Source organism: Solanum dulcamara, chromosome 3, assembly GCF_947179165.1.
Source record: "Solanum dulcamara chromosome 3, daSolDulc1.2, whole genome shotgun sequence".
NCBI classification, from domain to species: domain Eukaryota; kingdom Viridiplantae; phylum Streptophyta; class Magnoliopsida; order Solanales; family Solanaceae; genus Solanum; species Solanum dulcamara.
In genome coordinates, this window is record NC_077239.1 from 75,226,255 (window position 1) to 75,370,433 (window position 144,179).

General features: G+C 32.8%; 11 protein-coding genes and 1 long non-coding RNA gene across 16 annotated transcripts; 7 read left to right on the plus strand and 5 right to left on the minus strand.

The window, feature by feature from the left end:
• The first annotated feature begins 883 nt into the window (after positions 1 to 883).
• On the plus strand, positions 884 to 5,632 carry LOC129882959 (pectinesterase-like). Its single transcript, XM_055957476.1, has 2 exons — positions 884 to 1,961; positions 4,793 to 5,632. Exons 1-2 carry the CDS (start codon positions 986 to 988, stop codon positions 5,491 to 5,493), a joined length of 1,677 nt encoding a protein of 558 aa, XP_055813451.1. The 5' UTR covers positions 884 to 985; the 3' UTR covers positions 5,494 to 5,632.
• A 14,718-nt stretch (positions 5,633 to 20,350) lies between these two features.
• On the plus strand, positions 20,351 to 24,111 carry LOC129882962 (endoglucanase 17). Its single transcript, XM_055957480.1, has 8 exons — positions 20,351 to 20,740; positions 21,810 to 22,016; positions 22,107 to 22,307; positions 22,621 to 22,713; positions 22,788 to 22,949; positions 23,038 to 23,149; positions 23,235 to 23,398; positions 23,478 to 24,111. Exons 1-8 carry the CDS (start codon positions 20,483 to 20,485, stop codon positions 23,808 to 23,810), a joined length of 1,530 nt encoding a protein of 509 aa, XP_055813455.1. The 5' UTR covers positions 20,351 to 20,482; the 3' UTR covers positions 23,811 to 24,111.
• Positions 24,112 to 25,324: 1,213 nt separating this feature from the next.
• On the plus strand, positions 25,325 to 28,447 carry LOC129882965 (uncharacterized). 2 transcript variants are annotated; one of them, XM_055957484.1, is made up of 7 exons: positions 25,325 to 25,406; positions 25,528 to 25,743; positions 26,405 to 26,470; positions 26,857 to 26,931; positions 27,501 to 27,630; positions 27,717 to 27,839; positions 27,987 to 28,447. In XM_055957484.1, the coding sequence occupies exons 2-7, from the start codon at positions 25,580 to 25,582 to the stop codon at positions 28,128 to 28,130; spliced, it is 702 nt and encodes a 233-aa protein (XP_055813459.1). In that variant the 5' UTR covers positions 25,325 to 25,406; positions 25,528 to 25,579; the 3' UTR covers positions 28,131 to 28,447. The 2 variants fall into 2 exon arrangements, with proteins under 2 accessions (XP_055813459.1, XP_055813461.1); XM_055957486.1 differs by lacking the exon at positions 25,325 to 25,406 and having other exon boundaries at positions 25,420 to 25,743.
• A 401-nt stretch (positions 28,448 to 28,848) lies between these two features.
• LOC129882964 (sucrose synthase 2) lies at positions 28,849 to 36,962 on the minus strand. Of its 2 annotated transcripts, XM_055957482.1 has the most exons (15): positions 36,777 to 36,959; positions 36,484 to 36,616; positions 35,966 to 36,117; positions 35,669 to 35,861; positions 35,255 to 35,373; positions 34,929 to 35,145; positions 33,272 to 33,367; positions 33,015 to 33,188; positions 32,576 to 32,692; positions 32,311 to 32,477; positions 31,222 to 31,446; positions 29,844 to 30,165; positions 29,513 to 29,757; positions 29,261 to 29,399; positions 28,849 to 29,132 (listed from the first exon to the last, which is right to left on the minus strand). In XM_055957482.1, the coding sequence occupies exons 1-15, from the start codon at positions 36,872 to 36,874 to the stop codon at positions 29,094 to 29,096; spliced, it is 2,436 nt and encodes an 811-aa protein (XP_055813457.1). In that variant the 5' UTR covers positions 36,875 to 36,959; the 3' UTR covers positions 28,849 to 29,093. The 2 variants fall into 2 exon arrangements, with proteins under 2 accessions (XP_055813457.1, XP_055813458.1); XM_055957483.1 differs by lacking the exons at positions 28,849 to 29,132; positions 29,261 to 29,399 and having other exon boundaries at positions 29,578 to 29,741; positions 36,777 to 36,962.
• A 3,075-nt stretch (positions 36,963 to 40,037) lies between these two features.
• Positions 40,038 to 48,118, minus strand: LOC129882963 (sucrose synthase 2-like). The gene is made up of 15 exons (XM_055957481.1): positions 47,869 to 48,118; positions 47,369 to 47,501; positions 46,503 to 46,654; positions 46,213 to 46,405; positions 45,786 to 45,904; positions 45,460 to 45,676; positions 44,689 to 44,784; positions 44,432 to 44,605; positions 43,992 to 44,108; positions 43,727 to 43,893; positions 42,671 to 42,895; positions 41,021 to 41,342; positions 40,687 to 40,931; positions 40,463 to 40,601; positions 40,038 to 40,340 (listed from the first exon to the last, which is right to left on the minus strand). Exons 1-15 carry the CDS (start codon positions 47,964 to 47,966, stop codon positions 40,302 to 40,304), a joined length of 2,436 nt encoding a protein of 811 aa, XP_055813456.1. The 5' UTR covers positions 47,967 to 48,118; the 3' UTR covers positions 40,038 to 40,301.
• Positions 48,119 to 51,620: 3,502 nt separating this feature from the next.
• Positions 51,621 to 59,171, minus strand: LOC129881791 (uncharacterized). The gene is made up of 3 exons (XR_008765696.1): positions 59,094 to 59,171; positions 58,908 to 59,000; positions 51,621 to 51,870 (listed from the first exon to the last, which is right to left on the minus strand). It is a non-coding gene; the product is annotated as an uncharacterized LOC129881791 (long non-coding RNA).
• Positions 59,172 to 77,192: 18,021 nt separating this feature from the next.
• LOC129882966 (putative GTP diphosphokinase RSH1, chloroplastic) lies at positions 77,193 to 91,690 on the plus strand. The gene is made up of 24 exons (XM_055957487.1): positions 77,193 to 77,607; positions 78,061 to 78,254; positions 80,174 to 80,338; positions 80,818 to 80,883; positions 81,067 to 81,159; positions 81,239 to 81,370; positions 81,501 to 81,599; positions 81,674 to 81,751; positions 81,832 to 81,903; positions 82,399 to 82,506; positions 82,704 to 82,801; positions 85,656 to 85,716; positions 85,809 to 85,871; positions 86,337 to 86,393; positions 86,481 to 86,582; positions 86,997 to 87,155; positions 87,257 to 87,388; positions 87,477 to 87,563; positions 87,709 to 87,780; positions 89,228 to 89,314; positions 89,399 to 89,849; positions 90,531 to 90,592; positions 91,154 to 91,222; positions 91,294 to 91,690. The coding sequence occupies exons 1-24, from the start codon at positions 77,583 to 77,585 to the stop codon at positions 91,387 to 91,389; spliced, it is 2,628 nt and encodes an 875-aa protein (XP_055813462.1). The 5' UTR covers positions 77,193 to 77,582; the 3' UTR covers positions 91,390 to 91,690.
• A 116-nt stretch (positions 91,691 to 91,806) lies between these two features.
• LOC129882967 (uncharacterized) lies at positions 91,807 to 94,953 on the minus strand. The gene is made up of 3 exons (XM_055957488.1): positions 94,519 to 94,953; positions 93,787 to 93,853; positions 91,807 to 93,654 (listed from the first exon to the last, which is right to left on the minus strand). The coding sequence occupies exons 1-3, from the start codon at positions 94,800 to 94,802 to the stop codon at positions 92,314 to 92,316; spliced, it is 1,692 nt and encodes a 563-aa protein (XP_055813463.1). The 5' UTR covers positions 94,803 to 94,953; the 3' UTR covers positions 91,807 to 92,313.
• A 7,308-nt stretch (positions 94,954 to 102,261) lies between these two features.
• Positions 102,262 to 103,770, plus strand: LOC129882968 (protein SEED AND ROOT HAIR PROTECTIVE PROTEIN-like). Its single transcript, XM_055957489.1, has 2 exons — positions 102,262 to 102,496; positions 103,406 to 103,770. The coding sequence occupies exons 1-2, from the start codon at positions 102,262 to 102,264 to the stop codon at positions 103,768 to 103,770; spliced, it is 600 nt and encodes a 199-aa protein (XP_055813464.1).
• Positions 103,771 to 111,887: 8,117 nt separating this feature from the next.
• LOC129882969 (ethylene-responsive transcription factor ERF073-like) lies at positions 111,888 to 113,174 on the plus strand. Its single transcript, XM_055957490.1, has 2 exons — positions 111,888 to 112,237; positions 112,320 to 113,174. The coding sequence occupies exons 1-2, from the start codon at positions 112,069 to 112,071 to the stop codon at positions 113,012 to 113,014; spliced, it is 864 nt and encodes a 287-aa protein (XP_055813465.1). The 5' UTR covers positions 111,888 to 112,068; the 3' UTR covers positions 113,015 to 113,174.
• Positions 113,175 to 115,827: 2,653 nt separating this feature from the next.
• Positions 115,828 to 118,036, plus strand: LOC129882972 (60S ribosomal protein L19-3-like). The gene is made up of 5 exons (XM_055957494.1): positions 115,828 to 116,051; positions 116,860 to 116,982; positions 117,293 to 117,606; positions 117,720 to 117,784; positions 117,862 to 118,036. The coding sequence occupies exons 1-5, from the start codon at positions 115,940 to 115,942 to the stop codon at positions 117,887 to 117,889; spliced, it is 642 nt and encodes a 213-aa protein (XP_055813469.1). The 5' UTR covers positions 115,828 to 115,939; the 3' UTR covers positions 117,890 to 118,036.
• A 1,017-nt stretch (positions 118,037 to 119,053) lies between these two features.
• Positions 119,054 to 131,834, minus strand: LOC129882970 (probable ethylene response sensor 1). Of its 3 annotated transcripts, none has more exons than XM_055957493.1 (7): positions 131,720 to 131,834; positions 129,750 to 129,876; positions 127,005 to 127,930; positions 120,565 to 120,933; positions 120,196 to 120,462; positions 119,649 to 119,776; positions 119,054 to 119,462 (listed from the first exon to the last, which is right to left on the minus strand). In XM_055957493.1, exons 3-7 carry the CDS (start codon positions 127,905 to 127,907, stop codon positions 119,222 to 119,224), a joined length of 1,908 nt encoding a protein of 635 aa, XP_055813468.1. In that variant the 5' UTR covers positions 127,908 to 127,930; positions 129,750 to 129,876; positions 131,720 to 131,834; the 3' UTR covers positions 119,054 to 119,221. The 3 variants fall into 3 exon arrangements, with proteins under 3 accessions (XP_055813468.1, XP_055813466.1, XP_055813467.1); XM_055957491.1 differs by lacking the exon at positions 131,720 to 131,834 and adding an exon at positions 129,986 to 130,298; XM_055957492.1 differs by lacking the exon at positions 131,720 to 131,834 and adding an exon at positions 129,992 to 130,284.
• Positions 131,835 to 144,179: the final 12,345 nt, after the last annotated feature.

Genomic DNA, 144,179 nt, shown 5'->3' on the forward strand with positions numbered 1-144,179 from the left:
GAGACGTTTTACTTTAATCCACTTTAACAGTATATATAAAAATACTAAATTTAGAACACAATTACTATAATTGAAATCACGATTTAGAAACATCTTAACGTAAAAAAGAACTAAAATGGCACAGCTCCATTCTTTTAGGAGTTATGACCAGTGTCTTTTCTTCTTTTTCCCACAAGAGTTTAGGATTAGTGTGTATGCTATCAATGTGTGAGATTCAAAAGTAGTGAGAAAAAAACTTTGTATTTTATTTTTTGATCGATAGTAAATGTAGAAAGCTAACCCTCATAACTGTTATACAGTTGTCAGCTAAGGAGATTAAAATTCATCTCCCTTCTTTCTTTTTTTCCTTTTCCCACCCACTCGCATAGGATCAACACTGTTCTCACTTTTCCCCTATGATTCAAATTTTCAACTTATCGATTAACGATGGAGGTGCTTTACTTGTCTAGAATTCATTAGTTTGTATTTGTCTAATACCCTTTTTTAGTAACGTAAAAAGGATTACATTTTTTTTATTACTTAGTATAATAAAATTTAAATTGTAATATTTTATTTTACCTTTAATGAAAATTTCTTTTTAAAATGATATATATATATATATGTTTAAGATCATAAATTCAAAATATATTTGATATATTATATTTACCTTTAGTTTTAAGGCACAAAAATCGAAAAATTACTTTATATTTTGAAACGTACTCAATTAAATTATGACTCTGGACTCTGGAGTTTATCTAGGATGGTGTTATTTAAATACTAAACATATCAATGTTGTTGTTGTAAATCAATATCTGAAGTTCTTTCAACTTTTTCGAATTGAATAGTTTGGTAAATAATCAAAAGCATAAAAGTGAAAAGTAACCTTTAATTTACATTATTAAACCAGACGTAGTATCATCTTTCTCTTACTTATTTATACAGAGCAGTTGTTTCTCTGTTTCACTCACGAAAATTTTGAAGTTGCTAATTTTGCTCTGTGTCCACAATGTACAATCTCAAATGGAAAACTCCATTTTTGCTCACACTTTTAGCTGTCTCAGCTATTGTCTCTCTCACATTCTTCACCTCTCTTTCCAAAAACTCTTCAAAAACAGTACAAATTCATGTCCATAAAAACATTCAAATCGCGCATTCTCATTGTGAAGACGCACTATACAAACAGCTCTGCGTCTCTACTCTCTCTTCAATTCCAGATCTCGCTCAAAAATCCATTTCTCAAATAATTTCTTCTACTATAAATATCACAGTTTTGGAAGTCAAAGCTTCTGCTAAAAACTGCACTGATATTCGTGAGGATTTGCCTAAACTTGAGCCATATGAAAAACGCGCTCTCGAAGACTGTATTCAGCTCTTGGATAACACAATTATTGAGCTAACAAGTAGTCTCGTCGATCTTTCTCCTAAGAAGAGATCTCCTTCTCAGAACTATAACGATTTGCAAACACTTCTAAGTGCTGCAATGACGAATCAAGCAACTTGCCTTGATGGACTTGGTCGTAGTAAGAAGAATTTGAGACGGTACATTCAGCATCGCCTGCATACAATTTCTCACCATGTGAGTAATTGTCTAGCAATGCTGAAGAAATTGAATAAGAAGCCGACCAAATCTCAGGAAATTTTCCCTGAATACGGTGCGGTACATGACGGTTTCCCCAAATGGATTAAGAGGAGAGACAGAGCACTTTTACAAGCTCCAATTAATTCGACGAAAATCAATTTGGTGGTTGCTAAGGATGGTACTGGTAATTTTAGTACAATTAACGAAGCATTAAGTGCAGCTCCAAATTCCAGTAGTACGAGATTTGTGATTTACATTAAGGCGGGGGCGTATTTTGAATATATTGAAGTAGTGAAGAAGAAGAGCATGATAATGTTCCTCGGAGATGGGATCGGAAAGACGCTGATAAAGGGAAATCGTAGCGTCGTCGATGGATGGACTACTTTCCGATCTGCTACCGTCGGTAAGTTGAAGTTTTAATTCTCTGCTAAAACCTATCTTGTTCGTACTCTGCAAAATGACCTATAGATTCTTGTCAGATTCTTCAATAATAGCACATTGTTGAAGGATTCAACACGAGTCAAATATAAATTAGATTTATCTTATTGATTGCTTTTTCTGGTGATTTTAGTTAGTTAAACACTGTGACGATTAATTTTATAAGGGCTTATTTGAAAAGCCACTCTGTTAATTACATTTGATGTAATTATATGATCAGTAAATAATTTGGTGTAATTGACAGGTAGGCCGTGAATTGGTGTAATTGCATATTGAAATTAGATTACTTTTAAATTTTTCCCTTCTACTTTCATTCAATTTTTCATATTACCCCTTTTTTTAATTCTATGTTTATTTTTTTTATTTGTATAATTTTATTAGTATTCTAGTTTTTAAATTAAAGTAGAAGTCATTGTTAAATAAAGTTATAAACTTATGTTTTTCTTTTCTTTTAAATCATATTTATGTACGTTATGTTGAAATTTGAAATAAGAGTAGTATTATGTTAAAAATTTTATTTTGAATTTAGTACTTATGTTATATTTTCAATTTCATTTATTTTAGTAGTATTGACTTGATATTTCACATTACAAGTCATTTATTTTTTAGTTAAATTTGATAGATTATCTTTTTGTCGAATGTTTTAATAATTTTATGACTTATAGTTATAATATTAATATTTTTGTCAAACATGTATTTCATGATGTTCAAAGAAATTTTGTATTTTTAGTTTTTCTGATTAATTTAATAAAAATATACTAATTTAAAAATATAAATCAGTTATTTTTTTGATAATATTTGTAAGAACGTATGTTTATTAAGTATATTTTTTCAAAAGAGAATATATCTTAAATATTTAATTTATTATCATTTATTAAAATTTCTTATTTGTCTGATATGAATTTTAAGTTTAGATAACTAAATTTTATTTTTAAAATTTAATATAACCTTGTAATTACACTTGTGCAACCAAACAATACACTTGTAATTATACTGTAATTATATTGTGATAAATAAAAAAATTATCATAATTATTAGATTATATAATTATTAAATTAATAATAATTACACTAATTTTAATTATCAAATGGCTTTTTTAGCAGACCTTAAGTAAGTATGAGAAGATGAGACAAATACTCTTTTATCAGTATTTCTTCTAAAAGCATAATAGATCCTCTCTATCAATTTAAATATAGCTTAATAACTTTTATAGAGTAGTACTAACAATTCTTATAAGTGTAATAAATAACTTCAAGTTTATTACATTTTAGAACCTAAGTACCTACTTTTATAGAGTAGTACTAACAAATTTTTAGAAGTGTAATAAATAACTTCAAGTTTATTACATTTTAGAACCTAAGTACCTTTTATTCGTCAAAAAAAAATTAATTTACTTTTTCTTTTTACTTGTCAAATTTGATAAATCAAAAAAACTATCTTTTTTTTTATATGTTATATCCTTAATTTATTGAGAAAGTTAATATCTTTGAAATATGTAGAATTTTTTAAAATCTTAAATGATCAATCTATCAATAGGCTTAGAGTACTAAAATGTTCACTTTAAATAATTCAATAATTTTGTAAATACTTTTATATCAAAAGTTTATGCTCAAATTCAACTGATCTTTTTGAAATGGCGAACTGTATTTAAAAAACTTAAATGTAAAAGTCATAGTAAATGATATTTTATAATCATTGAAAAAGTTGCCATAATCAAAGGTAAGAAATTTTTGATTGATTGTGTCGGTGTAAAAAAAATGGGAACACAAATTGCAGCATTGCAGGAGGCCATGGCTGCTGTAGGTAGTTGAATCCATGTTGTCCACTCAATAAATTTCATACATTTTAAACGTACGAAAAATATAATTAGGATCTTTTAATTTTAGGATTTAATTCGTTTCAATTTATTTATCTGATTTAAATATTTTGTATAGAATTTTAAAAAATAAAGAAAAATTTTAAATTATATAGTGTTAAACTAAAGATATGTACCAAAATAATCTTTAATTTTGTAACTTCAAACCTATCACAATTTGTTATATAATAGATATATTGAAGCTACGAAGATTATTAGAGACTGTACATGATGTAGAACATTTCTTTTGGTTTCCTTTTCTCCTAATCACAATTTGTTTTTTAGTTTTTTATTGAGTCCTCACTGTTGACCACCATAAAGTTCCCCATAACAAAAAAAGAAAAAAACAATCTCTTTTCTAATTTTCAATTAGTTAACATGATGGTAATCTTACTAGGACCTTAATTATATTTATATCCTAATATTAGTCACCGTGTTCCTCGGAAAAATTTCTTCTTTGTTCCTGAATTTTCTTCACAACACATTTATCTCTTTCCTCCGAATGTTTAAGTAGATTTTGACAATCTAGAAAATTTCAATGCTTTAAAATTCTCTTGGTTTTGACTTTGAATTTAACTTATATATATTTTTATCTTGTAAAGAATTTTATAATATTAATTTTAGCCTGTTATAATTAACAAGTAATTTGCCTATTTTTTCTAGGTTACTTATCCCATTTTTTATAGACAGACATGTAGATAATATGAAAGTGTAAAGTTTTTAAATTTTATTGATATATAAAAATTAAATTCAATTATTTGCAACCTACCATCCTCAGATCTCGTCTAGTAGTATTATACAAGATATGTTATTGTTGTTATACACTGACATATATATACTGATGTGATAATTTAACATGTTTTAGCAGACGATCTTCCATTACATTTCAGATTACTATATGTATAGTAGAATTTAAAACTCTATAACAATTGTTACTGCAGCCGTAGTGGGAAATGGATTTTTAGCAAAGGGCATTACATTTGAAAACTATGCTGGACCAAGCAAGCACCAAGCAGTTGCAGTTAGAAGTAGCTCAGATTTCTCTGCCTTCTACCAATGCAGCTTTGTGGCATATCAAGACACTCTCTACGTCCATTCCCTTCGACAATTTTATCGCGATTGTGACGTTTATGGTACTGTAGACTTTATTTTTGGTAACGCAGCAGTTGTGTTACAAAATTGCAGCTTATATGCTCGTAAACCTAACGAAAACCAAAAGAACATATTCACAGCACAAGGAAGAGAAGATCCTAATCAGAACACCGGGATTTCAATTTTGAGTGGTAAAATTGCTTCTGCTGCTGATTTAATCCCGGTGGAATCAACGTTCAAAAATTATCTAGGACGACCCTGGAAAGAATATTCGAGGACTGTTTTCATGCTAACGCATATTGGTAGCTTGATTGATCCTGCTGGATTCTTGGAATGGAATGGTACTTTCGCGTTGAGTACACTTTATTATGGAGAGTATATGAACAGAGGACCTGGTTCAAATACGAGTGCTAGAGTGAATTGGCCTGGTTACAGGGTAATTAACAATTCTGCTGAGGCTAGTCAGTTTACTGTAGGGAATTTCATTGAAGGAAAAGAATGGCTACCTGGTACTGGATTTCCATTTTATCTTAATTTAACTGCCTCTTAATTGTTTCGATATGAGGAAAATTGAAATCAAGATTGTAATTCTTGAGGAAGTTAATGGTATTTGTATTAGTACTTATTAAGTTATTACTAGTATATGAAAAAGTTGAGTTGAAATTCAATATGTTTACTTACCTGATATGAAATCGGTCATGATTTAATTTACCTTACACCTTTTGTACCTGGATTTGCTGCACTTAAGTCGAGTGTCTTTTGGAAACAATCCCTTTACTTCCACGAGGTAAAGGAAAAGTTTCCGTACATTCTATCCTACCAAACTCACTTGTGGGATTTCACTGGGTATGTTATTGTTGTTTGATCCGTGTCTTTTTCTACTGGCATATAGGGATGTGTAAGTGTTGCAGGGTGTTGCAGGACGAGTTTTGATCCGCTAAAGGTCTAATCCACCTTACTCTGCCCCATTTGGCATTTATTTCTATGATTTTGCTCTGCTCCGTCCTGCCCGGCCATGCCTTGACTCATCTTGCTACATTCATGTTTTCTTATTTTCTCTCTTTATTCTTCATGTTAAAGTATTTCTTATGGACAAAAGGTATATAAGGTGTAAATGCCTTTCCTTCCTTGCAAAATGAACACGATGATCTATTGCGATTATCGTAAATACTAAAAAGTTAACCTATTGATACGAGCGATTAGGAACCTCATCAATAAAGTGATTAGATAGTCAACCAAATGAACTAGTAAGATTTTCTTCTCGATAAACATCTTATTCTTTTTGTGTGTGTCACTTGGTATGTTGTTGTTTGTTTTCGTGGCAACATTTTGGTTCATAAGAGTACAAACTTTGATCAAATTTTCAAAAGATTAAAAAAAGAAGGAAAGATTCAACATTTTGACATGTGACTAGGGAGGGAGCTACGGTGTCTCCAAATTATCTAATTGGATACCCTTTGTCCAAAAATTACACTATATATAGGTAAAATCTTACTTTATATTGGTATATATAATATTTTTGACACTCTTAAAAACACAGAAAATATATAGCGCAGTAGCTTAAGCGCTCACAAAACTACACAGTGCCTAGGTTCAATTCCGTAGTTTGGTGGTAGATGGTTGTAAATTCATGCGGGATGTCCCAAGTTCGAATTAGGTACTTTGTTGTGATTTCCTTATTTTTACTTTAAATTAAGCTTTAATTTCGTTTGAAAAAAATATTAAATAAATATAGTATAAAATACCATTAATTCTTTAATTTTTAAATATTTACTATCTAAAATTTGGACACCCTTCATGAAATTTTTTGCTACAACCTGTACACCACTGCATGTGACATGAATGTCAAAAGTCCATGCCATAAGCAACAAAGGAGCCGAAGCAATTCAAAACAAAATTTAATTTTACTATATTCCACGTTCTAAAAGTATTTACACAATCAGATAATTTATAAGATAATTATAAATGAATTTTTATGATAAACACTAAGTAATTGATTAAATTGACAATTTAGTTGCCAATCTTTTAACATTAAGTTAAAATTCACTATTACCATATGTAATTTAAATCCTTCGAAATGAGATTGACCCAAATTTGAGATTTTACCAATGAGAAAAACGAGATCAAAAGTTCAAAATAGTCCACCTCCAACACCATTCTAGTAATCACCCATTTCTCAAATGACTTCTTAGTATGGGTAGGGATCCAAAATGATATAAATTTGAATTGAAGTTTATCGAAATTACTTTATAATCCTCATACTCTTTTACTTATTACTTAGCCTAATAAGTAAGTCATCCATATGACATATCACTCTCTCCAAAATGGACTTCACACCGAGGAATTGACATATATATACAATTTTTAGATTAAATTGACATATTTTAGTCAAATAATTTTTTAGTAAATAAAAGTCTTTAAAAAATGACATTTAAAAGTCATTTGTGCAGAAAAATAGGGATGAACACTTATCTCTCTCTTCGAATTATTATTTTTTAAAATATAAAAGATATTTAGTATTACCTCTCAGATAATGTTGGTTTTGATGATTCAACAAACTAAGGAAACAGGTAAGGGACCTGATCCCTTTGAAGACTTTGAGTTTTGACAGTGACAGCAGACAATGGTATAAAACAGATCCTGCCATATCCTGCAGGTCTATTGTGTGCGGCGCCGAGTCCCTTTCCAAGAAGACAGTTGTCTATCCAATAGAAAAACGTCTAACACAATGTATATCATTAATATATATACATTCTTTACAACATTTCCTCTTAAGCTTTTTGGAATCACTGAAAAGAAAAACCATTAAAGCTCTTGCTTTCTGAAGTCTGCTCTTGAAGAAGACGAAGGACCTGGTAGAGTTATTAGTCGTTTGTTCTTGTTTTAGAGTCTCAATTTTGTGGTCTTAATCTTTGTAAGATCTATTCCTAGTCTATAAAGGAATTAGATCAGTGCTTGTTTGTTCACCTTGTCAAAATAACTAAAGTTAGTTATGGAGACTATTTAAAGTCTAAGTCAGCTAGGAGTCTAGTGGTTTAGCAAGCAATATAGTTATTGTTTCAGATTTGAGTGTGACAGACTTGTTGCATAGAGAGAAAAAGGATTGTGAATGCAATTCCTAGATTACAAGAGTTTGTAATATAAATATTTGGCTAAGTTGTTTAGTGAAGATTGGAGGTGAAATCCTGAGGGACAGGTCGTAGTTTTTTCTCTCTTGAGCAAGGAATTTTCACGTAAAATTTTGTGTGTGATTTTACTTTTTTGTTCTTTATTTTTCTGCACTGTTTTCTGATAAGAGATCCGGTCCCAGAAGTTTAGTGAATGCATACATTCTAACACACTCTCTTCTAACTTCCAATCATTTCTCCTTAAAATTAGCAAAATATTTATTTAGAATTATCTCTCTCCTTAAAATTAGCAAAAATATTTAACTATGACTATTCTTCTTTCAATGGATATTCTTACAGTCTGCCATCTATAAATTATTTTTCTCAATTGTTTGCTAGAAGCTATGGTGAGAAACTTAATTCATATTTATAGTAATTGTAGACTATGATATACATCTGTATAGTGTATACATAACTATAGATTTGTTCGTGTATTCAATCAAATATATTTGATCAAATATATAATGTATACACAATTTATTTTCATATTTTGTTTGTGTATCCACTTGCATAATCTAAACTTAGTGTTAGGCGTCCAATATATGTTTATATATGCATTTAGTATATGGTGAACGGTGAAATCTACTGCAAATAAGTATGTATTCAATTGAATACATTTGATCAAGCATAGGTTTGATTAAGTATACATTCGCATTATAATGTACAGATTATTTATATTTTGTTTGTATACACTTCCTCGGACCCTGCGCATAGCGGGAACTTTAGTGCACCGGGCTGCCCTTATATAATCAGATTTGTATACATACTGTCAACTGCGTATACATTCAATTTAAAGACGTATACGTTAGATTGTTATAGAGTTTTGTCTCAATGTATACGAATTCATGTTTCACATTAAATAAGAATCAAACGTTTCTTCAACTTGAATACAAAAGTAAGTTTACATGTGTTGAAATCAATATTGTAAGTGAAAAAAATCAAATCAAAATTATTATCCATATCAATAATTGACGATTTTCAAACTCGTCGTCGTTTTTCAGTTCACCATGACCTCCAAGGATTTCATATTGTCGTTGCAATCTTTATCACTTTGTATATATTTTCTATTTTGAGAATGGACTATTCTTACCCATTGAAATACAACAGAAAGCATAAGTTTGTAAAAACACTTGTATTCAATTACAAGATAAGAAATGTAGAAAGCTCTGATTATTTTTTTAAAAAAATAAAACTTCACAGATAATTTATATAAAACAAAGATTTGGTGTGATTTGAGGAGTTATTTATTATGAAGAGTTACTGTTGTAATTGATCTCTAATGAATATATTTAAGGAAAGAAGATAGAACTACTAGAACTTGAAAGAGGGAGGAAAAAAAGGAAAGAAAGAGGGGAGTTGATTGTGCTAATTTTTCCTTCACAAAAGACACTACATCGGGTGTGTGAAAATATGTTTGTGCAGTCCAGCCCAAACTGACCAAAGACCCAAGAAGTCTGAGTCTCTATTCTACTCTTTTTCTACCAAATTAGGCCCATCTTTCAAACTTCACATTTTGTGAGCTAAAATTGTTTCTTAAAGCATTATCTATTTTGGGATGTTGAGATATATGGTCAAGTTTGTAGAAGGAAAAAAAAATGTTTTTTTAATAATAGCAAAAGTCGTTTTTTAGAAACTAAAAAAAAAATAAAAAATTGAAGTACTTTTGAAATTTTGGTCAAACACAAATTCTTGTTTTACTAGTGGCAAAAGTATTTTTTTTTTTCAAATTAATTAGCTAGGCACAAATTGTTACTCTCCAAAAATATCTATTTGAAAAACACTTCTAGCAAAAATCACTTTTAAAAGTTTGATCAAACAAACTACCAGACAAGAAAAAAAAAGGATTCCTTGCCTTCAAGGCAAATGCAAAAGAAAGAGAAAAATTGTTCTTTCTTTTTTCCAATATAATTACAGCAAACGACTAAAGCAATCTCCTCTTAGCGGCGGAGTCAGAATTTTCACTAAAGAATTTAAAATCTGAAGAAGTAGACACATAAACTAATTAAAGAAAGTTCGACATCTAATGTATATACATAAAAAAAAATATTTTAACCATATATAAATAATAGAATTTTTCGCTGAAGGAGGTTCGGATGAACTCTAATTACAAGCTGGCTCCGCCCCGTCTCCTCTAACATTTATTGGTATGTCAGGAATCAATTGACCAATGAACATTATAAGGAATTGCCTCTAAAAGTTCAAACTAAAACGTCTTTCGTTTTTCACTAGTAGCTCTATTTTGTGGTAGCACCTAGACAGTGACGGGTTTATATATGAAAATCTATAAAATTTGTAAAAAAAATAGTAAATATGAACAAAAGTTTAGGAATAAGAAAGATAATTAAAAGGTATGTTACATATGAAAAGTATTTCGAAGATTATAGAAGATATTAGAGAGTAAAACATTTGTCCAAAACAAAAATATTTATAAGTTGTACGATCATAAGTTATGAATGATTAACTTTTGGTTTTGATTTATAAGCATTTTTGTTGGGTTTATCAAATTATTAGATAAGTTAAAACAATACTTATATAAACCAATTTGACTAATTCATAAATTTAATCAAACATCTTCTTATTTATTTTATCTCTGGAAACTTTTTTCAACCTATACACCTGTTAAAGTTATTCTATAAGAAATAGATATATTTAAAATATAAAATTAAACTCATCTAATTGAATTTGAATACGATTAGAAATTTAGAGTGTCATTTTCTTCTTATATAAAATCTCCTATCACTTTTAATTTTAAAAATAGGTTTAAACCATCAATATCTTAGTAATCATTACTCTAGATTTTAAGAAATATTCCTTAAAATTGAAAGAAAAAAAAAACTTAAAAAGACAAAAGTTATTAAATTTTTTTTGACCAAACCAAGAAGTAAGAAGTAATTCAATTTGAATTGCTTAATACTTTCGATTCTAATTACATCAAGCATATTAATAAAAAGTAGCATGAGCTTTTGAAAGTATGCAACTAATTCTTCTAAAAAAAATTGAAAAAAGAATAATTAAAAGGATTTCATTTATCACTACTAATAAGCACATGCAATATTATTTACTTTATAAAATATAAATATAAATTAGGTACTATTTTTTTTCTTTTGGGCATAAAGCCGCTACTCCAGTAGTTTCCTCTGCTATTTTGTTCTCTCTTCTTATTGAACGAAACAAAAATAAGTTTCACAAATGATATTTTAGTGCGATTGTAGATTGTATCATTTATGACACCTCATCTTTATCAGTTTGTATCCTTTCTATATTTTATGACACCTTATCTTTACCCCGGCCTGGTAGCACCCACCCCCACTACTCCACACTTATACTCCTCACCTCACTTAATATTTATTTAGATTATACAATATAAATATTTTTGAGGATAATTTATTTTTCTACATATCAAATATATATATATAAAAAAAATAAGTATGAAATTCACTTATTTTTTTGAAAAGTATTTTCCTTTCCTGCCCTACACACCAGTGGCGTAGCCACACATAGCCTAGGGCTGTTAAAAGGACACCCTTCGTCGAAAAATTATAGTATGTATATAGAAAATTGTACGAAATATGTTAGTTAAAATTATTTCTTCATACATGTATATTAAATCTTGAACATCCTTAATAAAATTTCTAACTTCGTCACTGCTACACATCCTTTACCTCTTATTTTTGGAGGAAAAGTGAGAACATGAGATGGTATGATTTGTAAAACAACTATTCACACCCCCAAAATTTAAGGGAGAGCTCACCACAGACCCCACGTTGTGGGATTTCACTAGATCATTGTTGTTGTAGTATAATTATGCCTAAAATTAGGGGTAAAACCCAGGAATTTTAACAAGAAAATTGTATTGAAAATGCAAGAATGCCCCATTTGAATTTAGTGATAACGAATGAGATTCAATTGAATCAACTCCAATATTATTTATAGCGCCACCCCAACCTCATTCCAAACAAATCGAGATCAATTATATAAATCTTTATTATTTACATGCTCAATTTTAATCACGTATAAGTTCAATATTATAAAAGAAATTACGTACACGATCTACAAGTGAAGATCAAAAGAATATTGCATGCCAACTCCAAAGGGATGTAATGTAACATGAAAAAGAATGTAAAGATAGAATTGAATAATTAGTCGAATATAATGGCAAGCATCACATGCCCATGCTCCCTTATTAGTTGTTACAGATGCACCCCACGAAGGGAATTAATAGACCCTCATTCACAGAATTTTTTTATTATTATTATTATTGCTCATTCAATTTTCGATACTCGTATTGAGACTCAATTAATTTTAAATTTATATTAAAAAATCTCATATTAAAAGTAAAATATTACCTAACACAGATGATGTTGTATCTAAAAAAAATCAAACATGATATCTCTAATTAAAGATGAAGAAAAACATATCGTTATGTACCACAACTATATTATTGATGGAAATATAGTTAGTGATGAGTCTGTCCATGATGCTAACTTTTCAATCTTGAGGCCATACCCTCTCTTTTAATAGGAACTTTGACAAGTTTGCAGGGATGAGACAAGGAAAATAGTGAGGATAAAGTGTTTGATCATGAATTTCTTTCATCTTTTTCCGGAGTTGAATTTCATAAAATACATTTGGCCATAAAATTCAAAAATTTTAAAATTTAAAAAATAACAAAAAAGACATTTTTCCTCTTTTAACTCCAAATTACTCAAAAGAATATCAAAAACAATTTTAATTTATATTCATGGACAAATGCGACTCACAAAATTTTTTTTCTTTTTTTTATAACTAAAATGAAGCATGGTTAAATGACACAAAAGTAGATTTTTGTGAAAAATGCACATGAAATGGGAGCTTTTAGCATGTGCAAAGAGATCAGTGTACTCAGAAGAAGCACATGCTCATATGACAAACATCCTTCTAACTTCTCCTCTGGACCCCAATAGGCCGCCTTTTTTTTTTTTCCTGACTACAAGTTAGACTTTTTATGGCTCTCTAACTCTAAGCCCTTCTAGTTTTGTATTCCCCCGTTTTAAAAAAAATGACTAATTTAATTGAGTATAGAATTTTAAAAAATTATGATCTTACATTAAAGTTATATTAAATATATCAAAATATTATTTAATTTTATAAACTTAAACATGTCACATGAAAGATGAAATTAAAATGTTGACAAAAAAAAGTATTATTTTTTTTAAACAGATCAAAAAGGGAAGTAAATATTTTCTTTAAACGAACGAATTATTAATTAGTGACTTCCTTTGTCTCGTGACTCTCTTTAATTGGATACAACATTTATTTTTTTAAAAAAAATTGGTATAAATAGTCATAAATAATTGTGTATGTCACATACCTCCTAAACAAGATATTTGATTATCAAACGCGATCAATTTAACTGATTAATTGTGAATTATGTGAAATTATATTATTTTTTCTCTTCACCTGCGTTTGAAGGACGGCACGTGCTTCATCTCACCTATTTTAAAGAAAGAAAAACTCATTCAATAAATGAAGTTTTAAGGTAAGTTATCTTTAAATAACAGATTATAACATTCTTTGTTGCACAAATTAAAAGTGAAAGAATGTCACATTAAACATTAATGGGATGAAGTAACTATTTGACTACTATCCAAGGAGTAGATAAGACCAATCCCCAAAGTAATAGGAGTACTTTTTTGCCCTAATTTATGTGATGTTTTCTATATTTTATATTCTCTAGTTTATATCAAGTGAATTATTGTGTATAATACACTCCATAAAAAAATAGTTAAGAACATAATTTAAAGGCTAATTTTCACTATTACTCTTTTAATTATTTTTAAACTAATCTTTTAAAAATGAAAAATAGTTAAAAACCTCATTAAATGAAGGTTAAACATGAAAAGAAGTCTCAATATTTTTTTGAATTTTAAACAATTCACTTATTTTAAATTATTTTTAAAAAAATCCCAATAATTTATTTAATATAGGCTAGAGAGAATAATAATTTGATTTTAATTTTTTTTATTTTATATTTATCAAATAATTTAATATTAACACAAATATGCTTAACTCATTTTAGGTTACATGTTTCAAAAATTTTCCATTCATTCTTAAATTTTTATTTAATCAAATACTTTCACATAAATTATGATAAGGGACTATTTTATAACCCCAAAATCCAACACCACCCATCAATACCCTCCAAGAAATATTTTTAATGTTATGGCTGTTTGTGGATGATGTTTTTAATAATGGCAGTTCTCGCCCAATCCTCAGCGTCCATTGCTCTGCTTTTCATTCTTCTGCATCTTTTACCTGTCAGTCTTGTATTGACTACTCTTGCTGAAACAATGCGGGCCATTCCACCATGTTATTAAATACGACTCCTTTCATTCACTTTGCATGTATTTTAATTATTTTATATGATATATGTTATTTTTTGTAATTATTTTATTTATCAAAAATTAAGCAAATAAGAAGAAATCGAATAATTTTTTTATTTTTGCGGTAATTTGATTTTTAGTTTATTAGTTTTATTGATTACTTAGGTTACGCTTTTTAAGGCACGAAACAATCTATTCCTTTGACAATTTTCACATATAAGCACAAGATCGTTTGGTAATTGATTATATATATGATTTACAATATAGAAATTTGCATAACTAATACATATATTAATTATGAGAGAATTTATGTATAACTAATACATAAATAACTAATATCTATATAAAATAATATATAAAAATTCTCTCAAAATTATTTTTTATATTATTAATAGCTACATAACTCTAACCGGCTAACAAACTACTTAAAAAGAGCTACCAAGTTGTACATCTTGCTGAGATTTAAATATCAAAATAATATGATATCACAAAAGGGAAAACTAAATATGTATTTCTGCATTCCCAATTTGATCAGATTGATTACAATAAAGAAAATAACACAAAACGAAAACTTTGTTATTTTTAATTGTTTTATCTTCATTGGGCTCAATGAGACAAATGTACTAGCCAAGGACCTTTCTTTTTTCTTCCTGTTTTTATGGGGAGACTAGCTTAACAGCTGGAAATGAAAGCAAGGCATGTGAAGAAAATCCCATTTTGTATCTATTATCTCTAATCTCTAGACTTACCATCAAATTGAACGAAGATGATATCCAAGGTAATTCAATTAGCAAGTTAAGCAATTTAGGGTGTGTTTGGTACGAAGAAAATATTTTTTATTTTTTTTAATTTGGTTGGTAAAAATATTTTTAATTGGAGGCTTGCAATCGGAGTCTTGTGTGACAAAAAGGTGCTACCAAAATTTAAAGACAAGTTGGTGGTTAGATCGATTTTGTTGGATGGAGCAGAGTGTCAGTCAGTTAATAACTCTCATGTTAAGAAGATGAAAATTGTGGAAATGGAGATATTGAGATAGATTTGTGGGCATATTATGAGAGATAAAATTAGAAATGGAGTAAGGTGAGAGTGGTCTCGGTGGAGGATAAGTTACGAGAGGAGGTGAAGCTGAGATGGTTCAAACATGTGAAGATGAGATATAGAGATGTTCTAGTGCAGATGTGTGAAATGTTGACTATATGGATGGTTTTTGTAGATGTAGAGGTAACCAAAGAAATGTTGGGAAAGGTAATTAGACAGGACATAACATAACTTCAGCTTATCGAGTACACGACCTTAGATCGGACAGTACGGAAGACTATAAATTAGGATAGAATGTTGGTAGGTGGTTGCGTATTATCTTGCTTATCCTTCCATACTGGTAGTCATAGTATTACTCTTATAATTTCTTATTTCTTTCGATTATTGCATCTATTTATTGTTCCTTATACTTCATTATCGTTTATTTTGTTGTAGTCATTGTTTCTTTTCTAGAATGTTTTGTCATTGTCTTATTTAGTATTTTGCCTTGATTACTTCACTCCTATAGCTTTGAGCCAAAAAGCTTATTGAAAATAATCTCTTTACCTCTCAAAATAGAAATAAAATCCATATACACATTCATTTTTGCTAAACCACTTATTAATTATACTATATATTCTATCGTATCGCGTTATACGAGTAAATATTTTAGGTCAAGAAAATGAAAGGTATGGGGAGTTTTTGTTAGATTGTGCAATAGTCTTGTCAATAGGTTTTTGATTCAAGTGAATGAGCATGAAAGCATGAGATTATGGCATGGCCCTTTTTTGACTCTATTTTTGACTCATTCACTGAACTCAAGATTCAACCAATTAGCCAAATAGTTAAATAACCCCATCCTTATATTATTTGCCTTTATCCGACAGAAAGTTTTACTCTTTACAGAATTGTTCCTCTTCTATGTAAAATTCTTAATTAGTCGTGCTTAGTATGATGTATCTTACATACTTTTTGGACCCCTCTTCCTAATAAATGGGAGTGATTATATATCCAATATAATCTCAATGTCCAAATTCAATCTTTAAAATATATCCAACTTTATTATTTCAGATATCTCAAATTATTTATCAGATTTTTAATTATTTTATCTTCATTTATATTTTAAGATATAATTTTTCTTTGTTAAATATTTAATCTATTATGGTATTTGCTATTTCAAAAATAATTATTACAAAAGATTAAATGGAAAAAACTAAAAAGTAATTTTCTTAAACTTTTAAAATAAAAAATAATTTTAAAATCACGATAAATTTTGAGACTAAAGGTATAGTATTAATATTTTCACAAAATTAGCAGTGAAAGTCCAAGGTTTTATTGATGTCAAGCCTAATTCAATTCCAACTAACTCATGAGATATCCAAAATCATATTTAGGAACCAATTACCCATCGAACAACTGATGTGAGACTTCTAACACTTCCCCCTTCTCTGCACGCTCTCCTCCAATATTGGAGATTTGGAGCATTAACAATATAATGAGGCTTAAAATCGGGTGAATAAAAAATTAAAATGAATATGATTGTGATATCTCATGTTAAAATATTAATGGATTTTATGTCTAAGTCTACTTTAACTTTAAAAAATAGCTCATGAACATAGTAAGTAAATATTTACTCATATTCGATATTCACAGCAAATCATTGAATGCATGATATATAGTCTTTGTATACTTAAACATGGTTGATTAACATCCATGCTTGTCTTATTCAATAAGTTAATTATAACACATTTACCTGATTTGATGTAAATCCACGATGTAGATAAATTTTACTACTATACATTTTTATTCTCATTTGTATTTCGTACGAATCATGTCCTAAAAGACGATACAAGTAGGATATCCATCAAGGATTCAAATTAAGTTACTTGGGAATCTCATCAACTAGACATTGCTGAACAATGGATATCTTCATCATTCAAAATTAAATTTATCCACAAGAGATTAATCCAACTTAAGACAGAGATGCATTTAAAGGAGTATATATACATTAGTGTTCGAGCATAAAACACACTTAAGCAACGGCAAAAAAATACGAATCTCGTGAACCCGTATATTATATTCTAGATCTGCCTTTTGTCTATATATATCAACTTTAAAACTTCGTACTTCATCCAATTGAACGATAGATTTGTCAATTGAGGGCAAAATATTCGATTTTTTTTTGTTTTGCAGTCCTTTATAAATTTATTTTTAGTTTTATACAATATTTTTTATAAGAGATTTTAATTTTTACACATAAGAGAACCGAAAATGTTATTTTCTTCTTGTCATAAGATAACATTTCCTCGAAATATTGATCACAATCTAATTTTGGCACGGTTTACTTAATTAGGTGGGAGATAAAATGAGGTAAATACTTATTCATATCAAGCGTTTAAATCAAATCAATTCAACTTATCATGATTAAGTAATTTAATAATATGAAAACAAAAATTGATTAACTAAGGTTAAGTATCAAAAGTCTATATATAATTAAACACATGTCATGCATCTATTGATGTAATGCAAATATCATGTTCAATTAATTTTTATTCTGGACATGTGACAAGTCTTTTTTTATTTCACTCGGTATCCAATACTTATATGGAGCCCGACTAAATTCAAATTTGCAGACCCATTTTTTGGGACAATACTTCCAATATAAAAAAATTCATTTTTAAAGACTCCAACCCTAAATCTCTGACTAGTGATAGAAAAATCTCAACTATCTCATCATAATCGGATTTGAAGCATGTGACAAGTCCCTCTCGCTACTAATGCTAACCCAACGTCTCGCTGCAACGAATAGTTTGTCTATTGAAAATGGCATGGCCAATTGCGTGATATGTATGGAACTGCCAAATGTAACAGTCAAGAAAAGCCTTTACGGACAGTGAAGGACCAGCACAGTAAAAAGGAAAAAAGCCACTCCCTATTCATTACTCTGTTCAATATTAGTTTTTTTTTTTTCCTCAACATTCCTAACACCAAATTTTACATCAAATTTTACACTTAAATTTTTTTTTTCTTTCTTCATTATTATATTATTATTTCTTATTTTATTTATATTTTCTTATTTCATAAAACAAAATTTATTCTGAAAAACATTTACTATGTATAATTTTCATATTGTTTTAAATTATAGTCGTTTAATATAAAATTATTTTATATTATAATTTTTTAAATAATATAAATTGCTAGCAAATATTACATAATAATGAATAACACAAATAAAAGTGAAACCATTAACGAAATATAATTAAATAAATATTACACAATTGATTATTTTTTTTAAGTTCTATATGAATATTCAACTTTCAAGATCACTACAGTACTTCCATAAATGCTCTATTAATGCATTATGTAGTTCAAAATGAGATTCTTTGTCTTTAATTTTTTTATGTCGAGCAAGTATGTTCTAGTTTGTTGAATGTTTATTATTTTCGATAATTCTAAAGTATATTGTATTATTTATCCACCGATTTATATTTTTACATATTTAATTTTTGTCAAGGATAATTGCACATCTATCCAATTCAAATTTATAGTAGAATTAACATAAATTTAATTTTAAAAAATTCAAGTAAGGAAAATAATTTATAAAAAACTTAAATTTTTAATCTAAAATTAATATTATAAATATATTACGTAAAAATAGAAAAATGTTTTAATTAAAACATACAATTCATATAATGTTTAATTAAAAATATTATATAATAAAATATTAAAAAAATACATTTGGCGTGATGAATAGTGTAACACCAACACACCAAATTTGGTGTAAAATTTGGAGTGGGTAGGAGTAGATTTGCACCAAAATTTACACCAAATATATTATTTGATGTAAAATTTGAAGAAGGTTGGAGATGGTCTTACTTGTTGTTTGAGAAATTATAAATAAAAAAAGATACTCCCTATATTTCATATTAGTTGGATTTTTAAGTAATGCACACATATTAAGAAAAATATTTAAGGACAAAATTTGAATCATATTTTTCTCTATTATCCTTTTATTTAATCAGCATAATCAAGATGATTCAATGTGAATCATAAATACAAGTAATTCTTTATTAAGGTATAATTTTGTAAGTAGTGTAATTTACTCCTAAGAAATTACAAAACTTCATTAATGGAAAGGGTAAACATGAAAAAAGTTTCAAACATTTCCCTTGAACTTTGAACAATTCAAACTATTTTGAAAAATGAAAAAAATTCTAAAAGTTCAGTTAATATGGAATAGAGGAAGTAGTTTATTAATTTATCTCTTAATTTTTATTGGAACTTTACAAATTTATTTCCACTTTCAAAAATATTTGTAAGGATAAAATGAAAAAAAAATTAATTAACTATTTTTAGTAACATGAACAAAACCAATATGAAGCAAAAGATACTTAAATATTCATGTGCAGTTAAACAGAAATTATTAAATGAGGGTTAAAAGGAGGGCACAGTATCTGTTGTTAAAAAACAAACTTGGAAATCATATCATTGGCAAGATTAATTATCAAGTCTTTTTAAATTTTTTCTACTTAATTTGTAGTATGAATGGAGTTTATCATGTACCAAAATGAAAATATACATTACCCTGCCATGGGTTTAACTTGAGAAACTAATTAGGTACATAAACCTATTTAATTAAAAATTTCGAATTTGAATCATGGTATGAAACATTTCTCCTTTAATGACTTTTATGTGATATCGAACATGGAGGAGAAACTAAAAAAAAAGAGTAAGCAGCATGGAGTAATTAAATGAAGGCAAAAGAAAAAGGTACTAACAACTGCTAATGTGGGTAACTAAAGGGGCTTAATGATTGCAACCAGGCAGGACGTTATAAAGAAGTAGTTCCTTCCTTTGCTTTTCTTTATAAATACAAAGGAGGGGGTTGTAGTTTCTGCCACTGCCGGTGGTTAGTCGTTTAGCAGGTCTATTGGTTGGTTTTTGGGGCTGGGGTTTCAGAGTTAAGTTACTTTTCAGGTTGGCAGTTCCCAAAATGGCTTCTTCTTCTTCTTCCACAGCAGCCATGGCTATAACCATTTTTCTTTTTTTGCTGAGCTTCTTTACCCCTCTGTTTCTTGCTAAACAGATACATCATGCTCACCACCATCCTCGTTTTGCTTCTCATAACTACAGAGATGCTCTTGCCAAATCCATTCTTTATTTTGAGGGTCAGAGGTCAGGGAAGCTCCCTTCTAGCCAGAGGATCACTTGGCGCAAAGATTCTGGTCTTTCAGATGGAAAAGCCATGGGGGTATGTTTTTCACCCCCTCAATGTTTGGGTCTTTTTGACACTGCAAATGGTTGTTGTTTTGTTGTTTTGTTTTGTTTTAACACTAGAAATGGTTCTCTTTTGTCATGTTTAGTGGTAAAGGAAGAATCTTGAAGTTGTTTTTGTTGATTTTGGGGTGAATAATGACAATGCAGGTCCTCTTTTGACATGTTTAGTGGTAAAGGAAGAATCTTGAACTTGTTTTTGTTGATTTTGGGGTGAATAATGACAATGCAGGTCCTCTTTTGACATGTTTTCTTGTAAAGGAAGAATCTTGAACTTGTTTTTGTTGGTTTTGGGGTGATTGGTGTCTGTTAAAGTCCTATTTTGACTTGTTTAACTGTAAGGAACAATATTGAACTTGTTTTTGTTGGTTTTGGGTTGAATGATGGCAATGCAGGTCCCTCTTTTGACATGTTTAGTTGTAAAGGAGGAATCTTGAACTTTTTATTGTAATAGTGTCTGTTCAGGCCCTATTTTGACATTTTTAGTTGTGAAGGGAAGAATCTTGCACTAGTTTTAGTTGGTTTTGCTGTTAATAATGGCAATGAGGGTCCTATTTGACATGTTTAGTTGTTAAGGAAGAATCTTGAACTTTGTTTTGTTGATTTTGGGGTGAATAGTGGCTGTGCAGGTCCTCATCTGACATGTTTAGTTTTAAAGGAGGAATCTTGAACTTATTTTTGTTGATTTTGGGGTGAATGATGTCAATGAAGGTCCGCTTTTGACACTTTTAGTTGTAATGAAGAATCTTTAACTTCTTGTTGATTATTTTGGGTGAAAGGTGGCAGTGCAGGACTGCAGGTCCTATTTTTTACATGTTTAGTTGTAAAGGAAGAAACTTGAACTTGTTTTTGTTGGTTTTGGGGTGACTAGTGGCCATAATGATCCTAATTTTACATGTTTAGTTATAAAGGAAGAATCTTGAATTTGTTTTTACTGGTTTGGGATGATTAATGGCTGTTCAGGTCCTATTTTGACATGTTAAGTTGTAAAGGAAGAATCTTGAATTTGTTTTTTGTTAATTTTGGGTTGAATAATGGCAATGCAGGTTGATTTGGTTGGTGGATATTATGATGCTGGAGACAACGTGAAGTTCGGTTTTCCAATGGCATTCACCACCACAATGTTATCATGGAGTGTGCTTGAGTTTGGTGGATTGATGAAAGGAGAGCTACTGAACGCAAAACAAGCCATTGGCTGGGCTACTGAATATCTTCTCAAGGCCACAGCCCATCCAGACACCATTTATGTTCAGGTTAATTCTGAAGTGAATAATCTCAACTTTGTAGTGAATAATTTTGTCTTGAAGCAAGTCTTTTTACTTTTATGTACAATATTGTCGTAGGTTGGAGATGCAGGAAGTGACCACTCTTGTTGGGAGAGACCTGAGGATATGGACACCCCAAGAAGTGTGTTCAAGATTGACAAAAACACTCCAGGGACTGAGGTTGCTGCTGAGACTGCTGCTGCTCTGGCTGCTGCTTCTTTAGTCTTTAGGAAATGCAACCCATCTTACTCCAAGATACTAGTCAAAAGGGCCATCAGGGTATTTCTTTCAAACTCCCGTTGAGTTCTAATAAAACTAGTGATTAGCAGTAGTCTAGTTTCTATTTGTTTGTCTTACTTTCTTTTTAGTCTCCTTTTAAAAGAACATCTCTTTCCTTTTTTGGCAACTTTTTAATTCTAACTTTTTACGACATCTTTTTTTTAAGACTACCAGATTCAAAAGTATTATTTACTTTTTTATACTCTGTGTCAAGTCATAACCAAACAAACAAATTGAAACGGAGTGAGTAGTAGAATTTATCAGAAACCACCACTATTTGCTGTATTCATATTAAGAAAATGTTGGTTTTCAGGTGTTTGCCTTTGCGGATAAGTACAGAGGTTCATACAGCGATGGGCTGAGAAAAGTAGTGTGCCCATATTACTGCTCAGTTTCTGGATATGAGGTTGGTATTCTCAGCATTTTAACTTGAAACAAAATTTATGTTCTAAGCTGATGCACTGATTAATAAATGTATAGGATGAGCTGTTGTGGGGTGCTGCTTGGTTACATAGAGCCACAAAGAACCCAACTTATCTCAATTATATTCAAAGAAACGGGCAAACTCTTGGAGCCGCAGAGACTGATAACACATTTGGATGGGACAATAAGCATGTTGGAGCAAGGATTCTTCTTTCCAAGGTTCAATCTTTATCTGTGGCTCTTTTGTTAGATACTTATTAGTTGGAACGACTTCAATTTAACAGATTATTTTCTTTGTTTTTTTCAGGCATTTCTTGTTCAAAAGCTTCAAACTCTCCACGATTACAAGAGTCACGCAGACAACTACATTTGCTCCCTTATTCCAGGCACCCCGACTTCTCAGGCGCAATATACACCAGGTTTAATATCCTACTTAGTTCAATTTCACATTTGTGTTAGTTTCTAGTTCAAAGCTGTGGATTAAACTTTTATACGATTTTACAGGAGGGCTACTCTTCAAGATGGATGACAGCAATATGCAGTATGTGACCTCCACTTCTTTCCTGTTAGTCACTTATGCCAAGTACTTAACTTCCGCTCGGATGGTTGTTAAATGTGGTGGAGTTGTTATTACACCAAAGAGGCTCCGAAATGTAGCCAAAAAACAGGTTAGCTATAATCAATTATGTAACATTTAAGTATATAGCAAACACAAAAATTAAAGTAATTCCTTTTTTGAACGTGCAGGTGGACTATTTGTTAGGAGACAATCCACTAAAAATGTCATACATGGTGGGATATGGAGCTAGGTATCCACAGAGGATTCACCATAGGGGATCCTCATTGCCCTCAGTCGCGAACCATCCAGCAAAGATACAATGCAGGGCCGGTTTCAGTGTGATGAGTTCACAATCACCAAACCCGAACGTACTGGTGGGGGCCGTGGTGGGTGGTCCTGATGAACACGATCGTTTCCCAGACGAGCGTTCAGATTATGAGCAATCTGAACCTGCCACTTACATTAACGCTCCACTAGTTGGAACACTCACTTACCTTGCTCACTCATTTGGCCAACTCTAAGTCAAGTGTAGAATCAAGAATGAAGCCACGTTGATCTTTTTTTTCCTTTCTTTTTCTAATTGCTATGTCACAAGTAGTAATATAATATATTATAGCCTAATCTTATTGGGGATGTGTTGGTGTTGTGGGTATATTGGCCGAGACCCAAAAGAGGCTCGACCCCCCAAACCAACCCCCCCCCCCCCCCTCCTCCCCCCTCCTATGCACAGGCCAAATGCAGTTTCATTGTAAGCATTGGCCTTGTTGGAGCATATGTTACCAGTATTAATCTATAGTGGAAGATTTCTTGTTTTAACTTTCACGCTGTGTTCCACTTTTAACATGTTGTTTAAACCATATATTCTGAAATATGGAAAAAAACAACTAACAATCTATATTTACTTCTTTTGAGTTCAGCATACCCAGTTTTGCTTATAAACATATTTAGCTGCAATCTGAAGTGAGAAGTAAAATACAGTGCTATGACTTTTAAAATTTAGAGCGTCTCTCTTTCATCTTTTCACTTTTCTATTAATTGTGGATTAATCGAAAGACAACATTACATGTGATTTCTATATGTAGACATCACTCGACTCAGAAAAAGTCAGAATTGTCATAAAAAAGATTCAAAATATGATATGAAAAAGTAAACAGACGAAAAAAGTCTACCATATTGAGCAAAGAGCGTTAAGCAAAGAGCCCAATAAGCCAACAAAATTACGATTCAAATTTGAGAATTCAATTGTAAAAAAGGATGGATGTGTCACATGGTCAACAGGCTGCAGTAAATGCTGCTAAGTAGAAACCGTGTCAGTGACTCACAACTCTCTCACAAGTCACAACAACATCCCTTCCTTATTACTACTTAGGATTTAGGAAGTAGGAATGACAAGCTTGATTATATGCCATTTTCTCACGCCCCAAACATTACATATTTAAGCACATAATAACTATAACTATATGATATATAAATTCTACAAAGGAATTTTTACAAACAAATTTATTATATTATTACTTGGTTATTCTATTTGTGAGCGCATAAGGTAGTTAAAAATTTGAATAACATATAGAATTGAGAGGATTGACGATGATGTTATACATAGTATTGAAGCGGAGTGAATGAAATGGAGGTTTGCATATGAAATTTTGTGTGATAAGAATGTGTAATTAAAATTTAATTGTAAGTTTTATAAAGTAATTGTCCTATCAATTATGTTTTATGGAGCGGAGTGCTGGCCGATTACCTCTAAAAGATGAAAATAAGAAAGTTGAGATGGATGTGTGTATAATGGGAGAGATAAAATTAGGAACAAAGATATTCGAAACAAAGTGAGATTGACAGGGTCCATTATTTCAAGGCCTTGGAGTAACTGGTAAAATTATTGTCATGTGACCAGTAAGTCACGAGTTCAAGCCTTGAAAACAGCCTCTGATTGCAGACTGCATACAATAGACGCTTGTGGTCAAGCTTCTCCGAACCCTGCACATAGCGGGAATTGGGCTGTCCTTTTTACCCTAATTTCAACCCAAGTCCCAAGCCCATGACCCATTTTTCACTTTCCATAGCCTCACACTCCGAAGAACTCACTTTGAGTTTCAATTTTTTTCTGTAACAACGTACTTATCTCTCTATACCTTTCGATTTTTGTCTAGTTTGCTTAATTTCTGGCTTGAAACTTGAATTTTTCAATGTTTGATTTTTGTATCCGTCCTCATTGAACACTCGTAATCGTGGTAGGTATTGGAGTCGCCTCATCGCAGGTTTGCAATTTTTGTGTCCGACTCGTAAAATGCAGAGGTGCTGTTCTTCTGCGTCTGCGAGTCGATCTGTGATATCTAAACGGTGGTTTTCTTCATCCAACAATGATAAAATTGTCGCTTCAGTGCTCTTCGAAAGATTACCTGTTGTTGTTCCCAAAATTGATCCTACTGTATATGCTTTTCAAGAATTTTCGTAAGTTTTTCTTTGCTAAGTCGCTTTTTTCCCCTTTTAATCTCATTTTTCTATTCAATTGTCGTTGGAAATCGGAATGTTATTAAGCCTTTAGAGCAATAGGTTCACCAGGTGTATCATCGATCCTAAATCATATAAATGCTGTAAAGAGAACTCTATTTTATTTTTTTTAAGTTTGTACTTACTGTTTCTTATAATAAAATGACCAAAACATTTATTAGTGTTGATTTTTTTTCTCTTTTCAGAAAATGTGATGGTTAATTAGGGATTAAGGGGTAGTTTGATATATGTGCTTGAGAAAAATAGTGCTAAGAAAAACAATTATCCCTCAATCCCAAATTAGTCAGGTCAACTTTATGAATTTTCGCGATTTCATTCTTTTGATTTGTAAGTTTGATTAAGTATATATATCCAAGAGAGAATAGAGCTTTCTTGTCCGAACTTTTGCTGTGGTTTCTAATGCTAGGAGATAATGTGTATAATAAAGTTGAGAATATAGATTGGATTGGTAACTAAGATGTCAGCAAAAGGAGAAAATGAGAAGGATAAACAAGAGCAAAGGTTCATGAACAAGAGTTGGTGAATGACAATGTAGATAATTATTTAACCTAATTGGTAAATTAGGTGATTGCAGTAATGTTATTATTAACTGCTTTTATAGGTTTCGTTGGAGGCAGCTGTATCGGCGAGAGTATCCAGAAAGTTTTCTGAAGAAGTCTGATACCAGGTATGTTTCTAAGTGCTGGCCATTTTACAATTTTAGAACTTTACTTTCTTTTCGGAAAAAGTACATGGTAAAAATGGCCTAATTTCATGTATATCTATATAGATCGTGTTTTATGAAATTGAGATCTCTTCATGCAACAGTACACATGTTGGAGAGTAAACACCGCCCCTTCTTTTAGCAGTATGACCCAACTGATTTTTACTCCTTGGCTTGTGTAGTATTATTGCCTTTTCTTTCATGCATTCTTCACCATTAGCCATTAATTATGTACATGGTTCTTCTTGAACATGCTATCACATACTGTTCTGTCTAGTTTTTGACCTTTCTGTCTTGTGTCAAATGCCACATGGTCAACTGGTACAGTTACATGTATATTTTACATGCAGGGGAAAAGGTGATTATCAAATTGATTATAGACCGGCTCCTCGAATCTCAGAAGCAGATAAGACTAATGATCAAAGGTACTTCTAACTTTTGTCAAATATTATACAAAAATTTGAATGTGGACATTGCACTAGAAGATATTTTTCTATTAAAGGGTTGCTTTACCTAAATTCAGCAGACTCGTATTTCATGATAATAGGTAATTGTTGACTTCTAAATTGTTTACCATAACTAAATTTTTTGATGTTAAAATGCCTTAATATTGTCTCGAAGTAATTGATGTGTTAGTTAGTTACTTGAGATTTGTCTAATTGAGCATCATACAAGTATTTAAAATTAAGAATGAAGAGCTATTGTTGCTTTTTCCCTTTCCTTTTAAATGCCTTCTTCAACCTCTCTATCCCACAAAATAAAGCTTGCATCTGTTCTTCAACTCATCACACTGTTCAAAATTTGCTAAAAAAGGTACTAACCGTTGATTCACTTTCTTTAGATTTAATCAGCTTTAGGCTTCAATATGGCTATACAAAACCTGTGCATTTTCCTGAACATGAATATTATGTCAACAGATATTCAAAGTGTTTGTTTCCTTCTGCTGGCTAGTATTTCATGTTACTGATTATGAGATTTTGTTGATATGCATAAGGTCATTACAGCGAGCATTGGACAGGAGACTCTATCTTCTAGTCCATGGTACCACACATGGTTCTCATAGTGAAAAGCCTGTCTGGCATTTCCCTGAAAAAGTGTATGAGTCTGAAGAGAACTTGCGCAAGGTAAATAGTACTTATTCAGTCCATTTCTTTGGGGATTTCAGTAATTTGGGTTAGATTAATGAAATATAAGTTGCAACTATTTGCAGTGTGCTGAGTCTGCGCTAGAATCTTTAATTGGAGATCTTTCACATACATATTTTGTTGGAAATGCCCCTATGGGTCATATGGTCATACAACCAACTGAAGACAAGAAAATTCCGTCAATCAAGGTATGGACATTTCAATTATTGAAGTAGTGAAGAAACGGACAGTCTGAAATTCTTTCCTCCCACAAGCAGGGAGGGAGAAAAATTCCCTGATAGCTGCTGCAAAGTTTATGTGCTTCTGATGTATATACTCTATATTTATTGTGGCAGCGCTTCTTCTTCAAATCCCAAGTTATCGCAGCCAACAAATTTGATATTAGAAAGTGTGATGATTTTGTCTGGGTGACAAAAGATGAACTGTTGGAATACTTTCCTGAGCAAGCTGACTTCCTGAACAAGATGATCATCAGCTGATGTAGCTTCTACTCAAAAGTTAGGCTTGGTAGGCTATAGCGGAAATAGTTTTAATTACATACTGATCTGAAAATCCATTTCTTTCTGCCAATGTAATGGCTTGACTGCTGAAGACCAATTTTACATCCCGCAGTAAGAAGATCTGACTGCAATTTGCCAGTGCGCCATACATCAAGTTTTGTAGAATTTTGAACATAGGATACCTAAATTGCGATGGCCTTCCACATCAGCTTTCACCATTCCTCTTTGTGAGATGCTATGCTCAGAACTCTGAACTAGTCATGCTATTCTATATGAATATGCTTGTTGATGGATGATTTCGTCTCGTGTGTCATGAAATAAACAAAACAAATTACAATGTTGTAGCCTTAACGGGAAGTGAGCTTTATTACATAGCTGCATTGCGCATAGAGAGTATTCTGATCAATGATCATCAGCGCCTTTGATCGTTAATTGCATGGTCTCAAGTATGAAAATTCCCCAATATGGAAGATTAATGATTGTCTCCGATGCTTTTTGCTCTGTTGGTTGCACATCAACTGCCTTTGATAAATGTATCAACGTTTGTTACGTCATTGTTCTACATTAGGACCACATAAAGTAAATAGTGAAAGCCTAAGCCAGACCTTTAGGAGCAAATTATGTACATAACAACCACCATATGCAGTGTGATCCCATGAATGGGTTTGGAGAGAGCAAATCTTATGTAACAGTAATATTTCCTTATAATATATCTTTATAACCAGTAAAAACTAAGTGCACAGTGTCTTAAGAACTACAACAGGAAAATAGAAACACCATCATAAAGTGCATATCAGCAACCCCCACTGGTTTCAGCACATTGCTTTTTTACATGACATTTATTGACAGTTAGGTGTAACTTTTATGTCTTCATTTTGCTAGCTGCCTCACGTTATTATGTCTGTTTTTGCAAAATCCTACTGCTTGCGTCATATCATATGCTCAGTGCTTGTCATCAATTGCTAGAGGAACAGATTTTACCTGGAAACAGAGTATAAAGCTTACATGAATCCTCTCGAAAAGTCCTTTCAAAAGCCCCAAGAGCTGACACAGTGACACTTAAACCACATTCATAGTTTGATAGACCTTAAAATGGGAAAGGCATTTACCAACTCGCGGAATTTGAGAATGTAGAACATCTCGAGGTATCGTCTAGTTTCACGTCTCTCGAGTTTTGAAACAAGCTTCCAGAAACCATATACACCAGCCAAAGTCATCAGCCTCTCCGAGTAAATATTCCATGTATACCTTAAAATTTAAAATTTATTTGAACATAAGAAATTGAGCAATGAGGAAGTTAAGTTCCATTCAAATAAACATTCGTTAATCTTCTTTCTATACATGTATACACAACTACAAACCTGTCGAGAATCCTTTGTAGACCAGATGCAGATATTTTTTCCCAGTGAGTAGGATCTTGTTTGCAGCGTTGGAAGAATTTTGCCATGAGCTCAGCAGCTTTATTGGGATGATAAGGATCTATATGGTACCCGGATACACCGTCTTCAATGATCTCCATAGGACCACCATGGCAAGTTGCAAATGCTGGAAGACCACAAGTCATAGCTTCAACCACCGTGAGTCCAAACGCTTCATAAAACGCAGGCTAAAATGAAGATATATATTTGTCATGATAACCACCTCTAGCAGAATAAAAAGTGGAGACAATACAATACGATACAAACATCATACCTGAACAAATATACCTCTCTTGTCAGCTATATAACGATATAGCTCACCATTACGTGCCCGGTTCCTTTGGGCTGATATCCATCTGAATTGGCCATCCAAGTTATGTTCCTTCATAAGAGCATGCATCTTCTTGATTTCTGCTATTTCTTCTCTATCATTGGATTTCTTTACATCATTGAATCCAGCTACTACAACAAGGTTCGCCAATTCCCTGAGTGTGGCATTTTTAGCGTAGCACTCAACTAGTCCCGTGATGTTCTTGGCCCGGTCAAGCCTTGCCATTGAAAATATTATGGGTTTTGACTGATCATTCAGGTTGCCTCTATAATCAAAGAGTATGACATCAATCAACAGCCAATTTACTGATCACAAAAATACTGCCCATCAGAAGCAAAGTACAAACACATATTCAATATTTAAAAAGGAAAGTAGGACAAACAAATTGAATCGTAGGGAGTATCTGATTATTTATTTGAAGAAAACCATTGAAAGGGTTAAGCTTTTACTTAGGAGCCACTTTGTCCCTTGATCTTCCACCAAAGTCATCGATAATTAACTATGCGATCAAGGGTTGTTTTTCAGAAGCAGGTCCAAGTACTAAGACATTGTTTGTTGCGTTATTTGGATCTTGGGATCGAATGAGCAACCTTTATAAAGGTGTAAAAGCTATGAGCCTAATTACAATGACATTTAATTTGGACTAGTGAAAACTAACCACTTCAACAACAACATACCCAGTGTAATCTCCACAAGTGGGGACTGAGAATCCCACAAGTGGGGTCTGAGAAGGGTAATATGTACGCAGACCTTATCCCTACTTGGGAGATAGAGAGGTGGTCTTTGATAGACCCTTGGCTCAGGTAAAAACAATTTGAAAAAAGAAAACCAGCGGGAGAGAAGAAGCCAAGACGAAATGCTAAAGAAAGTAAGTTGTAGCATACTAAAAAAGGAATAGTAACTACCACAAAACAATACGATATAAGTGCAAGAAACACTGAATAGTAACAGAAATGAAAAAACAAGACACTCCCAGAGTAATACTACAACTACTAATTACGACTACTAATATGAAAGAAAAGGTGAAATAACTCTCAACTATCTGACTAACCCTCTACTCTAGTTAGTGTCCTCCGTAACCTCCTATCTAAGGTAAAAAAATAATGCATTAACCATTTAAAAAAGAAGTAAAAATACTGAAAAATAAGGAAGCAGAAAAAGAAATTAGGGACATCCAGGACATTTTGAGCAAATATCATTAGAAGTTCATTTGTGGAGAATAATTTCAGTCCCTCCTTTTCAAATGTAGGGTGTACGGTTCATAATTATACAAATCATTGTATATATTCGAAACCATTAGGATAGATGAACGGTCACTTACATGTGCACTTCATTCTGCTCTAGATCAAATAACAATTTCTCAATCGAGCCATGAAAAGATGTTAGTCTCTTTTCCTTGTCAGAATATGGGAAGTAAATTGTCATGTCGGCTCCAGGAGACACTATATTGAATTTGGGATCGAAAACATCAATGCCATGGACAACACGATATAGGCCTGGGAGAGTGAAAGCAGTATAACTCTCGTACTGACCAACAGTATTCTTCCTGAAACAAGTGGCGATCAATATATAAGCAAGCCATCTAATATCTAACATCATTATGTCACTAGAATATTAAACGTGTAAACATAGTTGCGTAATTACGGAACCTGCATGAGCTCAAAGACAAAATTGTAGCCAAGCCAAATTGTGTACAATATAGGATTCAGTATCCAGATCATGAAGCCAACGGTGCCATTGTACATTAGTATTCTTCACTCTTCTCCACTTAACTCTATGTAAAACTCCATTGAGCATGGAAAAAAAAACATTTACGTCTAGTGTCACATCAATGGTCACATCCATATGGGATAATATACATGTGGTTACAAGCTGAAACAATTTCTAAATATAAATTTTAACAAGTCTCAACAAACCATTGAGGATGTTACATTTAACTGTTCTTTTTTCGCTTGCTTACGAGGTGAATAACTCAAGATTTACTTGTTATTTAATAACATTGGTCATTCAAGAAGCAAAATATCTACTGATTTTAAAGCATCCAACGATAACGGATCAACTAGCATTCACCCTTTTTTTTTTGTTTCAGCCATGTAAACATAATCAACAGGAAGAAAAGCCCGAACATATATAAGAAATGGAAAGATGAAATGTGAATTGCCACACATAGAATATATGGTTGCAGTATCATCCTACTCGACAGATAATGAAATCAGTTCTAGCTCAAACTCGACAAATTATTTCTGATTACAAGCTCAGTTGGAAACAAAATATTGTTTCTTCAACTACAAAATAAAAATTGTAGAACAACCTCCAGATATGATAAGGTTACCAATCACATTTCCTCAAATCATGATATCGAACTAAAAATGGACTGAAAAGGCAACCAGGCCATACTAAGATGACTTACGTTCCTGCAATCTCTTGATAGGTACTGGTGATTATAAAATCTGAATGATTCATTGAAAGTAGATCAGCAGTAAACTGACATGAAAAATGATATTTCTCCTCAAACTTTTTCCAATAGATGTCAGAATCAGGATACTTTGTTTTCTCCAAAGCATGAGCAATGGTACACTGGGAAATAAAGACGGCGGCAAAGCATAAAATTAGTATTGCAGATACATAGCCTCGAGACATTTTGCTAGCCAGGTAAAGAATCACGTCTTTCCTACCTGTGTGATGCCCAGTTTATATGCTAACAGGGAGGCAACTAAATTTCCATCACTGTAGTTGCCAATAATCAGATCGGGTACTCCCTGGAGCTCAGCAGACATTTCACCTGCCACATCCTGGTCAAGAAGAAACGTGGAAATGTTAGATGGGAAATTTGCCACTCATAGAAAGGTCCCGAGAAATTATGGAAGGGCAAGTATGTCTTCTTCCAATATATATAAGCAGAAAAGACACGAGAAGTCTGTTATCCAGTATGGCAAACCAACAAATGTAAATGAGGACCAAAAATATCCATTTATCAACATGTTGGCAAAGACAACAGTTGGCTACAAGTTCGCGTAATCTGTACTTGCAAGAAACTAATTGCCATCATTAGCTTAAGCACACTGGAACAAACATCAGCAACAAACGGCGATTTCCAAGGGACAAAGAGGTTACCTCAGTAAACTTCTCTAGGTAAGGCCATACATCAAACCTAGATATCCATTTGTGAAGGATTCCATTCTCTGTCCTGAAAGGGACTCGTAAAATATGAGAGTATTCAGTTCCACTAATTCTCTCCAACCGCTGGTTGCACGTGGTTCCTTTAGCATCAGGTATCAGTCGGGAGACCTTTTGCAATCAGAGAAAGCACAGTTATGTCAACTACAATCCCACAAACTTAATAAGAGATTGCATTACATATATGTACTCACAACAAGGATTCTAGGCTTGAAGTTAAGTCCTTGTCGTTTTATTCTAAGAAGCATTTCGGCCTCCAAGGCACGCACTTGATCCAGTATATAGACAACCTACAAATCACCAAAAGGAGAACAAAATCAAGGAAAACTATGGATGCTTCAGTAACATTAAACAGTGATCAGCACTGCCAAAATATGATATTACTGAGTTTTCCAACACTGCTCTAGCTTCTGCAAAATTATACGAACTATTTTAACTGCGACACAAAAGCAGAGTGTGCCTGCTCAAGTCTACTACAAGATAGAACGGTGTGATGGTCCCTTATTAACCATTACGTCCAAAGTTAAACTGGAAAATCTTGAGATGATTCAACAGTATAATTTGCAGGAAGAGGAAAAAACCCAAATGCAACATTTAGAATTTCCAACGAAGATAGTCTTTCCCATTAATACTAAATAAAAGATCAGATACTCTTATTAATTTATTTATTTATTTTTTTTTTGGGGGGGGGGGGGAGGGTGGATGAAATGGAGGCTCGCCTCCGGATGCTGTGTGACAAGAAAGTGCCATCAAAACTCAAAGGCAAGTTCTACAAAGTGGTGGTTAGACCGATTCTATTGTACGGGGCGGAGTGTTGGCCAATCAAGAAACTTCACGTTCAGAAGATGAAAGTCGCGGAAATGCGAATGCTGCGGTGGATGTGTGGGCAAACTAGGATGGATAGAATTAGGAATGAAGATATTCGAGACAAGGTGGGAGTGGCATCGGTGGAGGACAAGATGCGGGAAGCGAGACTGAGATGGTTTGGGCATGTGAAGAAGAGAGACACAGATGCTCCAGTGACGGTTTCAGGAGGGGCAAAGGGAGGCCGAAGAAGTATTGGGAAGAGGTGATTAGACATGATATGACACAGTTGCAGCTCACCGAGGACATGACCTTAGATAGGAGGCTGTGGAGGACTCAGACTAAGATAGTGGGCTAGGTGGCTTATCTTTTCTCCATAGTAGTCGTAGTTTCGCTCATTTGTTTATTAACATTTGATTTCTGCATTTGATTACTGCTTATATTTGTTGGTACGATTTACTTTGGGTATCCTATTTATCTATAGTAGTTAATGATCCTTTCTTTTCGGTCTTTCCTACCCTGACTTTCTCGCTCTCATTTCTCATATTTTTATATTGTTTTCGATATGCTTGGCTCTACTGACCTATGACTTGTTTTCCTTGTTTCTCCTCTCTTGTTCTTCTCTCTTAAGCCGAGGGTCTTTCGGAAACAGCCGCCCTACCTTTCAAGGTGGGGGTTAGGTTTGCGTACACTCTACCCTCCCCAGACCCCACATAGTGGGACTATACTGGGCTTCTTGTTGTTGTTGTTAGGGTGAGGGGGGGAGGGGTATCAGTAGATATATATGTTCCCAAATGTTTTCACTTACTCCAAAATATATATATATATTTACATCCCAAAGCTAATCTTGTAGCACAGTAAGGCATCAACTGAACATACATGAGTATTTTTTACTTCTTTAGATTGTAGGGAAAAACTAGGTGACAATGTCTATCGGAAAGAAGAACTAGATGATAGAAAACTGTTTAAACGGAATATCCCAAAAAAGATTGGATCTGTAAGAAAACCAGTTTACATAATAAAAGACCCCTTTCTCCTTGTTATTACCTGTCCACCAGTATCCGGCAAACCCAAGACATTTGCTTGGCCAAAGTATCCATGAGGAGATAATATGACAACATTGAACACCATTGGTAATCTACCAAGAAAAGTCTCCAAGGTTGAGGGATCAGGAGCCTGAAGAATGTCAGAAAGCAGATGCATCATCTCCAAAACACGTTTTGCTGTATCACCCCAACCTTTCTCAAAGCCCATTTCTTGCAATCTGCATGCCCATGGTTCCATAAAACAAAGTTTCAACTACTATATCTTTCGCATTTCTTGAACAATTACATACACTTGTAAGAAAAGAAAACAAGTATGTACAAACTCACGCATATTCAAACTCATTATAGGGTGTATCTGGTGGTAGCTTTGAGAGATAATCATCTGCTTTATTAAGACAAAACTCCAGCCTGGAGATCCACTGTATACGTTCATTCAACATCAAGACCTACATAGATAGACAATCCATCTTACAAATAGAAGTAATAATACTTGTTGAACATCTTCAAGTGAAACAATTTTATTCCCCACGTCAATTGTTACATAAGCTATTATCCATCAAGTGGAAAAATAAAAAGTAATGGTGCTCTTTATCCAGCAATAACAAATACAATAGCGGATAGTTTGTTGATGATGAAATTCGAACTAGGAGCATTTTACATATTGTATAATGGTTGCACGCACTGAAAGATGTGAGTGGCAGACAATCAGGGACAAACATACATTCACAAAGGAATACTTACATTCCCTTTATGATTGTGTCCTCTAAGGAAATCAAGTAATGGGTCCAGAGATTCTTTGCTGCAGAACATCTTTGAGGACAAATGACGATTGAGGAATTGGACTCCATTGCCAATGGATGATGATCGTGATGGACGAGGAACTGATGCATTAAATGGCTCAAAATCCAGCTCAAGCACAAAGAGATTATTATCCCTAGCATACAGTTGAAATCAACACATTTTGTCAAGCTATTCAACTTCCGTAAGTTTTAATGTCTTGTGCTTGCAAATTGCAATATAGATAAAGAAAGAACTTACTGTCCATCCACAAGTTCTTCCTTGAAACGAAGATATTCAGGAATACTCAATTGTTCAACACTCAGATCATATACGTTAACACGAACATATTCCCAAACACCTGGTCTTGGACGAACTGCTATAGCAACAAATGGTGGGAGCACAATGGCTTCCTATTTTTGACAAAAAAGCAAAAGCATTAACAGAATACAAACTACTTTTTCATCCCCCTCCACTAAACCTCCCGCTATGCACAGGATCCGAAAAAGAGCCCGACCACAAGGTCTATTGTTCGCAGCATTACTTGCATTTTTTCTGCATTTCAAGGTTTGAACCGTGACCTCATGAATAACTTTATCGGTTACTACAAACTTCTTGTCAACAAATATTAAAGCATGATCCCATAATTTCAAAAGTGAAATGGATTCCAAGAAAAGGAATTAAAAGTTGAACACATCAAGTTTAAATTCTGAATCCTCCTACCTCTGAGTCAAGAATTGCAGTTCATTCTCAAATTTAGTGTACATGTTTTAATATACCTGAGTAGATTTCAAGATTTCACAAAAGGGTCCTTCTTTGAGCTTCACACAAGCAGTGTCATCACATACAGCTTTGTTGAACTCGTCAATTAAGTGGTGAGGTTGCAATATCCCCTTCCCCTGCGCCACATATCTTGCAAAACAACAAACAACACATACATAAATCACTAAAACTAGAAAAACAAACCTTAGAAATTTCTCCAACACACTCAATTAAGATTTTCAAGAACCCATAATTTCACCAGAACATGTTAGAAAATGGAAAAAAAGTTGAATTAATTATATTTTTGTACCTCGATAAGAGAGCCACTAGCTGATTACGGTGAGCAGAGAGCGTATCCTCGACTCTTTCCCTCATACTAGGTACTCTTGTCAACTTCGGATTCGACATTTTCCCCTAAACATTCTAACAACAAAAACAAGACTACCACCTTATATAGAAATGTTAAAAAGATGATATGAGTACAATTAGATGGACAACGTTGTAGAGTTTTCTCATCTTAAGTAATATATGTTATTCGTGCAATTTTGATAGTAAATTAAAATTTTAATATATTTTAAGTTGTTAAATACGTAATATATTAAAAAAAAAAATTAAAATAATATATGTTATTTTTTCTGTTTTAATTTACTTGGCACATGTAAAAATTAAGAGTCAATCAAATTTGTAATATGTGTTTTAGTTATTGAGATTTATAATATAGTATGTAATTTTCAAATAATATATGTTATTTTCTCTATCTCAATTTATGTGGCACAAGTGAAATTTCGCGAAAAAGATAAATTTTAATATATTTTAAAGATACTTTAATTATTAATTATTTTTATTTATAGTATCACTTTCTTTATAATTTTTAAATACACAACATACTAAAAAGGAAATATAAAACAAATAAATTAAAATAAAATAAATTGCTATTACTAGTGTTAAGTTATTACATAAAATAATAATAATTAAATATATAATTTTAAAATAAATAAAATATCTATTTTTAATGTAGGCTCCAAATAAAATAAAATGAAGCAAAGTATAAAATTCTGCACCAAAAAGGACAAAATTTTCAACTAATTTATTTTTTATGATAATTAAAAACAAATGAATCAGCAACTTTTTTCAAAAGCTTCCCCACGTGGCATTCAATGAAAGAGCCACAAAATACTCCTATTATGAAGCTTCAGTTTATAAGTGATGTGGAGAAATTTAATTGGCTTAGAATTACGTAAATTACCAAAAAAAACTATTTGACCCCAAGCTCCTCGTTCCCGCTTATAATATACACTAATTGTGTGTGATTATATTGAGCCCGTTTGGATTGGCTTAAAAAAAGTAATTTTTATGTATAAAGTGTTTTTAGAATTTTGAAGTGCTGAAAGTTATTTTTATAAATAAGCAGTTGAGTGTTTGGATAAAAGTGTTTATGATGTGAATTTTAGGGTTAAAAGAATAAAAAAATGTAGTTTGAGAATTTAGTTAAAATATAAAGGATATAAAAGTAATTTCCATGGTCAAAGAAAATGACTTTAAGCACTTTGAAAAAAAAAGTTAGGAATCCTAACTTTTCATTTCTGACTGACTTTAAGAACTTTATGGCTTAAAGTCAGCATTAGGCAAACACGTCCAAAAGCTAAAAAGGGGCTTTAAGTTGGTTTTGACCAACTTAAAGCCAATCCAAACGGGCTCATTATTTAATGGTATCTCAAAGATAATAAAATTGAAAAAAATAAGATTTACAATTACATCTTCAAGACACTATCTTATAAAAATATATCAAAAACTTATAAAAAGATATAACATATGTCAATTTTTTAGTCATATTATAAGCCCAAATATTTCATGCTTAGAAGATGCATGTTGCAGAAATAAGGATGCTGAGATAGATGTGTGAACATACTAGGAGTGATAAGATTAAGAATGAGGTTATTCGGGAGAAGGTGGGAGTGGCCTCTGTGGCAGACAAGATGAGAGGAGCAAAACTGAGATGGTTTGGGCATATACAGAGGAGGGGTGTCGACGCCCCAGTTAGGAGGTGCGACGGTTGGATTTGGGGGTTATACGGAGGGGTAGTGGTAGACCGAAAAAGTATTGGAGAGAGGTGATTAGACAAGATATGACACTACTCCATATCACCGAAGACATGACCTTAGATAGAAAAGAGTAGAGGTCACGGATTAGGGCAAAATGCTAGTAGAGATAGAATGATGTCTTGTGTCATGTCGTTTTAGGGTGGTAGTAGGTCTAGGTGTGCCTGTATAGTTGTGTTGTTATTGCCTTTGATTATCACATTACTTTGCTATTGTTATTGTTCTTGTCTTGTAAAACTTGCATCGTTTTTCATTTTTTGTCAGTATACTATATATATTATTTTTCTCTTTTACTTGGGACTATAACTTTTGAGCCGAGAGTCTTTCGAAAACAACCTCTCTATCTCCATCACTCCATGGGGTAGTGGTAAGGTCTGCGTACATCCTACTCTCCCCAAACTCCACTTGTGGGATTTCACTGGGTATATTGTTGTTGTTGTTATTATAAGCCCAAATATGAAATAATATATATACACATTAAAAGTTATAAAAAAAAATACTTAGAAAGCATATTATAAAAAAATAAAATTAGATATATTATATCGATTTGGTTTGAATTCGATTTGACCTTTTTTTTTTATTAATACCAAACCAAATTAATAATGATCGGTTTATTTTTTTCAACGTCAAACCAATCAAAGCAAACCACAAGTCCATTTTTTTATCGGTTTGATTTGATTTATCGATTCGATTTGACTTGACGGTTTGACTTGTAGACCTCTGCCCATACATTCTATTCTGAATTTTATTTACTACGTATTTCCTCAATTTTAATTTGTTTCTATTATTTCTTTTTTGCCAGTTTAAGAAAGATTTTTTTCTTTTTAAATAATTTTTTGGTTTTAATTTTTCATATGTCATGTTTAAAATTATAAAATTAAAAAATATTTTAATATTTTAAATTAAAATTAAATAAATAAATTAAAACGAAGAAAATAATTAATATGAACGGAGAGTAGAAATGTTGGAACAAAACTCGGGACTATGTTGTTCTATCCAAAGAGAAAAATGATTTACGTCTCTTCCCTTTATTCATACAATACAATGTCATGTATTTACAAGTTAAATTTAATTTTATTGCATTTTGCTATTCACAATTTTAGCTATATAAAAATTGTACCTATTGTTATACAAATAATTGGATATATACTTATAATTCTTAAGATTCTAATTTGATTTGTATAATCTAAATGATAATAATAAAGATATAGTTCAGTGAATTTCAGATGATTTTAACAAAAATAACATTCTATATCACAAAATATTAATAATAAAATTTAGGTACACTCACCCTCTCCAAATTTCATCATGTGGGATCATACTGAACAGGTGGGGTTTGGTTTTGAAATTTTACAATTGTGCTATATAAATTGAAACAATGACAGCAATATAATTATTCTCTCTTTATTTCAATTTATTTATCTATTTTTTGACTTGGTTCAAAATTTAAGAAAAAAATTTAACTATGGATATATAAAAGTACCAAAATATTATTTAATTTATAATGTAAATATGTCATTTGCTTCTGGACTGTTCAAACAAATACATCATTTACTTTATGGTGGTTTGAATAAAATCATTGTGCTGTCATGGTATAGAGCAGCACAATTGCTTTTTAACTAAACATATATTGGCAGTAAAACACAATAAGTTAGGTGTTCATTTTGCTAGCCGCCTGCGTTATTATGTCTCTTTTATTGCAAAATCCTACTGCTTTGCGCCATCATATCATATGCTTAGTGCTTGTCATCAATTGCTAGAGGAACAGATTTTACCTGGAAACAGAGTAAAAAGCTTACATGAATCCTCTCAAAAAGTCCTTTCAACAGCCCCAAGTGCGGGACACTTAAACCAAATTCATAGTTTGATAGACCTTAAAATGAAAAAAGGCACTTACCAACTGGCGGTATTTGAGAATGTAGAACATCTCGAGGTATCGTCTAGTTTCACGCCTCTCGAGTTTTGAAACAAGCTTCCAGAAACCATATACACCAGCCAAAGTCATCAGCCTCTCCGAGTAAATATTCCATGTATACCTTAAAATTTATTTGAACATAAGAAATTGAAGTTATGTTCCATTCAAAAAAAACACTTTCTATACATGTATACACAACTACAAACCTGTCGAGAATCCTTTGTAGACCAGATGCAGATATTTTTTCCCAGTGAGTAGGATCTTGTTTGCAGCGTTGGAAGAATTCTACCATGAGCTCAGCAGCTATATTGGGATGATAAGGATCTATATGGTACCCGGATACACCGTCTTCAATGATCTCCATAGGACCACCATGACAAGTTGCAAATGTTGGAAGACCACAAGTCATTGCTTCAACCACCGTGAGTCCAAACGCTTCATAAAATGCAGGCTAAAAGGAAGTTCCATATATATATGTCATGATAACCACCTCTAGAAGAATGAAAGTAGAGACAATACAATACGATACAAACATCATACCTGAACAAATATACCTCTCTTGTCAGCTATATAGCGATAGAGCTCACCATTACGTGCCCGGTTCATTTGGGCTGATATCCATCTGAATTGACCATCCAAGTTATGTTCCTTCATAAGAGCATGCATCTTCTCAATTTCTGCTATTTCTTCTCTATCATTGGATTTCTTTACATCGTTGTATCCAGCTACTACAACAAGGTTCGCCAATTCCCTGAGTGTGGCATTTTTAGCATAGCACTCAACTAGTCCCGTAATGTTCTTGACCCGGTCAAGCCTTGCCATTGAAAAAATTATGGGTTTTGATTGATCATTCAGGTTGCCTCTGTAATCAAAGAGTATGACATCAATCAACAGCCAATTTACTGATCACAAAAATACTGCCCATCAGAAGCAAAGTACAAACACCCATTCAATATTATATACGTGGTCTCCCTCCATTTTAATTTGTTTGTCTGATTTTGACTTGACATGGAATTTAAAAAGGTAAAATAGACTTTTAAATCTTGTGGTCTTAAACAAAAGATATATAAATGTACAAAATGCCCTTTGATCTTGTGGTCTTAAACATTTTATGTGGGAAGCTAGAATAAAAGAGTAGTCAAAAGAGGATAAAAGCTTTCTTTTTGAAACGAACTAAAAAGGAAAGTAGACAAACAAAATGGAACCGGGGGAGTATCTTGTATTTTATTTGGAGAAAACCACTGAAAGGGTTGAGCTTTTACTTTGGAGCCACTGTGTCCCTAGATCTTCCATCAAAATCATCGATAATTAACTATGCGATCAAGGGTTGTTTCTCAGAAGCAGGTCCAAGAACTAAGACATTGTTTGTTGCCTTATTTGGATCTTAGGATCGAATGAGCAACCTTCATAAAGGTATAAATCTAGGTGCCTATTACAATGACATGTCATTTGGACTAGTGAAAACTAACTGCTTCAACAACAACATACCCAGTGTAATCTCCACAAGTGAGAACTGATAATCCTGTAAGTGAGGTCTGAGAAGGGTAATATGTACACAGACCTTAACCCTACCTTGGGATGAGAGGTGGTTTTTGATAAGACCCTCAGATCAAGTAAAAACAATTCGAAAAAAGAAAACCAACGGGAGAGAAAAGCCAAGACAAAATGCTAAAGAAAGCAAGCCAAAGCATACCCAAAAAGGAACAGTCACTACCATAAAACAATACGATATAAGTGCAAGAAACACTAAATAGTAACAAAAATGGAATAACAAGACACTCCTAGATTAATACTACAACTACTTCCTAGAGTTATACTAGGACTACTAATTACGACTGCTATTATGAAAGAAAAGGTGAAATAACTCTCAACTATCTGACTAACCCTCTACTCTAGTTTGTGTCCTCCATAAAACTCCTATCTAAGGTAAAAAAAATAAAGCATTAACCATTTAAAAAGAATGTAAAAATACTATAAATAAGGAAGCAGAAAAAGAAATTAGGGACATCTCGGCTGGTTCTCTTCTTCCCCTCATACAATATCCAGGACATTTTGATCAAATATTATTAGAAGTTCATTTGTGGAGAATCATATCAGGCCCTCCTTTTTAAATGTAGAGGTGTCCGGTTCATAATTATACAAATCATTATATATATTCCAAATCATTAGGACAGATGAAGGGACACTTACATATGCACTTCATTCTGCTCAGGATCAAATAACAACTTCTCAATCGAGCCATGCAAAGATGTTAGTCTCTTTTCCTTGTCAGAATATGGGAAGTAAATTGTCATGTCGGCTCCAGGAGACACTATATTGAATTTGGGATCAAAAACATCAATGCCATGGACAACACGATATAGGCCTGGGAGAGTGAAAGCAGTATGACTCTCGTACTGACCAACAGTATTCTTCCTGAAACAAGTGGCGATCAATTTATAAGCAAGCCATCTAATGTCTAACATCATTATGTCACTAGAATATTAAACGTGTAAACATTTTTGTGTAATTATGCAACCTGCATGAACTCTAAAGACGAGCCAAATTGTATACAATATATGATTCAGTATCCAGATCATGAAGCCAACGGTGCCATCGTACATTAGTATTCCTCACTCTTCTCCTCTTAACGCTATGTAAAACTCCATTGAACATGGAAAACAAAACATTTACATCTAGTGTCACATCAATGTTCACATCCATATGGGATAATATACAAGTGGTTACAAGCTAAAACAATTTCTACCATACAAATTTTCACAAGTCTCGAGTATCCATTGAGGATGTTACATTTATCTGTTCTGTTTTTGCTTGCTTACAAGGTGAATAACGTCCAGATTTACTTGTTATTTAATAACATTGATCACTCATGAAGCAAAACATCTACTAATTTTAAAGCATCCAACAATAATGGATCAACTAGCATTCACTTTTTTTTTAGAGTTTCAGCCATGTAAACATGATCAACAGGAAGAAAAGCCAGAACATATATAAGAAATAGAAAGATGAAATGTGAATTGCCACACATAGAACTCGACAGATAATGAAATCAGTTCTAGCTCAAACTCGACAAATTATTTCTGATTACAAGCTCAATTGGAAACAAAATATCATTTCTTCAATCACAAAATAAAATTGTAGAACAATCCACAGATATGATAAGGTTACCAATCACAGTTCCTCAAATCATGATATCGAACTAAAAATGGACTGAATAGATAACCAGGCCATATTAAGATGACTTACGTTCCTGCAATCTCTTGATAGGTACTGGTGATTATAAAATCTGAATGATTCATTGAAAGTAGATCAGCAGTAAACTGACATGAAAAATGATATTTCTCCTCAAACTTTTTCCAATAGATGTCAGAATCAGGATACTTTGTTTTCTCCAAAGCATGAGCAATGGTACACTGGGAAATAAAGACGGCGGCAAAGCATAAAATTAGTATTGCAGATACATAGCCTCGAGACATTTTGCTAGCCAGGTAAAGAATCACGTCTTTCCTACCTGTGTGATGCCCAGTTTATATGCTAACAGGGAGGCAACTAAATTTCCATCACTGTAGTTGCCAATAATCAGATCGGGTACTCCCTGGAGCTCAGCAGACATTTCACCTGCCACATCCTGGTCAAGAAGACACGTGGAAATGTTAGATGGGAAATTTGCCACTCATAGAAAGGTCCCGAGAAATTATGGAAGGGAAAGTATGTCTTCTTCCAATATATATAAGCAGAAAAGACACGAGAAGTGTGTTATCCAGTATGACAAACCAACAAATGTAAATGAGGACCAAAAAATATCCATTTATCAACATGTTGGCAAAGACAACAGTTGGCTACAAGTTCGCGTAATCTGTACTTGCAAGAAACTAATTGCCATCATTAGCTTAAGCACACTGGAACAAACATCAGCAACAAACGGCGATTTCCAAGGGACAAAGAGGTTACCTCAGTAAACTTCTCCAGGTAAGGCCATACATCAAACCTAGATATCCATTTATGAAGGACTCCATTCTCTGTCCTGAAAGGGACACGTAAAATATGCGAGTATTCAGTTCCACTAATTCTCTCCAAACGCTGGTTGCACGTGGTTCCTTGAGCATCAGGTATCAGTCGGGTGACCTTTTGCAATCAGAGAAAGCATATTTATGTCAACTGCAATCCCACAAACCGAATAAGAGTTTGCATAACATATATGTACTCACAACAAGGATTCTAGGCTTGAAGTTAAGTCCTTGTCGCTTTATTCTAAGAAGCATTTCGGCCTCCAAGGCACGCACTTGATCCAGTATATAGACAACCTACAAATCACCAAAAGGAGAACAAAATCAAGGAAAACCATCGATGCTTCAGTAACATTAAACAGTGATTAGCACTGCCAAAATATGATATTACTGAGTTTTCCAACATAGCTTCTGCAAAATTATACTAACTATATTAACTGCAATACAAAAGCAGAGTGTGCCTGCTCAAGTCTACTACAAGAAAGAACAGCGTGATGGTCCCTTATTAACCATTATGTCCAAAGTTAAACTGGAAAATCTAGAGATGATTCAGCAGTATAATTAGCAGGAAGAGGAAAAAAACCAAATTTAACATTTAGAATTTCCAACAAAGATAGTCTTTCCCATTAATACTAAATAAAAGATCAGATATTCTTATTTTTTGGGGGGGGGGAGGGGGGCAAGAGGGAGGGGAGGTATCAGTAGATATATATGTTCCCAAATGTTTTCACTTACTCCAAAATATATATATATTTACATCCCAAAGCTAATCTTGTAGCACAGTAAGGCATCAACTGAACATACATGAGTATTTTTTACTTCTTTAGATTGTAGGGAAAAACTAGGTGACAATGTCTATCGGAAAGAGGAACTATACGATAGAAAACTGTTTAAACGGAATATCCCAAAAAAGATTGGATCTGTAAGAAAACCAGTTTACATAATAAAAGACCCCTTTCTCCTTGTTATTACCTGTCCACCAGTATCCGGCAAACCCAAGACATTTGCTTGGCCAAAGTATCCATGAGGAGATAATATGACAACATTGAACACCATTGGTAATCTACCAAGAAAAGTCTCCAAGGTTGAGGGATCAGGAGCCTGAAGAATGTCAGAAAGCAGATGCATCGTCTCCAAAACACGTTTTGCTGTATCACCCCAACCTTTCTCAAAGCCCATTTCTTGCAATCTGCATGCCCATGGTTCCATAAAACAAAGTTTCAACTACTATATCTTTCGCATTTCTTGAACAATTACATACACTTGTAAGAAAAGAAAACAAGTATGTACAAACTCACGCATATTCAAACTCATTATAGGGTGTATCTGGTGGCAGCTTTGAGAGAAAATCATCTGCTTTATTAAGAGATGACTCCAGCCTGGAGATTCTCTGTATACGTTCGTTCAACATCAAGACCTACATAGATAGACAATCCATCTTACAAATAGAAGTAATACTACTTCTTGAACCTTTTCAAGTGACACAATATTATTCCCAAAAGTCAACTGTTACATAAACTATTATCCATCAAGTGGAAAAATAGAAAGTAACAGTGCTCTTTATCCAGCAATACAAATACAATAACGGATAGTTTGTTGATGATGAGATTCGAACTAGGAGCATTTTACATATTGTATAATGGTTGCACATACTGAAAGATGTGAGTGGTAGACAATCAAGGACAAGCAGACATTTACAAAGGAAAAACTGATCACGGTACTTACATTCCCTTTATGATTGTGTCCTCTAAGGAAATCAAGTAACGGCTCCAGAGATTCTTTGCTGCAGAACATACTTGAGGACAAATGCCGATTGAGGAATTGGACTCCATTGCCAATGGATGATGATCGTGATGGACGAGGAACTGATGCATTAAATGGCTCAAAATCCAGCTCAAGCACAAAGAGATTATTATCCCTATCATACAGTTGAAATTAACAAATTTTGTCAAGGTATTCAACTTCTGTAAGTTCTGATGTCTCGTACTTGCAACAAAGATAGAGAAAGAACTTACTGTCCATCCACAAGTTCTTCCTTGAAACGAAGATATTCAGGAATAGTCAATTGTTCAACACTAAGATCATATACGTTAACACGAACATATTCCCAAACACCTGGCCTTGGACGAACTGCTATAGCAACAAATGGTGGGAGCACAATGGCTTCCTATTTTGACAAAAAAGCAAAGGCATTAACAGAATACAAATTACTTGTCAGCAAAACGAACAATAAATTCAGTCAGAGACAAAGTAAATCTCCGGATCCCTCTTTTAGGCGTAGAATCCTGGTGAAACAATAGTGTAACCTATTAAAGAATGAAACATCAAAAGCTGCTCTGATATTAAGCAACTTATTCAAACCTATGTTGCTCGGATTCTTCCGAAATGACGACGAGTGCTTAGAGGATCTGACAAAGGTGTGGCGGCATTTTTGGAGAGTCTAAGCAACATAGATTCAAACAGTAAAATGAGTGTGTATTTTTTACATGAATAAGTGGAAGCATGGAGACAGAGGCAAGTGCAACCTGGTTTATTGGTTTATTAAGTTCAACTTGAACCCAAAATTTTCGTAACGGAGCTTTAATTTATATGTAGAAATTTGTATATATATATATATATATAACAAACACTAAATCATGACCCCATAATTTCAAAAGTGAATGGATTCAAGAAAAGGATTTAAAGGTTGAAATACATCAAGTTTAAATTCTGAATCGGCATATGATCAGAAAATCAAAAAAGTTGATACTTTAGATAGAAAATGAACACCATGTATTACATTTTATTTCTTCAATCTTGAACAGACTCTTCATCATACACAATAAAGCATGAGTTTTTACCAATAAAAAAATGATTTTTTCAAGTTTGCTTCAAGTTATACCTGAGTAGATTTCAAGATTTCATAAAAGGGTCCTTCTTTGAGCTTCACACAAGCAGTGTCATCACATACAGCATTATCGAACTCATCAATTAAATGGTGAGGTTGCAATATCCCCTTCCCCTGTGCCACATATCTTGCAAAACAACAAACACACATACATAAATTACTAAAATTTAGAAAAACAAACCTTGAAATTTCTCAAAATATATGAATACTGAGCTACAAATCACCAAAATTCAATAAATATTAGTATATCTAGAACTCTATAGTTCTAAAATTGCTATAAATAATCACTCAATTAATATTTATTATTTGTCCAAGAAAATAACTTTCTGAAATAATAAAGTGAAATCAACCCCAAATCATGCTGTCAAAATTAAGACTTCAAGAACCCATAATTTCACCAGAGCATGTCATAAAAGGGAAATAATTGAATTAAATTAGCAGTTGATCTTATACATCATCAAAGAAAAATACAGAGCTAGATTATATTTTTATACCTCGATAAGAGAGCCACTAGCTGATTACGGTGAGCAGAGAGAGTATCCTCAACTCTCTCCCTCATACTAGGTACCCTTGTCAACTTTAGATTCGACATTTTCCACTAACAATTCTAACAACAAAAACTGGACTACCACCTTATATAGAAATGCTAAAAAGATGATATGAGTACTATTAGGAGAACAACTTGTTCAAATCTAAGGGCTTTTCTTATCTTAAAAACTTAACTATATAATATATGACTAAAATGGATACAGATTATTACTATTATTCTGAAATAAATATTAGTTAGTATAGTAGAAAAATGTGTGCAGATTAAAAGTCACACAATATAGAAAAAGGTGGTGGACTGGTGGTTTACTGCATAATCCGTTTGCCAGTAAGCGATCTAATCATAAAACCTCGTTGTTTTTGGACCCACACAGCCCATTGTAATATTCCAAGTGTAAGAATATATTGCCCTTACGAGATAATCATAACATCGGTATACATTTTACTTTTTTTAGATTTTTATTATGAAATTTTATTAATAAGTTTTTTAAAAAACTTTATGAAGTTATATGATATATTTAAAATTAAAAAATATATAGATAAATTAAAACGGAGAAAAATAATTAATATGGAAGGGAGAGTACAAATGTTGGAACAAAATTCGAGACTATGTTATCCTATCCTAAGAGAAAAATGATTTACGTCTCTTCCCTTTATTTATGGTTGCGGATTGATATGTCGGCTATGTTAATCAGGGGCGGAGCCACCAGCTTAAAGTGAGCGTATTTGAATTTTTTTAGCGAAAAATTATATTATTTATAGATAATTAAAATAATATTTTATATATATACTCTGCTATTGCTATTAACCAATTAAATTATTTAAAAGATTATATTATGTCTGAAGGTGCCATCAAAACTTAAGGGCGAGTTCTACAAAGTAGTGGCTAGATCGGCTATATTGTATGGGGCGGAGTGTTGGTCAGTTAAGACTTCTCACGTTCAAAAGATGAAAGTTGCCCAGATGAGAATGTTGAGATGGATGTGTGGGCACACCAGGAGCAACATAATTAGAAATGAGGCTATTCGGGACAAGGTGGGAGTGGCCTCGGTGAAAGACAGGATGCGGGAAATGCGACTGACATGGTTTGGGCATATGAAGAGGAGAGACACAAATGCCCTAGTACGGAGGTGTGAGAGGCTAGCAATGGATGGTTACAGAAGAGGTAAGGGTAGGCCGAAGAAGTATTGGGGAGAGGTAATTAGCCAGGACATGGCACAGTTACAGCTTATCGAGGACATGACCTTAGATAGGAGGGTGTGGAGGATCCACATTAGGGTAGAAAGTTAGTACATAATCTCGTTATTCTTCCCTATTCGTAGGCGCATTAGCGCATTACAATTTCGTGTACTCTGATTTCTGTTATTTCTGTTATTATTTATTATTTTTTATACTTTGATTACTCTATTTTATCTGTGACGTTTTCGTTATTTGTTTTTCTCATATCGCTTTTAATTTCTTAGCCTTATTTGACATCTTTTATGCTTTTATTGAGCCGAGAGTCTCCAGAAAACAGTCGTCCTACCTTGGTAGGAGTAAGGTCTGCGTACACTCTACCCTCCCCAGACCTCACATTGTGAGATTTCACTGGGTTGTTATTGTTGTTGTATATTATGTCTGATTATTTATAGTAGGTGAAATTAATACTTTAATGAAATAAAATTATGTAAAAATTCTACATGTCATGTATTTACAAGTTAAATTTACTTTTATTGCATTTTGTCATTCACAATTTTAGCTACATGAATTGTATGTATTGTTGTACAAATAATTCATCTGTTTTTTCATGTAATGAAATTTAATTAGATATAATTCTTAAGATTCTAATTTGATTTGTATATTCTAAATGATAATAACAAAAATATAAAAGTAAATTTAAAATCTAAATAGTTCAGTGAATTTCAGGTAATTCATCAAAAATAACATTCTATATCACAAAATATTAATAAATTTGGGTACACTCACCACTCTTTTCAAATTTCATCATATGGGATCATACTGAATAGTTTGGTGTTGGTTCTGAAATTTTACCATAGTGCTATATAAATTGAAACGATGACAATAATATAATTATTATATATTTTTTTATTTTAATTTTTTTTGTCTATTTTTTAACTTGGTTCAAAATTGAAGAAAATAAAGAAAATTTTCAAATTTTATATTTTTAAGCTAAAGATATATTAAAGTATTAAAAATATTATTTAATTTTATAATTTTAAAAATGTCATGTAAAAAATTAAATATTTAAAAAGTTATTATAAAGAAAAAGAAATATTTTTAAAAAAATTAAAAAGACAAGTAAGATAAAGACATTAAAACGAATGAAGTATATCTTATATAAAGGAATCCCATAATATAATAATATTACAATAATTAAGTGGTTTAGAATGTTGATGGACCGTCATCTTTTGGCTTCTAGTTTTTGTTTTTTAATTTAGTGTTCAATTTTATATTAGAGTTTGATTAATTTGAATTTTCATATTAAAATTTGATTTTTGAGAGCAGTGTTTATTGATCTTTTTATTTTCAGAGTTCAAATTTAAAATCTGACAAATTCTAACAGCTCAATTAATTAATTGCTTAAATTTTTATCTTATTAGTGAAATTTCCTCCTCCACTTTTCCTGCCCATGATCCTGATTTAAAAAATATTCCTAATAATTAAAACTTCAGATTAAAAGTGAAAAAATGTCGACCAGCTCTTACTTATTGTTTTAGATATTTTCTTCCCTTCTCGACTGTTCAAACAAATACATCATTTCTTTATCCTTGTTTGAATAAATTCATTGTGTTGTCATGGTCGTAGCTCAAATGGTGGCAAGGCAAACGTGACATGTGTCCATTTCCAGACTTTTAGATGAATTAAAATAATATTTAAATTTATGAGGCAATGTAAATATATAAAAAAATATTCAATGACATAATTTGAATCATACTTTTTATTATTGTTTTTTTGTAAAATTATAAATATAACTTTGTAAGTAATGTGATTTATTTTTTAGAAAATATAAAACTTTAATAAATAAAAGGACAAATATAAAAAATATTTTAAATTTTAAATAATTTAATTATTTTAAATAATAAAAAATCACTCAAAAATTTACTTAAAAGGTGGAAGTATATATTTCAGCACTGCCAAATGTCCATATACCCAACAAACAAGACGCGTACGTAGCACCCATTCTTTCTTTATCCTTTTTTTATTTTCTTTTTTTACACATGGCATTTAGATCAATATGTGCATTTATGTATTACATAATTTACATTGGCTGCCCTTAAGGAGAGACTTTGAGTTAAATCTTGTGTACGGAGAATTTTTTTGTTAAGAGTGATACTTGGATTTTGTAATATGCGATTCAAATTTAATTAGGTTTTAGATTCTGAACATCATATGAGAATTTTTTTTTTAAAAAAGGAAGGTTCAAATAAATTAAGGAATTTTTATATAAATGAATTCTTTTAGATTAATAATTATCCTTTTTAGGATACTTTTTTTTATTACAGTCTATATCATATTTATTTTAATTAATAACTAAAATCACTCTATTACCCCCTCCCCCTCTCTCTTTTTGATAGATAAGGATATATATATATATATATATATATATATATATATATATATATATATATATATATATATATATATATATATATATATATGCGCCCAAAGAAGGCTAAGGGGATATTACATTAGAAAGGAGTACATCTGGGATATTACTATTCCCAAACTGAGCTAGATTATTACAAGTACTAGTAAACACTTCTTTAGTAGTAGACTATCCTTGCTGATCGTATAGTAGTGATGGTAGCGTCCAAGGAGGAGGGACTAAGTGGGTTACACAGCCTTTAAAACTACTTTTTCTTGCATAATTTTCTAGAGCGTGAGCTGTTACGTTTCCTTCCCTGAAGTTATGCCGTATTGGCGGATTCCCCAGTTTCTTCAGCTAGTACCTGTAAGAGCAAATGAGGGTATCATAGATAGGGTTAGAATTTTCAGTTAACATTCTTATCACCTCGGTGGAGTCTGTTTCTAGTTCCAGAGGCTTGAAAAGAAACTGATAGGCCAGTTCCACCCCTTTAATCAAAGATAAAATTTCCATGTAAGTTGGGTTTGTTCCAACTAGATTTTGGTGGAAACCAATTCTCCAATTGCCGAAGTCATCTCGAACTACTCCCCATATGCCTCTTAAGCGAAGAAGATTGGTAAAAGAACCATCAATATTAAGCTTAAAGGTTTCCGTAGGAGGAGGGTGCCACCTGATATTGATAAATTTGTTGGAAATATTTCCACCAGAAAAACAGTTTGAGGTGTAGGTGAATTCAACAGTACTATTAATTACATGGGAGCTAGAGACTTGGTTTGAGGTTTTGTTAAAAACATTATGGTTTTTAGTAAGCCGGAGATGTCACATAGAAAAAGGAAAAAGGATATCTCATCGCACAAGGTGGTTAGACATGAAAGGGGAAAGAATTTTGATGTCAAGGAGCCAGTTTGGGTTGTTGTTGCGATGGATATGAAGGTTGATACCAACATTAGCCCAAAAGGCTTGAGCTATGCTGCATTAAATGAAGATGTGAAATACATCTTCGCAGCTATTGGTGCAAAACGGACAAAGATCAGAAGTAATGAGATTAATTTTGTGGAGATACGAGCTGGTAGGGAGATGTTGATGGTAGCATAATCACATGAAGTATTTAATTTTAGGAAGAGTGTTAAGCTTCCAGATCCATTGAAAGCTTTTAGGAGAATTCTCAGGAGTAGGCACTAACAGGTTGTAAATAAAGGCGGGGTTGAAATTACCCATGGTGATAGGGATCCAGATTGGCGTGTCTTTTTTGAGATCAGGGATGAAAGAGACATCCTTAATTTTATTGATGACATCATTTGGGAAGACAAAGGAGCAGGATTCGAAGTTCCATTGGTTATTTCTCCTTAAGTCGGGGACATTTTTTTGGAGATCGGAGGAATGGATGGGACCCTCAATCAGATCTCTCAAATTGGAGGTAGGGTGGATCCAACTAAAGTTCCAGATGTTAATGAAGTTGCTAGTGGAAGGGATCCAATGAATACTCTTTGCGCAGAGGTTCCATCCTATCAGGATATTTTTTCCAGATAAAAGAGTTATTAAGGGAGCTAGGTCTATGACTAAAGTTTTGAATCAGGAATTTGGCCCAAAGAGTATTAGGGTTTGAAAACATTCTCCAAGAAAGGCTAGCCAACATAACCTTATTCTTATTACTAGTAGTAGGAATGTCAATACCACACTGATGCTTAGGCTTAATCACTTCTTTTCAATTAAGATAATGCATCTTTTTCCTAATGGAGGTGCTACCCCAAATAAAGTCTCTTTGAATTTTGTTTATTTGAGCAAGGGTATATCTAGGGAGCTTAAAGTATTACATCTGGTAGTTTGGGATAGTATTAAGAGTTAATTTTGCTAGGATAGCTCTACCAGCCCGAGAAAGGAAATTGATCTTCCAATTAGTCAACTTAGTCGTCATTCTATCGAGAATGTACTGAAAATTCCTTGGCTTAGGGGTGTTATTCAGAATAGGAAAACCTAAATATCTTCCAAAGTTATTAGTGATAGAAATATCAAAAGTGGAGGCAATGAGGCTTCTCGATGCTTGATTACAGACCTTACCCTAGCCATGAGGGTAAGGTCGTCCGAATAGAACAAGTGGGAACAGTAAGGGCCACGACTATCAATTCTAATTGGGTTACAAAGATCAATATTACTTGGTGGTTAATGTAATCGGACAACATTTCCATACAAAGAATGAAAATATAAGAAGACAAAGGGTCTTCTTGTCGGATTCCTCTAGTCGGATTAAAAAAGTTTGTCCTTAGATCCATTTACCAAGATAGCTATAGAGAAAGTAGTAATGCAGGCCATAATAAGCTTAGAAAGTTTTGGAGGGAATTTAAAGTAGACTAGGGCTCTATAGATGAAGGACTATTCTAGCTTGTCAAAAGCCTTTTCTAGGTCTAGCTCACCAGAATCTCTGTAATGAGCAAATTAGAAAATCATTTCTATTTTGATTCTATAAAAATTCAAGTTAAGCATAAAAATCCCTTTGGTCTCCTTAGACTTCCTAAAATTATTTATTATCTCTTGGATAATGATCGCATTGTCCGCCGGACGTCTATGCTTCAAGAAACTTGATTGACAAAGACCTAGAGTCGATGAACAATAATTTTGGTGATGACTTTGTAGATGGTATTGCAAAGCCCAATGGGTCGAAAGTTTCTAAGATGATCAGTACTCTAGATTTTGGGTATAAGACAAATATAGGTACGATTAATAATAGAGGTGATTTCAAGAGTGGTAAAAATATTATGGATAAAGGACTTAACAGAGGTACCAATTATGCTTCAATATTTCTGATAGAAGAAAGGATGAAAATCGTCAGGACCCGGAGATTTAAACGGCTGGAAGGAGTTAACTGCTAGGGTAATTTTCGAATCTAGTAAGGTGTCTTCAAGCTTGTCGAGGCTGATATGATTAAAGAAAGGGGTAATATTGGAGACATTCTTAATATGAGTGTGGATATGGGAGGTAGTATAAATTTGATGGTAATATTTCTTTGTAAAACTGAGAAGACCATCCTGATTAGTAATCCAATTACCATTATCATCTTTGAAATAAGAGATTTTATTTCTACGTTATTTATTAATAACGGAGAGTTGAAAAAAATTGTGTTCGCACCCCCATCATTAATTCAGTTAATACGAGATCTCAACTTCCAGTAATCCTTTTCAGTTTTGAGCAGATTATTGTATTCGATTGTAAGCTCCTGATTAAGCTTTTAGAGGAACACACTAGTAGGAAAGCTGGCAGATTTTAGATTCTTGTCAAATGGGAGATAAGACAACGTTTTTTTTTATGGATATCCCCAAAGGTCTGTTTACTCTAATCCTGGATGATATTTTGGAATTGTTCTTTAGCATGAAGTAAGTCGTTGTTAGCCCAATAATTTTCAACATGCCTTTTGAAATCTTGATGGGAGCACCAGTAGGTTTCAAGTTGGAAGACTTTGGGATTACGGCTACAAAGAACTGAATTAAGAGAGACCAATAAAGGGGAGTGATCAGAGTGAGTTCTAGGAAGATGGGTAACTGTTGCATTGGGATACTTATGAATCCAGTCATTTGAGGCCAAACAACGATCAAGTGTCTCAAGAATAAGACTGTTACACCCCAGAAAATTTTTGTCTTACTATGGCTATAGATGGCTTAACCGTGAGCTAAGGTGGAGCTCACTTAATGGAATTTTTATAAAAAGGACATATGATAATTTATATAGATAATATATGTGAAGTTAAACACAATTCAAGGAGGACACTTGAGCCAAATCCATGTGTAAGCCCTCCAAAAAGACGTTTTTAAGTTACGTTTTTGGGCAATCTGACTTGGGGAGACCATAACACCATCATGATTCGGGAATTTAGGAAACCTTATAAAATAAAAGTTCTAGATAATTGGATTATATTTCCAACCATAGATAGTGGGAATTTATTCGATATCGAGATCAAGAGATATGACTGTTTTACTGAACAAAGGTGCTGGCTGCAAATTTTTAATTCCAAATTTTAAAATGGCTCGACCTGTTTGCAAATTTCTATTAGTATAGAAATATTAGTCAAGATTAGGAATTAATTAACCATGGTTGGATTATTAAGTGGGAATTTGAGATTAATTAAGATGAATTAAGTTAATAGTGGGATAAAAAGTGATCCTCACTGCCACATGGCCAATTCTAATTGGCCCATGCTTTAGTAGGGGACAAGTAGGCCTCTTGGACAGCATACTTGGTCTTTTTATTGCAGTCAATTCCTTTTTAAACTCTAGAAAGCTCTCCAAGAAGAGAGAAGCTCTCATATTCATCAAATGGAGCTAGAGAGAAGTGATGACAAAGAGAGACTGAGAGAGATTAAGGGGTCAAGGGTGGTGTTTTTCTTCAAGACCATGGCAGCAGCTACAGTGACGCGAAGCAGCCATGGAACAACCAAAAATCTTCATCCTTTCAAATCATCAAACTTCAGCAAACTAAGGAGCTAAGTATAAAGGTTGAGATCCTATGGGGCAGCATATACATGTTGTGTGCGGATAAATGCTAAAGGTATGTAAAGCCTACCCCTTCTTTCTTTTGGCATGATCCATATGAAATCAACGGACGACGAATGTATAAATTTCAAAGAAGCTCCTATTCTTAGAGACACTAGGATGGCTAATGTTCTTAATTCCTAGAAATTATATCATTATATTTTGATACATGTGTATGATTCCAGCCGTCTTATTTTGGTATAATTCATATTTTGATATAATTCATGCTTGGCATAATTCATAATGACAATCGAAGGTTACTTGAAATAACTATTGTCTTGATTTTTAAATGATGGTTCATTTTAATTATTCTTTTGAGTCCCAAATAATGATTTAAATGCATATGGTTTCTCACTACTCTGCTCGTGCATGTCTTAATGTTTCTTTCACCGAGTTCCGGACCGAGTATGTATTCATACACAATTTCACTGCATTATTCACGGAGCCCCTTACTAGAGGGTCGGGTACAGTATCTATATATATATATATATATATGATAATATGATATGATGATGTGATGATAGCGTCGAGCCCCATGATGGACCGAATATGATACATGTATATGACAGATTCACCGAGTCCATAATGGGCCGGATATGATATATGATATAATCATGCATGATTTTATTTCATAAGGCACAGGTACTGTCACGACCCAACCCCGTAGGCCGTGACGGGTGCTCAAACTGGACACTCGCGTATACCCCTACTAAATATAAGTAAACATGTCTTCTATTTGAGTCATAGCGTACCAACAGGCAAGACAATATATAAGCTGACAAGGCTATCATAACATATAGGCACAACCTTACACACATACATATACAACCCACATACATGTCTACAGACCTCTAAGAGTAAGAACAGTAACATACGGCGGGACAGGGCCCCCGCCGTACCCATGAACAAATAAATATATACATCGAGGGTTAATATCAAAACTAGGCTCCGGCACATTGGAGCGCTTCTAGACTGCTGAGTGGAACTCCTATGCTGACGGATTCCCCGAATGTGTATCTGTACCTGCGGGCATGAACGCAGCCCCTCGAAGAAAGGGGGGTCAGTACAACATATGTACTGAGTATATAAAGCATAACTGGAAGCATATCTGAGATAAAGGGAGCTAGGGGGATAAATACGTCATGTAAGAAAACATTGTACCTGTACCTTGTGAAACATAAGAACATGCATGCTCATACTATATAATATAGCCGGCCCTTTCAGGGGCTCGGTGAATCATAACTGTAGGACCATCATAGGGTCCGGCGCCATCATTACCTTATCACATCACATCATCATCATATATATATACATACGTACCCGGCCCTCTAGTGAGAGACTCGGTGAGTCATTCATGTCATTGCATTATCATTTTCTCATATACCGTACTCGGCCCTTTAGTGAGGGACTCGGTGGATAATGCAGTGAACTGCGCACGATTACATACTCAGCCCGGGACTCGGTGATAGAAGGGTTACAATATACACGAGTAGAGTAGTGAGTAACCATATGCAATTTAAAACATTGTCCAAGACTCAATGAAGTAGTAACGATGAATTGTCATTTGAAAATCAAGACGATAGTCATATCACTCATTCCTCAAATATTACTATTGATCATATCAAAAGAGCCTTAGAAACCATAGACATGAATTAAGACGATACAAAATAACTTATAAAAGTCAAGGACATTAACTACCGGAGAATCTCTTAGAAGAGAAATCATGAATCACCCTCAAGGCTCATATTAATCCTTACTTAATACTAAGCCATGCCGAAAGAAAAAAGGGACGGCTTTACATACTCTCTTATTTTCCCTTATGGAGTCATCATATACATATGTGCCGTGGAACGTACGGCCCGATCCTTAGATAATAACATGTATCATACTTGGCCCATCACGGGACTCGGTACCATAAATATTTCATCATAACATCATAACTTATGTTAAAGACATATCAAGAGAGAAGAAGGGTAGGTTTACTTACTTATGCCCAAAAATATGCCAAGAGAAGAGAGGGTTTCACATACTTACTACTCTCCGTCGTATAGAAGCCTTGAGAGGCAATAACTCAACTAGTATAGGAATTCTACCATCGAGAAGTGAATAAGACTTATGAGTCATACTTGGAGTTCTATGAATGGAATTATCCCCGCATTTCGTATATCAAACACTTAAGGCTAAGACATGCCAAAAGAAAAAAAGATAGTTTTACATACTTTTTTTGGGATTAATAGAAATCTGGCTTGCCTTGATACCTCCTTAACCTATTGACATGAAAGTAATACTAAGATTAATAGCCTTTCACTTTACAATAGCCCACTCCACAAGCAAATACTAATAGGAGTCATTTCCTTATCCATTACCCCCGACTAGTTTGTTACTAGTTCTGATGCTACAAAAAATCGGGCAGCATTTCCCCTACAACTTTAACATCTCCGAGATTCTAACTCGGCCACAATATCAAAAACCATACCAACAACAACAACTAGCAGCATATTTATAATTAAATCACTTCAACCTTACACAATACAAGCTCCAAACAACTAGTTTCAAACTACGATACCAAAAATAGAGTTTCTAGTTTCCATTTTGCAAAACCTTTAACCGTACGAAGCGGGGGTCGTATGGCTGCAACCAGCAGCTCCCCCACCTCCTTTATAACACTTTTAGGCCCTGCAATACCCCACCACACGACCAGCAGCAGCCCCCATCCGCACAATGCCTCATTTCGACTACAATTTAACTATAACGACTTCAATTTAGGTTGTTTCTTTTGCTGAGCATATCCATAATTTTTTTATACTTTCAGTAGTATAAAAGGTACATAATACATTTCAAAATAACCCCATAAAGTCCAAATTTAAAGGAGAACCCTTACCTTATCCGAAATTGGCCAAAACTAGCCAAAATTGCGCCTCAGAAACCTTCTTAGCGCAGCTGAAACTTCGGGGCTGTTTGGTAACGTTTTGGGCTGCTCCAAATCATAAATTTTCATTAATAACACCTTCATAACATCGTGTCTCACCCTAGATAATTAATTCACGAAACAAAATCGGAGACTCACCTTTGTTTCTCCCAAATTCGAGCTCCCTCTCTCTCTAGCTTCAAGTTTCTCCCCTTTCTTTTCTCTAGATTTTTCTTGAGCTTCTTGTTGATAAAGAGGACTTATGGATAAAGATGACTTAAAAGTCATCATATATCATCTTTACAAGACTTGGGCCTTTTCTTTTGTTGGGCCTCAATATACTATTATTATTATGAGAGCCCAAACTACTTATTATTTAAGCCCAAAAGCTACAAGTTTTCTCTCTTTTTGCAATTCACAAACTACTCTCCAAAATTCTAATTTTACCCTCGGCCTTCCTCCGTATTCCCACATCAATTTTTTCCATGAACATCACCCCGGTACAAACTAGAATAAACAAAATAAATCACAACGTCATTCCTTGCAAATCAATTTTTTTTCTTTCTTTACGAATGCCCAAAAGTGCGGGATATAACATCCCTCCCTTCCTTAGAATCATTTGATAGTGCCATAGCTTATCCGACTCTCATGATAATGTTTAAGGAACTTAGGAGACATTCCAAGTTTAAAGTGAGGGGCGTAACAGGTACAATATTTCTTGATTATTATACTTGTCTCCTGAATCTCTACTTCAGGCGTGACCTCCTTTATGGTATTTTACGCTTTATATACTCAGTACATATATCGTACTGACTTCCTCTCTTCGGGGGGCTGTATTTCATGTCCGCAGGTACAGATATTAATTTAGGGGATCCGCCAGCATAGAATTTCCACTCAGCTATTTTGGAAGTGCTCCATTGTTCCGTAGCCTAGAATTTTGGTATAGATATTTTGATGTATATATTTATTTATCCATGGGTACGACGGGGCCCTGTCCCGTCATATGTTACTGTTGATATTCTTAGAGGTCTGTAGACATATATGTGGGTGGTATATAGATGTTATCCAACTGTACTATTATGATTTATATTTTGGAAACGTTCCTATTCATAGTGGCAGCCTTGTCGGCTTGCGTATATACATGTATATTTTAGAATGTGATGTGTAGTGGCAGCCTTTTCGGCTTACGTACTATGTTATCTTTTAACGATTGTGACTCTCCAGGAGACAGGTGGTTTTATATATGTATGACAGTTTTGAGGCGATGTTCTACTCGTATAAGTCCCCTATCAAGTTTAGTTGCTGATTGATTATAGATGACATGTGTATATGCGAGTGTCCAGTTCAGGCACTAGTCACGGCCCACGGGGTTGGGTCGTGACAGAGACCCTCCCTTCATCTATGATTTGACCACGTGTAGCGATCACCCTTAAAGCCTAGGTCTACAAAGTTTCAATAATTTATACAGTTAATAAAGTTGGCAGCTTGACTGAAATTGAAGGGACGACCTCTGTTACACCCTAGAAAATTTTATGTTACTAAGGTTACAGATGGCTTAATGTGAGCTCGAGGAGGATCAAATATTATGAATATAAAGAATGAAATTATACTGTAGTAACATGAGGATAGTATGATTATAATATTTGGAGTTCGAACAATATGATTGGAATGATATGTTAAATGGTATATAGCCCTCGTAATCGTAAGCTGAGGTGAGGCCCACATGATGGAATCTTTATAAAAAAAAAGCATATGATAAGTTATATGAATAATATATGTGAAGTCAAACATAATTCAAGAAGGACCCTTGAGCCAAATCCAAGTGTAATCCCTCTAAAAAGGATATTTTAAGTTATGTTTTCAAACGATCTGACTTGGGGAGACCATAACCCCATCATTATTTTGGAATTTGGGAAATATCCTAAAATGAAAGTTGTAGATAATTCGATTATATTTCCAACCATAGGTCGTAGGAATTTATTAGATAGCGGTATCAATAGATATGACTGTTTTACTGAATAAAGATATTGGCCGCTAGTAGACACGTGGTGGAGACGTGGCAGGACCACTCCACCGTCCTTTATCACTATAAGTAGGCTCAAAATAGATCATAAATAGTATGATAATTGTAATATTCCATATTTTCATACGTTGAGTCATACGCAAGAGAATTGGCTCAAGTTAAAGACGGGATCATTTTCGAACACGGAGTGGAAATCTTTAATTTCCAATTCTAATTAGAACATAAATTATTCATCAACTTTAATTAGTATAACTAACTTATATAATTGGAGATTAGATGACCTAAGAAGGAATACCAACGTGCCAAGGTAAAAGGATGACTCAAAGTCATCTAAAATAAGGCTAATGGAAGACATACAAATGTGCAATTAAATGTTAATTCATCCACTACATTTTCAATATATTGTGGATAAATAAAATACACTTCATAACCAAGTGTATTATTTTTTCCAAGGGATGAAAGTTGGAGGAGAAAAATTTGAAGCATGCAATTGAATATTTAAGTATCTACTACTTTATAAAAGTATACATTATTTTAGAGAGACATAACATGGTGAAGGGACCATTTCACATTAAATATTGATCATTCATCTTGATATGATTATAATGGAAAAAGGGTGGTGTATGAATCAGTCACCACACATACAATTGTCTTGTAAACAATTGAAAAGAAAGAAGAAAAGAGAAACTAGAAGGTGAGGCTTGGCCAAACATGGCCGAAAGTTGTAGAAAAAAAATGGAATTTTAAGTGTAAAGTTAATGGAGTGACTCATACCATAAGTGGAGCATGTGACCAACTTGTAAGAATCAAATTTGAACCAAATAATGACTAATACATCAGCCATCACAATTCATTTCAACTACACAACACAAAGAAAGAAAACCAAAATCTAGAGAGAGAAAGCTCTCGGCCGCATTGGCTGATTTTGAGCTCTTTGAGTCTTGATCCAAAAATTATTTTTCAAGGTGTTTCAACCCTTTAGAAGGCCCCTAGAAACGTGAATATAGTTATTGGAGCAACAAGAACAAGTATTGGTTCATTTCACAAACTCTAGCCAAGTTGAAAAGTCAAGTCGTCAAGGTAAGATCAAACTTTTTTCATGTATTAAGGGTGATATAGATGTGTAGACATAAGTTGTATGCATGAAATAACGTGTGTTGATGTTGGAACGTGATAGTAACCATGAGTTTATATGTGTTGATGTTGAAGTATGGTTGCAACTTGATAAACATGAATTGCATGCATAAAATCATGAACGTTGGTGTTGGAATGTTGTTGTGGCCGTGGGGACTGTTTTGATGGCATTAATGGATGATTTTCTTTAATAATTATGATTGTTACTATCATAGATCTCATGGTAAAAATAATGAAAAGAATTGGAAGGTTAAAGGTAAAGTTGTGTTGGTATGAAAATAATTGAATCTATGATTCTATGTGAGTGATGTTGAAGCATGTTGAAACCGTGTATGGACTATTTTGTGAGGAAGTTAGTGAATTATTTTTACGTGATATTTTAATTGTTATTATCATGAATTTTATGATGGAAATGAAGGTGTTTAATGATTGGAGTTGAAACTAAAATCGTTTGTGAGTTGTTGTAAGGATTATAGAAATGACGATGTAGCTTAGTTGCGTATGAATTGATGTTGTACTTGTCGTGTGGATAGATGGTCATAACCTACTGAAATTATATGAAAAAAGACATGAAATAATGTGTAAGAATAATATGTGGTTTGCTTAGTATGTTTGTAAACGTTTGCAAGAATTTCGAGCATTGTTTAGGAACTATTTTAGACATGTGGTTGGACTATTTTGGATGTGTTGTGGTAGTGGACTATTTTGGACTTGTTGTTTTCATTAAGTTGGAAAAAGATAATTATAGTTAAGAGTATACATCATGTTTTCATAGTGGTTGGGCTGTTATAGAATCGTTTTGACGAAATAATATGACTATGGATTAACAAGAATAAATTGGATGTGTCATAATCGCATGTACACTATTATCTAGCGTTGTAAGGTACGGGCTGTTTTGACACATTGTTGTTATTGAACTTGGAATATTAATGATAATTAAGATTATGCATTGTGTTGTATGTTGGATGGGTTGTTATAAGTTGTTACATACAAACGTTAAGGCTACGAACTATAGAAGTAACTTGAGAATGTAGTAGTCGTATGTGAATCATTATTGTATGTTGTGAATGTGGGTTGTTTGGAATATTGTGTGGACTTTACGAATTGGTATTGAACATATAATGTTTGATGTTGGGTTGGTTGTATGTAGTTGGTTTGGATACAAGAGAAAATGTCATCTAAACATCTAGAAAGGAATTACTAATGTTAGAATATGTTTCGAATCTCCCTGTAGCTTAACCGTAGTTGTTGGCGTCTTAATATAGGTTGAAGTATTATTGGGAAACGTATACATATTGTGAGACTAATAAGCGCTAAAGGTATGTAAGGCTAACCTTTCTTTCTTTTGGCATGATCTTATGAAACAAACGGATGACGAATGTATAAAATTTCAACGAAGCTCTTATTCTTAGATATACTAGGAAGGCTAATGTTCTTAATTTCTATAATTTATATCGTTATGTCTTGACTCATATGTATGATTCCAGTCATCCTAGTTGGTAAAATTCATATTTTAGTATAATTCATGCTACAGTATATTTCATATTTTGCATGATTTATAATGGCAATCGAAGGTTACTTGAAATGACTATAGTCTTGATTTTCAAAGGATGGTTCATTTTAATTATTCTATTGAGTCTCAAATGATAATTTAAATGCATATGGTTACTCACTACTCTACTAGTGCATACCTTAATGTATCTTTTACCGAGTCCCAGACCGGATATGTATTCGTGCATAATCTAAATAAATTATTCAGCTAGTCCCTCACTAGAGGGCCGGGTATGTTATATATATATATATATATATATATATATATATATATAATAATGATATGATATGATGGTATGAATACGTGATGATATGATAATATAACGATATGATGAAATGATGATATGATATGGCGTTCAGGAGGGCATATGATGACCTTATTCACCGAGTCCCTCATTAAGGATCGGGTATAATATATACATGCATATGATATATATTATTGACAAATATGATTATGTTACAAAGGCAAGTGTTTTGGCATTTTAGATATTGTACACATTTATTGTACTCCATATTTCAATTATGATCCTTTTACTATATTGCACGCTTTACATGTTTGGTACATATTCCGTACTGATCCCCTTTCTTTGGGGGGCTGCATTTCATGCCCGCAGGTGCAAATACTCATTTTGGTGAGCCGCCAGCTTAAGACTTCCCTCTTGCTATCTTAGAGAGTTTCATTGTTCCGAAGCCCAGATTTGGTATAGATCTTTTCTGATCTAAATATATGAATATGTTGACTAAGGATATGACGGGGCCCTGTCCCGTCATATTGAACTATTCAAACTCTTAGAGGTTTGTGGACATATGTGTGGGCTATATTCAAATATGATCAATTGGGTGTGTAATATCAGTATGCGAATGCTAACTTTTTTTGCAGCAGCCTCGCCGGCTTGCGGATATTATCATGATTATGGTAGCAGCCTTGTCGGCTTGTATTTATATGAATATTTATGTGACAATCCCGAGACCATGGTTTGGTCGTTATAAGATCAATATTGAGTTTGATGTGAAATGAATATAGTTAAAGAATATGTATACGGATATCCATGTCGGGCACTAGTCACGGCCTACGGGGTTGGGTTGTGACAACCTCCCTATTTTTTTGATTAGCAGGTGATCTCTTTAAAATCACCCCCAACAAGCCAATGCCTTTTATAAGAATCGCTAATGGTATTCAAGTTGTTCCAAAGTAGATGTCTAGTGTTAGTATTAGTACTAGCATAAATAATACTTAAAATCCAAGGCTTAGATTCGGTGATTGCCTGAACCATTGTATGGAACTCCTGAGAAGATTACCTGATTTGATGCACCATAATAAGGTTATCATGCCAGAGGATGACACACCTGATCTACTAATAGCTGGGACTTCAAGCATCCTCGTGAAGTGTAGTTCGTCTCTCATAATGGAATGATCTTTAAGCTTAGTTTCGAGAAGAGCTAGAATAGAGGGAGAGTGGACCTCGATGATTTCTCTAAGGTTTCTTTTAAGCGCATCATTATGAGCACCCCTGATGTTACAAATGATAATAGAGTTAGCATTCATTAGGAGGTTGGGGCTGTTGTTGTTTGTTACCTCTTCCAAGGGAGTCAATAGAGTTGGACTCAATACTACCGCTACTTTGGTTGCTGCCGAGTTGTAGGGAGGACAGAAGGTGATTGAGCTCTTCTTTAAATTTGGATAACACTTAAAGATGTACTTCATGTTTTCCATCTCCGGAAAAAGCATAAGGGCTACTCCTCTTAGATTTGATGTTTCGGTGAACAAGGGAGTTAGTGTCACCTCCTCTTTTTGCTCTGCATGCATGTCCCCCATTGACATCAGATTTGGTGGGGGTAGAGTTACTGGTTGAGAAACCCACGAAAAAAAAGGATTCTCGTGGAATGTCTCTCTTGGATAAAAGAATGGGAGGTCCTCTCTCACTGGAGTGAGGAGGGGATTGTAGTGAGTAGGGAGGTTCCACATTTGTTATATGATGGTAAAGAGAGCTGGTGCTATTGATGGGGCTAGATGTTTCATTATGTTGGTCATCTAGACATGGTTCAAATAGTTGTCTATCGCTAATTGCATTTCCTCCGAGATCATCTAGGCTAGGAAGTTCTGATTTTGGAGAATGATTGTGACTTTTCAAGCCTCGAGATCAATCGCGAAGAAGAGATCATGGACCCAAGACCCTGCTCGATCTAAGACTGGAGTGGTTGGGACATTGGGAGAGCCGTGGTGGCATAGACTATGAAAGGGTTTGGATTTGGTTGATTGTTCATTAGGATGGTTGCTCGAGGAAGCTGAGTTAGAGTACGTTTGGGGGATTTACCTGGTATCAGCAGACATTGCATTTGGACTGAAAGGGAGAGGAGTAGTTATAGGAAAAGGATGTGTAGAGGCAACTGAGTTATTGGGTCTAGAGCTGATGATTGAGGATCGTTTAATTGTGATTTTTCTTTCCCCCAATTGGTGTCTTTTGTGGAGAGGGATTAGGAACTTTCCATTGAATGTGGAGCAATCTTCAAGTTATCTTGGACGTCCATTTGGCATGAAAAAGGTGCCAAGTGTATAGAGTGGGTAACTAATTTGTCAAGTTGAGATATTACCCAAGTGTCCGCTTGGTTAATAACATTTTTACAGTTGTTACCACCTTGGATTTGGATGGTAATTCCATGGGCTGAAGGGGTGTTTGACATGTTTGGGACACGTGGCTCATCTCTAGCAGAGGTTTCTATAGGGATTATCGAATAATTGGAATGCAGAGGACTATTGTATCCAGCATTGTTCCTCAAGAGTTGTTGATTTTGATTTTCATTAGAGAGATCACAGTTAACGGAAGCAAGAATCTCAAACTTATAAATATGATTTTGAATTTAGTTAATCTCTCTCTCCCCTTTCTGCCCCTTTCTATGTGCTTTTTTTTCCTATCTATTTTTCTCTCTTTCTTTTTCTCTTTGTCTTTCTCTTTCTCCCTTTTTTTAAAAATAATAATTAATTATTCTAATTTAAAACTAATTTTAAATAGTATCGAAATATTTAAAATTTACATATAATACTTATAATATATTTATATTAAAAATATTTTAATTATATATTCACCACATTTATTAAAAGATGCATATAATATGTATCATAAATTGATTTCAAAATATATTATAATTATTGTTTAGTATTTCTCTTATTAATGATGCTAAATTATATTTTTGTATTATGAATATTTTAGTTATATTCACCGTGTGCATTGAAACATGCCTATAATATATTGAATTCAAAATCTATTATAATTATTTTTTATTTTTTCTCTTATTACTGGAATTTATTATTGTATTAACAATATTTTAGTTATATATTCACCATGTACATTGAAACATGCCTATAATATATTGAATTCAAAATCTATTATAATTATTTTTTATTTTTTCTCTTATTACTGGAATTTATTATTGTATTAACAATATTTTAGTTATATATTCACCATGTGCATTAAAACATGTCCATAATATATTGAATTCAAAATCTATTATAATTATCTTATTAACGGAATATATTATTGTATTAAAAATATTTTATTTATTTATTCACCACATGCATTGAAACATGTCCATAATATGTATAATACATTGAATTAAAAATGTATTACAATTCGAATTCAATATTATATATTGTTATGAATTCGAATATTGTTATTTCAACAAATATAATACATTTCTAACAACGTAAATTAATTTGAATAGTATTTAAATGTTTGAAATTCACACATAATACTTATAATAATTTTGTATTAAAAATGTTTTAGTTATATATTCACCACATGCATTGAAATATGCCTATAATATAATATATTGAATTCAAAATTTATTATAATTATTTTTTATTTTTTGTCTTATTAACGCAATATATTATTGTATTAAAAATATTTTAATTATATATTTACTACGTGTATTGAAACATGCCTATAATATGTATAATATATTAAATTTAAAATATATTACAATTATTGTTTATATTTTTTTTATTTTGTTAGAAATGCATTATATATGTATTTAATAAAAAAATCATCTAATTTAAGAAATAGTATAATCATTATTTTCATAATATTCAATTCAAAATTAAGTTTAAATAATTAATTATTATTTTTAAAAGAGAGAGAAAGATAAAGAGACAGAGAGAAAAAAGGGGAAAAATGAGAAGAAGGAAGGAGAGAGGGGGAGGAGGGTAGGAGGAGGAAAGAGAAAAAGGAAAAACGGACAAAAGGGGGAACAAAGAGAAAATTTATTATTATTATTTTTTTACTATTTTGAATTAAAAAAAAATTGTCATTTTTTGTAAAGTTAAAACATGTGCTAAAATTTATAATTAATAGTATATACTCTATCATTTAAGTAAATGAGTCATAAATTAATTTATTGGATAGCCTACTTCTTATCTCTATAAATAAAATTTTGTTATAAAAATAAACTAAATTAGCAAAATGAAGGGGAGAGAATAAAAGAGGAAAAGAAGAACAGAAGAGAGAAAGTAATATTTTGTGCGTGCATTTTTCATTCAATGCCAAAGTGTGGCATTTATAGAGAAGAAAAGGAGGCAAGCTAGTAGTAGTAGGCAATTTGCCTATTTTTAGTGGGTCCCACATAAGTAAAATAATTGAGTACAAGTGGACAACCATCCACTTGATTTCTAACACTCCCCCTTGGATGTCCACGTGTACATAAAAATTTTACAATAAAATAATATACATAGTAATTATGAACTCCCATAGATGTTGTGTCTCGTTAAAAACCTTACTAGGAAAAACTCAGTGGAAAAAAGCCTAGTGAAAAAAAAAAGAGTACACACATCTTGTAATACGCCTTGAGTGTTGCCTCATTAAAAACTTTGCTAGAAAAATCCAGTGGGACAAAATCTAGACTAAGGAAAAAAGAGTGGAGCGCGTATTATACTCCCCTAATGAAGACATCATTTAATATCTTGAAAATGACGCATTCTAATTTTGTATCTCAATTTCTCAAAGGTTGAAGTTGACAATGCCTTGATAAACATATCTGCTAAATTATCACTTGAACGAATTTGTTGAACATCTATTTCACCTTTCTTTTGAAGATCATGGGTAAAGAAGAATTTTAGTGAAATATGTTTTGTTCTGTCTCCTTTGATGTATCCTCCATTTAATTGAGCTATACATGTAGCATTGTCTTCATACAATATTGTTGGAACGTTTCTTTTCAAAGAAATACCACATGTTTCTTGATTGTGTTGACTTATTGATCTTAACCAAACATATTCTCGACTTGCTTCATGAATGACTATTATCTCTGCATGATTTGAAGAAGTGGCAACCATAATTTGTTTTGTTGAACGCCATGATATAGTTGTATCGCCACATATAAATAAATAGTTTGTCTGCGGTCGACCTTTATGGGGATCAGACAAATATCTCACATCTGCGTAACAATCAATTGTGATGGAGATTCATTCGAGTAAAATAATCCCATATCAATGGTCCCTCGGAGGTATTTGAATATATGCTTAATTCCATTTCAGTGTCTTCGCATTGGAGAAGAACTAAATCTTGCTAACAAGTTTACTGCGAAGGCTATATCTGATCTAAAATTGTTGGCAAGATACATTAATGCACCAATTGCACTAAGATATGGTATTTCAGCACCAACAAGCTCTTTATCATTTTCAGGAGGTCGAAATGGATATTTGTTAATATCAAGAGATCTCACAACCATTGGGGTACTTAGTGGGTGTGCTTTATCCATGTAAAATCTCCTTAAAATATTTTCTGTATATGTTGATTGATGGACAAATATTCCATTTGCAAAATGTTCAATTTGTATACCGAGACAAAATTTTAACTTTTCGATGTCTTTCATTTCGAACTCCTTTTTAAGACATTTTACTGCCTTTGAAAGTTCTTCAGGAGTTTTGATAATATTCAAATCATCAGCATATAATGTTATTATAATAAATTCAGATCTAGACCTTTTCATAAAGACACAAGGGCAAATTAGATCATTTTTATATAGCAAGTATTCGCTAAGACGATTGTACCACATTCGCCTTGATTGTTTCAACCCATATAAAGATTTTTGAAGTTTTATTGAACAACTTTCCCGAGAATCTTTATATATTTCAAGCATTTTAAATCCTTCAGGATTTTCATAAAGATATCGTTATCCAAAGAATCATATAAATAGGTTGTAACGACATCCATCATATGCATGCTAAGTTTTTTATGAACTGCCAGATTTATAAGATACCTGAAAGTGATTGCATCCACCACAGGAGAATGTGTTTCCATATAATCAATGCCGGGTCTTTGCGAAAATTCTTGTGCCACAAGTCGTGCTTTATATCCTACGACTTCATTTTTCTCATTTTTTTTTCGCACAAAGACCCATTTGTACCCCACTAATTTTATACCTTTCGGTGTTCGGACTATCGGTCTGAAAACTTCGCATTTTTCAAGCGAAGCTAATTCAACTTGAATTGCATTTTTCCATTTTGGCCAATCATTTCTTTGTCTATATTCATCGATAGATATTGGTTCAAGATCCTCATTTTGTTGCATTATTTTCATAGCAACATTATAAGCATTATATTATTTCGGTTCCATATTTTACCTGATGAGATATAATTTATTGAATTTTTTTTATCATTTTTGGGTGCCTTAACCTCTTTCAAGGTTTTATCAATTGTTATGTCTCTCCGCTCTTCTTGAGAAGGTTCTGTCATATCATGACCATCTTGATTATTTGCTCCTTTTCTTTTTCGAGGATTTTTATCTTTGGAACCGATTGGTCTACCACATTTAAAATGTGGTTTAGACTCATTTGCATTATTTAATTGTCCTATTGGGACATCAACTCGAATTAGAGCATTAGCAGCTGGGATATGAGATTTAGTAACTCTTGATAGGTCAGTGAATGCATCTGGCAGTTGATTTGCAATATTTTGCAAATGAATTATCTTTTGAACTTTCAGTTCACATTTATTTGTACGATGATCTAAATGAGATAGTGATAATGCATTCCAATCTATTTCCTTTTTCAGCTGCTTATTTTCCCCCCTAATGCTGGGTATGCTGATTCATCAAAATGACAATCAACAAATCTTGTAGTAAATAAATCTCCAGTCATAGGTTCCAAATATTTTATGATAGAAGGAGATTCATACCTAACATATATCCCAATCTTCTTTGGGGTCCCATCTTTGTGCGTTGTGGTAGAGCAATTGGAACATATACTGCACACTCAAATATTCTAAAATGGAAATTGTTCGGCTCCTGACCAAAAACCAATTGTAATGGGGAGACTTTATGATAACTTATAGCTCTGATCCGCACAAGACTTACTGCATGCAAAATAGCATGACCCCATAATGAAATGGGAAGTTTTTTTCTCATAAGCATTGGTCTAGCAATTAATTGAAGATGTTTAATTAATGATTCTGCTAGACCATTTTGAGTATGAACATGAGCAATTGGATGCTCAACTGTTATTCCAGTGGATAAACAATAATCATTAAATGACTGAGATGTGAACTCATCAGCATTATCAAGATGAATTGTCTTTATTGCATAATCTCGAAATTGTGCTCTTAATTTGATTATTTTAGCAAGTAATCTCGCAAATGTCATATTATGAGTTGATAATAAGCACACATGTGACCATCTTGTAGATGCATCTATTAAAACCATATAATATTTAAATGGTCCACATGATGGGTGAATTGGCTCACATATATCACCCTGTATTCGTTCCAGAAATGTTGGGGATTCAGTGCTCACTTTGATTACTGATGGCCTAGTAATCAATTTACCTTGAGAACATGCAGCACGAGAATTCTTTAAACTGAAGAATCTTTTGGTTCTTCAAAGAGTGTCCATGTGAACTCTTAATTATTTTGCACATCATATTAGAACCGGGATGGCCCAACCGATCATGCCAAATAATAAAATCATTTGAGTTAGTACAATTCTGATTTACTATGGCATGTGTTTCAATCATGCTAATACTTGTGAAGTATAAGTCGGATGAAAAAGCGAGTAACTTTTCAAGTATAAACTTTTTGTCCGACATCATTGTAGTAATGTAAAGATATTCATTGTTTTCATCATTTGTAGTCTCAATATGATAACCATTTTTATGAATATCTTTGAAACTTAATAAGTTTCTTTGAGACTTACTACAATATAATGCTTCATTAATTGTTAATTTTGTTCTCCCAACAAGTACAACTTTAGCTTTTCCGGATCCTTCAATTAATTTTGTACTACCAGATATTGTATTAATATTAGCTTCTTTCATAATCAAATAAGAGAAATATTTCTTATCTCTTAAAATAGTGTGTGTTGTGGCACTATCAATAAGACACATATCATCATAATTGATTTTGGATTCAACTGATGACTGGAGAATTTCCATATTCTTCATAAATAAAAAGAGATACATTATAAGAATATGAAAAACTAACAACATAAAAACTTTAAGAAATTGAACTGCTTTAAGAAACATTTTACAAAGTACATCATAATATTAAACATAAAAAAAACAGTAACTATTTTATAAGATTTATCCCCCGTCAGATGATCAATTCCTCAATCAATACTCATAAAGTCTTTAGCATTCAAATGAATAATATTTAGAAGATCTGCGAAATCATCATCTTTATAAGCAATATTTGCCTCAATATTTTTATGTTTATTTGAGGGGATTGCTTCATCATCATTATTTCGAAAACTCAAGTTTGCCTCCACATTATTATCTCTTCTTTTGAGAGATGCTTGATAAAGTTTCACAAAATGGTCAGGCGTACGACATTCACGTGCTCAATGACCCTTCATACCACACCAGTGACAAATATTGGATTTACCTCCGAAAAAATTATTTTGAGGACCTTTATTGTTCTCATGTTTATTTCCAACATGATGACGATAATTGATTTGTCTTCTACCACGTCCTCTCCCACGTCCACGACCACGTCCACGGCAGTGGCCGCGATAATCATTTTGTCTCAATTCAGACTGATTATGCGCTGCTACAACATTCGCTTCAGGGAATGGAGCAGATCCAGTGGGACGGACTTCATGATTTTTCATCAACAAAGTATTATTTTGCTCAGCCACAAGTAAGCATGTAATTAATTTAGAATACTTCTTAAATCTTTTTTCACGATATTGTTGTTGTAACAACACATTTGAAGCGTGAAAAGTGGAAAAAGTTTTCTCAAGTAAGTCATCATTAGTGATAGAATCTCCACATAATTTTAACATGGAACTTACCTTGTGGATCGCAGAATTATACTCTGTTACGGTTTTAAAGTCTTAAAATCGAAGGTGAATCCAATCATATTGAGCTTTTGATAACATCGTAAGTTTTAGGTGGTGATACCGATCCCTCAAATTAGTCCATAATTCAAGAGGGTCTTTCACAGTTAAATATTCAGTTTTTAGTCCTTCATGAATATGATGACGGAGAAAAATTATGACTTTTGCTTTATCTTGGCTTGATGCGTTATTATCTTGTTTAATAGTATCACCTAGACCCTTAGCGTCAAGGTGAATTTCAGCATCAAGGATCCATGATAAATAATTTTTTCCAAAAATGTCAATTGCCACAAACTCAAATTTTGATAAATTTGACATGATAAAAATTGATATAGAAATTAATTTTAGAAATAGAAAAGACAACTAAAATAAAATTTCTTTAGTAAATATACCTGATATAGAAGTTAATTTATCTGGAGAAAATTAGAGCTTCGTGCTGATAACGTGTTATAAAAATAAACTAAATTAGCAAAATGAAGCAGAGAGAATAAAAGAGAAAAAGAAGAACAGAAGAGAGAAAGTAATATTTTGTGCGTGCATTTTTCATTCAACGCCAAAGTGTGGCATTTATAGAGAAGAAAAGGAGGCAAGCAAGTAGTAGCGGGCAATTCGCCCACTTTTAGTGGCCCCCACATAGGTAAAATAATTGAGTGCAAGTGGACAACCATCCACTTGATTTCTAACAAATTTTAGATTATTACATCTGTCATTTCTTAGTTGATTGTCTTAGTATTTTTGGGGGGAAACAATTGCCTTGTATTAAACAAGGGTGGGATGACTTAATTACCTACCTACCCTTCAACAGTTGGCTTTCTCAGAACCTGACTCTTTATTATGGTAGCGTTTGACCTCAAGTAGTTTTTGAGAAAAATTTTAAAAATATTTGAAAATTTGTGTTTGTCCACATAATTTGCCATTATTTGGCAAAATCCCCAAATTTCCAAGTTCTAAAAAAAAGTAAAACTTGGGAAGTTTTAAAATTTTTAAAATAATCTCAAACTTTTATATTTTATAAAAACATCAATCATTTATTAATTTCAACTAAATATTTTTCTACCAATTTACTCCATTAATACGATCAACCAAGATTTTATAAAAGAATAGTTTGATATTACCTCTTCCGGAAAAGAATAGTTTGAGTGACAAGATTTGGAAAAAATAATAATTTATTTTTAATTCGATTAATGTATTGCTCTTGCCTATAATGCTATTTTATTGTTGTTGAATGTTATCAATTATGTTATAAGTTTTTTTTTAACGGAACATGTTCATTATGAAATGATAACACAAACTTATGGATATTTTAAATAATTTTTAGAACTTACGGATACAAAATAATATTTTTTAAAATTTCACCAAAACTTGGAGTCAAACGCATGATGCAATTTCACCAAAATTTCTCTCAAAAATAACTTGCCGAGAATATGCGCAAACTCAATTTCAATCACTAGATTATGCATGTTGCATTATCTTTGAACAAAAGTAGGCATAATTATGCCAGACAAGTGTATCGATATATAAATATATGTATCCGGATAATTATATTTTCATATTCATTTTTTAAGTATGTACCTATGTTCATATTCATTTTTTAAGTATGTATCTATGTTCATATTCATTTTTTAAGTATGTATCTATGCATAAATATAGATACATCAATAATCAATCTGTAGCCATGCATAGATACATTAGATATATCTAACACATTTTTATGTCGGATACATGAAACTGATATTAAAAATACTGGATGAAATTGATATGAATAGATACACTGAATACATCAGTGCATGTTTGATAGTGAATACACATACATGAAATTATGAAATACGAATACAGAGAAGTAGAGGGACACGGGAGGGAGATAGGCGAGCGAGAGAGGAGATAACATGATACATTCATTAGGTACAATTTATCTAGAGACAAATATCACTACGAGAAAAAGGTCTTTAGCGAGGAAAAATCCGATCACTAAAAATTCTAAACCAATCGTTATTAGTAAATAGTGTCAGGAAAAAAATTGATAGTCGGCAACACTAAAACTCTGTCGTTAAAAGTTGACGACTAGATTGAAAATTAGATCGTTATAAAACTTCCAGCAACGTCTAAAAATTTGATCATTATACCTCCTTTTAACGATCATAATTTCATGTCGTTAGTTATTATTTTGGACAATAAAACTCCTTTAATATTACATCTATGGTTGTTATACGTCTTTTAACGATAAAATTTTACCTTCACTAATTGACCACCACCAATTTCATCATTCCGTAGTAATTACTAAGAGAGAATATATATATAATGTAAGATTATATGATTTTTATATCAAGTTAAATCTTACAAAATTTAATATTATAAATCACGATTTGAGCTTCCACCACAATAACAAATTAAATTCTTTTTTCAGAAATAAAAGTCGAATCAAAGATTTAAACCATGAATATCAATAAATTATAAACTAACTTTTCTAAATATGTAGTAAGTATTTGGGTCATTCTTATGATTATAACAACATCAATAAATAAATTCAGTATAATTTTATAAGTGAATTTTGAGTAAGGTAATAAACATAGCCTTAGCCCAATTCTTATGAAATTAAAATGTTATTTTTCAAGTTATCTTTGACAATCTTTTTTCTTTATTCGAACTTAAATAGCTCACTGAAATAGCGTTATCATTATCAAATGGTGGGTTTAAATTCAACAAAGCCAATTTATTTCTGTATATGAGTAAAATGCAAGAATAAATTATGTTCATATTCGGGATGCCCTTATTTTTTCTGATTTATTTGCGTCTTGTAGACTTTGAATTATCAATTCTCACATCGTGATAAATCAATAGTTGTTAAGTCCCATAACTCGCCCATAAAACAAAAGGAAACAATTCATTAGTCAAATGAATACTAACATAGTAACATAATAAGAGTAATATTTTCGGTCCTTTAATTATTGATTAGTTTTAATTTTTAAGATACATGATTAAATATATTTCATTTTAATTAATTCAAATATGTATTTTTCATTTATTTGTGTAGAAAATATATTATATTTAAAATCATATCCTTAAATAGAGTATAATAATATAAATTTAACGTAACATATTAATAATTGTTGATAATTTGAATTAAAGTTATGAAAAATCATAATTCTTTTTTAATTATGGGCTCCTATATTAAAGTTCTGCCATAATCATACTATATCGTAAAATTAGAAGCTTTTCATACGGGCTCACAGCTCAGCCTCAATAGAAATAGAAGTTGATTTTTTATTGAGATATTACAATTACTAGAATATGCTCAATCAATGTATGAATCATTATTGAAGAAGTTGCAGAATTCAATGATTTGATATAATTTAGTGTAGTTGTACGTGTGTTTCGTGTCAATCAATAAAATTATATATAACAAGAATAAAATAATTAAAAAATAGAGTTACCATTGTCGAAAAGATGTTAAATAGCAATTGATGTTAAAATAAATGTTATTTCTAATTAAATGATAAGAGAAAAAATGTATTGAGCTATTACGTACCAAAAAATAGAATTTAGATTTTTTATGCCAAATTTTATGCCAAGTTATAGTGGCAAATTCCTAATTTTTCCTAAGTGATTTTATTCTTCTATTGATGCATCTTGTTTAAAATTTATTTTTCTCTTTATCATATACTTTCTGTATTTCATATTAACTGAATTTTTAATTTTTTTTCATTGTTCAAAGTTCAAGAAAAATGTTTGAAATTTTTTCCATGTTTACTCTTTCCATAAATGAATAAAGTACACTACTTACAAAGTTATATTTTAATAAATGACTACTTGTATTTATGATTTCACATTTATCATTTTTATGATGCTGATTAAACAAAAGGGTAATAGAAAAAAATATGATTCAAATCTTGTCTTTGAATACTTTTTTAAATAAGTGTGCATTACCTTAGAAATTCAACTAATATGAAATGGAGAAAGTATTTTAGAACTCTTTAATTATTAATTTTTTCTAATGCCTCTTACTATATAGTCTTATCATATCATATATTTTTAGGACTTACTTAATTTGAATATAATTAAAATATTTTCGAGAACCTTCATATTTTTAAAATAAAATATAGATAAGTGGCTCGCATATTTTGCTTCCCAAATCCCCCCAAAAAGGAGCAACAGAAAAAAGAGAAAATGGGGTTTAAAATGTTGAGAGAAAAAAAATAATCTTTATCAAACGTTTTTATTTTTAATCGTGTGGTCTTAGGCTGAAATCTCCGTGACTGAAATCTCTCTCTCTCTCTCTCTAGATTATCTCCTCGCCATTTTGTTGGCTCTCTTTCTCTCTCTCATATTCGCTCGCTAGCTCCACCATTGGCTTATCCTCCTCCTCCTCCCTCATTTTTCTGAATTCCACAATTTTTTACCTGACACAATCGCAACTCTGAATGCGAATCATCGTTTGATTCCCTTCACTCGCTGTAATTTTACTCTCCTTCTCTCTCTCCGGCCGAATATGTTTATGTATCTGCTGCATCTTTGTGTTTGCAGACGAACGAGTTTTTGTACCGGTTGGCTTGATTTTTCTTAAGCGCGCGCCTTCAATATAATTTATTCTTCTCTACTGTGTACCGATGCTTTTGAATAGACATGGCTTCTGCTACTTCAATGTCAGGTAATCATTTCATTTCATTGTGCGAAAATGGCGTGTTGATCAATTTATACTTTCTACCTTACTTGCGAATTAGTCGAGCTCAGGCTATTTAAGTTATGTAAAGTCTATTTGATTCCACTGCTAAATAGTATGTGTTGCTTAGAGTTTTTTCAGTAGCTGGAGGTTCACTAAATCTACTAATATTACTTGTGGAACTATAACATGAATGATGTGTGAACCGTAATGGCGTGTCAATCAATTGATACATACATCTTAATTGCGAATTAGTCGAGCTCATCCTATTTAAGTTATGTAAAGTCTATTTCATTCGTTTTCATTCCACTGCTTAATAATTTGTGCTACAAGGGCAAATTAGAGGTTTTTTTGTAACTGGAGGTTCACTAAATCCACTGAAATTGCACATTTGAGCTAACGTGAATGATGTGTGAATTTGTTAAAAATTCAATTTTGCAGTTTCTATGGAATGTGTGAATATATGTAAGTCTTGGAATGGAGATGTGAGTGGCAGACTCGACTGTAGTGTGTTATCTTGTGCCTGGAAGGCGCCAAGGGCCTTGACTGGGTTCCTTGCCAGCACAGCTCAGCCTTCTCAGTGTTCCTCTACTCCTTTTGGGCGATATGGAAGAAGAGATCGTCTCCGCCAATGTGTAAGTTTACTCACCTCCCAACTTACACTGTCTGAAATTAATTGCATTGAGTGAAAGCAATTTTGAGTCCAATAAGCTTTATAAAGTTAAGCTTTTATCTTCAGAGGCTTTGCTGCCTTGCCCTTTAGTAGAACTTGTTGTTCATTCACGTTTTGCCTGTGATAGTAACTTGTTCGTGGTGAGTCAGAGCCTCAGAGAATTGACTTTCTATGAATTGGTCTCTTTTCTCTTTTGCTTTTGTTTATGGTTAAATTAACTGTCTTTGCTTGAGGAGTGTGTAGGAAATTAGCTGGTAACTGCTGTAGGTTGAATCATTTATCAATAAATAATATTTGTGCAAATTTTGGTCCGTTATATTGTGTTACTTATCTATGGATCATGTGGAGGAATCTGAGAATCCAATATTCAGAACTTTAAGGCAATGGATGGAGTTACACAAGATTTATACAGACTCACTTTAATGCCTTTGATACCCACTGTGTGACGTTTCTGTATAGCTCAACAACCTTCCACATGTAACTCAATTCCGAGTTCACATATAGACTTGAATTCGGACTTACAAATGTAAGATGAACTTAGTAAAGGTTGAGTTCGATATCGCATGAAAGATTTTGAGCATCTCACTCGAAACCTTAAGCCAATGAGTACAGTAGCTCAAAGTCTTTAGACATCTTTGGATGTCTTTAAACACCCGATGTAGAACTCTTTTTTATAACTCAGTAGGACAGTTCATATTCTCATTAGTATATTCATAGATTACATCAATATCGGTAAGAGTTTAGTTTGTTTGATTCTTCTTTGATACGTAGTTGGTTAGATTCTTGTTCTTTGTTAATATGATGAGGATGGCTTAGAGAGATTGACCTCAGTTCTTCTTGATATGTTTCAGAATTTAAGTCGAGATAAATCACGCTTTCTTTCCCATTCCATCCACCTGTTATCTAAAAAATTATGTTCAGCAAGCTATAAAAGTTTAACAAAAGAGATTTTTTGTTTATAACAATATTGCTTAAACCAGTTTGCACGTTCCACTAATATTCGACTGGGTACCGACTATCTCCCACCATTTAAGGTACCTACCAACCAATGCTCAAATAGATGGAAAAAAACCGCTTAGCGTATTTCAACTCTGCTGTACCCTGGTGCCCAGGTTATTAGGTGAGCTCTTTCATTTATTTCTTGTTGTCAAAGCATGGACGTTACTTAGACCTTAGAGTAAGCGTATAGGAAAGATATGATTCGTATAGGGCCACAGATGTGCTATCTATTAGAAGATTGAAGATGATATCTGATTATTGAAGTACATATTTGGATTATGTACTCATCTATTTGTAGTGCGGCCACTGTTTTTTTCTGTTTAAACCTAGCTAGGCTTGACGAATGAGGTAAGAAAAGGTAAAAGAAAAATATTCTGTATCTTGAAAATTTCTTTTGTTGGTTATAAATTTTAGTGGACCTTAATAGAATGGAATGCATGACAAGAATTCATATTTGGACCCCAATCAAATTGAAAATTGAGGTGTAATTGATTGATTAATAAGAGTTTCAAAGTTTCTGAATATACATCATCTGCTGTTCTTCAATACTAACGGCTAACATAGCCTAGTGTTAAGTGTCATAGAGATTCATCAAATGACGCGTTAGAAAAACAGAAATGGGTACACTGTGGCAAATACATAATAAGCCTTTGGTTTTGGACCCTATCAAGTTTCCCAAAACCCTTTTCTCTAGAGGTGATTCAAGGACTGAATGAGAATGAGTTTAAGCTTGATCTGCATAGACATGCATATGTTTCTTTGAGCATACCTAGTATGTGTATTTTCAGAGAAGTTATGCATAAAAGATTATAGTTGATTTTCTTGAGAAGCAATGTTATATCTATCACAATTTTTTACCTTACTAGTTCTTACTTGTGGCAGAGATGTTATACTTCTGATATGGATGAACGCTACCCTGTTGAAGTTCTGCGAGGAGTCCCTGGATCAATGCTTCTTCTATCTGCTTCTAGCAAATGGAAATTGTGTTGCTCTTTATCATTTTCTTCAGACTCATATGTAGAGATATCTCCTGAAAGTTTGTGGGAGGTTTGTGATCCTCTGGCTATAAATCATCTCTGATTCCTGGCATCATTGACAATGCTTGGCTAAACATTTACTCTCTGTCATGATGGAGATATCATGAATCGTGATTAACAGTTACTTTTTTCTTTTCTGAAATTGAGAAGCACCAAGATTTACCAGTTGTGAATAAGCAAAATTTGTCTGAAAGGAAAGAAAATGGGAAATTTTAAACTGCAAATGTTCTGACTAGAAGTAGAAAGCCCAATTCATTCTCAGAACGTCTAATTCACATTCTACTGTTTTTCTTTTCCCATACATAAAACTTTCATTTCTTTCGATGTTGAATCTAAAGCAGGTGCTGTCTTTAGTGTACATTTCTTACAACATTAATTGAAGATACAGAACAACCTCTCACTTCTAAGTGCTTGATTTTTGTGGATATTTGCTAATATCAAGTGTATGTTATGTCAGTATCTTGCTAATGTCAGTTATCTGTTGTGCAGGGTCTTAAACCTACTATTTCATATCTTTCCTGCAAGGAATTGGAATTGGTTCGTAAGTCTTTGAATGTAAGTATATTCCCATAGCATCATCATTCTACATCATTGATCTTCTCCCTGGCTTTGAATTCCTTCCTTCTCCTTTTCTGTCTTTGCAAAATAAGCATCTGTTCCCAAATACTTGGCATGCCATAATCTCCATCTAAATCACTATATTTTAAGAAACACTCTTATCTACTGATCATTATTCAGCTTGCTTTTGAGGCTCATGATGGTCAAAAACGCCGTAGTGGAGAGCCCTTTATTATCCACCCAGTTGCAGTTGCACAGATCCTTGGACAGCTTGTAAGTTGTGTGGAACTATTGTACTTTCCTGGCTAGGAAGGGATAAACTGACTTTGACTTTTCTTTTTTCTATTTTGAGGAATTGGATTGGGAGTCAGTTGCTGCTGGGTTATTGCATGATACTGTAGAAGACACAGATGTAGTTACTTTTGAAAGAATAGAGAAGGAATTTGGTGCAACAGTTCGCCGTATTGTTGAAGGGGAGACTAAGGTAGTTCCTTAGAAGATATAGTTACTGTAGAATCTTCTTCTCTCCATCTTTTTTTTGTGTTGATTTGTTAGTGTAGGTAACAAATGAAAGCAAATTTGTTGATCTGATGTAAATGGGATTGATGTACTAGGTATCCAAGCTGGGAAAGATCAAGTGCAAGGATGAAAGCCATGTACAGGATGTCAAAGCTGATGACCTTCGGCAGATGTTTCTTTCCATGACAGAGGAGGTAATGCCTCTAATAACTTGCACAGATTTCGTTACTTTCTTCACAATCCCTTATCTCAAATGTTTCTGTTTCAGGTCCGTGTTATAATTGTCAAATTAGCTGATAGATTACATAACATGCGCACTCTTTCACATATGCCTCCACACAAGCAGGTATGTAAATCGTATTTTTTTCTTTTTTTGCCTGTTTCTATCTAATCTCTAACAATCTTGCTCTTATATGTCCCCATCAGTCTGGAATCGCAACAGAGACGCTGCAGGTTTTTGCTCCTTTGGCGAAACTTCTCGGAATATACCAAATCAAGGTTTCTCTTTAGCTTCTTCAAGACTCTTACATGCTTTGACATGCCTAAGATATGATCCTAACTGAAAATTCCTTTTCTTCTTCCTTCTCCCTAGTGACTGGTTGTGTGGCCTTTAGAACTGTATAGCTATGAATGTATATGGAGGATCTCATCTTCTTAATCCTTTTGGTGGATTTGCTTAATGATAGTACTACTCGTGCATATTATTAGTGATATGTGATCAAGATCTGCAAAGAGACATATGATGCAGCTCATCAAGTGATTTTCAATTTAGTCCTCAATCTTTTTTGTCATCTAGTAGCCTCCTTTATCCTAGGTGGAATGCAACTGTGTTTCTTTTGCATGGTGAGAGAGTTAGGGCTAGGTGGGCCACTTTCTTTGGAAGTTAAAGAGGCTTGAAAGTTTGGGTTTACTGTTGCTTGTTTCATTATGTACAGTTTCTTTTCCTAACTTATATCTGCTTGATTGATGAACATTTGACTTCTCATCATGCAGTCAGAGCTTGAAAACTTAGCATTTATGTATACAAATGCTGAAGACTATGCCAGGGTGCAGCGTAGAATTGCAGAACTTTATAAAGAACATGAAAAGGAACTTGAAGAGGTACCTATCCCTCACCCTTATGAAATTAAATTACTTAGAAAACCTCTGTCATCCCACTATCCACGCTGCGACATGCCACTTTTACTTATAAGCTAAGCTGAGAAGTGAGAACATTATCTGTTATCACTGAGATGTTTATGGCAACTCTTATGTAGTTATCAGTTACCTCCTCCTGATTGCATGGTTTCTTCCCTTAGGCAAAAAGAATATTGATGAAGAAAATAGAGGAAGACCAGTTCCTAGAACTTGTGACGGTGAAGACGGAAATTCAATCAATATGCAAGGAACCTTACAGGTGCTCATATGCCTATTTTCTGCTACTAATTTCATATTTAGTTTGTTGTTTATTTCCGTCCCTGGCATTCTTGCAGTTTTCTTTCTCTTTCTAGATTCTCTTTATTTGGTTTGGTACTTTTTTACTGGTGGGTTCTCACAGCCTCAAAGGGAAGAGTGAAATTCTACCATCACTTGATGCCTACCTAATAACTTCTACCATCTGCTTGATAAAGAAAGTTGCTCTATCATCTGGTTTACTATTATCTGATAATTTGCTGATTAATGACAACCACTGGATCAGCATGTTGCTCTTCTGCCCTGAAGAGTGGTCCCTCTTTCTTTTTGTTTTTGCAATTCCTCATAATGGTTGTGCATTGTGGAAAGAGAAGAGAGAAAGTTATACAGTTAGCACTCCTGTTGGGATCTAGGGAATATCCAGTACTGGACCCACAAATCATTTTCTCCATATTCTTTCCAAATCTAATGAAGCGAAGTATGGTATTTTTCTGCAATATTTTTCAGACCATAATGATCTTTTTCAATTTCCTGGATCCTTTTCTGTGTTTATAGTTTCTATGGTTGAATTGCATAGATCTGTTCCAGCTAGGGCTGTTCACAGTTTTGGTTAAAACCAAAATCAAACCGAATAAAAAAACCGACATTTGGTTTGGTTTAGTTTTAAATTTGAAAAACCGATAATATTTGGTTTGGTTATGGTTATAGTAAAAAATAATCGAATAAATAACCGAACCAAACCGATAATTATATACATAAAATTTATAATTATTTATATGTATAATATTAGTTTTTCATAAATAATTAAAGATATTTTATACCTTTTAATTATTAATTTGAGATGGTCGAAGTACTTTTGATTATATTATGGATTCTCTAGTTAGTTTAGTTTAAATATGTAATTTTTTCATTTTAATGGACAAAGTTGTTTGTATTTTGGAACCTCTGTTTGACTTGTTCTTTTAAAGCTAAATTGCGTTGCAAGTTTGGTCCACCTGATTTGCCATCAGCATGTCTTTCGTCAATATGCAGCAAAGTTCGCCCTTGTGGGTCGTGAGGAAAAAAGAGCTTCATAAGAAATTTGAAGAATGTAGAGAGAGAATATTTAAATTATCCCGGCTAGTCATAAATCGAAAAATCGAACCAAACCAACAATAACCAAACCGGTGGTTATTATTTTACTTGGTTTGGTTATGGTTTTAGACATTTTAAAACCGATTAAATTGGTTTGGTTATGATTTTAATCAAGAACCGACCCAAACCGAATCATGAACACCCCTAGTTCCAACTAATTTCAAACTTAGAGCCTGTTTGGCTTGGCTTATCTAAAACAACTTATAAGCTGCCAAAAAAATAAGCTGGGGTAGCCCAACTTATTTTTTTTGGCCTATAAGCTACTTTTAACTTATAAGCTGCTTTAGATAAGCTAAGCCAAACAAGCCCAATTAATTTTTTTGGGCTTATTTTAAGCACAAAATGGCTTTAAGTTGGCCAGCCAAATACTCAAAATTTCAGCAACTTATAAGCCAATCCAAACGGGCTTAGGCATGGCCTTTGGGTACTAGTGTGCATTTTCCAAAGCAAAGCTATTGAGGAAATTTCCGGTTCTTCTGGTTTTAATTTTTTTTAATTCACACTAGAAATGTGTTCCTGTTAGTAACATTTGTATAGGTAAGTATTTTATTGTTGGGCGAAATACATAGTCGGCCTCTTAACTTGACAACAATTTTCACTTACACACCTCAAGGCTTGTACCTATTGAGCAACTGAATTCAAGCCAAATTGTGCCTGTTAAACCTCTCATTACTCGCTACTAAAAAAAACAATGTGTGAACTGCTGCACCCACATTGACTTGGCAACACTAATAAAGCAAAAAAAAAAAACAAATGACTTTTGAGTCTGAGAAGAAGGGTTTTTAAGCAAAGAGGAAAAAAACAATGTTTCCTTCTCAATTGCATTTTCTAGAAACTCCCCCGCTGCCCACCGTGGTTGCTGGCACTGATGGTTCTCTGAGACTGATTTCTTTAGCTCCTTTTGGAAACCATTTTCTCCATTCCAGAGTGATTGCGATGAGCTCGACAAATAAATGAATTAAGAGGCATTTGAGTCCATCAGTTCTTGAGGTGTAACAAAAGCAAACTCTTGGAGTCAGAGAGGAAAGAGGCAAGACAACGGAGAGAGAAGGGCCAACAGATGCCCTCACTTACTACTTTCAGATGGACCACTGCTCCCCCCTCAAACCAACACACAGCCTCCTTCATCCGTCGAGGCCCCCGGTATTTTTCTATGGTGTCTTATTCAAATTTGAGAAAACTTATATGGAAAAGTCGAGGTGTCATTCAAATATGAGAAACTAAAACTTATATGGGAAATTCAAGAACTTCCATTATAAGCAATAATCTTGGCCCTTTATTCACTGACATGAATCTTCTAGACTAAATTGGATAATTACGAGAAAAAGTTCAGGAAAAATTAAAGAAAAAAGTAAGTTTGTGCTTTTGGTGTAAAATGGCAGACTTTCATGTGACCTAAGAAGAATCTCTTTTGGATGTGGTGGCGGAGTTGGTGACTGGAAGAGCCTACTGCCTAGGGTGGATATGGTGGTGAGGACTAGGAAGAGAGAAGGCAAAAGAGATTATGCTGTTTACACGCTCTATTGTAGCGAAATTTAAGCTCTGTTTCATGTCAGTGAGTTGGGTGTAATAGATACAATTTGGGTTTGAATTCAGGTAGGTACAAGCCTCAGTTGAGGTGTCTGAGTGAAAATTGCTTTCAAGTTTAGGGAGCCTTTTGTCTTCTGCCTTATTGTTGTGATGGTGAATATTGCCTCATCAGCTTTGTTGATTCTTATCTGCAGCATCTACAAAGCAGTACTCAAATCCAAGAGTTTAATAAATGAAGTAAACCAAATTGCACAGGTCTTCTTTTGTTATAAGCTTGATAAATTTGATAGAAAATGTTGGTTTATGTCTACTGTTATGTGTTGACTTCTATATATTTGGATTGCCAGCTTCGAATTATTATAAAACCAAAGCCTTGTGTCGGAGTTAGGCCCCTTTGCAGTGCACAGCAGGTAATGTGTTATGACAATGCAGATACAGCTTTCTTTTGAAGTTGAATACTTTTTTTGGTTTCACAAAACTTCCGAGGTTGTCTTTTTTTTTTTTAATTGGCAAAACTTCTAAGGTTGTTTATGACGTATATTATTCAAAGTTACCTTTGACCATAACTTCGGGAAGTGTACTAGTTGTATTTCCCTACGTTAAGAGAAAAAGGGGTGGGTGGGTGTGATGGTGGTATACTATTTTGTTCGTGGAAACAGGGCATTCGTTGGATGTTACTTTGTGATCATGCATTTTGGTTTGAAATAAGGTCGCTTAGTAATATATTGTAAATCATATACGTTTATACCTAGGTTTTATTACTTTGGAAATTGAGCAGAAAGAATTGCTAATATAAATTATTTAATCAATACCAAAATTTGCACCTCTTTCTGTATACTGAATAGAGGTATCTCTGACATGTTTTTCCTCTATAGATATGCTATCATCTGCTTGGACTAGTACATGGAATTTGGACACCTATCCCTCGTGCTGTAAGTATTTGATAATTTATCTGCATCCCTTTCCTCTGTCATATGCTAATGGACTTTTGTCGCTGTATCTGTAACATGTTGCAACAGATGAAAGACTACATTGCCACCCCAAAGCCTAATGGCTATCAAAGTCTTCATACAACAGTGATTCCATTTCTTTATGAGAGCATGTTTCGTTTGGAGGTTCAGGTACACTCATGGCACCCCCAAAACTAAGGAACTATAAATATAGCAGTTACTCCCTCTATTCCAATATGTATGACCCACCTATTTTGAAACGTACCAAAATGTTTGACATCATCCTATCTTATACCAAATTTCAAGAATTCAAATACATTGAACTCTTCAAATTTAAACTTCCCTTTGATGTTTCCCTATCAAACTAACGTTTCAGCAATTATTTCAATATTTTGTTTCACTATGAGTGGGAATATATATATCCTCCTGAAATGTTTTTAAAAAAAGTAAAAACAACTTTTGAAGTATCTTTGGCATTTTACTTTCTGATTTTAAGAATTTGCCTCTGGTTTATTGACAAGTCAGCATTTATTTGTTTCTGATTATTTTTGAGCAACTTGATTATACTTGCATAATGTTTGGCAGATAAGAACTGAAGAGATGGACCTCATAGCTGAGAGAGGCATTGCTGCTCATTACAGTGGGAAAGGTTTTGTCAATGGTTTAATTGGGCATGTTATAACCAATGATAGAAGTTCAGGAGGGAAAATAGTCTGCCTTAACAATGCGAATATTGCTCTCAGGGTATAAAGTATATTGTTTTTGCTAACTGTCTAGTACCTTTATAGCCGTGTGGGCTTCATCTATAACTATTATTATGGGGTAAAGTTCCTTTTCTGATGTAGATTGGCTGGCTGAATGCAATTAGGGAGTGGCAAGAAGAGTTCGTTGGAAACATGAGTTCTAGGGAATTTGTGGACACTATTACCAGAGATCTGTTGGGCAGTCGTGTCTTTGTGTTTACACCTGGCGGAGAAGTAAATTCTGTGTGATTTTTCTACTCAATTTGTTCCCTTTTTTTGAGTCCTGTTACATCATCGCTATACCACTTTGCTATATTTGCAGATAAAACATCTCCCAAAGGGGGCTACTGTCATTGATTACGCGTATATGATACACACTGAAATTGGCAATAAAATGGTGGCTGCTAAGGTCTCAATCTTATTACTATAGGGCTTTTCACTGTATCAGCTTGAAACTATTTTCAATAATATCTCACCTTATAAAAAAATCCCGTTACTATAGGTTTTTAATGCTTCAAGAATCTTGATGTGACTGCAGCATCTTCTGTTTGCAGGTGAATGGTAATCTTGTCAGACCAATGCATGTACTTGCAAATGCAGAAGTTGTAGAGATTATCACCTACAATGTTAGTTGCTATGAATTCCGAACCTTCTTTTGCCTATGTTCTCTATCTTTTATTCCTTTTTCTCTTCCTTTTGTGGGCAGCCCTGTGGCTTGCTACATTTTTATTGTTTTTGTCTTGCTGAGACCTTAACTCATGTCTTGTGTGTGTTGTAATTCTGAAAATTCTAGATATCAACTAAACCTTAATTCTGATAAAGGTCAGCTGTATTTAATATGTAAGCATGCATCTTTTTTGGTTTTATCCTTCTTAATTTTTCAGTTCTTGGACCTCCCTCTTATGCTTATACCATATAAACTGGTCATGCTTTTATAGTGTATTGCTGGTTCGGAGGGATAGTCTAGTAGCATAGGACTCCGCTACCGACCACAAGGTTGGAGTCTGTGTCACCAAGGGAGTGAGGTGGAAGTGGACCACTGTTGGACTCTGGGGCAAGGGTTTTTTGTGCTCCTTTTGTTTTTCCTGGGTGGAGGGTTGAGGGTGGGATTTACCAAATATAAGGAAGTTCTGGGATATTCATTTAATTACTGGGTATATTGTTGTTTTAGTGCATGTAATATACTAAATGGAAAAGAACTATTACAATCAAACACTTATCTCCAACACAAGGGATAGTTTATCTTTTAGTCTGAAACTGATGTCTTGTGGCTAAGCTTAAAGATTTTTGTGCAATTGAGCTGTTATAAATTGAAAAATGGTTATTGTGCTTGTATCATTTTATTAATGCATGTAATAGAACAAATGGATAGTAAATATTACCATCAAACACTTATTTCCAACACAAAGGCATAGTCGATGGCTGGATTGTTTTTTGGATGACGAGGGAAACCCGCAGCCGCTACTCTTTGGGTGCGCATAGGGTAAAACCCCCGCTCCTATGCAATAGCTCGTAAGCCACACAGGAGAGGTAACCGACACTAGGCAAGCCAGGTGCGACGAGCTCGACCTAGAGGGCAAACCTCTTGCTTTCGCTGGGAAGGGGTTTCGAACTTGAGACCTCCAACATGGAAGTCCCAAGCACAAACCATTGGGCTACCCCAAAGGGTGTTGATGGCTGGATTTTCACCAAGGGCTTCATCATCTATTATATGTATAAAATGAACATATGTTCCTGTATTGTAACTTTCAGGCAAAGGGGATTCTAATGAACCTGTTTTGCCCCCGCATAGCTTATCTTTTAGTCTGCTGTGTCTAACCTTACGTTGGAATTTTTGGTGCCATGAAGCTGTTATAAATTAAAAAATTGACTACCTATAAAAGATGGAGTATCGATCAAGCTACATGTGTAGGTTGCCGTCATTTGTTTCTTTCTATAAGCTCTGTAAAATTTTACTTGATGCATTCAAGTAATTGCTCGTCATGCTGGTAATTTACAAGCATCTGGAACATTACCAATTTCAAAAAAAAATAAAAAAAAATTTACAAGCATCTGGTTATTTTCCTTTCTCAGGGTCTCTCCAGCAAGTCTGCTTTCGAGAGACATAAACAGTGGCTTCAACATGCAAAAACTCGTAGCGCCCGGCACAAGATTATGAAAGTAGGTACCTCTGCAGAGTTAGAATGGAAATTTATTATGCATTGCTACTAGTACAAATTAACTAATATCTCATCTTTTCTTTAGTTTTTGAGAGAGCAAGCTGCACTATCAGCTTCTGAAATAACAGTGGATTCAGTTAAGGAATTTGCTGCTGAGTCTGAAGGCGACATCACAGTGGAAGAATTACCAGATTACTCTAAGGGAACTAATCATTCGTGGGAGAAAATCCTCAAGAATGTTATGGAGGTATCAAGGATGAGCAGTGAAGATATTTTCCAACTCCGGAGCGCTAGTATTCAAATTCCCAAGGTAAACGGGAAACATAATAAGTGCATGCAGCATATGAGTTTGAAGGCCACAGGGGAGACATTGTCACAAGGAAATGGTGTTGGCAAAATGATACTTGCTAACATACCAAGGTACAGGGAAGTTCTGCCCGGATTGGACGGCTGGCTGGCTAGCAAAGTTGTAACTTGGCAGAACCTGGAAGGGCACTCTGTCCAGTGGTTTTGTGTTGTCAGCATAGATCGAAAAGGTAATGTTTGGGCCAGAGGCTAATTATTGCATAGGGGCATCAAACTGGATAAGGCATCACTGCTCATCTATATTAGATGCATTTGCAACTTTGCTATGTATTGGTGTTTCTAAGTCATTTGAAAAATCATTACCACTAGCACTGCAAGTATTTGTTTTTCCCTCTTTCTTTAGGCATTTGATAGTCAAAACCTACTCGCCCAACCAATCTCTCACACCGGGTAGGTCCACTAAAAGGTGGGGGTGGGGCCTGAAACGCTCCCAACCAACAGGTTCTAACATTGCTAGGGCTCTAATCCAAGATCTTTAGTTAAGGGTGGAAAGATCTTAGCCACTACATCACACCCCTTGTGAGAGAGAGGTTTGTCAGAATTACGTGTTTAAAAGTTTGACTACCTCGAAGGAGAAAGTATTTTCAAGTTCAAAAGAATGACATCAAAAGTTTGAATAACCAGAGAGGTGTGTGTATGTTGTTGTGGGTGGGGGGTGGGTGTTGTTTTTGATGCATCTTTTATAGTTCCAACTAGTTGTATTCCAATATATTAACCTTGTATATTCATTTACATATGAACATTATCTATGACCCGGTATCTGTTGAGTAACAGAAATTTAATGTCTGGCCAACATTTTCATGGTTTAAACTTGTCATGGCTGACATCTTAAACCACTATAATTCATTTAGGCATGATGGCGGATATTACTTCAGCATTGGCAGCTGTAGGCGTCAGCATTTGTTCTTGTGTGGTAAGTTGGAATATCTATCATATCATTTTTCATCTAGGCTATTACTCCTGAGCTATGCATATTGATAATCAACATTTTAATATAGTCTGGGTTGACTGTGAATCTGTCTACAGTTGATGTCTGAACCTAGCTTGCGTTTGTGAAAATTTTCACTATTTGTTTTATGTTTAATAGCTGAACCTTGATTCAGCAGGAAGTAGACATCTTAATTAGCTTGCTATATTGGGCAGTTTGTGATAAAGTACGTGACACTCGTAGCTCTCTGATCTTTACTACTTCAGCAATAGTCAGCAGGAGCTTACAAAACTGTGTTGAATGAGGATATCGCAAGTTTAAGTTAGTCAATTAGATCTAGTACTTGCATCTTGGTGCAGTGAGAGAGCATACATAGCTTTTTTGATATGCTGATATATTGTGCAGACTATCTATTAAATTCTATTATTCTTTTGGGATATTAACAAAGCTCTAAGCAATTAAATAGTCATATTCTCCTTCCGTTTCAATTATGTTGAAAAATTTAATTGTGAGGTGACTGGATTGTTACTTTAAAATAAACTGCAGGCTGAGACGGATAGAGGGAAGGGGATTGGTGTCACACTGTTTCGCATTGAAGCCAACGTAGAGAGCTTGGTATGTCTTCTGAACAGGCTTCAGTAATCTTTCTCTTTATGTGCTGTTTTATGAATTCTCAGCTCCCGCAGGTTGGTGCATGTTCGAGGATTGACATGATCCTAGGTGTTTTGGGATGGTCCACGGGCTGCAGTTGGTCAGAGAACAAACAGTTTCTAGAATGCTAATTTAGTGGCCTGGTTGAGTACTTGCCCAGCTGTTTCAAGCTTGGGGAAGAAAGTTTTGTCCAGTAAAACCTGAGTTCCTTTTCTCATTTCTGGGTGATTTTCTTCTAGTTGTCAATTTTTTTTCTCCTCCCACCCTCTTGACAAGTATAGAAGCAAACAATATTAGGTAATACGGTGTCAGGCGACCTGTATATAAAGGAAGAGTAGCGACCAGTTATACTTGTAAAGGAATTTTCAATTATACAAACTCCAACAAAAGTATGTTAAGATATTCTATACAAAATATATTAAATATCTTCCATGTTATCCTTTTTTCGCATCTATTTCTATTGTGGTACACACACAATGACACAATCCCCCCCCCCCCCAACCAACCAACCAAAAAAATACAGAAAATGTAATAGTACACAATTGCCATCAGCTACATATGCTAAGTTTGCATCAATGGTCACAATGAAACTGTGAGTACAGTATACAAATTGGATCTATTTTTGCCTTCAAATAACAACTAATATAGGCTTAAAAATACACTTGTCCAACAAAATCAGTTTTAACACCCATAGTCCTTACGTTAAGCGTGCGTTTAAAGCAAAAAAGCAAGTCAAAGAAAAAGATGTAAGCCGTTGAGTGTCTGTTGCACCGGACTTCCTATGGCTTCATATCTTGCATAGTCTATAGCTCTATGCTTATCTCCTTGGAGAAATCTTATACTCCATATAGCCAAACTTCATAATGTGTACCCCATTTCGCTTTCTTTTTGCATGTCCATCCTTTTTTCCACTCGAAGGCAGCGTTTGAGCTACATTGCAGCAGGTGCACGTACACCATTCCTTTTCAGCTCAAACTATACATATAATTATTTATTTATGTTCAGTCTGACACATATTATATTAGCTGAGTGCAATATTATTTGCCTCACTGATTTCAACTCTTGAATCCCCCTATACCAGAAGGAAGAATGCCTTTAAGCACAAAGTACCAGATTAGCGCTAGTAGTACTCCCAAAAGCACTCTCCTTCCCCTAGTGATTGCAGCTATATCATCCAGGTACATGAGCTTTGTTCGGTAGCTATCAATAACATTCACTGTTGAATCATCTTTGCCATCATAGCTCTGTTGGCAACTTGTTATGGTGACATCATTCTGTGTGCTTTTCAAATTGCAGTTTTCTACACTACATAGTTCATCTTCTTCAATTTTGGTTCCTTCTTCCACTTCTTTCACAATCTCCTCTTTATGTTCCAACAGAAGTTCCTGGTTTGAGTCAGCTGGCCACAATTTGTCACTGTTAGATTGCATAGAGGAGTTTCTTGCTTCTTCCAAGATGTCATCTTCAACTTCCTGTGCAGCATCTTCTTTGTCTATGTTGTCGTCGTAGTCATCATCTTCTTCTTCTTCTTCATTAACAAAAACAATGTCTTCAACTTCATTTTCCTTCAAAACATTTCCTTGACAATCGGATTCAAAACTTTGTTTCTCAACCAACTGCTCTGTTTCTAGGCTCTGCTCTCCATTAGCTGCAGGATCCATCACTTCAGCAGAATGCTGATCATCTACTGAAGCATCCAAATTTTGCACGTCGATGCTGTAAGTTCTGCAGGGGATGTATTCTGATGTTGCCTCCACATAGCAGGACTTTACTTGATCATTCTGCTTGGCACACTCTTCTTCATCACTGAGTTGCATTCGTTCGTCAAATAACTTTGCAATTTGATCAATCTGAGTTTCTGCATCAGCGCATTGTTCTTCAATATACATACACTGAAAATGGTCTTTATCCTCATCTTCATCAGCTGCCTTCATTAATTCAAAGGCAGAGTTCAGTGGTTCATGCTCATTAGAAGTACTGGTTTCTTGATCACCCTTGGCTTGTTTTTCTTGTTCTTGAATTAAACCCTCCTCAAGATTATCCGTCTCGATCACACCAGTATGTTGCAGCTCATTTGATTCTCCTTTATCATTATGTACCAAGAATTCCCTTTTATTATCCATTTGCAAAGCAGTATTGCTGAATATTGTCGTTTGAGCTTGATCCACATGCGATAGTACCTCAATCTTCTCATTTCCTTGGATTACCTCGATTCTTACTCGAGAAACCTCATCCAGTTCCTGATCAGGATCAGGGAGCAATGAAATCTTGGTCTCCGATAACTCTAATTCTTCCTGCAATCCTTCGAAAGATGGAGACTTTCCTTCTTCTTTTGGATAATCAGAGACTATAGCATTGAGGATGTCCCTTTTTTCATCAAGCTTAGGCTTCCCATCCTAGACCAAATTACTAGCATTATTAGATTTCCCTACCTAGTACTTCAAGTTGTCATGCATTTTCTCAATTCTTGAACCATGTTAAAATGCTCTTTTCTCTTTTGGAGAAGCAACAAATGAAACAGTAAATACCTGAATCAAGCATGGAGTGGAGAGCAAGATGGTAGAATCACTGTCACATAACTTGTCAGTCTCATTGCTGAAATTTAAAATCAATTGGACATTCCATTAGTTGGAAATGAAGAAACACACCTTCAATCTCTCACAATCAGTGACAGTTTTCTTACGAGCAGGACATAATGGAAGCAAAAGACTTTAAGTACTATATAAGCTTATACCAAATTACTTGAAATTAAGTTTTAATTAGTTGTTGTTATTACACTTTCATTAGTATAAGTTTATGAAAAGTTTCGAGGCAAAAAAAGTACTTATGATTTCTTCCTATCTGCGTAAACATCCGTAAATAAAATTAACTGGTATCTACATTATGTGAGATATCAAAAATGGAATAATTGAGATACGCACAAGCTAATCCAAATACCACTGTCATCAAAATTAATTTTTCGGGAGTTTGGGCAGAGCTAGAGAGAAAGCTACGAGTCAAAACTTTGTATTTGTGTTAAAAAAATTCCTAGGAATAATCGAAGTAAATCCAAGCTGATTCAAACATCACCATCGTTATAAAAATAGCTTTTTCGGGTGTTTTTTAATCTAATTAAAAACTTGTATGCAGTAGTGGAGCTAAAATAGTTTAAACTCTGTATTCATATATTAAAAAATCACTTAATTTATATAAATAACTTAAAATTCATCAACTCAGAAACTTGAAATTCTGAATTCGGCTTCTGATTGTATTTTACTAACCTGGAAGGTTGCTGTTGTTGAGGTAGAAGAAAATGAAACCCTTTATTACTTGATTCATTTTCAATTTTCTCATTCCCCTTTTTCTTTGTAATATTCTTATTTGTGGATTTCTTGAGCTTTCTTGAAACCAAGAATGCAGAGCCCATAGCAGCAGCTGTTATTAATGCTCCACCCAACAAAATGACACAACCAATGCCACTGACATTTTTGGCTGAGCTAATTTTCATCATGAGCTTTTGATTCTCTAATTTTTGTTTTTTTTTCTTGGATTTGGAGTACTCCATAATTATAATTTATCTCACACAACTTTTGTTGCTTGCTCCAAACTTCTTGGGGATGAAAATTAAAGGAGAATGGGTTGTTAGGTGAGTTTCTCAAAAAGCGTGCATTTTTTCTTATTGGGATTATCAACGCTACGACAGGGCTGTTTTTGTTTTTTTAGTTTTCTACTCGATGTTCTCGATCCGTATTAGAGTTTTGATTAAATTAGAATCGTATGTTGTAAAATTTATTTGAAAGTTATATTCTCGAACATGATTTTTTTCATATCCATAGCTAAAATCAATGTTGATTAAGATAGCGCTGTTTGTATGATTTGGAAATGAGATTTTACTACTGCTGATTTTGTGCTGAAATATTTGGTGTACTTTTTAAGTGATATTTTAGTTATTTTATTTTACTTCTAATAAATGATTTTTTAAGATAATTAAGAAAACATTAAATAATGCTTTTCTAATTATTATTTTTATTTAAATAAAAAGTTTTACATGATGAAAAAAATTACTAAAGAATATTTTACATAACCAAGAAATTAATATTTATTAAGGGTAATTTAGTAAAAATATTTTTTATTTTTCTAGAAATGAATAATTTTTTAAAGTGTGTGTCTAAGTTAAATATATCACTTATTTAGAAAAGAACGGAGTATTGAAATTAACTTTAGCTCATTACAACAAAAAACTACTTAATTTTATCTTGAATTAATAAAATAACAAATTATTTGAGGAATAAGTACGATAAGTATTTTGAAACGGAGGAAATATCTAGAACACTTACTTTCCTTTCAAGTCTAGAACATAAACATATATACTTCGTTTGTCTTACCTCTTAAATTATCTGCCATATGTTTCTTTACGCACTTCTTTAAAAAGTATTAATAGGAGAAGTTTTTGATTATTTTATTTTTATTTATGTCTTGAGATATAATCTCTCTTCATTAAATAAATATTTATTAAAAGATAATGATCAAAAAACACACCTGAAGTGTTATATTTTCGCAAATTTCCTACCTAAACTATTAGATATTCACTTTTCCATCTAAATTATCACCAACTATTTATCAAACACACCTCGAAGCTAACTATGATCAAATATTTGAATACATATCTATACATTTGCCAAAAGGCACATGACACTTAAATTTCCAATAACATTTCGTCCACATGAGTCATGTCATATGTAACAACTATACGTAAAAAAAAATTAATTAATGCCATATGTAACAACCATTATCTCTTTTATTAATATTTATGTCTCATCTCCCATAATTGAGGTGTTTGTAGTTTTCAACAATAATTATTAATAAAAATAATAAAATAATAATAAATAAATTTATCGTGAACTTCTAAAATAACAAATAATTTAAAATAACTATTTTTAATAATTGCAATAGATAATTAAGATGGAGGGAGTAAGAACTACAAGATACTTATTTTCCTTTTAGTTTAGTATCTATAAAGGAAATAACGTAACTCCCTTAGCTCTCTACATATACTGATATGATCTTTTATTTTGATTCGATGCAAGAAAAAATGCAATGAATAATACAATGAGTTCATCAACATCCCCCTCTCTCCGGTTAGTACTGTTGGATCAAAATAACACGACGTCATAAGGAAATAAGCAATTACAAATCATGAATGAAGATAAATCAGACAATATGAAAAACAAATACTAAAAGATACATAATTTTTAATATGATTTGATCAAATGACCTACATATGAAAAAACAAATACTAAAGGATACATTATTTTTAATATTTTTCATCTACATTAATATAAATATTTACTTTGTTTTTAGTTTATAAATATTCTAAAATATTTACTTTCCTTTTAAATTTAGGATCTACAATGATTGCAAAGAAAAAATACTGTACTTTTAGTTTAGTAAAGATTTTATACCAATATTATTCCAATGGCGGCTAAATATTACAATTTCCTCCATTTCATTTTTTTTTCTTATTTTGACGTGGAGTTTAAAAAAACTAAACAAAACTTTTGAATTTTGTGATTTTAAATTAAAGATGTGTTAAATATATTAAAATATCATTTAATTTTATGATTTAAAATATGTCATATATAAAGTTGAAATTAAAAATTAATAAAAAGAATTTTTTTTAAAAACAAACTAAAAAAAGAGTAGGACAAAAAATGAAACTGAGAAAGTACTTAATAGATAAGCAATTCAAAAATTGTTCATGCCACCTAATTTTTACCAAATAATATGGTGCTTTTCTACCCACTTTGTAGCCAAGCCAACAACCAAACCAGTAGGCACTGGCCCAATGGCCATAACGTTTTGGTTGGTCTATTTCATCAAATTTGGTCCATCCATCTTGTACATGGTCCCTAAATCAGAAGTTGTGTTTTTTTTTTTCTTATCTCAAATAAACAATAACACAAAGAATTATTTTTAAAATTTAGAAGATCAAGTCCTTCAATCAAGTAATTGTCATGGATAAAGGTTAGTGTTCCATTTTCATTCTTTTAGGGTCGTTTGAGGTGATGGATAAGAGAGTTTAATTTCAGGATAATTTTTAAGTGTCCTTAAATCTCTTGTTTGGTTGCAAAGGATGTGATAACTTATCCCAAGATTAGCAATTAGTATTGGGATAAGTTATCCATCAGGAAGGGTGGATTAGTAATCTCGGGATAATTTATCATGGGATAAAACATGTAAAATAACAAAAATGTCCCTTAAACTCTCATTTATACACCATTTTTTATATTCATATACATTAACATAATTTTTAACAACATTTATAGTAACATTCACAACCTTAATTAATCATTATTTTTATGATAATATATTTTTCTATTAAACAATTATATTTTATAACTACAATTTCTATTTATTAATATATTATAAGTTGAATTTATTTGTCTAATTCTTATATTTATTTATATTTTGTTTTCTTTTAAAATGTTCACTTCATTACTAAATTATACATTTTTAATTAAATAGTTTATTACTCACTTAAAAATTATATTTTATATATCAATTAAAATGTAGATAATTTTAATAATAAAATTTATTTTACTTTAATAAACTTAAAATGAAAGTTTTATTTTTAAGCTAAATAAGATGGACGTTTTATTTTTAAGCTAAAATAATATGAAAGTTTTATTTTTAAGTTAAATAAGATGAAAATTTTATTTTAAAGCTAAATAAGATGTAAGTTTTATTTTTAAGTTAATAAGATGAAAGTTTAATTTTAAAAACACACGGTACAATCATGAAAATGCATACACAAAAATATCTAAGTTAAATAAGATGAAAAATTTATTTTAAAGAATAAATAATTAAATCTTGCAAAGAAAATTTAAGAAAAATAAACTAAATAAGGTGTAGGATATTTTTGTAAACAAACAACTTATTCTTATAAATTATGCAATGAAGATAATTTTGAATATAACAAACCAAACAAGCAACAAAAACTACTTTCAGTATAACCACTCCCAGCATAACTTATAACAATATAACTAATTTTATTATGAGCCCGTTTGGATGGGTTTTAAGCTGGTCAAAACCAACTTAAAGCCCTTTTTTAGCTTTTGGACGTATTTGCCTAATACTAACTTTAAGCCATAAAATTCTTAAAGTCAGTCAAAAATGAAAAGTTAGGATTCCTAACTTTTTTTTCTAAGTGCTTAAAGTCATTTTCTTTGACCATGAAAATTACTTTTATATCCCTTATATTTTAACTAAATTTCCAAACTATCTTTTTTATTCTTTTAATCCTAAAATTCACATCATTTTTCTCATTTAAGTACTTTTATCCAAACACTCAACTGCTTATTTATAAAAATAACTTTCAACACTTCAAAATTCTAAAATCACTTCATACATAAAAATTACTTTTTTAAGCCCATATAAACGGCCACTATATCCAAACCAAAAGGCCCCTTATAGTGATATCCTAGATGGATTATATAAAGTTTGATAACAAGTGGTGTCTTTTAAGACCGAACTACTTAAATAAACATATATACATATCATACACATTACTATTATCTACATTTTTAAATAATTACTTAATATTTCATTATTTAAGAATTTACTATTATAATTAAATTGAGATACACTACACCATAAAAAATAGTGTAGAATAATAAATAATATGATACTTTATCCCATAAATTAATTTTTAGAGAATTCGTTGAGGAATTCAAAGGAGAGAAAAATATCGTCAGTAAACTTAGAAGATATTTCCTTGGAGAACCTCATATTTACCAAATCTAGTTCATTGAGGTATAATAAGGGTGGAAATAATTTAAGAATGGTTGAGGACAACTTAAAGTCTCTACAGGTCTGACACCTTCTGAAAAAATTACTTTCATCTTTAATATAATCAGGAGGAAGAGCATTTCCTGGATCTATTGTAATTAGAAGCAAATGGACACAAAATAATAGAATAAATTAAGATGTATTCTTTTCTTCCTCTCCCATGTATTCTTAAAGCAGCAGTCATGGCCTGCAGAATAACTCAAGGCAAACAATAAGGTCCCACCAAAATTTTCGTTTGTTAACGTCATGGCCGAAAAAACGCCCCCTTTCTGATTTTGTGGAGTAAGAATTTAGTCCATCAATGTCATGGCTAGCAGAACGTCCCCTCGCTAGTTTGGTGGAATTTTTGTCGGAGCCGCCAATGGCTAGAGAGAAGAGAGACGAAGGGGAGAGGAAGAGAGATGGTGGTCAAAATATACACATGTATCTGATTAAGAGTTCATGTATCTAATAAAGTGTACATGTATCTGAGTTAAGATTATATGTATCTATAAAAAAAGTTTTCTGGTGCTTGAAAAAAAAAAAGGAAAAAATTTGAAAATTTTGAATTTTTATCATTGAACTAGACTAAATTTTCATGTATCTATCAATTATGCACATGTATCTCAGTACAAGATTTTATGAATATGGCTTCAGTTGAGCTATATCTTGCAAGTTTGGTGATAATTGACAAATACATGAAGACTTACTTTAGATTCGATGATAAATTTTTTAAAATTTCAAATTTCTTCCAATTTCTTCGAGCATTAATATTATTTTTCATGGATACATATAATCTTAACTCAGATACATGTACGCCTTATTACATATATGGATTCTGAATCAAATATATGTGTGTATTTGTCAAATGAATCTTTTTACCACCGTTTTTCCTCTTTTCCCCTACGTCTCTTGCCTCTCTGGCCAGAGATAGCCGACTCCGACGAAAACTCCACCAAATCAGTGAGGGGGTGTGCTGCCAGCCATGACGTTGACGGACTGAAATTTTACTCTACTAAATCAGTAAGAGGGTGTTTTGTCGGGCATGGCGTTGATGGATTGAAACTTTGATGGACCTTGTTGATTGGGCTATTATGCCGGTCATGATTTTTGTTGTTGTAAGAATACGTGGGAGGGAACTGATTAAGAGAGAGTGAGATGATTTGGAGTGATTTAGTAAATTAGGGAGATGAACATGGAATTGATGAGTGAGAATAAGTTGATTTGGACTAAAAGTGTGATTCATGAGATATATTACTTTGTGATTTATTAGTCTAGGTTATTTTTAGGAAGTGGCGTATATCCATGTATCTCAACTTAATTATGATAAAAAAAATTTAAATAATGGGATGGTAAATAATTATTTAAAAGTATAAGTAGGATTAATATATATGGTATAGATGTATGTCTATTTAGATAGTTCACCCAACTTTTTACCACACTTGTTTCATGAACAAAACTTCAAGTTGAACTAGTTTTGTCCATGATCATGGTTAAATCTTTTGACTATTAACCATGTAGGTTTATTCATAGGAGAATCAGAGATCAAAAGTTCAAAATCACTCATTTTCAAAAAAATTAAATGTAATAGAAGCAAAATACACATTTAACAGCCGGTTGAAAAGAATTCCATTTTCTAGCCAAATATTCAAAAAATATATACTAATTTGACACTTAAAAATATATAATTTATGTATAGTGTAAAAAGTATATCTTTATTGGCTATTATTTTAATGTGGGGCTATTTATGTCACTTCTAATTGTAGCATGCCCGCTTAGGATTTGAAAAAATTACGCGGAGAAGCAAATGTATACTAGTTAATTAGTTAACATAGTTATAGTTTGAATTAATTATGGCTCACGGCAAACATGTAGTTGTAATTAGAGTTTGAGTTTTTGTATAATTCGCGTGATTTATACAAACATTGTGCGCGAATCGAATTGTATAGCGAAATATACAAACACTACAAATTGTATAGCGACTTATACAAATGTTGTGCATGAATTGTATAGTGAAATATACAAACGTTATACAAAAAATGCAAATTGTATAATAAATTATACAAACGTATACAAATATTGCGCGAATTATATCAAAACTACTATAACTATAACTACGAATTATAATTAGCAAATTATAGTTATAGAGCATAATTAAGATATTTTCTAGTGGGCTATATGCGAAAATTCCCCCGGGATTTCATCATAGCCCACGAGCATGCTAACCGTAACAGGCCCATAAGTTGACGATTGTTGTTCCTTTGCCAATATTCTCATCAAATCATAAGTTCTCAAGATAGGCTATTTGATCAAGTTTCTGGACGATCAAATGTTGTTGTTTAAAAAATAAGTGTTTATTTTTTAAAAAAATTGAGGTTTTTGATCAAGTTTTTGAAAAAAACAAACAAGTATTTATGTGGAGGAGTAGAAACTGTTTTTTCAGAAGCTAAAAATATGTTTTTTGCCCAAAAATACTTTTTTTTGAAAAGTATTTATTTTTTAAAAAAAGAATACACTTGGAAGCGGCTTCTTACCTAAAAACATTTTTGAAATAAACACTTTTTAGAATAAGTTGATTTTAGAAGTTTGAACCAAACATTTATCTTTTTATTCTTGACAAATTCTATAAAGATTCTGTCGGAATAAATTTCTTTGGAATAAAATTTTAATAATAAAAAACGATGTAAAAAACATTATAAGTCACAATAATTGACAATTCAAAATATTTTAAAGACAAAAAATTACAGTCAAAGAAAGATTTGTTTGAATATTGAATTCGAAAGGTGATACATAGATTAATACGGAAGTAGTACTTACATGAAGTAATAGTAATAGTCAAATCTAGAATTTCAAAACATCACTATTAAGACTAATTAAATTAAATAAACCCCTAATAATTTTTTTTTTTAGAATTATATCAAATCAACTTAAGTCAAATAAAATAAAACAGAAAAATTACACTAATAATATTAAAAATTCACCATATTATCTGTGTATATACTTTAAATCCATATAATAATAAGTTGAAATGATCATTAAATAAGTTAGTGGTCCACCAAATCATTAATCGTGCAACCCTCTAATACTATAACATGACTACGTGCACGTCACCCAAAGTGAGACAATTTTTTTCCTCTATATATTAAGCATTGAGAAACAAAGCCCAAATTATCAATTAGTCAAAATCACATACAATAATGGCTTCAAGCAAAAATCTACCAGTATTTTGCATTCTATTGTCCCTTGTAGCAGCAGCTACTATTGCTTCTGCAAATAGCAATTATGAAAATGGTTATTATGGCTATGGCAATAATGCCCCCAAAACATATAAGAAGAATGTGCCTACAAAAGGATTAGTCCCTGAAGCAAATATTATTGCTGTTCAAGGAATGATTTTTTGCAAATCTGGTTCTAAATACATCCCACTTAAGGGTAAGTGATTAGTCACATATTGTTGTTCCTTATATATTGGTAGAGCAATGAAATGTTTTTGAACTCATCCCCTAGAAGGAAAATAAAAAAATTCTCATATTTTGCTAATTCTTTTTTTTTCCTTTCAATGTAACAAAAATAGTTTTTCGCAGCAATAAATATGCACATTAACAAAGAGTATTAAAGCTTTTACCGGCAATAGTTAATTGCTATTGGATCCAATGTCATTGTAGGCTTTAGGAACATTTACAAAGAATGTTAATTGTCTTTAAAAAAAACTTATTTAGCGGCAATTAAACTATTACCGTTAATTAATTACCGCTAAAGATCATTTTTGGCGTAGGGAGAGTTCTGAAAGTCTTGTTTAGGGTGAGAATTTGTGAGAACAAAATATTACTCTATCGCATGTGTGAACAAACCTCTTTTTTTAAAATCTCTCGATATTTTATACTCTTTTTTATATAGTAGATTGCTCATCTCCATCTGTAGATATAGGTCGATTGATCAAATCATGTTAAATTATTTTGTCATTTGATATATTTATAATAATTTGTTGTCTATTTTATTGTCTTTCGAGATTTGTTTTGTTAGCTTCCGTATTACGTAAACCTTATTAATTTTATCATAACACTTTCTTTAACCTAACACAATTGTTGCATCTTGTGGCCTTAAAGAGAAAATAGTATAATGTACCAAAATATTTTTTCATGATCTTATCATAGTCTTAGACATGTCACGTAGGATATTGAAATTATAGAGTTTTTGAATTAGGAAAAGAACATTCCTATAAATTGAAACAGATCAAGGAATAGTAATATTCCAGAATATATATAACACATATCATGTTACACCGAATTACATTATACTATCAATGTATATAACTTAAATTCTTTCGTGCTTACGCTGCAGGAGCGGTAGCAAGGATAACATGCCTAGGCACGGAGAAAAACGGTTATGAAACAGCTCCATTCTCCTTCTCAAGTTATCAATCGGACGCAAAGGGTTATTACTATGCAGTATTTTCAGTAAAGGAATATGATGAATCTTGCACAATAACACAATGCAAAGCCTTCTTAGAAAGCTCTTCACTTGAAGAATGTGATGTCCCAACTGATGAAAATAAAGGGAAAACAGGAGCTCTTCTTACTTCTTATAGATTACTCAATGAATATGCAAACAAGAAAACATTATTGTATTCTGTTGCCCCTTTTGTTTACACTTCTAATGATGATGACTACACTAAATCCAATTACAAACGTGAAGGGGGTTATTAAATCAATTTATTTTTTTTAACGTTAATAATTTATCATCCATGAGATTTGACGTTTTGTTTTTTTTGGTTGTAATTTTTTTTTTTTGATGATTTATTTGTTTGCAAGAAATTAACTGGGAGCAGCATTAATTTGCAGTTTGTGTTTTGATGATGAGCCAATCCTTTTGTCTCTGTATTTCTTTCTTTTATGTGTTACTGGCTTTTTACTTTTCAAATTTTGACTTGGCACACCTATTAACGAAATAATAATTAGTATACTGAGTTCACTATTTTACTTCTATTAATTGATAGAAAAATTAAATTAGACAATATTTGATAAATAAATAGAAACAGAATGAGTATATTATTACTAAAGAAGTCACGCCACAAATTTGAATTACTGACTATATGTTGTCTAACAGAAAAATGACAAAACTTTCAATTTACTAATACAAAAGTCACAAATCCAACCTTACTCTAATTTTAATCCTTTTTATTTTATTTTTAAACAAATTTATACAGACCAATTAAAAGAGGACAAACCAAACACAATTTTTCAACACACTGATAAATAGTAAGTAGTAATAACTATTACTCCATAAAATTTCATTTCTTCTTGTCAAACAAACTGTAACTGTTTGTGGAAGAGACATCTTAGGAAGAAGATTGTAAATATTCCTCTCTAGTTGATTATAAAAAATTGTAAAAAGGTCATGTTTTCACATCTTTATATTTCAATAAAAAATAAAATAATTAACCGCTTTTACTTTCACCAAGAACAAATTTGTAAGCACAAGTAGCGCAAAATGTGGGAGCATTTATATTGAGTTTAAGTTCTGTATTGGCGCTATATAATATTAAATTCTTTTTTTTGCTTTATTAAACCGAACAAGAAAATGTTAAATTCTACAAACTTTCCCCTCATTTAGTTCAATTTAATTCCTAGTTTACAAATAACGGAAAAAAATTAATAAGTCAACACCAATAGTTAGTTGAACCTTTATTTTTTATTTAGAGTATAATGCATAAATATGCCCTATAACTAGACCTTATTTTATATTTATGCCCTTCAATTTTGGGTGTGAACAAGTAAACATTTAAACTTGTATAAAATTGAACAAGTAGACACACATGTCCTACGTGGCACAATACACGTAGGACGCCACATAGGACACAAAATTGCCGTGTAGGATGAATGTGTCCGTTTGTTCAAGTTTTAGATAATTGAAGTGTCTACTTGTACACTAGTAAAGTTAGACGTCATAGTTGTCAGCTGAAGCCAAATTAAGGGTCATATTTATGTATTAATTTATACACCAACAATATAAAAGAACTTTTACAATATCACATCACTTTAAAATGACTATTAAGTAATTATTAATAATAAGCAAAATTAAAACTTATAAATTAAGCACATAATATGCTAATATATAAGTTAATTAATCTTTTATTTAAGTTGAAGCTTGTCACTAAAATTCTCTACTAAGTTGGTATGACTTGTTGGTTAGAAGTTGTCAAATTAAACCTATTACCATTAATTATTGTAGTTGATTCAATTAAACATGAGTAGACACATAAATCACTATAAGTATTAGGGGACAAATCATAAACATAACAAGAAAGAAATTAAAAAAGAATGAGCATGTCTTCCTCTTCATCATCACAATTTCATTTAGTCCTTTGCCTCTTTCTACTTAGTTTTTTAGCAGTTAATTCAGGTCGAATTTATCCTAATTTTTTTGTTTTCATAAGAAATTATCTTCCAAATACAGTGGAAGGAAAATATTGTAATGGGGGAGATAGAGAAGATTATTGTGGCAATTTCTCGATGAAGCTTCTTCAGATGGATGAATATGTTGGGCCTAAGTTTCCTCAAGGAAATTATACCCTTACCTTTGACATTAAATATGAAAATAGATACGGTTTTTTCAAGTTGTTTGATTCGAATGACATGGAACTTGTCACATCAACAGTGACATATGTCAATGGATAATACGTCAAGAAGGAATGTGCATGGTCGTGGATGATAAGTGTCATTTCATTAAATGGAATTATACACAATCAACCAAAAATATTGCGAGTGAACAAATTGGATATATTACAAATAATCCTTAGTGAATCTATGAAATATATTGTAGCATTTTAATATCATGAAGATTTATAAAAAATATGGTACTTGATCTTTTTTTTTTCTTTATGTTCAATGAGTAATGAGAATTAAATAAATCGCATTTTGAGTAGGCATAAAGATATATGTATGATTGTTGATGTAAACCCTCTTTAAGCTAACATTTTTCAAATTATATTTTAATTTGCACTTTGTTAAAGTCTTAAATTTTCTGTTGGTTTTATTACAGGAGTCTTATTGTTCATATATTATGATATGAATATACTACATCATTTCACTGAGTTGTTGTTGTTGAATATACCACATCAATTCATTATGAAAAATTTATTTTTATACTGTGCGAAATTTGATTAATTGTTGTATTAGATAGAAGAGAAAAATCAAATTTAATTTTACTTAATAAAGATTAAGAAAAAAGAAAAAAGTTTGCGTTACACATTACTAGAAAATTCTTTTATCGCCAATCAGCACTGATAACTTGTAGAATGTTGTTTCAATTAATTGTTGTAAATGATAAATTTTAACATGAAAAATGTTGTTTTGGTGTGAGATCGGGAAAATGAACTTTAACATATAATTTTATGTTGGCCAAATATATATACAACCTGACAACCATCTGAATTTAACGTCATTTTTCATTTTAACACTCCAACTTAATTAGTCATATTTCACTTTGGCTCTCCAATCTTATTCAAAATGTTTTATCAAGTTATTTGTGCCGACATAACAAAAAACACGTTCATGAATCGTGATCACTTTTTTTTAGCAGGTGAATAAATCCTATATAAATAATTTGGGATGATAGTTTGGGATGTCCCTTTAGTTTTCCTACCGAAGGATTAGTGTGGATATATGCCACTCACAATCGGATTTGGATCGTGACAGAAATACGTTTACTCTAATTTTAAAAATTTTCAAAAAGGAACATATTATTTTAATGAATTAATTTTAAAAATAGCTTAGTTTGATGAAAAATAATCTCATAATCATTAATATGTGACTATTTGTGAAATTTACCAGTTATTTTTTCTAGATAGATACAACTCGGCGCAATCATACAAGAATGTTTTAGATTTAGATTTTAAAAAAAGTTTTTAACAAGAAGGAAAAGAAAATGTTTCACACACACCTTCATATATTGTCATTAGAGGAAGCCAGGCTGGCTAAATTCAAAGCCAGCATGCATGTATATGCATTTTGGATGACAGAAGTTCAAGTCAACCACTCAAAAACATTTACATATATCCAATAATTTAATATAATACAATATGCCAAGTCCATAGATTTTCAATAAATTAATGAAGCATGAAATTCATTATATGATAATCTAATTGGGGTCATGGATATTTGTTTAGAGTAAACTAAGTTGTAGCTGTTAAAAGTATTTAATTAATTAATTATGTATCAAATATATATATGCTTTTTCTTTGACGTACTGCTCGAATAGAAGAAATAGGAAGATGTTTGGAAAGTGAGATAATTAATGTGTGTGCGCTGGTACAGACGTGTTTGGTAAAAATGGTGACATTCTTTTCCAAGGAAATTGTTCAAGAAAATAAATCACTTTTTCACTTACTATCTTTAGGATATTTATATATTATATTTTAGATAAATATTATGAAAAATATTAAGTGGAATTTTGATCAATTTTAATAAACATTCTAGAGAAAAGGTTTTCTAAAAAATTTGACCAACAAAATATAAAAAATGGAGAAGGGTCTAAAATGTCCCTTTAACTATTCGAATTGGTACAAAACTATCCTCCATTCACCTTTCGATCCTCAAATATCCCCGATATCATGAAAATACTCTCAATGTTAACCCTTTGACTCATATTTGCTCTTATTTTTAACAGCTTCCCTAAAGTAAAATTATTAAATATTTATTTACTATATTGCATAATCTGATTGTTCCAAATTTAAACCATTCTCAAATAAATAACACAAATCACATATAATTCATATTTTGACCTGATACACTTGAAAATAATATTCAAAAAATTATTAATTTCATGATATTTTTCTATTGACTTATTTTAAATCAATACCCAATTTATTATAACCCAACTCATAACTTGGGATCCATCTAATATTCGTGTCTAAATGTCTATCTAATTAAAAAAATATTATTTTTCATTAACATAAAATTTTCTATTAATTATACAATTGTCTTGTCCATTCCCTATTTTAATTATTTTTTAAATCTCTATTCTTAATTAGGATTGAGAGTCTCAAACTTAGAATGAACCTACGTGTTCATATTCTTTTAATTTATATTATTGTCATGGTGGGGTAGGGGTGGAGATAGGAGAAAATATTATTTTTTTATTCATTTATTTGAATTTTGGGTACACATGAAAGAAAAATTGCTATTAAATTATGTTCTATTGAACTAATTATTTCTATATGAATGTCCTTATTATTTTTTCTCTTTTTTTCTCCCTTGTTTTGCCATAAGTTTTTTTTAAAAAAAAATTAAAATGATGGATAAGATCCAAGAAGAAGTTTAAGAGAGAGGAAATGAAGAGGAGGGAAAGGTGATTTTACCATGAAATTCAAAATCAGGTCAATTTTACTAGAGCTCATATATTAAGTAATTTCAAATTATTTTAATGAATTAGGGGCTAAAATACCCATAAACTATGGGATTTAGTATAATATTGCCCTCTCATCCACTTAATGAATGTGGACCGTAAGAAATAAATATATTTTTGAGTCAAAAGATTGACGCTAAGAGTATTTTGGAAGCCGAAAGATGGACGGATAATAATTTTGTACTAATTCAAATAGTTTTATAAAAAAATTGAAAAACATTCCTCAAACACACCCTTAAAGTCGGTGGTTGGACCTAATTTTCATTTTGAAGATTCGTTTGGTCAATAAGCCGCTGAATAAAATCATATCTTTATCAGTCATGTCAACATATTGCATTGGAAATATCCTTAGGTCAATTTTGACATAAGAAAATTTGATTTTAAATTTATCAATCAAATAAATATTATAGCAAACGAAGTTTTTCTCCATCTAAATTGAGAATACTAAAGTTTACGAATAAATAGTGGTTATATCAATCCATGACATTATCACCAACAAGAATTGAGATAGGATAAATATGATTCTATCAACCTTCATAAAAAAATTTATCAAATTCGAGTTTTGAATATATACAAAAAAATTCATTAAATTCTTTTTTCTCTTAGATGAATTTTATGTAAATTAAACGAACTCAATTAATTAGTAGGAAGGATATAAAATGCACTATTGCTATCACGGCATCATCCAAATTGACTGGGTTATATCGATCAAGTCAAGTCTTAACGTTTTTAAAACATCAATACTTAAAAATAAATTTTAATTGCTTTCCTTCCACTTTTGCCTATTCATATTTTGGTTTTATATATTACTTTATCCTAAGTTTCCATGTTTTTTTTAATCTTTAATTGTTGAGATTTAGCATCCAAAATTAAGGGGTTGTTTCGTAATTCGTAGACAAAGTTATGTATGTTGAGTTATAGTAGGGATTATAATGCTGATATTATTAATTCATGTTTATTAAGTGTAGATACTTCCTTCGACGAATGTTTGGTTTATTGCATTGATAATATATACGATGAAGTAATGAAGAATATGTAGTAGGTATTAAGTTGGATAAAATTTATTATACAATTTTATTCGTGATTTTCATGGAAAATATAATTAAATAATAAAAAAAAATATTTTTTTCTAACAGCTTAAACTTTTAGATGAGATGATCACACATTTCAATATGGTATTAAAGCAGGCAGAGGTCCTGAGATCAAATTTCACCGCCATCCTTACAAAAAAAATAAAAAAATCACATGCTTAACCCATGAAAAAAGAATCAAGACTTGCAAGTGAAATTGAAAATAAAAAGAAATTGTGGTATAAAGTAATCTTTTTATTACTTAAATTGAAATAAAAATTCAACCAAACGCGAGATAAATAAGTTTAAATTTTATTTTAAAATTACTTTTTTACAAAGCAATATCCTGTTGATGCTTTTATTAGATTAACTGAACATGTTATTGTTATTATAATATTTTATTTATATCATAATTAATTTTCTAATCTTGAATTTTATATCCGAATATTTATATGTAGATTATTTTGTCAACTTTGTTTTGCTTTATCCTTTGGTTATCTTAGCCCAACTTGTCCACCAAGTAAATAAAAATCAATAGTATATAGGTACGCTAAAATTTTGTCATAGAGACGATAGTCTATTTGAAAATTTTATGATTGTTCACTCAAGTGTCTTCTTGTTAGATGTTAGATATCATGTGTGACTTTTAATATACCAAATCAAATAGTCAATAAAAAAAAATTACTTTCTCCCTTCCTAAATATTTGGTTATTTTTACTTGTTATTTTAAAAATCAAGACATAATTAATTATTTATTTTCACATATACCCTTATATTAAAATTATAAATATAAAGAGCTATTAATATGGTGCAAAAGAAAGAAATATTAAATTAATAGGAGTAATAAATAAAGATACTTTAGTCAAATTACCCTCTAATTAATTTTTAAGACAAATGTTTAAAAATGAATAAAGTACTCTTAAAATATAACTAATTCTAACTTAATTAATTGAAATATAACTACTTTTATTATAATTAATCATAATATAATTTGTGTCTTCAAACCAAAACTCCTAGGTGGTACGAGGTACCAAAAAAAAGTAGTATTAGGTACTAAAAAAAAAGTAACTTCTAGAAATCTCACTCGATTATTAGAATTAATTATTTAAATACACTTTAATTTGCAATATTACGAATTTTATTAGATTTTTGTGCATTCAAATATGTGCAGGTTCATGTATCTCGGTTACATGAAATCAAAATTAAATATGGTTTATTCTAAATATACGGTATCTAAGTAAATTCCCATGTATTTGAGATACACTAACAAATTTCGCTCTCCTCCTTCCCTTTCATCTAGTTCGCCACTCTCAATGTATTTATATCCAAGATACATGTGAATTACACCGAATATATACAAATACAAGTATCTAGTGTGTATTAAATGTATTTCGCATGTATTTGAGATACATGACTATTTCGCTCGCTTACTCGCTTTCTATTTTTAATATATCTAATAGTAAAAATATATGTATTTAACTTTATATTTCGTAATATAAAATAGAAAATTCTTAATTAACTGGTTATAAGTAGGGGTGTACATGGACCGAGTTAGTTCGGATTTTTTACAAATCAAATCAAATTATTTATGTCGGGTTATTAAATCTATAAATCAAACCAACCAATAAAAATTGGGTTTTTTGATATCAATTTTTCTCGGATTTTTCGAGTTTTTTCGGATTTTTCATAGTATCTAATAAAAAACATAGATCAGTGCTTCTTAAAAAGAGTTCTAGTACAAAATATCAACATATAAAATGGAGGCAGAACATTGTTTGAAGTTTTAACTTTATAAATAACTTTATAAGATGATTTTTTTTTGTATAATATTTAGATGAGTTTTTCAAGCCAAATCTAAATATAAGAAAGAAAACAAAAATTATGAAAATTTTTTTAAAAATATTTATAAATTACATTTTAATAAATATTTTTATGTATAACATAATTTAAAAGTAATATATCTATAATCGGGTCGGTTTGGGTTCGGTTTGACTTTTTTTAGTTAAAATCAAACCAATTTTATAATGGTCGAGTTTTTTTTTCAAACATCAAACCAAGTCAAACCAAATCACTAATCGGATTTTTTTCCGATTTGATTCGATTTATCGATTTGGTGCAGTTTATCGGTTTGCCTATATAGCCCTAATTATAAGACTCTTGAATTATTATTTTTTTTTAAAAAAATGAGTAGGCACTAGGTCCTACTTGTATAGATGTGAGAAGAATTCAAAGAACCCAATGGGAAGGTATACGACACGAAAGTTCAGCACTTAGGAGTTATCACCAACTACAATCGCTACAGCCCCTCCCTCCACACTACAAATACGTCTCAGCCCTCCCCATTTCCCACCACACCAAAACCAAATTGCCTCTACATATCTCTCTTATTAGACTCTATTTTACAAATTACAAACAAAGAAACAAAACTCTTACCTTTATACATATATTCAAAATCTTTTTTCATTTCTCAATCAATCTCTTTGTTTCTTCCATTTTGATTTTAAAAAAAAAGAGTGTAATCACACTAAAATGTGTGGTGGTGCAATTCTTGCTGATATCATTCCTCCTCGTAACCGCCGTTTGTCATCCAACGACTTATGGCCAAGTTCTGATGATTTCTGGCCAGCTTTTTCGTTTTCCAAGCCACTGTACACTGAAAATGTCCTTGCCAAGACTAAACGAGCTCAACCCTCTACAGGTAATGTATCAAACATGAAGCTTATGTGTGTTTTGTTTTGTTGAGTTTGTTTTTATGCTCACTTAGGCATTTCTACAAACAGGTAATGAGCAGATCCAGAAAACGACCAAAAAGAGGCAAAGGAAGAATCTTTACAGGGGAATCCGACAGCGTCCATGGGGTAAATGGGCAGCTGAAATTCGTGACCCGAGAAAAGGGGTTAGGGTCTGGTTAGGTACTTTCAACACTGCTGAAGAAGCTGCAAGAGCTTATGACAGGGAAGCTCGTAAAATCAGGGGAAAGAAAGCTAAAGTTAATTTCCCCAATGAAGACGACCAATGCTACATTCATCCAGAGCCTCCCCGTAACATTGCTTGCGAAACCTATAATACTACTACTTACAATCACGAATCAAATAACTGTTACCCCTTCTACTCTATCGAAAACACTGAACCTGTTATGGAACTTGCAATCGCTAACAAAAATTCATCTGGGTCTGTTTTTCATGGAATTGAGGACCAAAATGGGCTGATTAAAGAAGGAGAGAAGACGGCGAAAAATTCGAATGACAGGGTCGTAGAGGAAGAGGTAAAAACAGAGGATGAAGTCCAGAAACTCTCTGATGAGCTGATGGCTTATGAATCATTGATGAAGTTCTTTGAGTTACCGTATGTTGACGGGCAATCAGTGGCGGCGACTGTGAATCCAGCGGCGGAGGCCGTCGTGGGCGGTGGATCGATGGATCTATGGAGTTTCGATGATGTCAGTCGGCCACAAGCCAATTATAATGTAGTTTGATGATTATTGTTGTTTAAATGTTGCAGCTTTTCATTTTTCGAATTAGGAGAATTTGGGTTTTTGTAATTTTTAATTTTTAATCAATTGTGTAATTTGATATGTGTTTTTTTCCTCGAGAAGAACTGTTGAAAATAATCTCTATCGGGTCTCGAAAATAGAATTAAGTTTTGCGTGCATTGTATTTTTTTCTTCCATTTATAAGATTACGCTGCTTGATATGTTGTTTTTAATATTTTTGTCTTAAAGCTTGGTTTTGTTCAGGTCTTTCTTGCGCAGACTTTACTAAAAAACTCCTGCAGAATGAAAGTTTTTTAGTTGAATTCTTGTAAAGATTTCAACCTTCCTCATTTAATTTTGGGGAAAAAAATTTAACTGTAAGTTGGTCATAAAAGGTTAGTAGGCAGTACTTTCTATAGGAAAATGACTCAAGAGAGAATCAAATTTATTTTAGTTTATTTATTGCCTTGTTATTAAGAAAAATTCTTATAATGTCTATGTCACACAGATTATTGGTAAATTTTGGTAGTAATAAACTTTGGAGGACCAGACAACGCGGAGTTGCAAAAATTTATTCAAACTGCATGTTTCCATTTTGACAATCTAAAAAGAAAGTTCTAGAACTTTGTATCTCGAATTTTCAGTTGAAACATGGTATAAGTGAAAGTAGCTTTCGTGGTGGGAGTTAATGAAATGAGTAAATTGGCTTGAACAATTATTATTTTTTCGATTAGCTTTTAAGACGTGAGTTAAATATAAAATATTATTTTATATAATATCAAAATAAAATTATTCACATGCTAAATATTAAATTAAAATTATTCACACACTAAATATTATTAAGTACTGAACAGAAAGTGAAGTGTTAAAAAACGACAAAAAATTCCATATTAATAGTCGATAAAGACATTTTTTCTCCGCTTTGGAGATGATCACCTACTTTTTGAGTCGTGGAGAACAAAACAATATTTTTCTAGAAAGAAACAATAAGAAAGCAAATCAAAACTAAATTGTCCTTTTGTGGTGAAAACTTACGGCGCTGCCGGTTTTGTTGTAAAACCAATGGCGCAACTTGGAATGCAAGTTGCAACGCCTTGGACCCAAGTTGCAACGCCTTGGACCATTCCATTTCTATTTTACGCTCTATTGTCTATATTCGAAGAGTAAATTAGAGAATAGGCGAAAATGAAGTTTTAAAGTAACTGATAAAATTATTATAATGTGATCAGGAGGTCTCGGGTTTAAATTTTGGAAGCGAAAATTTTAGTGTACCGGATTGCTTTTTAAATTAGAGAATAGGCACTCTAAGCATCCTCTATTTTTTTCTTTATACTCCAAATATAGAGAGTTGAATAGTAGTTCTTTAATTTTTTTATTTTATTTTCTACTATACAATATTTGTAATTAATATATTATAAATCATGTAATGCCATTAATTAAATCTCTAAAATTCAGAATTCTTTTTGAATATAATACAAAATTTTAAAAAATATATTATTTAATATATACTACTATCATTCCGGAGTTGAGTATTTATGGGAGCAACGTACTCCCTCTATTTCATATTTATTGAATTTTTGAAATTTTTTTCATTGTTCAAAATAATTAAATTGTTCAAAGTTCAAGATAGATGTTTGAAACTTTTTCTATATTTGCCCTTTCATTTATTGAAGTTCTATATTTTCTAGGAGATAAATCACACTACTTGAAAAGTTATATTTATAATTTTACAAAAGACAATAGTGGAAAGTATGGTTCAAATTATGTCTTTTAATATTTTTTTAATATATGTGCATTGCCTCACAAATTCAGTCAATATGAAATATAGGGGAGTAATAATCTTGAAAGTTGAGTATTTATGTATTTACTTAATTGTATTTTATTAATGATATCATTTTTATTTTAATTGTCCATTAATATGTATATTATTTAATATTTGCTTACACTTTATGTTATTTAGAAATTTAAAATAAAAAAATGAATTTTATATTAAATATTAAGAATTTTAAAATAAATAAATTTTACATTACATGAAAATTAAATATAGTGATTAGTTTTTTCTCCTTTTTAGATTTAGAGAAGTATTTGGAAAAAAGAAAGAAGGGGTTTATATTATGAAATAAAAAAATAAAAATAAAATAGAAATATTAATATAACACCGAGGAGAGAGAAGACGAATATTCTTTATTATCTATATTTGAAGAGTAAAATAAAGGGTGGATTGGAGATGCCCTAAAGAGATTCTCATTCCTACAAATGTACTTGTTGTCATGTCCAAGTGTCCGGCTCCTCTTCATTTCTTTTTTTTTTTAATTTTTTTTTCCTAGGATAGGAACACATGACATTCGCTAAATTTAATCGAGTAAATAAAATTTTTATTCATGATTTAGATAATAAATATATTATATATTTGGTTTGAAAAATTGTTATAATTCTACAATTTTAACAACATATTATCTTGTCCATGGTAAAAATAATTCTCTCTTATCGTCAAATCACCCTTTAAAAATCTTAAAATTACCCTTCTAGATAACATTAGACTCGTGCTTTAGTATTTGCTTATATGTTTCTAAATTTATACATACAAAATATTCGACTGTTATCTAACTCTTGAATGACTTAATTTTTTGGTCTAATATCCCAAGAGACTGGGGGAAGTTGTGTTAAGATCTTCCTTTCAATTTGTATTAAAAGAAGTATGGGCTTAGCTCGATCTATCATCAAGGCCCATTATGCGTAAGCCCAAAACACTCAACATGGGCCATGAGTAATGGAATCTTAATTAATTTTCTTTGAGAGAACAAACTAAGCCCTATCAAAAACCCTAGCTTCACTTATCTAGTGGCTGAATATAAAAGCCTTATTTGAAGCATCTCCTTTTTTCTCCATTGAAGAAGAGAGGTTGTGAGGGAGAGAGAGAGAACAAAGATGGTGTCACTGAAACTACAGAAGCGGCTGGCCGCCAGTGTTCTCAAGTGTGGGAGAGGAAAAGTATGGCTTGACCCTAACGAAGGAAACGAGATCTCCATGGCTAACTCAAGTATGTTGAATATTTTGAACTCTGTTTATTTAAGATCTGTTGCCGATTTTTATTGTTTTAGTTTATTTTAACTATACCCTTTATGTTTTCTTGGATTTTTAATCACTTTTTATTTGTTCTTTTTTTTTTACTATGGGATTTCATGTCAGTCAAACGTATTTACTGTAAGAGCTTGTGATTGTTTAGGTATGTATATGTTTTGCAAGAAAAGATTTTCGTTAATTTTCAGTGAATAGATTACTTGATATTCTTACTTACTAGTATTTGTAACCTGAAATTTTATATAAACTGTTTTTAAAAAGGTTTTAGCACAATGGAAGGTGCTATCTGAATTAGTTGAGACCAAATTATCTACCCGATTACTGTTAGATTTAATGAATTTGTTGATTATCTTAATGACAGATTATTTAGTGATGAAATGAAATAGACCTGAAACAGAGCTAAATATGGATATAGAGGATTTATATAGCTGTGATTGAGGATAATTGGAAGATTGTTTGATAATTTAGAGTTTTGGTCATTTAAGTGCTGCACAGGGTAAAGTTGCATATGTGTGGGAGATGTTTTACACTTGTTTGCTTATTCTTCATGGTTTGGCGGACATAAATGGTCTTAACATGAGAAAATCATGAACATATAGCTTGAGCTCAGCTGGTGTTTGAGCCTTTTTAGCCATTTCTCAGTATTTCTTATCATTCACATTGATAAGATATGAGGCTCTAGCAGTGGATGCGTTTTTGCTTGCCTTCTATGTTGGTATCTACTCACATCGGTTGCCTCTAATTCTCCTTCTTGTCATTGAGTGCAGGGCAAAACATCAGAAAGTTGGTGAAGGATGGTTTCATCATCAGGAAACCAACCAAAATTCACTCGCGATCTCGTGCCCGCAGGATGAAGGAAGCCAAAAGGAAGGGCCGTCACTCTGGATATGGTACCTCCTAATTGTTTTACATTGGTTACTTGATTAAGTAATAGTAATTTCTGCCATTTCTGGTCGAAATTCTTCTTTGAATATTATCATGCAAGTACTGTTTGAAATGTAATTTCTTCTAATGTGTGTAGTTGACCACATTAGTTTGTGTATTCATGATACTTCAAACTGAATCATTTTATGAAAATTGACATATGAAATGTAAACTCAGTTTGAAAAATGGCGGAGATTTGCTTTGGATGCATTCATAAAACAACAAAAGTAAATTTTCTTGGAGGCACTGGATACTCAATATGTAGTCTGTTCTCAGGTAAGCGTAAGGGTACCAGGGAGGCTAGGTTGCCCACAAAGGTACTTTGGATGAGGAGGATGAGAGTCCTCAGGCGTTTGCTTCGCAAGTACAGGGAGTCCAAGAAGATTGACAAGCACATGTACCATGACATGTACATGAAGGTGAAGGGTAATGTTTTCAAGAATAAGCGTGTGCTCATGGAGAACATTCACAAAACAAAGGCTGAGAAGGCTAGAGAGAAGACTTTGTCTGACCAATTTGAGGCCAGGAGGGCAAAGAACAAAGCAAGCAGGGAAAGAAAGTTCGCCAGGAGGGAGGAACGATTGGCTCAGGTAATCAAGGTTCAACACCCAAGACTGCTTACTGCCCCGGTACCCTGACTGGTTGTCAGTAGCAAATTTTGGCTATTTACAATCACACCAATCTCGTTTTTTCTAATTCACAGGGACCTGGAGAGAAGCCAGTACAACCTGCAGCAGAAGCACCAGCAGCCCCAGCCCAGACTGCCCAGTAAGTTTATTACAAACTTGCTATGAGTTTATCCAGGACCTTAAAACAAAATTTGATGAATGTTGTCCTTGTTGCAGGGGAGGATCTAAGAAGTCAAAGAAGTGAGAATGGCGAGGGTTGGTTCTATGTCTGCTTTTTGTTATTATGCCAGTTTAGTATCTTTTATATGTTCCCTATTTGGTTCATGTACTTTAAGAAACAATGTTTTACCTACATGAAGTTGAATAGATACTTTGAAGTTTTGATACCTTATTCTCGTGTTTCCCCCTGATTCATATTCAACTTTGCATTTTCCTTTGGTCATTACTCTGCATCAGATGGAATGCACAAGGTGACAGTTGATATTTGCAAGCAAATTCTGCTGCTCCGTTGCTCACTTGTGCTCTACTTAATTGTACTCTGCGTTGAGTTGAAAGAATTTTTTGAACCTCTAATTATGGGTGCAGCTCTGAACGCTTCATATAAGATTGAAACTTTGATTCCATGAATATATGTTGCTTACACAAGCTGTATCCTATACCTTGTGCTTATTTCACAACAAATCAGTAAAACTAAGTTGCCTAAGGAAGCATTATTGGATCACAAATTTTGGAGTAAAGAAGTCATTTTTTCATTTTTAATGATCTTGCTTTCTATAGATACTAGGAGAAAAAATATTTTCCTCTGTACCAAACACACCCTAGAGCAGTGCTATTACCTTTATATCCCCCAGAGTAAGTCCCAATTCAATACTGGCAGTGCTTTAAATCCATTTGCTAATATATACATGATTACAAATGAAATAAGTTACTCTGTTTATCTCAATTTATATGATTCACTTTCTTTTTTAGTTGGTATGTATCATAAAAAATGATATATTTTTATATGTATTTATTATTTAATTTTTAAAATGTTGAAATAGTTTGTAGCTGATTTATTTGAAACCACAGGTTTCAAAAATGTGTTTTTCTTAAATCAAACTACGAATATTCATCGTGCTTCATTTAGACAATTATTTCTAATTGTTTTTCAAGTAACTTGATCGTATAAACTTTTTAAGTAGTGCGTGCAAAAATCATCCCGTTCATCTGTCACCTTGATGTTCAAATAACAAAGATAAATTTGATGCTCATATAACCTTTGAAACTCAATTGCAAGAGACATTACTTGACAAAAAGGACGGGCCTATGAAGGGAACTACTATGCAGCACGGCATCACAATCCTGTCATCTACTGCAGTAGTATTCCTTAGAGCATTGTAGACCTAACAGATTATTTTCTAAAGCTCGATATGTAAATTTGATCGTTACATTTTCAAGATGCTGCAATTTTAAATACTCACGTTACGAGCATTGAATTAGTTACAAGAAACTGTGCCATTGGAGCAAACAGAAGTGAAGAAATCTCAAATTCACTAGTCCTGGTCAACTGTATTATGCGACCAATGTCTTTTGTCATTTACAGACTTCTTTGATAGCGTTGAACGTTCACAGACATCCCACTATCATCTCCACGGAACTGTCTATACCTGAAGAGATCATCGCTACCTTTGTTCAACCTGCCTCTGGGAGGCATAGGTAGCAGAGGCAACGCATTTGGATGGCTGCAGACTCCGAGTTTAACTACAAACGTGACAGTGGTTCCCTTTCCTAGGCCCTCACTTTCAATCCAAATGTTACCTTTCATAAGTTGAATAAATCTGCATCCATCCGTTTCAAATGTCAAATGAGTACAAATAATGAGAACCCAAGGCACACAAAGCAACATACAAATAAACCACTGTACAAGAGAGAAATGAGGGTAAAAAGAGGATGTCTTATAAAAGCCTTTATAATATAGTCACTAGGAGAAAATGATGATCTCAAATTTACAATTTGAAACATACCGTCTGCAGATGGCGAGCCCCAGACCTTCCCCTCCAGTACTTCGATTTGACATTGGCCGTGCCTCTGCAAATTTGGTGAATACTAGGGGGATATCTTGTGGGCTAATGCCACACCCAGTATCTCTAACCTGCAAGAACATAATCTGAACAGGATTAATTTTCAAGTGAATGATATAAAGCTCTTTTTCTGATTGATATTCTACTCAAGACAAAATAAACAACCCAGAACTGCAAAGTAATATGCAAAGAAAACCTCCCACAACCGTAAAAGTAACTGAAACTAAAGGAGATCCTGTCCTGCAGGACACGAACTATCCGAAGGAAAAAGGAAGTACATATATCTTCACATTTAATAGAAAGATTTAGCGATCAATGAGGGTTTCAACTTGTTTCCTGACTCTTTGCTGGCTTTGGAACAGAGAACACATTTTTTCCCTGTATGATCCAACAAACAACTCCTGGAACTGCATGCATTTGTATGTAAACTCATTTACTCAAGAAACATGGTACAAACATTAAGCCATGAGAGAGGATAGAAATGTGAGACCTGGACACGCAAATAAAACTGGCCATCACTTGGCATAGGGAACATTTCAGAAGGATGACAATCTCTTGCATACTCTGGTTTGGCAACTGTAGCCTCAATTGAAATATGACCTTCTTTAGTGAACTTCACAGCATTTCCCGCCACATTTAAGAGAGTTTGAATAAGGCGTTTTGCATCACCCACAGCAAGAATAGGTAAATCCAGAGCCAAAGCAAGAGTAATAGATAGTTTCTTCAAAGATGCAATTGGTTTTATCAAATTAACAGCCTGCAATCAATGTAAAGAACGAATTCATGCTACCTGTTTACTAGAGGAAATCAACATGTTACCGGTGTATGCTAAGATATGCATAGGTTTGTGGTCGCTTACCTCTCTTAAGATCCCATGAAGATTGAATTTTCCATTTTCTAGTTCAAGAATACCATCTTCAAGTCTGGAGAGATCTAACACATCATTAATCAGTGTTGCAAGAAGATTGCTACTCTTCAATATGGTCTCGATCATAACCCGCTGCTCTGGAGTTAAGTCTGTTTCTAAAAGCAGAGAGCACAGAGCAATAACTGCATGCATAGGTGTTCTCATTTCATGGTTCATCACAGCAAGGAAGTCGTTACGTGCACGGATGGCCATCTCTGCTTCTTGTCGAGCTACATCCAAAGCAATATTCTGTTCCATGAGCTGATCATGGGCTCGCATGGACTCTTCTAAAATTGCAGCATGGGAAAGAGCGACAGCAACCTGATAAGCAATTGCAGTTACTTAAAATGACAATTCTAATACAACAACAACATCAACAAGCCCAGTATAATCCCATCATGTGGAGAAGTTCAAATTTGTGTTCTTCAGATAATGACATATAGCAGCCTTGTTCTGTTAGGGCTGCTATTACATCATTGCACTTAAAATGACAGAATTCTAATTTAAAATTGATATGGACAAATTCTAATTTGTGCCTTGGAGTAAACAACATATAGCAGCCTTGTTCTGTTAGGGTTGCTAATACAAATAACTTCAGAAAGCAAAACAGAAAGCAAGGGCAAGGATTGGACATAAAAAACAGGCTCTTAATAATGGAGTAGAATCCAATTGAAACAGGCTCTTAATAATGGAGTAGATTCCAAACAGGCTAAGAATAATGGAGTAGAATCCAATTGACCAAAGAGAGTGGCTATTTCTGCAGCTAAACATCCTTATTCACACTGCAATTAATGCATTTATCTGTAGACAAAATTGCCCATGATGATTACAAAGAGAAGTAATCATTCTTAGGTTGCAATTCTATGCTCCACTATTCCTTTTTGTTCCAAGAAAATTAAGAAGAGGTAAGTAAGAATGACAACTCATCTCTTATATCACTAATTCTCTTTCTCCTTCTCATCTCTCTCTCCAGCAGAAACCATCAATATTATGTGACTATCTTTAATGATTTATTTACAGGCAACACTATCAACACCTTAAACATTTATTTGGGGGGTTCTATTGAAGAATTCTATCGAAGAAACTTCTTTTTGGTAATATATCAATAAATTGGAGGGTGGAATTCATGTTCACTGTATGCATTACCTATTCATTCTATAGGTATCAGAGCACTTCTAAACTCCCATGAGTTGATCCTTTTTTTTTGAATTTTTTTTTCTTCTCTCTGCTAACTCGTCCAAATGGCCCCTAATATTTCTGTGACCAATGCTGAGGGAGTCAATAACGCCATTACTATAGTCCAATTCAATCCTATGACTCAATTGCCCATCAAATTAACCGACAGTCACAATTTCTTCGTATGGAAAGCTCAAGTTTCCATGCTTATGCATGGTCACAATCTCCATGGGCATCTCGATGGCTCCATCCATGTCCCCACTCACACCATCTCACAAAACAATCGAGATGTTGATAACCCTGAGTTCGTTTCTTGGTATCGCCAAGATCAGTTAATTCAAAATGCTATCTTGGCCTCCGTTGATCCTCCACTTGCCCCCACTGTTGCTGTTGCAGTCTCCGCCAAAGCTGCCTGGGATGCTTTGCATACTGCTTATGCAAACAAATCCCAAACAAGAATTTTCAGCTTGCCAGACTGATTCGCTCACCTCACTAAAGACTCTCGTCCAGTTGCAGATTATCTTCAGCAGGTTCGATCACTTTGGGATGAACTTGCAACTGCTGGTGCGCCTGTATCAAATCCGGAACTCATTGTTAAAATTCTCAGTGGACTCGAATCTGAATTTCGAGAACTCTCTGCTACCATTCGTGCTCGAGATTCAACAATTTCCTATGAAGAGCTTTACAAAAAGCTTCTCGATCATGAGCTTTTCGTAAAGTAGGAGGACGACAAGAAGCCGCTATCAACTCCTATCACCGCTGCTGTAGCACAAAAGACAAGCTCAACTCCTCCTCACCAGGGTAACATTAATTACTCCCGCAATTGTCGTCCAGGTACGAACACTTGCCCGAACAATCAGCAATGGCAGGCACAACCATGGCGCCCACAAAGAAACAACCAGCAGCAGCCCTTTGACAAGAATATTCGCTGACAATTATGCGATCGTGCAGGTCATTCTGCTAGATTCTGCAGATAGCAGTCCCATAACCATCTGCAAGCTCGAGCAAACTTTGCAGCTCGTTTTCCTCCTCAACAGACCCCTTGGATCGTGGATAGTGGAACCACTCATCATATTGCCTCTGATGCTCAAAGACTAGAAACTGTTCATGACTACCACGGCACTGAAGAGATCACTATGGGCAACGGTAACACCATTCCAATATCCCATACCGGTAACGCTAACATAAGTGCATCAAATCATCATTTCAAACTTCTCAATACCTTATGCTTCCCTCTCGTAAAAACTTATCTTATTTTTGTTTCGCAGTTTTGTCGTGATAATTATTCCTTTCTTGAATTTTTCCTTTCCATTATCTTGTGAAGGATCTGAGTATGGGGGCACCTCTAGTTCGCGGGCAGAATAAAGATGGGTTGTATGAGTGGCCACCGGTCTGTACACATCGTTCTCCTCAATGCAATGTGGCTGTTCCAATTCACCTATGGCATCGGCATTTAGGTCATCCTAATCGTCGCTTTTTAAATACTATCTTGAATAATTTTTCCCTTCCTGTTTTAGATCCTAAAGCTAGTTCCACTTGTAATTCTTGCTATTCTAATAAAATGCACGGGCTGACTTTCTCAGAAAATTCATTGCAAAGTAATAAGCCCCTACAAATCCTTTTTAGCGATCTATGGGGTCCATCTCCAGTTTTGTCAATTGATAGAAGAGATATTATGTGTTATTTGTTGATCAATTTTCAAAATACATGGGGTTGTTCACTTTAAAATCAAAAAATGAAACTATGGAAGTTTTTCAAAATTTGCATCCATTGCTTGAACGGAGGTTTAACACCAAAATTCAATCTTTTTACACTTATGGTGGTGGCGAATTTCAAAGCTTACAGTCCTATCTCAAAGCACATGGCATAGAACACTTAGTGTCACCCCCATACACTCCACAACGAGTTGCTCTAGTAGAAAGAAGACATCGGCATGTCATTGAAACTGCTAGAACCATGCTCACCAAGCGTCTTTACCCTCGTACTTTTGGAGTTTTGCCTGTCAACAAGCTGTTTATCTTATAAACAGGCTAACTACTCCCAATCTTCAGCATAAGAGCCCCTTTGAAATTATATTCCAAACTATGCCCAAGTATGACTCCATTAAAGTATTTGGTTGCCTATGTTATCCATGGCTCAAACCATATGCCAAAAACAAATTAGAGCCCCGTTCGACACCATGTGTTTATTTAGGATTTTCAAATAAACATTACTGTCACCAATGTTTTGATCCTTTAACTTCCAAAATATATTTATCACGTGACGTCTTATTTTTGGAAAATCAGTTCCCATTTGGAAAATACACAAAATAAAAATGTCTCTTGGGAAATCTGTTCAACTGAACAACAACCACAGGATAATACTGAAAGTTCACATGCTTCTTGTGAACTACCTACACAGATTGTGCAGCAGCCCGTGGACACGCATTCACCCATCTCCTCTGCCCCAACAGGTACAATCGTCTCAGGTAATTCAATTTCTCCCTTAACTGATACTTCTTCTCCTTCTCCAACGCCTACGCTGCCCCATCCCCTCACCATACAAAATTCAGTTTCCAGCCACAGTACACTACAACCAAATGTTTCAGCCTCACCAGTTTATCCTTCTCCCCAGTTAAATGCTCAGCTGCAATCCACAATCATCACTTACCAACGCCGAAATAAGTCCACTGGACCTTTGACCCAGAACCCTGTGGTATGGTACAACCCTCTTCCTCGTCACTTGTCCCACCTCCCATGGCCACACAACCTTCCCTTGTTGACTCTACCTCTACAGCAACGCCCACTCATCACATAATTACTCGGTCTAAGACCAATAGCCTTAAGCCTAAACAATTACACACTGTTGTTCAAACCACTTCCTTGCTACCTAGAACCTTTAAGCAAGCTCAACAAGCCCCACACTGGTGTGAAGCTGTGAAAAATGAATTTGATGCCTTAGTTCGGAACCAGACATGGGAGTTGGTACCATGTGATCCTTCAAAAATTGTGGTGGATTGTAAGTGGCTTTTCTGGGTTAAATATCATCCGGATGGTTCTGTTGACTGGTACAAAGCTCGCCTGGTTGCTAAAAGGTTCACACAATGATCTCGACTTGATTTTAAATGTACTTTTAGTCCTGTGGTAAAGCCTGCAACTGTTCGACTGGTGCTTGCAATTGCAACACAGCAAAGCTTGCCCATTCGTCAACTTGACATCAATGCCTTCCTGCAAGGTCGTTTCGATGAGGAAGTCTATATGCGCCAACCACCTGATTTTGAAGCTTCTACACCTCCGACGCATGTTTGCAAGCTGCAAAAAGCTATATATGGCCTCAAACAGGCTCCCAGGGCCTGGTACACTGAACTCAAAAATTACTTGATTTCTTTGGGATTTATTAAATCCCAATCTGATTCTTCATTGTTCATCCTGCATAATTTTGAATTTACTGTTTATGTTCTAGTCTATGTTGATGACATAATTGTTACGGGTAATCAGATTCGTGGTGTTCAAAGCATTATTGATAATCTTGCAACCCGGTTCTCACTGAAGGATCTTGGTCCACTTCATTATTTTCTTGGAGTTGAAGTCTCACCTTATCCTGGTGGTCTTTTGCTGTGTCAACAGAGATACATTACTGATCTGCTGCAGGAAGTTAATATGCCCAATTGCAAGGGTGTTCCAACACCAATGGCTTCTACTGTTGTTTTCCCGGAGTCTGTTGGAGATTCTCTAGTTGATGGCTCTCTTTATAGGAGGATAATCAGTAAACTTCATTATCGTTCCTTTACAAGTCCAGACCTAGCACTTGCAGTTAGCAAACTCTCACAGTCAATGCACCAACCCTTAATATCACATTGGACAGCAATGAAGCGTCTCCTTCGGTATCTTCACCAAACATCTTCGTTTGGCCTCCAAATTGCGAAAGAACATGATTACCGTCTTCTCGCCTACTCAGATTCTGATTGGGCTGGAGATCCTCTCAATAGAACCTCCACCACAGGTTATGTTGTTTACCTTGGCAGCTCTCCGATATCATGGTCCTCTAAAAAGCAAAGATCTGTCTCCCGCTCCTCCACAGAAGCAGAATATCGGGCTATTGCAGCTACTGTTTCTGAGACAAATTGGCTAACAAGTTTACTCCGTGAGCTTCGATTTCGTATTTCCACCACTCCTCGGATATTTTGTGACAATGTCAGCACCACATACATTTGTGCCAACCCGGTGTTCCATAGTCGGATGAAGCATATTGCTATTGATTTTCACTTTGTTCGTGAGCAAGTTCAAAACAAGCATATCACAGTTCAACACCTTCACTCGGCTGATCAAGTGGCAGATATACTTACCAAACCACTTCCAAGAGCTTCTTGTGTCAAGCATTTTTCCAAGTTGGGTGTTGTTGACACCACCAACTTGCAGGGGCATAATAACGGATGACTAGAGAAGAGTCCTTAGTGTTGTAGAATTCTATTTTTGTTGTTCCTTATCATTAGGAATCTATTGTAACTCTTTCCTTCTCTTTAGGCTTTGTTTAATAGTCATTACTATTTCTAGGTCTTGCACAGCTTCTATATAAAGAGCCATATGATCAATAACAACGATAACGATTCTCCCATCTTCTGCACTGTCTTTAGTTTCTAGTTCAATAACTTTAATTAATCATACCCCTGAATCCTAAAATTTACATAATGAAGAATCTGACCTCTAAATTCGTACCTATATTGGGTACCGACACCAAAGTCCGAGCAACATAGGATATAACCAAACCAAAAAGATTCTGGACAAAGAATTGGAAAGGAGAAAATCACGGAGCTAATCAAGAAGCAACGCATAGTGCATGTGCCCTCATTGGAAAGTAACAGTTACTGACACTGTGCGTCTAGCATTATAAGTTCATAACGCCCATTAAGAAGATAATATAGCCTAAGCAAGTGAAACACATTAGAGACAGTGTGGATAAGTGTATCTTGAAGTGGAAATAGATGCTTCGGTGAATAAAGTACAACACTTTAGGGGTAAAATAAAGTAGTTGTGCAAGACTTTTATCATTTCCCATTTTAAGTGGTCATTTGACTTGATTCGGAAAAAAGGAATGAGAACTTTCATTTGCTAATAACTAATGCATGGGGGACATGTCTTTTTTAGACCATACTGAACTCTCTAAACATCAGTGACCTGCCTGGTAACTCGCCATACTAACCAGAAGTTAATAAGATAAAGGAAGTTAGTAATTAAAACCTGATCTGCAACAACTTGCACAAGTTCTAACTCATGTTCACGCCACTTTCTTAAGCCATTCATCGGGAGAACCAGAACCATCACCACGTAACTTCTAGCAGACAATTCAGCCCAGTCATTAGTAAAATTTGAGAGGTGCAAAAGAGGTACACGAACAGCAACTACTTCTGGTGGAATATATCTACCCACATTATTCCTCATCCTTGCCAATGGATTCGTATGTGGAATCTGTATTGCTTCAGGGCTACTAAAAATGTCATTGATAATAGGAAGATTAATTGGCACAGTAGATCCCAGAGGTATTAGATTGTTCAGATTATGAGAAAGTTGCAAAGTCAGGCCTCCTTGGCATGGCATCCACAAAGCACATTCTGCCAGGTCTAAGGTCCTACCTAGCTCCACAAGAGTAGTCTTCAAGATTGTGTGTCTGTCGAGTGTGCTTCTTATCTCATGAGTCAACATCCTGACATGTCTGCCAGTTTCTTCTTGTCTTATTATTAGGCCCATTTCCTTGTCAAGCTCTTCAGCTCGAGTTTTCAAGAACAACTCTCGCGTTTTAACACTTAGCAAATCAGGAATAATGTGAACAAGCATCAAAGCTGTGATACAGGACACAGCAGCTGTTAACATTTTTGATATTGTCATAACCACAGCAACCGTCTTAGAGTGCATAAAGAATGTCCACAAGCTAATAAAATGTGTTGCTCCACAGAGAACAATAAAAGCGCCAAATTGCATGAGGACCCATCTGTATGGGAAGCATGCAGATTTGTGGACAAAATAAATTAGCTCCAATGGAATGGAAAAGTAGGCTACTGCAATGAAGAAATCTGAGAGGTATTGGTATTTAACCAGCAGGTCACCAGTTGGCAGTAGAGCCTCAATGCAATCACAGGATTCCATTATCTCGTTTCGTCCCAAAGAATCTGAAAAAGACAGAATGAAGAATGGTTTTTCATAAATAGGAAAACAGACAAAAAAGTGCATACGCCATTGTCCCCGACATCTTTGTCGTGCAGTGCAGCCATTTGCTTATAGCAGCTCGAGGGAAAAAATAATGAATAAAGAGACATTAGTAGACGTAAAAATCATTAGCAGTGAACAGACATTTGTTAGTTATTGCTTTACCGGGTATACAAGTGTTTCTGATCATTGAAACCAAAAGACTGATCTATGTCTTTTATATAACCACTCGTTAGCAATTTAAGGAAAGAATTTAGAAGCTTCCTACGCTGTCACAGTTAGAGAATTTAGAAGCTTCCTACGCTGTCACAGTTATTCTAAAATAATACTCTCTCTATTTCATTTTACTTGTCCCATATTGACTTGACACAACCCTTAAGAAAGCTTTTATTAGGGGTGTATTTAACTAACCTTATTAATGATGCTTTGGGACTCTAAATTTGACTACTAATATGGGACAATTATTATTAGTATAATGATCAACTAATTTGGGACGGAGGGAGCACTACTTTATGTGGTTATTTAATTACTAAGACAATATGGGGGAAAAGTAATAAAATTCTCTGGATTTGCTAAAATGGACAAGTAAAAAAGAAAAATCTATTTTTAGTATAGGGGCCAAGTATACTAAAATGGAGGGAGTTGAAATTTCTTGGTCTTCCGACAGAAGGAATGATTTATTTGAATTCTCTGCTTATAATATCCAGGATTCGTAGTAGTATGGAAGGAATTACAGAAGAACGAATAACAAGAAATTGAGTAGAGCATAGTGTTTCTCCAACTCCAAGCTATTTTTGGCTGTTTGCTTTATTAGAGGATTTCTCTAGAGGGAATGCTCCTACATAATTATGATACTCTTCACCTCCATTTCCATCATTAAACATCTCATCTACCAAGCCAAAAAGATAAACGAGGCAAGAAAAGAAGAAAAAATCTATAAGACCTTTTTTTCCTGAACTCTCCAAAAAGTATACATGTTTGCTATGTTGCTCGGACTCTCCAAATTTGTTGCTGCACCCGGGTTAGATTCTTCAAAATGCACTTCTTTTGTAGTATCCGACACACACCCATAGACATTTTTAAAGAGTCCGAGCAACATAGACTGTTTGTTTTCTGATGATTAATCTGTTAAATGGTAATTCTGGTTTTTCAACCTCCATAAGGTTATAAGATTATGCATCTAAAAGGCTTCGGATCCATCCAAATACAAACTTACACTCAATTTCATTTTTCTCTAAGTAATAGAGGAGCAAATATCCTTCTCCCAAATCAAAATAGAAACTTGGAGAGAATTTATGCACTAATAGCAAAACCATAGTAGAATCAAATTCACTCTTTTTATTTTCTGCTAATCTCTTCCATTATTAGCCCACATATTTACGATGCAAAACCTAAAGAGGCCCCCAAAATAAAAAACCTTGAACGTCGAAAATAAAGCTACAATTTACAGTTCAATATCAAATTCCATTTAACAAAAAAAAAAAAAAAGTTACACCACAGAGAAACATAGATGACATATAAATTAGCTAGCATTTGGCCATAATTTTTGGATCAGATTTTAATAAATTTACCTTCAAATATCTGTTTGGCCATAAAATTCGATCAAATTTTGAAAATCTGATCTACAAATATTTTCTAAGTTTTCAAATAAAATGCATATCTAAACACAAACTTCAAATTCCAAAAATCACAACTTCAAAACTCAAATTTTTAAGTTGCAACTCCAAAATCTATGACCAACCGGAAGCTTTATTAAATACTTCAGGCATAGCATGTACTTACGAAAAAAACCCAGTCAATTTTAAATCTGAAAATTCCGCAACTTCGAGTTTCCTTCCTTCCTTTAAGATGCTATTTGCTTCTGCGACACATACCCTGTCTCGCAGCAAATTTTCATTTTTTTTCCTACCTAAAACATGAAAATCAGATCAGGCAAAGTATTCTTCTTATCAATTCAAGCGGAGAAAACAATGAAACAAATTTTTTTAAAAAGAAGACAAATCTGTGAAAAAGATTACTGTTACGATGTGAAAAATGGAGACGGAGAATGCGATCTCAGTTTCTACTATTTCACTGAACTACTCTTCATGTAGGCTTTCTTTATTATTTTCAGAATTTCCATGAATTTGAGCTGTCGTTTTGCTTCTGCCCATCGGATTTTCGTTCAGTTCTTCGATAATATCTTAATTTATGGAAATTCGGCGATTATCGAGATGAGTTCCCCCAACTAAAAGTGAAGTAAAGTGGAGGGAAGTAATTAAGAAGAGAAAAAAAAAAAGGGCTTACAACTCCTCACAGAAATCACGCTGCTACTGTGAATCACTTCACATTATTAATTTTTGATTTAATTTTTTGTATTTTGGTTTTGAAAAAACGTGTACGGAATATCAATTGAACTAAATTTAGTTCAGTTCGATTTAATTTGATATTTTTAAAATAATTTTTTGGTACAAATAAAAAATAAAATGAGAATAAAATTAAAGTATAAATCACTTAAAAAGTGTACGGAATATCAATTGAACCAAATTTAGTTCAGTTTAGTTTGATTTGGTGTTTTTAAAATGATTTTTTGGTATAAATAAAAAATAAGAATAAGAATAAAATCAAAGTACAAGTCACTTAAAAATTTAAAATTATGTTAAGTGATGATGTGTGTCATTATGAAATACTTATTATGACCATATTTGTTTTTGTCATAAACATTGTGTCTACAACTATTACTCGAGAAAAACAATGACAAGACGATTTTTTTTACATGTAGTACATCGGTAGAAATACGTTGCGATTCCTCTTGGGAATTAATATTTGACACTAACTCTATGAATTGTAAATCTGTTGCTACTTTGATTTGTTCATTAATGGTTTAATTGCTAGTTGACTTTTATTTTTTGGTTAAGAAAATGCCCATATATATATTATTTTTATTTTTTAAAATAATTATAATAATAGTTCAGTCTTTCAGTGCACCAAAGAGCCGAGATCCTTACATTGAATATCAAATCGAAGAATCAAACTTTTGAAGAAAAAAACCACCAAAATCGAACCGAAGAACCAAATTAGTTCGGTTCGATCTATTTTTTTCTCAGTATTTATGTCCACTCCTACTCATATTTATGATCATCGAAAGTTACAGTAGCTCAGTTAATTAATATTAAATTCTCGTTATATTTGTAAGTGTTCAATTTCTCATCTCATAACCTGTAGCTCCCCAAAAATTCATTTGATCCCGACATAACAAATATTCTATAAAAACTGTTACAATCATTAAAAAAGATTACAATTTCAAAGCACCAAATAAATTTTCTAAACTTCCTCATTTTCTCTTTGCCTGCCCACAGTTTAAAAATCTATGGTTACTTATAACTCTATTGATTAATGTTTAATTTGGAAAAAGGAATATTAATTGACTGATTAAATTGTTTTTATAAGAAAAGGAGTCGGAGGGATTTCCTACCATTTTTATCGGGATTTTGGTAGAAAATTCAAGTTTAAAATATCTATGTCCAATTAAAGGATCTAAGCGTTTTGATTATACTAAATGGATGCAATTTTGGAATTAAATGAATATGAAATCATTTACGATATAAGAATCAAATACTCTATTTTTTATACAAATTTTGGTGGAAAAAAGGCATACGCAGCGAAAGCAAATAGTTAAGATCACTTGCAAGTAATATAGAGAAATCATAAATTTTAATCAAATATAAAATTGATATTTATCTCTTGAAGCGTGAATGGATTTCGAGGCGAACCTTTAAGTATGAGTAAAAATTGTTCACGCGATCATTTTCTTGTTCAACAGTCTTCTCCTGTGTGATTCGAATATACGAATATACAAAATTTATATGGGCGAATTTCTATAGAAGAAAGTGGGTAAAAAAAAATTCATCCTTAATGGAATAAGATCCCCTTTATATAACACCACAAGTTTTAGGGTTTAAACCTTTTTTCAAACTTGCCAGCTATTCATTTTCCACTAAGGGGGTGTTTCGTTGAAAACAAGTTATTTTGTAATTAATTATTTTGGGATAAGTTATCCAATGATAAATTATTTTACCATATATATGAGATAATTTATCGCATTACTATAATATAAATGGTGGATTAAATAATTTAAGCATTATCTAACACCTTCAATCAAACGCAAAATAATATCCTACATTTTATTTCACTATTCTATCTTATGCCTCACACCAAACAAATTCTAATAAATAACTTTTTTTAATTATTAATTATTCGGCCACAACAAGGATCCAATTGTGGCATTAATGTGCAATATGAATGAATTAATTAAACCACGATAAATTATAGATTACTCCACTGAAAAATTATAATTTCACTCTTCAGTTTAATTTTAAAATTCTTTATTAATTTTTATTTAACTTCCATGTTAGAATTATAGATTATAATCAATTAAATTAAATTTTTGATAATTTAATTCATTGACTAATTTAATCCTTTACACTTACGCTAAAATTTATTTCATGTGATGAATACAAAAATTCACTTGCAGGATTTCACATGAAGATTTATAACCAATCATGAAGGGGCATCATCAATCTTGATCCCAAAACATTCTATCAACTAAATGTTATTTGTTATCACACAATCTATCAGGTACATATTAACTCACAATATAATCGTACCTTTTAATAAATCAAATCAATAAACAAATCATATTGATCATAACAATCATATCAAAATTAAGAGTACGAGTATATTTAATCTAGAGAAGTTGATTTATATATTCAACACAAAAACAATCATCTCTATTTGATCCGTTCAATACACACAAAATATATTAGTACAAGAGTCAGAATTAGGGGCGTTTATCGATCGGTTCGATTCAGTTTTAAGTATTATTGGTTCGATTCAGTTTTAAGTATTATCGGTTCAATTTATCAGCTTTTGATTTCTAAATACGCTAAACCGATAACGAAATCAATAAGATATTTGTTATTAGTATTATTAGGTTCGATTTTTGGCTTAACCAATAAGAAAAACTTTTAAAACAAATATATGAATATTGGAGCCGCCGTCATAGCAACTTGCAAACTTGCAACTTGTAAACCCTTACGGTGAACCTAAAGTGACAAAGGCTAAAGGATAAATATTAAAATACTAAATAGTATATTATATAGTGATTAACTGATTATAAATTTATATTAATATTTTTTGTTTGATATTTGTGTATGATTAAAAAAATAAAAATTAAATTAGTATATTATTTTATTCTTAATGGGTTATTGGTTTACCCAATAACCCAATATTATAAAATCAATATCGAACTAATAACCCAATAATTATTTTTTATAAACCATTAAATAACTATTAAACCAATAACACTTTCTCGATTTGGTTTATTGATCGGTTTGATTTTTGCACACCCCTAATCAGAATTATATAATTTTCATAATCAAGATAAATTATATTTAATCATGTACTACAAATCTACAATCATATTGACGGCTTAGTCCATTTTCCATCTTAGATTGTGAACATAAACTTTATACCTATAAAAATCGATAATTTAATCTTTCATGTATAAACTAAATTCTATACAATAAATCATCTATTACATAAATAAATGAACACATAAACGAATATATAATCTATAATTTTTAAGTAAAATTAAATAAATAATTTTTTTATAAGAAATACTACATTTAAAACATATAATTAATACTATATATATCCTAAACATCAATATTAAAATCATTGAGATTCTATAATAATGATTTTATTTAACAAGGAATATACTATTTCATTTAGATGATTGTTACATATTATTTCATAACCTATCGTATTATATTGTATTGCATTGAATTATATTTTTAATAAATAAAATATTTAAATAAATTATATAGTTTTTTATTGTTACATAATGTCACACGTGAGCAATTTAAAGAATAAACCTACATAAAAAGTAAAGTACAAAATAGAACTATTATAAAAAAGAGAGGAGAAAAGATAAAATAGAATTATTAGCTAATCAACACAAATAAAATAAAAAAGAAGAAAAAGAAAAATATGATGTGATCACACCAAATCAACAATTGCTCGAAAATAAATCTCACTAAAAAATATAGGTAGAAGGAATATAATCCAAGTTAAAAGGATCATGCCTTCTAAATTTTGCCTTATTTAATCTTATTTCCTTATAGCTCTATCATTCATGCCTAAAATATGTTGATTGAGTAGGCATAAGTGTGCCATCTAATTAGTTAACTGATTAATTTAGCCACGTATTAGAAAGACCTTTTTTTCCGCTTAAAAAATGTTTTATTTATTTTGGTAAAACTTGAGAAATAAAAATACAATTATAAAAAAGGATTGATCTTGCCAAAGCTGTGTCAGAACAGTCTTATTGAATTTAGAAGTCGCTTTGCAATTGGAGTGGGATTACTTTGAATTCACTCTGTATAAGATTTTATTAAATAAAAATATTCTCAATCAAAGATTTTTTTATATTTAAAATTTTTATTTTGAACTTCGTAAGTAAATAAGTCGTGGCACATTTTTTTCCTACCTCGAAATCAAAATCTCCTTAACTGTCTCGATATCTCTAATTAAGAAAAGAATAATTCCTGCCCCACGTTCTTTAGTGGTGCATATATATGAGGTCGGCAGTCTGTTAGAAGCCTAATACTACATACAACTCCCCTTCCCCTTATTAGACTTTTTTTTCTTTTGGTTTATAGAAAAAAAAGACAAAAAGGTTAGAACTTAGACGTAATACTATTTGCTACTTTTACATACAGACCATAGTTTTGCTCCAACACTACAACCAACTTTTAAAAAAGAGAATTTAGTACTTTTAGCCCCTTAATTTTTGATGATTTTTTAATTAAAATATGTTTATTAGGAAGAAAAGATGCACAAATGTTTAATGAGAAGTTGGCTATAATAAGCATATGAAGAGGCTAGGCTGAAGAAGTTTTAGGAAAAGATGATTAGATGGGATAGGATTCATTAGCAGTATACCGATGACATAATCCTACTTAGAATGATATGAAGATTGAGGATAAGGATAAAATATTAGTAGGTAGTTGAACGTAGGTAGTTTTCTTATTAGTATTGTTATCATTACTTTTTTACTATTTTTTACTTTTACTTTACATATTGTTTCCTTTGTTTCAATAATTACCATGTTATTTGTTGCTGCTGTTCTCTTCTTAATTATTTGCGACTAGTCGCTCTACTTTCATAAGATAAGAGTAAGACTGTGTGTGTAACACTCTCTCGGAACTCCACTTATGGAATTATATATTTTGGATATGTTATTGTTGTAGTACGTAAGAAATATGTTTATAAAATTCCTTCCATCTCAATTTATATAATGTTGTTTGATTGAGCATAGCATTAAGAATAGAAAACAATTTTTTATTACTTATGATATAAAAGAAATCATCATATTAGAATAAAATGAAAAAGTTTTAGTTTTTAATTGGCTAAAAGGGAAATATTGTTACACAAATTGGAATAAATAGAGTATATTCGAACTATGTTTAGTACATTATCCTCAAATATGTAACAATACAAATTTAACATAATATAGGGATAAACCATCAATGAAACGATTAATAATATAATTCTAATGTTTTAAAAAAGTTCATAAGAAATAGGATTAAAAGTAAACATTTTATAAAATTAAAAATTAAATATGGTTAACCAAATATCACAATGACTAGATTTTAACTTTACCTATAGCTAAGGGATCAGAGGTGCTATTATTATTAACCCACTTTAAAATTTTAATTCATGTAGCCTTAATTATCAGGTTTCCATCTTTAATTAGGCATGTCAATTCGATCATGCTCTTGATGAAATGAAATTAAAGTTTGCCGTTTGCCATTATATTTCCTGCTGGTCTTAATAAGTTATAATTAAATATCCGTTTACAATTCTAATTTTAAATTAAACAAGAAAGATTGTGGATAATCACTAAAATGCTAGCCAAGTTTTTGTTTGTTTTTTGGAGAATAACATTTTGGATCTCTAAGTTATTAGTAAATTTTGATTTTGGTCCTTGATATATGACATAACAACCTTAAATTAGTTAAAATAAGGTGTGGTTTTGATCTCTTTAGGTAAAAAATATGCTATATTTAAACAATTTTCAAAAGTATCACCTTCAAATTATATAAAGTAACTAGACAAATTTAACATAATGCATAAATACTTAAACAATGGAACGGTTAATACTCTGAAAATTTTGCCAATATTCATAACCAAATAATTAAAAGTGCACATTTGAAGTAATTGAAGATTAAATATATTAATATGATCAATCATCACAGAACTAGAATTAAAATCTCTTTGAGAGAGAGCAAAAACACTATTTACTCTTTTATTTGGGCGGGGTAAGAGAAACATTTCCCAATATTGATGTTTCATCGAGTTAGCTTTTTAATATATTAAAAAATATTGACGTTTCATCGAGTTAGCTTAAACAAAGTGTGAAAAAAATTATGATAAGTCTTTCTGATCCGTGAACATTTTTTTTTAATATATTAAAAAGGATTTCTCATGTGTGTGTGTGGGGGGGGGGGGGGGCTGGTTAAAAAGTAATTTTGTCACATACCAAAACATAATAATAACATAACAGGAAAGTATGCCAAAACAAAATGATTATAAGAAATTAATCAAAGTACTTGAGTGCCAAAGGTTGATCAACTAGATATAACATTGTAATGCAGGAGATGCATGAACAAACTAGTCAAAACCACCTTCTATTATTATCCTAGAAAAAAAATGCAAGTTAAAACAAAATTTTATCCAAGTAACCCTCAATAAGGTTGATTATTATGAACTAAGCAAGAACTCGTACGGATCATTTGGTTCATATATATACTAATTATGGAGGAATTGAATTGTAAGGGTTCTTTATGATGTGGATAATATATAGTGATCTAGTAAATACGCGAACAATAATTAAATTATGTGGTGAGTAAAATGACACAATGAATATTGAATAGTATATAGGAATTACTAATTACTTTGAGATATTTTTTATCGATCAATCAATACCTTTATAATCGTTTTACTATTATACGTTTTAGTTCATATTCTGTCTTGCATAATATAATATATAAATTTCAGCATAACTTAATACGATAAGTAATACCTAACATTATTTTTTTCTTTCCTCTTATTTTCCTAAAAATATTATTTTTCAAATATTTGATCCATCAAACAAAAAAATTAAAAAATAAATATTTTTCTTCGAACACTTATATAATGTAATGGGGTCCCCTATGCTAGGAAGAGGAATCAATCACAAAAGGGACAAATGAGGTTCATTCACCTATCAACCATCACACAAAGTGATTTCTCAAGTTCACTGAACCTGTTTCCACCCACCTGGCCAAAGGGGCCTACTATGACAACATTTTTAGAGAAGATGAAATACAAGTGACTTTGACCAAAGTGGCAAACTTCAAATTTTCATTAAAATAATTTAAAATATAAAAAGTTAAACGAATTCGACATTTGTTATAAATACATAAAAAGTAAATTTTATTCTGATATAATTGGATGTCTTTTTTTTATGTGGAGCCATTTAAAGTGGGCAAATTGTCCACTAATTTTTTTTTCTTCTTTCTAGGTTTTTTCTGACTACAGATTGCCAGTTTTATAACAAATTTTAATTTTATTTGTATAGTATAGTTTTACGATGAAATCTAGTGATTGTTGATGCTTGTTATTATTGTTTTCTTTTTATCTCTTTTTGAGCTGATAGTTTATTAGAGATAGACTCTACTCTTACAAAATCGTAAGATATGCATACATTCTACTGTTTTCAAGACCCCACGATGTAAGGAACTTGGATGGAACCCTTTGCATACATGTCGAATCATCTTCGACTAATTCATTAGTCTACTTTTTCAGATTTAAATTTTTTTTTACTAAAAATTCTAACTCCGCCATTGATTGACCCTTTTACTTCGCCCTTGTTTAGCCGGGAAAAAAAAGAAGGGACAAGTGACTTCGGCAGTGTTGAATCTGTCCATGATCAAGAATAAAATGACGCGGCAATGCTCATTTTGGTAATCCTTAGGAGTTTAAGGTAAAAACTTAATCCTGCTCGGTCTATATTAAACTATATACTATTGTACCATAATTAAGTTATGTTATAAAATAAACTAACTTAGCAATAAGAAGGAGAAATAGTAACAAATAGTGAGAGACCGAGAGAGAGATTGCAGAATTCAGTGAATTCGTATCTATGTATATATGTTTTTCATTGCCAAAAAAGGGCAATTTATAGCCACAAAGAAGAGAAAAACTAGTGGGCAACTTGCTGTAATGATCCTCAAGGCCATTTTTGGAATTTTTATAAAATGACCATTTTGCCCCTCCCTTTAGTTTCCCCGAGTCGTTTCTGATTGGTATCGGGTGTTGATTTTTAGAAAATCCTATGAAAAGTTAAGTCTTTGAAAATTTTAAGTTTTCATAAGCTTTAAGTATTAAAAAGTGGTATTTGGGGTCAATCAGAGCTACAGGTCTCGGAACGGAATTCCGTCGATTACAATAGCTATGAAACATCGAAATTGGCTTCGGAGACTTTACGAAATCAGTTTTGGAGTTGTAACGAAGTTTTGAGGCCTTGAGTTGAGAAATTGAGGAATTTTAAGCCAAGGTTTGACTTTGGTCAACTTTTGGAGTTCCGATGCTCGGAATGGAATTCCGACGACTCCGTTGGATTTGGGAGATGGTTTTTGGTCTAGATAAAGTGTTGGTTGAATTTTTAGAGGTCCCGAGTCTTTTTGGTATTTTGAAGGTCTAAGTTGGTTTAGTTGCGACTTTTCGAGTTTTGGGTCAACGAGATCTTGAATTCAAATTCTAATGGTTCCATCAGCTCCGGAATGACCAAATTAGGTTAGTATCACTATCGGAATGACTATCGAGGCAATCAATATGAGTTTGGGGCCATTTGGCGCTTTTGACTTTGAAAGTTAGCATATGGTTGACTTTGGTCAACATTCTTGGAAAACGCGCTCGAATGAAAATTCTGACAGCGCGATTAGTTTCAAAATGTTGATTTTGTTCTAGAACAACCCTTTGTTCACTTTTCAAGGCTTCCAGACTAATATCGAGGCCCGTTGTGGAATATGACTTAAAATGACTTTTGGATGTGGGACCCACTTTTTTATTAAAATAATCTCGTATGATAATTCTGAATATGTCATTGAGTCCATAACGTCAAATTTAGTGGGGTAGCATATTTGGTTTATTTTTATCGGATTTCAAACGAATCCCGAGCACCCCGTCGGAGATTTTGGATAAAACCCCATAACTTGAGCATTAGTGTTCTAAATTGGGTGATTCAAAAGGAAAACTTGTGAGATTTTTCGTGGAGAACGCATTTGAGAGATTGAAAACTGATTTGGAGTATTCGGTTCACGTAAAAATCGTGATTTTAATTGCAGCTATGTCCATTTTCGAATTGAATTTTTGAAAAACTTTGAGTAATTGTTTCTTGACCTATATAAACCCGATTTTGATGATTCAAAGGTCTAAATTCAAGAGAATTTTGTGAGGAATCTCGTGGTAATCTCAGAAATGCGAGGAGAAGCTTTGTTTGAGGTAAAAATGTATTTTTAGTTACTGATTTAGTCATTTTCGGAATAAAATTTTGTGGAATTTTGGAAGAGTGTATCTTGGTCAATATAACTCTATTTTGAGTGATTCTTGAGGCTAGATTGTGGGGGTTTTCGCAAGGATCGTCATAGTGTAATTTGTTTGGGTTGAAAGAGTCTCGTTTTTTTAGAATTCGCTAATTTTGATGCTGTAATTTTGGTCCTTTAGTCGAATTTTATGAGTTTTGGTTTCATGCTCGTCCCGCGTAGTTTCCCACCCCGAATTATGTTATAAATCTGATTTGTAAGTTTGGGGTGACATTTAGAACCTATTTTGGGTGTCAAATCTAGAATTTTAGATGCGGGTCCCATAATTCCCATTTTAGACCCCAAAATTGGTCCATCTCCAAAAATTATGATATTAGTGTCTAAACGACAGTATTGATGTCGTGGTTCTATTTTTGATAGCTTGGAAATATTTCAAGGTAGTTCGGAAGGAAAAAGCTCTGACACAGTAATTTGGAGCCCGTGTGTTTAGCCTACAGGTAGGCTACAGTTTTATCTTTCTTTAGATTGAGCTGGAATGTGTGAAAGCATGTTGAAATAGTTGGAATTTGGGTTAGATAGTTTGATTGTATATTTTAGGTTTTAGAAATCATGCTTTAGGCTTATTATCGGATTTTCTGATATTTAGAAGCATGTGTATCTTGTTGTTATTTGTTAGTATTATAAGGAGAGTTGAATGAGCATGTTGTATTCTAGTTGGGGAGTAGAATATTTGGCATCATGGGATAAATTATCTGTGAGCATCCGGGTATCAAGTCCCGGCCTCCGTTCTGAATTATTGGGGAGCATTCGGGTACTCAGCCCCGGCCTCTACCGACTTGCTAGTATGACGAGCATCAGGGTACCAGTCTCGGCCTCGATCATATCGATGTATTACAGCGAGCATCCGAGTACCCAGTCCCGACCTCGACCGCACTTATGTATTATAGCAAGCATCCGGGTACCTAGTCCAGGCCTTGGCCACTTTGAACATTCGGGTGAGCATCTGGGTTCCAGTCCCGGCCTCGACCCCTAAGTCACCACTAGATCGATTGTCTCTTAGAGATTCAGGGTTTGGAAATGATATAGTACTTCGGCTCCTAACATCGCAGATTCTTGGTTCCTAGCCTTGATAGTTGTAGCTATTCTGTGTACTCGGTGGGCTTATGGGGGTTTGTCCGGGTTTTTATTTAACTTGCGCATGAGTGTCTCGATTGGGCTTATGGGGGGCCAGTTGGGTATAGTTAGCTGTAGTTCTCATAGGTAGTACTCTTTCCCCTTTTGATGCTTATGTTGACTCCTATTTAGGTTATTCTCCTATTTCATATTATTTTTCCTTTTCTGCTCAGTCGGCCTATGATGCCTACTGGGTACCTGTTGTCTTGGTACTCATACTACACTCTGCATCTACTTTCGTGATGCAGGACCGAGCACCAGCTATCGCCGTGGATAAATCGAGCCTGTTGTAGTTAACTTCGGAGACTAGGGTGAGTACTTGGCGTTTTTGGATCATTCCTGTCTCCTTCAGCATGGATGGCCCATTTTTTGCCATCTGAGACTAGCCAATTGTTATATATATTTTTGGTCCACTTTCGAGACTTATACTCGTATTTTATTTTGTAGCAGCTCTGTATTTGTGGCTTTCAAGTTCTGGGAGGGATATTTAGTTGTTTAAAATATATTTTGGTTTACTTCCACTTATTCATTCTGTTTACTTTTACAATTCGATACTCTTATTTAGTTTCTGCCCTCAAACTCATTACTTGAAGTTCCGGGTTGACGTGTTGGCTTACCTACTAAAGGGTTATTATAGTAGGTGCCATCATAATCTAAAGAATTGGGTCGTGACGCTTGTCCACTTTAAGTGGTCCCTACGTAAAAGGACATCCACTTATATCATAATACTCCCCCTTGGATGTCTATATAAAAGAAAAATTCTAGTGAAAGAATATATATATATATATAGTTATTTTCAATATTTATAGATGTTTTACCTCGTTAAAATCTTACTAGAAAAAACCCAGTGGGAAAAAGCCTAGTAAAGGAAAAAGAGTACACACATCTGGTAATACGCCTTGAGTGCTGCCTCATTAAAAATCTTACTAGGAAAACCCAGTGGAACAAAACCTTGGTTAAGAAAAAAAGAGTACAACGCATATTTTACTCCCTTGATGAAAACTTTATTTGATATTTTGGAGACGATGCATTCCAATCTTATACCTTAGCTTCTCAAAAGTTGATGTTGGTAATGCCTTTGTGAATAAATCTACAAGATTATCACTCGAACGAACTTGTTGTACGTCAATATCACCATTCTTTTAGAGATCATGTGTGAAGAATAATTTGGTGAAATATGTTTCGTTCAGTCTCCTTTTATTAAGCCACATTTAAATTGAGTTATACACGCGACATTGTCTTCGAATATCACTGTGGGTACTTTGACATCATTTTCTAGAACGCATCTTTCTTTGATGAATTGTATCATCGATCTCAACCACACACATTATTTACTTGCTTCATGAATTGCTATTATTTCAGCATGATTTGAAAAAGTAGCAACAATAGATTGCTTTGTAGATCATCATGATATAGCAGTTCCTCCGTATGTAAATAGATAGCCTGTTTGAGATTGAGCTTTATATGGGTCTGATAAATAACATGCACCTGCATAACCAATAAGGTCTGCACATCCTTTGTTAGTATAAAACAAATCCATATCAATATACCCTTTAGGTATCACAAAATATGTTTGATACCATTTTAATGCCTTCGCATTGGGGATGAACTATACCTTGACAACAAATTAATAGAAAATGTTATATCAGGTCTAGTTGTATTAGCAAGATACATAAGTGCACCAATAGCATTGAGATATGGTACTTCAGGACCAAGAAGTTCTTTATCCTCTTCTAGAGGTCGAAATGGATCTTTTTCCACTTCAAGTGATTGAACAACCATTGGAGTACTTAATGGATGTGCTTTGTCCATGTAAAATCGTTTTAAGATTTTCTTAGTGTAGGCAGATTGGTGGACAAAGACTCCGTCTGCTAAATGTTCAATTCGCAGACCTAGACAAAGTTTTGTCTTTTCAAGGTCTTTCATCTCAAATTCTTTCTTTAGATATTCAATCGCCTTTGGGACCTCTTCAGGGGTTCCAATGAGGTTTATATCATCAATATAAACGGCGAGTAAACAAACTTTGATTTCGTTTTTTTAATGAAAGCACATAGACAAATGACATCATTTATATAACCTTCATTTATTAAATACTTACTAAGGCTACATCCAGATGCATAGGCTCAATATTATCTTCAGAGATAAAATTAGTCTCTCAATTATTTTTTGCCCTCTTCAAGGATGCCTGATATAGCTGAACCAGACGTTTTGATGACCAACATGTCCATGACCAGTGTCCCATACCTCCACATCTCTGACATATACTTTTTGAATTTTTCTTTGGTATAACTTATGGCTTTTGACTCTTCTTTTTATATTGCTGATCATTTCTCCGTACCAGTCGAGCATCATGATTATAATTTCTTCTTCGACCACGACTAGGGCCATGATCTCTTTCGCGTTGGTTATAATTTGTCTGATTCATTTCAGGGAGTGGCAAAGAACCAACGGACCGACTATCATGATTTTTCATTAACAGTTCATTGTGGCGTTCAGCAATAAGAAGGTGAGAAAGTAATTCAAAATATTTTTTAAAATATTTTTCGCGATATTGTTGCTGCAGGAGCATATTCGCGGGTGGAAATGTAGAGTGTGTGTTTTCAAGTTTGTCTTGTTTAGTGATTTCTTCTCTGCATAAATTTAACTGACCTATAATTCTAAACAAGGCAGAATTATATTCAGTTATATTTTTGAAATCCATTAATCTCATATTAAGCCAATTATGGCGTGCCTGTGGAAAGATGACCAACTTCAGGTGATCATATCTTCCTTTTAGATTCTTCCACAACTTAAGGGTGTCTTTTAATGTGAGGTACTGTAATTTTAACCTCTCGTCAAGATGGTGGCGTGGAAATATCATGGCTTTGGCACGATGTTTGACTAGATGTCATATTGTCGTTTTTGATGGTGTCTGTCAGACCCATCGATTCTAGGTGTATTTCGGCATCTAGTGACCATGATGGGTAGCATTTTACAGATATATCAAAAGCAACAAATTCAAGTTTAGAGATATTAAAATTTTAAGAAAATAAAATTCTTACTCTTTTGTTACCTTCTTAAAATAACTCAAAATGATGAAGGTTCATGCTGATAACGTGTTATAAAATAAACTAACTTAGCAATTTAATAAGAAGGAGAAATAATAAGAAATAGTAAGAGACCGAGAGAGAGATTGCAGAATTCAGTAAATTCGTATCTATGTGTATATGTTTTTCATTGCCAAAAAAACTGACAATTTATAGCCAAAAAAAAAGAGAAAAAATAGTTGGCAACTTATCCACTTTAAGTGGGGCCCACGTAAAAGGACATCCACTTATATCATAATGTTATATTATGTCAACTTAGTGTTAATTTTCCACGTCGAGTTGATGAATTTTTCAACTATTTTCATTTAAAGCAAAATATAGGG

Coding starts and splice junctions, on each gene's coding strand:
- LOC129882959 (XM_055957476.1), top strand. CDS start 986: ATGTACAATCTCAAATGGAAAACTCCATTTTTGCTCACACTTTTAGCT. Junction 1,962..4,792: donor TTTCCGATCTGCTACCGTCG/GTAAGTTGAAGT, acceptor TTGTTACTGCAG/CCGTAGTGGGAAATGGATTT.
- LOC129882962 (XM_055957480.1), top strand. CDS start 20,483: ATGGCTTCTTCTTCTTCTTCCACAGCAGCCATGGCTATAACCATTTTT. Junction 20,741..21,809: donor CAGATGGAAAAGCCATGGGG/GTATGTTTTTCA, acceptor ATGGCAATGCAG/GTTGATTTGGTTGGTGGATA. Junction 23,399..23,477: donor GAAATGTAGCCAAAAAACAG/GTTAGCTATAAT, acceptor TTGAACGTGCAG/GTGGACTATTTGTTAGGAGA.
- LOC129882965 (XM_055957484.1), top strand. CDS start 25,580: ATGCAGAGGTGCTGTTCTTCTGCGTCTGCGAGTCGATCTGTGATATCT. Junction 25,744..26,404: donor TATGCTTTTCAAGAATTTTC/GTAAGTTTTTCT, acceptor CTGCTTTTATAG/GTTTCGTTGGAGGCAGCTGT. Junction 26,471..26,856: donor CTGAAGAAGTCTGATACCAG/GTATGTTTCTAA, acceptor TTTTACATGCAG/GGGAAAAGGTGATTATCAAA.
- LOC129882964 (XM_055957482.1), bottom strand. CDS start 36,874: ATGTCGAATCCGAAGTTGACAAGAGTACCTAGTATGAGGGAAAGAGTC. Junction 35,374..35,668: donor GACACAATCATAAAGGGAAT/GTAAGTATTCCT, acceptor CTATCTATGTAG/GTCTTGATGTTGAATGAACG. Junction 29,133..29,260: donor TTCTCAAATTCCGCGAGTTG/GTAAATGCCTTT, acceptor CTCTGTTTCCAG/GTAAAATCTGTTCCTCTAGC.
- LOC129882963 (XM_055957481.1), bottom strand. CDS start 47,966: ATGTCGAATCTAAAGTTGACAAGGGTACCTAGTATGAGGGAGAGAGTT. Junction 47,502..47,868: donor CTAGTGGCTCTCTTATCGAG/GTATAAAAATAT, acceptor TTGTTTTGCAAG/ATATGTGGCACAGGGGAAGG. Junction 42,896..43,726: donor TATCAAGAGATTGCAGGAAC/GTAAGTCATCTT, acceptor CACTTGTTTCAG/GAAGAATACTGTTGGTCAGT.
- LOC129882966 (XM_055957487.1), top strand. CDS start 77,583: ATGGCTTCTGCTACTTCAATGTCAG. Junction 85,717..85,808: donor AAGTAAACCAAATTGCACAG/GTCTTCTTTTGT, acceptor TTGGATTGCCAG/CTTCGAATTATTATAAAACC. Junction 87,389..87,476: donor TGTTTACACCTGGCGGAGAA/GTAAATTCTGTG, acceptor CTATATTTGCAG/ATAAAACATCTCCCAAAGGG.
- LOC129882967 (XM_055957488.1), bottom strand. CDS start 94,802: ATGGAGTACTCCAAATCCAAGAAAAAAAAACAAAAATTAGAGAATCAA. Junction 93,854..94,518: donor CAACAACAGCAACCTTCCAG/GTTAGTAAAATA, acceptor TTTAAATTTCAG/CAATGAGACTGACAAGTTAT. Junction 93,655..93,786: donor CCACTCCATGCTTGATTCAG/GTATTTACTGTT, acceptor AATTTGGTCTAG/GATGGGAAGCCTAAGCTTGA.
- LOC129882968 (XM_055957489.1), top strand. CDS start 102,262: ATGGCTTCAAGCAAAAATCTACCAGTATTTTGCATTCTATTGTCCCTT. Junction 102,497..103,405: donor TAAATACATCCCACTTAAGG/GTAAGTGATTAG, acceptor CTTACGCTGCAG/GAGCGGTAGCAAGGATAACA.
- LOC129882969 (XM_055957490.1), top strand. CDS start 112,069: ATGTGTGGTGGTGCAATTCTTGCTGATATCATTCCTCCTCGTAACCGC. Junction 112,238..112,319: donor ACGAGCTCAACCCTCTACAG/GTAATGTATCAA, acceptor TTCTACAAACAG/GTAATGAGCAGATCCAGAAA.
- LOC129882972 (XM_055957494.1), top strand. CDS start 115,940: ATGGTGTCACTGAAACTACAGAAGCGGCTGGCCGCCAGTGTTCTCAAG. Junction 116,052..116,859: donor GATCTCCATGGCTAACTCAA/GTATGTTGAATA, acceptor CATTGAGTGCAG/GGCAAAACATCAGAAAGTTG. Junction 117,607..117,719: donor GGGAGGAACGATTGGCTCAG/GTAATCAAGGTT, acceptor TCTAATTCACAG/GGACCTGGAGAGAAGCCAGT.
- LOC129882970 (XM_055957493.1), bottom strand. CDS start 127,907: ATGGAATCCTGTGATTGCATTGAGGCTCTACTGCCAACTGGTGACCTG. Junction 119,777..120,195: donor AGTTTTATTTGCGTGTCCAG/GTCTCACATTTC, acceptor ATGTTCTTGCAG/GTTAGAGATACTGGGTGTGG. Junction 119,463..119,648: donor GGGCTCGCCATCTGCAGACG/GTATGTTTCAAA, acceptor GGATGGATGCAG/ATTTATTCAACTTATGAAAG.